We start from the raw sequence: 144,179 nt of genomic DNA, 5'->3' as shown, positions 1-144,179 counted from the left end.
TAAACCCGAAGGCAAATATAATACAAGCCCAAACGAAAAAATGAAAATATATCTAGATTGAAAACAACGTTCAAACCTATGATTGCGTTGGATAAAAACCGCAATTTTTATACGTGTGCATGCAAAACACATTTCTTGGTAGAGGGGTCTAAATACAGCAAAACCAACATTTTCCAAAAGACCCAAAAAAGTGAAAAAGTATATTTAAACAAAACGCATTTGACAAACAGGTCGAACAACGGATGTTCCTAAACCCTGCTGACTGCCATTGGCGATTGCCAAATAAATTGATCACAAGATGTAACAAAATGAATCTTTATTATTAATTTAATACCAAACAGAAAACAATAAACTTGCGAAAAAGATGGTATACCGCAAACATGAGGTGCACAAATGTGTACACCATAACCGGATTTCGACAATTAATGTCTCTTCAGTGATGTTAGGAATCGAAATGGTATTTAGAAGGGCATATAATTTACCTCAAATTAGGATGGACTCTTGAATTTTGAAGAGTCGAAATAGGATGAACGGATCATATAAACCCGAAGGCAAATATGATACAAGCCCAAACGAAAAAATATCAATAAGTCTAAATTAAAAAAACGTTCAAACCTGTGATTGCGTTAATTAAAAAATGCAATTTTTTTTTACGTGTGCATGCAAAACAAATTTCTTGGTAGAGGGGTCTAAATACAGCACAAACAGCATTTTCCAAAAGACCAAAACAGTGAAAAAGTATATTTTAACAAAACGCATTTGACTAACAGATCGAACAACGGATGTTCTTAAACCTTGCTGACTGCCATTTGCGATTGCCAAATAAACGGATCACAAGATGTAACAAAATAGATCTTTATTATTAATTAAATACCAAACAGAAAACAATAAACTTGCGGAAAAGATGGTAAACCGCAAATATACATGACTCGTCTTCCGGCTCTCCAAACTTTTGCTTGTAAAGTCCACTTAAAGTTCTCAAAATGTCAATTCTCGATCAATAAAAAGAGAAAAAGATATGGTATGTTTGCCAATGAGACAACTATCCACCAAAGCTCAAATGAAGTGGATGTAAGCAATTATAGGCTACCGTACGGCCTTCAACACTGAGAAAAACCCATACCGTGTAGTCGGCTATTTAGACCTCGACATGAAAAATATGAGAAAATTCAATTGAGAAAACTATATGTACAACTCTACCACTGTTACCTGTAGATTAAATGCGTGCAAATGTATTGAATCACTACCATGTACGGAATGTGCCCCATTGGTATACAGACCCTAAAGCCTTCTGTAGGATTTTGGTTACATATTTTAAGTTCAAATGAAAAAGAGTCTTTATTATATAATCTATACTATTAAATGAGAAGACCTCATTCTGTGTGTCGCTTCTCTTCCCTCCACAATAAATTAATCATCATGCCTCTTTGTCTATATATAGATACCATGCATAGTCGCATTTGTCGTCCTCGCTTATGATTATTCCGTTTGGGTTATTTCATCAATATACGGCAGCCGGCACGCGCACAGAACCATGCAAATGCAGCACCGGAATACTGTTGTGTAGTATGGTATAATGGACGTGACATTACTATGTAGACAGTACGGTAGTTAGATATACCGCGTAGCTCGGTTCCCGGTATGATCCATTGTAAACTACCCAACTCAGGATAAGATCTCGAATAGTTACCAGGTAACGAGAGTTGGCGTGTTGGCGGGAGTATAACGCATGTACTAAGACTTAACCAGAGACATATTAGGAGATATTTGGTAAGTTAGTACAATTAGGAGCATTGCATTGTATTAGTAATATTAGTATTGAGTGATAATACTCGGAAATCACATCACTGGCGCTTGGCGAGCAGGGATTCCTGTGTAAAAAAGACGAATTTATCGAGACACAGAAGTGATTACGTCACGACTAGTTGCGAAGTTACAATTTTGCTATATTTGGTATATTATGAAGTGTTTGAACACGGAGATAATATAAACATTATTTAACTTGCATTATTACAAAGTTTACAAAATTTACTTTTGCTAATTGTTTCACGTTTTGCTAAAATTAGCCGTTTTGCGTAGAAATTAGCATAATCGCCATTATCAGAGCATATAAGAGAATTAGCCATTTTCAGAGAAAATTAGCCGTTTTTTTCTGTGGTTAGCCACATATCACATTCACATTAATTTTTTTTTCTGGTTCAGCAACCAGTGATTTAATTGAATTGTATTTGTGTTATCATTACATAATGGCAGACTCAGCTTTTCAGGAGCATACGAAGATTAATTGCTGTACTTAGGAATGAAGAATTATTATTGTTACCTGGTGTTGGAAATGTCAGAGCTGACAAGATTATCTCTTTCAGAGAAACATATGGTAATATTCATCTTGAGCATCTTTCTGAAATACCGAGACTTCGACTTACTGCAACTTTGATGGATTTGATAGATTTTTCACCAGTTGCACAGCAACAAGAATACAAATCACGGACACAGTCAAGTTATGGGTTACAAGACTATGATACACCTTCTGATGAATGTTTGCTTAAACCTGAGCCTGAGGAAGTCAAACGTGAGTTATCACGTCCCAGTTCAGCGATGTGCAAGCCATCAAATTACACTTTGCAGTATGGGGACCACCAGTATTCAACAAAATTGTCAAGACGTAATGAAAAAAAACTATTACTACAAATCAAGTATGATGACCAGGATAAAGTTCAAGATTTTCAAAGTGATCGATAATCTAAGCAAGACAACATTCATAGATCAGATGAATTAGGGTACACTAAACCACGTATTGGATTAAATGTTGAGGAAAACTTTGAAAAACGTGATTATTCACGTAACCAAAATACACAACAGCAGACATCACAATTGGTATGGCAGCAAGGGCCCAATGAGCACAAACTTAGATCAGAAAGGCCAGTTCCAGTCCCAAGACGTCATCAACGGTTAGAATCACATATACCTTCACCTGAAATCCGTCGCAGAATACCTTTACCAGAAATACGACGCAAAATACCTTCACCAGAAATCCGACGCAGAATACCTTCACCTGAAATCCGTCGCAGAATACCTTCACCAGAAATCCGACGCAGAATACCTTCACCAGAAATATTTAGGGAACCAGTATATTCCTTGAGAACACCAAATCCAACATACTCTTCTTCAATAAACAGAAATGTGTACCCTCCAAGACCATATTTAAGTTATGGGGAGTCGCCAAAATTATTGCCTCCAGCGAAACCAAAATCAAAGAACTAGAAATACCAAAAGGACTGAAGTATGATGGATCATCAAGCTGGAAAACTTTTACACCAAGTTTCAAAGGTATGCTGATCGTTTATCGTGGACCACCACGGAACGAAAAGACAAACTGTGTTGGTGTTTACATGGAAAAGCAGGTGATTACAATAATGCAAATTTACTTGATAGAGACCAAGGTGTGGATTACTTTGACTTAATTGACAAATTAGAGAAAAGGTTTAATTTTCAAGATTTACCAGAGACTGTGCAAGTTCAGTTTATGAGTGCACGACAAAATACAAATGAGAAATTGGAAGATTGGGCATACCCAGTTCTCTCGTTAGCCTGTAAAGCATTTAGAAATCTTCCCGACTATTATATGTATACACAAGCTATCTGGAAAATATGCCAGGGATGCTCAGATAAAGAAGCTGGTCAACATGGAGCCACAGCCAGACCAACATCTGTTGAAGCAGCAATTGATCAGATAAAATGGTTCCAACATAACCACACAGCTATATTTGGTTTACCAACCGGTAGACGGAACCCAACACCAAAATCAGGATGAACCAAGTTATGATTATGATAGCGACCTAGCTGTTCACGCTATTGGTAAGACAGATTCAAAGTCTGAACTGTCTAAACAAATGGAAACATTGTAGGAAAGATGACTGCTATGAAAGCATTTCATAAGCAGGAAATTGGATACCTCAAACAGCAGCTTTAAAAACAACAGCAGGCAAAACAGTTTCCTACACAAAATGAAGTCCAACAGCAGTCCAACCATTTAGCCAGCAACACCAAGGTAATCGCCAACAATGGCGTAACAGGGATAATAAGCAAGATAATCAGCGACAACCACCCTTTAAAAGGCGCTTGGGACCTATTCCACCTGAAAAATTAGCAAATATGGCTTGCTATTTCTGTCATCAGTTTGGACACTTACAACGAGATTGTCCTGAATGAAGGCGTTCAACGCCAGGAAATAATTATACAGATCCTTTAAACAAGAAAGAGTCAGGTTTAGGAGCGGAATCCTGACCCAGACCACAACTAACCGCCTAACGTTAAACACCATTTCAAACGAAATAAACAAGACACCTGTTTTGGGGAAAACCCCGTTGAAAACATGTGACATGTCAACATATACAGATACTTTGTCTAACTCATCAGTAGACACAACTGATATTTTTAAGAAGCCTAATATCAATTTACAGAAAGTAACTGACCTTCAGATGCAAGACCTTGTACACTTAGGAGGAACTATTTGCCAGTTAGGTTCAGCATCTATGCTTAGATTCACTTTAAAAAGTACAAGAGCAGTCTGTAATTTCGGTAGTAGATACCGCAGTAGAAGTAACAATAATTTCTGACAAAGTTTATGAATCTCTTAGCAAAAAACAACCCGTGAAAAGAAAAACAACAATGCATGCAGCAGGGCGAGGTATGCATATGGATGCGTTTGTAGTGGGACCAGTAGAATTACAAATTGGCGAAGGAACATATAGGACAGATATTTATGTTGCGCTTATTGATAATGACATGCTATTAGGACTTGATTATCTTGTCAAAGCAAAAGTAATTTTAGACTGCAGAAAATTAATTTTTTTCATCAATGGAGAAGGACTACCTATGGTACATGGACATGTTGGACTGGTAACGCCTGTGAACGCCATAGCAAGAGTTGCAAAAAATAGAACAGACATACCTCCTAATTCAGTTATACAATTAGAGTCAGATTTGTCAGCCGAATTAACTGATTTTATAGTCGTACCAAATAAAGAGATAGAATTGTTAATCCCACGTGGTTATTACAACGCTAGTTCTTTGCCATGTCAGTTTATCTAATGTAACGAATAACAAGATAGTTTTGCAAAAGGGAACTCTATTTGGCGAAGCAATTGAAGCTGATGTTGTTGACATGGGGCATGCCCCGTCAGTAGCAACAACTGGAATAGCCAGAGATAACAATGAACTACCGGAACAGTTGCAGAACATATTGGATAAATCCAGTACACTTGCTGAAGACCAAAAGTCCAAAGTTACAAATTTACTTCATGAATTTGCTGATGTTTTTGCACTAGATGATTTTGACTTGGGAACATTTAACTACATTGAACACGAGATTGATACGGGTGACGCGCGCCCTATCAAACAACGAATAAGACGACCGCCCATGTGTTTTGCACACGAAGAAGAAAACCATTTAAAGAAAATGTTAGATGCAGGTATAATATCTATATCCGAATGGGCATCTGCCCCAGTACTTGTGCGCAAGCGCGATGGCAACGTGCGCTGGTGCATTGATTACCGGAAATTGAACTCTGTGACGCTTCCCTTGATAGACGGATGTTTGGACACTTTGGCGGAAAACGAATTGTTTTCAAAATTGGACGCTAATAGTGCATATAATCAGATTAAAGTGAAGGACTCAGACAAGGAAAAGACTGCCTTCATCACTAAATATGGATTATTCCACTTTGTCCGAATGAGTTTGGCCTTTGCAATGCCCCAGGAACATATTCACTAGTAATGAATCTCGTTCTCCGAGGTTTAACATGGAATGTGGTACTCGCCTTCTTAGACGATATTCTAGTAATGGGAAAGACATTTGAAGACCATTTACAGATTTGAAGTCAGTTTTTTAACGTTTTAGAGAGTATGGACTAAAATTGAAACCCAGGAAATGTGATTTCTTCAAACAGGAAATAGACTTTTTAGGCAGAACAATCAATCGAGATGGTATGGCAATTGGCAGTGAATATGTTGAAGTTGTTAAAAAATGGAAAGAACCTACTACAACAAGAGAGGTTGAACAATTTCTTGGTTTTGCTAATTATCATAGAACTTTCATTAAGAATTTTGCGGATCTCTCATACCCTTTGTATCAATTGACCGGTAAGAAACCGTATAAATGGGGAGATTCAAAGCAAGAGGCTTTTGACAAACATGTAGAGGCATTGACAACAACTCCATTATTGGCATTACCCAACAATAAAGATCCGTTTATTTTAAACACAGATGCTTCCAATTTAGCAATTGGTGCAGAGTTAATACAAATACAAGATGGCATAAAGCTTCTCGTTGCCTACGGAAGATTTTCATTAACCCATGAGCAAAAACGATATTGCACGACAAGAAAAGAATTGCTTGCAGTAGTGAAATTCACCAGACATTATAGACATTACCTTTTAAGAAGAGAGTCCGTACAGACCATAGTATTTTAACGTGATTATTGCACTTTAAAGAGCCACAAGGACAACTAGCTCGATGGTTAGAGGAGCTAAGCCAGTATCACATGACAGTAAAGCACAGGCCAGGTAAAAGACACCAAAATGCGGACGCATTATCACGCCTACCAGATTTAGCCTGTTCACAGAATAGATTAACAGCTGGGAACATGCTAAAACACAATCTACCATGTGGAGCATGTAATTATTGTACTCGTGCTCACCAAAGTTGGCTTGGTTTTCAAGAAGACGTAGATAACGTAATTCCGTTAGCTTCACATCAGGACTGTAAAACTTTTGAGAAAACACACAATACAGGACCACTTACAACACTACCGAGTTCTTTGATTTCTGAGAACGATTTACTGAAACAGGACATTGCACAACATACAACTGTAATTATAAAGGACAATGCTAGACAAGATAGTTCAATATCACAAGAGGGGGACAAGAACGTGACAAGTCACGTTAATGAAAATTTAGGTACATCTCAGGACCAGCAACAACCATTTGACAGTACCAACCAAGATTCAATAAGCCAGAACCAAAATGTTTGTCACAGTTCAGTTGAAATAGTCACTACACCGCTTGGTATGTCAGTTTACGCGACATATTTGGACCTTCCAAATGTAAATGCCATTACTGAGACAGGTATAGAAGCTGATACTTTTTCATCAGAGCAATTACGAAATTACCAGTCTAAAGACCCAGAATTTTAGTTAATACTGGTATGGTTCAGGGACAAAACAGAGCCATCAGAGGCTACAATATTCAGATGCAGTCCGATAGCCAAGAAATATTGGATAAACAAAGATATGTTCTACTTAGATGATGATGGAAAATTGAGAAATTTGGACAAGAAGGATAAAAAACCAAGACTTGTGGTACCAAGAGATCTTGTTGAACAAGTGATATGTTTATGTCATGATATTCCTGCTGCAGGTCACCAAGGTATGAATAGGACCACATTATGAATCAAGGCGAAATATCAATGGTATGGTATGACACAACGAATAAGAGACTTTGTCAAAACATGCAGTTCATGCATTTTACACAAGAAACCAAACAGGAAGGCTAAATGTCCGCTTACCAAGTTTCATGCAGGTGCACCAATGGAGCGTGTCCACTTGGATTTTCTAGGACCAATGCCAGAGACGAAATTTGGGAATGCCCATGTACAAGTTATGGTTGATCAGTTTTCAAAATGGATGGAATGTATTCCGTTACCACAAAAACTGCAGAACATACGGCAAGAGCTGCTGTAAACGAGTTTTTCTCACGTTTTGGATTTCCATTTCAGGTTTTTACAGACCAAGGACGCAATTTTGAAAGCAAGCTTTTCAAATCCATCTTTGAAATCTTGCAAATGCACAAAGCGAGAACTACTCCGTACAGACCATCATCAAACGGACAAGCGGAACGTTGCAACATAACCTTAATGGACGCCGTCCGTTGCTTCGTGTCTAAACAACAGAACAATTGGGATGAACATTTGGCACATTTGGCAGGGGCTGTTAGATCGTCGGTGAACAGAAGTACTGGTTTCATACCAAACATGTTGATGCTTGGGAGAGATGTTAACCAGCCTGTTGATTTATTGTACAGCGTACCTGGTGCTAAAACAGACGATTCACAAGATGAGTATGTGATAAGACTGCGAGATGCCATAACATCTGCACATGAAATAGCGCGCAACACACTAAAAACCACACAGAATACCATGAAACGTGATTATGATGAACGTATTCTGGAGAGAGAATACAAAATAGGAGATTTAGTTTATGTTTTAAACACGGCAAAAATTAAAGGTCGGGCGAAGAAATTGGATCCACCTTGGAAAGGTCCAGGACTTTTATGTGCCAAATTATCTTCGTATGTGTACAAGATAAAATTACAAAAAACTGTACTGACAATAAATCATGACCGTTTAAAACCATGTAAAGATAGAAAAGTACCACCCTGGTTAAAACAGTGCCAGCACCGGTTGCAGGACGGTGTATCAAAGGCAACTAATCAAGACTTAAACTGTTTGTGCAGAAAACCAGATGATGGACTGTTTATGATACAGTGTGATTTCTGCGATGAGTGGTACCATGGAGCTTGTATAGATTTGACACCAGAGCTGGCAGACACTATGGTAAAGTTCAGATGTCCACGGTGCCAGGACTCTGGTACCGCAAGGTAAATTTATATTTTAAGGCAATATACCAGTAGTATGACGTATATTTATAGCATATGTTATAAATAGTTTTTATTGTGTTTTTCAGATTGTGTATTTAATTCATCATAAGTAAAAGGCCAAGTAAGGAAGATGAAATCAGTTGGCCTACACCTTCAGAGGCATATGAAGGGACACCATTGCCTTTCCCACCCGGGGGAACAGCGGGGAGATGAACGTGAAAGTCACGATCAACTGTTCAAGACAGAACCTTCAGAAGGTCCAGAAGATGTTCTTGACCTACATGACGTCAATTATATAGATTGGACAGATATTCAGGTTCCACAAGAGCCTACTGCCCCAGTGGAAAAAGAACGTGATTCGTCACGTGTCATTCTCGTAAAAGAACACCAGACAAACCTATGGTAATATCATCTGACGGTTCTGGAAAGAGATCCGTCAGTGTGCCAGTAGTATACGAGACCGAGGAACAAGTGCCGGAAGTCCAAGGGCCAATTCAGGAGCAGGATGTTGAACAGCCTGACGTTAGAATACATCATGATAGCAACAAACATTCTACGTGCCTAATATTAACGTGTGGAGAATCAACAAAAAATTTAAAACACCACTGCTGGCAGTATCACTTGCCGTATATTTTTAAAGACCGTCCCTTGGATCGATTTGAGAAGGAGCCAGATTTCCAAAAACTAAGGAGATCAACCATCTAGAAATTGGCTTCGTGGATTGTTGGTCCACGTGCAACACTGTACAATTTGGTGCGTTACATCAATAGTAACAATATCCTGCCACGCAATTGCACAATGATGCAAAGATGCCAGGACCAGATGAGAAATTTGACTGCTGTAATGAACTGGTACCCACCAGCGGAGGACATATACACGATGTACCCGGTGAACTCACCAGCAATTTTAATGCAGTGGCGTATTCTCATTACACTACTTTCTCAGTTATCTCCCAGTAGGCGGGCGGAATTCCGTAGAATAGGAACAGGGTACGTGTTGCTCCCAAGACAACAACAACAATCTCCAGTTAAGAGGAAGACAGAGATGTCAGTCAACCTACCACTGCCAAAATCGTATAAGGGTATTCGCCCAACTGAGGGACGACATATGGTAACTCAATCGGGCGGGGACCGTGAAGTGAATCCACCCACATTTACAACTGTGATAAATACTCTTAGTAGTTTACAGAGCCAGCTTGCTGGAAGACCTGTTGACGCCAGGGAAATCTTAAACAGGAAAAGACAATCCCGGGATTCTTCCCGTTTAGAATCAGAAAATAAAAGTCGGAAGACGGACGTACCTGTCCATCCTGTCGTGCAGGTATCGGATCCTGCATCAGATAATAACAACACCAATATTAAGGGTATTCAAAAGGTTACACTTGTGTCAGAAGCATTCGACAGCCATTTCCACTTAGACAGAACCAGTATCTTACTGACAGGTTCATTGGCTATGTCTGTAGAACAATTTCGTCAGGAAAAAATCTATACCGCAGCCAGATATTTCAGTTGAGGTGGTTAGAGGGGTAATTGTTTATTGCGATCCGGATAATATCCGCAGGTTTAAGGACACCTCCAAATAGAGCTCTCAAATTTAGGGTGTGGTAGAGGGTTATATCCAAACTTTAAACCTCTTTAAAAAAAACTAAACTGAATAACACCCTGGATTTTTGCTCAAGTAGACGTCAGGTGCGGACAAAAGTATTGCCGTAGGGAATTTTATTAGCTCTCAAATGTAGGGTGTGGTAGAGGGTTATATCCAAACTTTGGATCTATTTAACAAAATCTAAAAATACCTCCGATCTTTTTATCAAGCATACCTTTGTTTCCCATATTACTTTTGTACCTGTATGGAACAAAGGACTTTTATGTCAGTAACCACTATTTTGTCATCTTTTGTTGTAAGTGATCACTTAGATTTAGCAGTATGTTTTAATTGAACAATCACCCTGTCGATGTATTCCTTGGTTTCTTCGCCTATCGATACCATGCTTTCAACAAGCTCATAAATCTTCTTTTCATGTTTGCGACCAATCTCTGGAAACTCCTTGAAACCAGCCTTACGCCATAGGCTCATCTGCTGACTTTGCTCAGGTAGATTTCGGATTGAGTGGTTCTGCTTATGTATATCTGTATTCATTTAACCATCGTTGGTTGACACACATTCAGCCTTGTCCACTTTTATCGTTGTTTTCTGTTTGTAAGTACTGTAAATTCAGAAATTATTGCGTGCATTTATTATTGCGATTTTTAAAAAATGGACAAAAATGCGAGATTAATTATTGCGATTTTCGGAAAATCTTCATACAGATATATGTATCAGATATCAAAATGCGTGTTCTTATTATTGCGATACTCAACCATTCGCAATATTCGCATTAATAAAAACCTCGCAATAATTTCTGAATTTACAGTACCCTTAAACTATGTCGATGTTTGATCGTATTCTTTCTCAAAGTTTTTTTTATCCCACAGTTTGGGCATACCCGGGTCTCGGGTAAAGGATACGATGATCATTTACGTCGAAGTTCACAAAAAGGGTAACAATGATCGCTCCTCTTTAACCAATATAAATTTGTCTACAGGCTTTCTTGTTTATAATGTTAATCAAAAACGTCAATTTATCAAAAGATGATGGCATTTTTAAAATATACAAAAAAAAAAAAAAAAAAAAACCATGTTTAAACAGAGAGTTTCTGGAGAAATTTCCATTGACCTGAAATTGTTCAAAGTAAAACACAATTCGGAGAAATGGTAGGAACATAACCATAAGAAAGATAGTGGATAAGCGATTGTAAGAGTACATTGTGAATCATCCGGATGATTTCCAATTAAAGGCTTACTACATAAAAGGAGTTAAAATAGAAACGACTACCAAGCTTACGTGAATACGCGACTATTTAGCTAGCACCAATGCTAAAGGTAAAATTCTAAAGCGTTACTTCCAGTAGAAGGTTTTTTAGGATATTGGACTGGATTAGATATTATTCAATATTCCTAATAATCATTCTACTCTTTACACTCTTTTTCATCTGACACTTTCTAGTCCTCTTCATTCGACTCATACTTGACATTTGTAGTTCAAGGTCCGCGGGAATATACGCCAGAAACTCATTTTCAGTATATTCATTTCTCCATTCCAGTATAAAAACACTTTTCTAAAGACGTGAGGTATATAATAATTGTATGCGTAAATCTACTGCCGTCAAATCACGACTCAATTCAAGAGCTTGTTAAAGGGTCAAAAGGAGTACGAAGATATCATATTTATATCCATCTGTATATCTATGTACATATTCATATAGTTTGTAAAAACTTTGCACAGCCATATAATCTAGGTGTTTCAAACTTGTATAACCCAGTTCGTTGTATGACAAATGTAAATAACACTTTATAAACGTTGATGATTTATCAATTTGGTGCTGTCTTAGGGTTAGATAAAAGCCAATTAACAATCCGCTATTGCGTGATGCTGAATCAATTGATATAGCTAATGAAAATATTTTATAGGAGAAACACGACGGGTGTCACATGTGGATCTGTGGACACAGGATCTGCCTACTCTTCCGAAGCACATGAGATCGCCCCCGGGTTTCGATGGGTTCGTTTTGCTCAGTCTTTGATTTTCTATGTTGTGTTTTGTATACTGGTGTTTTTTGTCATGTTTTGTCTTTTGCTGTGTCATAATCAGTTTTTTGTTTTCAACTTGTGAGGTAAGATATCACTTTGCTATCTTTTGCCTCTCTTTTAATCACTTCCAAAGTGAGCAGACCCTAACCTAGCAAAGAGAATACAGTAACAAAAAGATGACTGCGAATGTAACGGTGCCGGATAAAGGAGCCTAACAAGATTTTTAAAACCGTATGAGATCAATAAAGTTCCATTCGTAGTGTACAGAAAGTGTTTGGAAATAATTTCCCTTGACCCGAAATTGTACAAAGTAAAACACAATTCGGAGAAATAGTAGGAACATAGCCATAAGAGAAATAGTGGACAGGCGAAAACAAGAGTGCATTGTGTAGGGTCCTGATGGGTTATTTTCGTTCTTCGTGATCGGCGCATTTTCGCTATCGTGATCCGTTTTTCTACAGATTTTTTTTTTTATATGTTCGTGATCCGTGATCACGGAAATTTATTTTCTGTGAATCGTGATTGACAAAAAAATCAACTCGTGAATCGTGATGAGACCCCCCCTCCCATCAGGACCCTCATTGTGAACCATCAGGATGATTTCCAACTTAAGGCTCGCTATATCAAAGTAGACACGACTACCCAGCTAACATGAATACGCAACTACCTAGCCAGCATCAATGCTAAAAGTGTAATGCGTTACCTGCAGCAGAATGATTTTTTAGGATATTGGACTGCGGTAAAACTCTGATTGAAAAATATCAGCCGGAAAAATTAGACACACACTTTAACTTGCGAAGACTACATGTATGAGATTGACACGTAGAATGGTCACCAAATCTTACTGGCCTTTTCGGCTGAGGAAAAGATAAATGTACCATCTTTTGTATTTGATGGATCAATGATTCGCAAAGAATATATATCATGCGACAGACTGCCTGGTTTCATCAATGGTGTTCCCAGAAAGTAAAAAGTAATTGATTGTGACATCACGTTTACTGTTAAGGAGATGGATGGAGAGATGATAGAACCGGTAGCTAATCTTCAGAACAAGACAACATATGTGGTGCCTCATGTATCTTGCCCGGGGATTGAAACTTAAGAAGGTACACAAAGTTATCATGTTCATCCAAATTCCACAGTTGCAACCTTTCATCGACATTAACTCTGAGCCGAACAACACGAAAGTTTTAAAACTACCAATACTTCCCAAATTCAAGAAACGGAGTATAGTTAGCGAATTATTGGCTGTAATCCACAGGACACGAACCAAGTTGGTATCTGACAAACTAATCTACCTAAATTTTGAATTTTGGACCTGTTAAATCATTGTTGACTGAATCTAAATAAGACTACTTCAACCCAAATACGGAACTCGAGCCACAATCTGCTTCACACCCAATACTTACAGTCTTAAGTACAATATTCAGACCACAGACATGTACAAATACATATGCATATGTATAAAAATGTGCATTCAGTGGTACGAGATCTCCAATTTATCGACTGACCATAAATCCAAAGTTTAAACTAAAGTCAACAAGAAAGATTTTGGAATTTTTAAAGAGCCGGCTTAACTAAGATATTCTACATGTTGCCCATGGTACCAGAGTTCAAGGTAGACGTTGCCTATAAAAAGGCCAATAGCACTTATGCCCTAGACCCGTACAAATTTTTCACCATAGTGTGAGGGGTACCTGGTGTGTCACATAGTCCAAATAGCTATTGCAGACTGGCCTAACTTAAACATTCTTAGGGCATGGTACCAGAGGTAGAGGGAGACATTGCCTCTAAATGGTCTTTAGCACTTATACTCTAGACTCGTTGCTTATTTTGCTGCGATATCTCGTTAGACAGAGCTCAAAACTCGCCTTCAAGTTTATTCACAAATATCTTGACCACATCTTCCTTTCTTTCTGAATTGTACAATTTGCATACCTAACTGGTTCTCCAGTTTACACCCTGTCGTCATAGCGCTTAATGATATAGCAAATTCAGGACGGCGTGTGCCTCTGGTAGAGTTTGGTGTCAGGTTTGCAGTCATTAATTCAATTCGGCATCAGCAACTCATGATTTCTTTGGCCAAGATCTGTTCCTTGATTTATTTTACAAAGTCTTGAATTTTTTTCTCTACGATCCCTCACAATTTTTTTTTACCTCAAATTTTGAATGCACTACGAAATAATGGAACATTCATTGATCTCATATAGTTTTTTAAATTTTGTTAGGCCCATGATTCGGCATCTTTACATTCGCAGTTATCTTGTTATTACCTTGTGATGTTGTTACCCTGGGATGTGTTTTAGTTGATTTTAGTCTCTGATGCATGATTTTTTTTTATTATCAATTGTTTTTGGCTTTTAACATTAGCTTCCAGTAACTGCTAGTACTCTCAAATCGTACTTTCGTGTTAATTTGACCTGTTGATACAATTTGTAATGTATTTTTGTTATTTTATGTTGACTTATTCATTGTTATATCTAGTCTCACTATTTCTAATATATACCACCTTTGATAAGTGTTTAGTATGACGATAAATTTTCACTTTCGTTCTCGTACTAGGAACAACAAAATTATTTATTTTGTAAAAATTATTTCCGTACTCCATGTATACCTTACAACAAAATCATTTATATTTACCTGTGTACGTTATTTTATTTGGCGGCATTTTGTCGAAAGTTATGGTTGTCTTTCTATATTTGTTTTACATCTAACCCCCTTGTTTTATTAATTTTGTATTCACATTGTGTCATAGATCAAATTTATTCGTTCAGTGTATGTTCACTTGTTTTTGTTAATATGTCTTTTGATTGAGATAACCCATTTCAATTGATATTTTATAGTGTGTCTTTCTATGTTGTGATGTTACACTATGTTACACTATTGTTTCAGGTAGGGTAAAGGTTGGCGCCTATCAAAACGTTTAAACCCGCTGCATTTGTTTGCACCTGTCCTAAGTCAGGAACCTGATGTTCAGTGGTTGTCGTTTGTTGATGTGGTTCATAAGTGTTTCTGGTTTGTCGTTTTGTATATAGATTAGACCGTTGGTTTTTCTGTTTGAATAGTTTTACACTAGTCATTTTGGGGCCCTTTATAGCTTGCTGTTCGGTGTGAAAAGTAAAATCACAAAAATACTGAACTCCGAGGAAAATTCAAAAAGGAAAGTTCCCAATTAAATGGCAAAATCAAAAAAACAAACACATCAAACGAATGGATAACATTCAAGCCAAGGCTCCGTGTTGAAGGCCATAATTTGACCTATAATGGTTTACTTTTAAAAATTGTGACTTGGATGAAGAATGGTCTCATTGGCACTCATACCACATCTTCTTATATCTATTTACTTCAGGGTTTGTTGCTCATGCTGTGTGGGTGCAGTAGAATGTGTACCCGTGCTTGTAGAGTATGGCCTTATATTTTACAATTATGGGTTGATTGCCTGTGAGAGAGCTTTCATATGTTTAATATATGTTTGTTCTTAATTGTTAAATACATATTATGGTGTTTGGATGTATAAATACTCATCCACGCTTGCTATTTTTAATATAGCCCACTGCTATGGTTTTACTTATATTTCTTACAATCTCTGTATTTGCCCTGTGTTTGTTATATGTCTGTTTTGTTTTACTTAAGTCTTTACGTCGGGCTTTTTATAACAGTTTTCTTTTACTGCTTTGCCTATTATTTCTTATTCCTAAAGTGTGATCCTTATTCTATGTTACAACCTCCGGTCTTTTTTATTTTGCCTATACCCCTATCTAAATTATCATGATTTTACGTAATGGAAAGAAATTAAATAACAACCCAACTTCTGGGATATCCACGTGCTTAAACAAACGTATTTGTAATGCCTCTGTTAAACAAAAATGCACGTGGATATCCACAAATTTCACGTGCAATGCCAAAAAATTACTTACCTGTTTTAGATTAACTTCACAAAATACTGTTAAGTCAACAGTGAACGGGAGAGATTTGAAATAATTTTTTTAATCTCCTTTTCCTGTGACATTACCTGAAAAACTCAAAATCTTATACATGTGGTAACTTGAATCCAGCATAAGTGTTGTATTCACTATGTGGGACAGACGGGACGAGAATATTACAGAAGGAATCGAGAACACCTTTTCCGCTTTCGAAGACCTAAAAAAATCTAAAGTTTGATATACCAACATTTAGGTAAGCATAATCATAATCTAAAATTTATAAAATTCTAAACCACTTATAACCGTTCAGAAACAACCAGGACAATCACACAAGCAATTTGAACAATCCCGTGAAATTCGCGAACTATTTTGGATAAAAAGACTTCAAACAGTTTATCCTCTCGGTCTCAATGACAAAATATTGGGACAGGGGAACATATCTAAAACTTCTATCGATGTCTTTAATATTATCGATAAACGACTGAGAAATAATTGGTCTCATGGTAAACGCAAAAACATTAATCAACGTATTAAACATCGTATAAATTATACACTTACTGATCTGTTATCTATATTAAAAAATAATGATAGACATCAAATATTATGTAAACTGGGTCATATACCAATAAGTAAATTATATGCTTTTTTTCAGGAGTGTGATAAAATTTCATTTTTAGCCCGTTGTATGAATACGCCCGTATTATTACAGCCTTTTGTCATCACAGGCTGTTTCCTAGTTTCGATAAACCTAAAAATCATTAACGGCATTTTCTTAAATCAAAATATATAAATATAGGTATTGATTTTATTAACTTATCTAATATATTCAATGACTCTACTATCCATATTCAAATATCTCCATATTTTGATAATACAGAACCACATATCATTTCGTATTTTTATAAAAAAAAAACAACAGTAGTTTGATTTTTAATCATACGTCAGTTACAGCAAACGAAAATATAGAGAATAATGCTCCTTCCACTTGAGACTGTGAAACATCTAGTTTTAGATATGTTCCCTATTGTCATGTCATTACAGGAGACATCAGACATCGTCGAAGACCATGAGGTCAAAACTTTTCTTAAGAAAGGACCTAAATATCGTCCTCCATCTATAATAGATTGGAAACAGTGTCGGCAGGTCATTTAAGACGCTTTGTCTGCCTACTGTAAAAGTTGGTGTAAACGTGAAAAATCTGATAAAAAATCTCTAGACAGTTATTTGAATAAAATTATGAATACTGTTGATATTCGTATATCTCATTTTGAAAACAATTCTGAATGAATAATAGGGTCCATGATATACCTATTTCTAGAATAAAAAATAAACTCCAAGTACTCGCAAAGCGGTTTGTGTTCGAACTGGCAGACAAAGCAGACAATAATGTAGTGGTGGTATGACGCATATACTACACGGAAGTTCTCCAAAACGAAATTATCAATTCGTCTACACTAAGGTCCGTACGCTCCATAGAGAGAGTCAAATTGTAGACATGCATATCACTGCCACTACCCAGCTTAAAGGCTCTTCCGAACATTTGAAAGTCCCGACTATCTACTGGTTACCTAATTTACACAAACAACTTTTAAATTCCGTTTCATCTCCGCATCTAGTAAGTGTTCTACTACTAATCTGTCAGTGCTTCTAACTACCTCCCTTACTACTATCAACGAACTTGTTATTAAATTTTGTAATAAAGCTTATGAAAATAATGGTATTAATTATTTTTGGAGTGTTAAAAAGTCATTAGAGATTTTAGAAAAAGTACGTGCTTTTGATGGTCCTTTTAATTCTGTTGACAGTTATGATTTTTTACTCTCTACACTACACTTCAACACAATCTTATCAAAAACAAATTTTCATATTTAATTAAATGGTCTTTGAAAAAATCTCATTGCAAATGAATTTGCTGTTATTCGTTTAAAGCCTTTTTCTGTAACGAAAAAGGAGAGTATGCTAGATACACTTACTGGAAATGTGAAGATATGATTGAAGCTTTAAATTTTCTCCTGGACAACATATATGTACTTTTCGGCGATAATATGTATCGACAGGTAGTAGGTATTCCTATGGGCACTAACTGCGCCCCTTTAATAGCAGATGTATTCCTGTATTGCTATGAATCTCACTGTATGACCAAACTCAGTAAAGACACGTCATTGTTACATTTGGTTGATACATTCAACAATACCTACCGTTATCTTGATGATATTTTTTCGTTCAATAATCCCGAGTTCTCTAAATATACTACCGATATTTACCCAAAGGAACTTACTTTAAATAAATCTAACATAAACAGCAGTAGTTGTCCTTTTCTAGATTTAGACATTTCAATTTTTAAACGGAAACTCCATACTATAATTTACGACAAGAGACGATTTTTCATTCCCTATTGTTAATTTTCCCTTTTTGAGACGGCAATGTTCCTTTAGCTCCATCGAACAGTGTTTATATATACCAACTCGTTCGTTATGCCCGTGTGTGAAGTGATGTCATAGATTTTAACGAATCTAATCAATGCATCACTGGTAAATTATTACGGGATTTTGTTACCATAAATTGCTTAAAACTTTTACTTAATTCTTTCATAGATACAAAGATTTGATTAGTAAATTTGGCTGTACCTGTAGAAAATTTATTAAAAACGGTATTTCACATCCTAAATTTTAAGGTAATATTGTACTTAAAGCGCGAAAATCACTATGTGATCCGTGTAAACTCATCGAACTTTTAAACAAACTTATTAGTAAAGGTTATCTTACCAATGTTGTACTTAGAACTTTGAATATAGTTAACATTGGCACAAATATCGACATTGTCATCAGCAAATTAATACATAACTAAATTTGTATTCTTTTCATATGTTTTTTTGTGATGTATAAATACACATCCACATTCATTTTCTATATAGAGAATACTCTATCTTTATATTACATTATACATATTTATTAACAGGTTAATTCCTAACTATCCTACTGCCTGTCGATACTTTTATTTTGGCATTGCACAAGTCATGTCTTTTTTGACTGTCCATGACGTTAAAAAACTAAATCCCTGGGATGTGTTTAAGTTGATTTTAGTCTCTGATGCATGATTTTCTATTATTAATTGTTTTTGGCTTTTAACTAGCTTTCAGTAACTGCGAGTACTCTCAAATCGTACTTTCGTGTTAATTTGACCTGTTGATACAATTTGTAATGTATTTTGTTATTTAATGTTTACCTATTCAGTGTTATATCTAGTCTCACTATTTCTAATATATACTACCTTCGATAAGTGTTTAGTATGACAATAAATTTTCACTTTTGTTCTCGTACTAGGAACAACAAAATTATTTATTTTGTAGAAATTATTTCCGTACTCCATGTGTACCTTACAACAAAATTATTTGTATTAACCTGTATACGTTATTTTATTTGGCGGCATTTTGTCCATGGTTATGGTTGTCTTCTGATATTGTTTTCATCTAACCCCGTAGTTTTATTTAGTATTTACATTGTGTCATAGATCAAATTTATTCGTTCAGTGTATGTTCACTTGTTGTTGTTAATATGTCTTTTGATTGAGTTAAGCCATTTCAATTGATATTGTATAGTGAGTGTTTCTATTTTGTGATGTTACACTGTTGTTTCATATAGGGTAAAGGTTGGCGCCTATTAAAATGTTTAAACCCGCTGCATTTGTTTGCACTTGTCCTAAGTCATGAACCTGATGTTCAGTAGTTGTCGTTTGTTGATGTGGTTCATAAGTGTTTCTCGTTTTTTACATAGATTAGACTATTGGTTTTCCTGTTTGAATGGTTTTACACTAGTCATTTTTGGGGCCCTTTGTAGCTTGCTCGTCGGTGTGAGCCAAGGCTCCGTGTTGAAGGCCGTACTTTGACCTATAATGGTTTACTTTTACAAATTGTGACTTGGATGGAGAGCTGTCTCATTTGGCACTCATACCACATCTTCTTATATCTTATTAATATTTTTTGCTTGGATAGGGTCACTTTGGTAGTGACTGAAAGAGAGGCAATATATTCTAAAGGGATATTTAAACTCACAAGTCGAAAACAAACTGACAATGCCTTGGCAAAAAACAATGCACGACAAAAAATAAACAAGTACACAAAGCAATGTGTCTTTCTCAATCTTCAAGTCCACATTCAGTTCTCTATTTTCCGAAATCGTATGTGGGTAGATTTTTTTCTTTTCTAAACCATTCACGTTTATGAATTATTCGGGTTTTTTTTCTTGAGATTTGCTTGGAAATCAATTCTTTTAAACGTTAACTCGTCTCCCAACGCTGGTACTTGGTCACACGGTCAATACTCGTAAGGTCATCCTATCCCTTCGTGATGTATTGACACCAAAACAGCCCACTAAAACATTGTTCGTCCTGGTTCTTCACACCCATGATGGCTTCATTGATTGTCGGCCATTTATGTAAGAACAAGTATTGAGATCCGGCAATTGATCTATATTTGCCGATATCAAATTTTATACCAATCACCTCTTTCAGTGCCTTTTCACTTTTATACTATGTCCAACTTGCAAATTTCTCTCCAAGGCTATTTTATATTATTTTCAACACATCTTCAAAGTTGGTCGCCTTTGTGAATATTTTGTCCAACAATGCAACTAAGTTTCTTTTTCCTTCCTTCACTAACCATCTTTTCAATCGTATAATGTAAAATCACATTTACTTTTGAGCATTTTCATTTTACCCCATTTCCATTCTTTTAGAACGGATGGTATTTTGAAATGTCTCTGGATCCATATAGACTGTGGGTTTAATTGTCCTTTAGGCAAATAACTCATCCACGGTTTTTTCCTATGGTTGACTATTTTGAATTTCTCTTTCGATTATTCCTTGATTCTACTGGTTTTCTCAACAACACTTATGCCCTAGACCCGAACGATTTTGTCAGCATAGGTTTAAGAGGGGGATATCCGTTATGTCACGTAGTACAACTAAACTATTGCGGGCTGTCCAAGACAAAATCGAGATTCTCCACGTTGGCTATGGAACCAGACATAGAAGAAGTAGAAATTGCCTTTAAAATGGCTTTAAGCACTTATGCCCTTGATCCATACGAGCTTGTCAGCATGAGGGTTGGGGTTGAATTAGGGTACCTTAAATGTTACATATTCCGAGTAAACAATTACCGGCTAGCCAAACTAAGAGATTCGCCACGTTGGCCATGTAACCAGACGAAGAAAATGACAGTGCCTTTTAAATGGCTCATATCACTGATGCTCTATACCCGTACCCTTTGCAAGCATATGATGAAAAAAAGGGGGGTACCTGTAATATATCAAATAGGCCAACTTAACTATTGCCGGCTTGTCAAACTAAGAGATTCTCCACGTTGGCCATGATACAAGAGGTATAGGTAGACATTGCCTCTAAAATGGCCCTTAGCGCTTATGCCCTAGACTTGTACGAGTTTGTCAGCATCGCATTGGGGGGACTTGGTATGTCAAGTAGTCTGACTTAACTATTGCCGGATGGCCAAACTAAAAGATTCTCCATGCCATACAATACTTTATTCTCTAAATTCAATACTACCAGAGTTAGAAGATGACACTGCCTCTAAGATGGTATATAACACTTATGCCCTATACCTATAAAAGTTTGTCAGTATAGGGTTTTGAGTATCTTGTATATCACATAGTCTGACTATACTATTGCAGGATGGCCAAACTAAAAGATTATCAATGTTGGCTATGAAACAAAAGGTAGAGGAAGACATAGTCCTATAAAATGGCACTTATAATTTATGCCCTTGACCCAAACGAGCTTGTCAGCTTTGGGTAAACACGGGGCGGAGGGATACATAGTTTGTCACATAGTGTGACTAAACTATTGCCAAACTAAGAGATTCTCCACGTTAGCCATGGTATTAGAGGTCAAGGTACACATTGTCAGAATCAGGTAAGGGGGGATGGGGGAACTTGGTATGTCACATAGTAAGACTTAACTATTGCCGAATTGCCAAATTGAAAGATTCTCCACGTTAGCCATGGCCCCATACAATACTTTATTCTCTTTAATCCAATACTACCAAAGGAAAGGGAGACATTGCCTTTAAGATGGTCTAAAGTACTTATGCCATACACCCGTATGAGTTTGTCAGTATAGGGTTTGGGATCATGAAATGTCACATAGTCCGACATAACTGTTGCTGGCTGGCCATACTTAGAGATTCTCCACGTTGGCCATGATACAAGAGGTAGGAGAAGATATTGCCTCTAACTGGGCCTTAGCACTTATGCCCTTGACCCATACGAGCTTGTCACTATTGGGTGAAGGGTAGGGGTACCTGGTTTGTCATATAGTCTGACTAAACGAGTGCCGCCTGGCCAAACTTAGAGATTCTCCACGTTGACCATGGTACAAGAGGTAGAGATAGGGATTGCCTCTAAAATGGCTCATAGCATTTATGGCCTAGACCCATACGATTTTTCAGCATAGGGCGAGGGAGTATATTTTGAAAAAAGTGTGTGTGTGGGGGGGGGGGGGGGTGTACCTGTTTTATATCACATAGTCCAATTTAACTATTACCGGCTGACCAAACTAAGAGATTATTTACGTTGATCATGATACCAGGGGTAGAAGTATACGTGCCTCTAAAATGGCTCACAGCACTGATGCTCTAGATCCGTACGAGTTTTAAGCATAGGGTTGGGGGTACCTGGTATGTCACATAGTCCGACTATTGCAGACTGGCCGAACTACGAAATTATCCACGTTGGCTTTGGTTCCAGATGTAGAGGTAGATATTGCCTCTAAAATGGATCATTTCACTTATGACCTAGACTCGTACGAGTTATTCAGCATTGTATAAAAAGGAGGCATGTGGTATGTGACATAGTCCAATTTAACTATAACTGGCTGGCCAAACTAAAAGATTATCACGTTGCCAATGATACGAGAGTTAAAGGTATGCATTGCCTCTAAAATGGCCTATAACACTTATGACCTAGGCCCGTACGAGTTTTCACAATAGGGTTAAAGGGGGGGGTGGCTAGTATGTCTCATTGTCCAACTTAACTATTGCCGGCTGATCAAACTAACAGATTCACCACGTTGGCCATGATACCTGCGGTAGAAGACATTGCCTCTAAAATACCAATAGCATTATTTTATGACTAGACCCGTACGAATTTGTCAGCAGGTTTGGGGAAAGGGGTCCTGATATTCTGATGTCACATTGTCAAATTGAACTATTGCCGGCTGGTCAAACCTAGAGATTATTAACGTTGGCCATGATACCAGATGTTACCACTAAATTGGCCCATAGAACCTATGCCCTAAACCAGTACGACTTTGTCAGCATAGGATGGGGATACCTGGTTTTATCTTTAGTCTAAACTGTTACATATGGTCGAAAACGATTGTATATAATATGAGCACTGTATAATTCTGAAAGTGATTTAAAACCAGTAAAAAATGTCACGTCGGCATGTAAGAGAATTTAATGAGAACAATTTTGTAATTTTATATGGAATGTGTATTTACTAAGAAGCATCTGTAGATTGTATTTTTGGTGCAGTTTAATTTTTAAATATAAACGGCTATTCATTGATGTTTCAATTGGCATTTTTTATAATTTGCCGAAAAATATTTGTAATTATTGGTTTACATAAGCGTTTTCTTTTAAGATTGATTAAGTAATTGCAGACCTCGAAGAAGACACTCTTTGAATTCAGAATTTTTTTTTATTTATGGCAATATCAAATATAATCAGCAAACATTCTTTTATCTTTATAATCAATATTTTCCTACAACACTTCGTGGAGCCCAGGTCATCTCATGAATATTACCACAGGCTCTTGAATATTATTGCAATTTGACCTCATGAATAGTAAGCGGCCGATTGTAATCGCCTGTTAGCTTCACAATAGTCATTCATGTTAACCGGTTTCTATGCAAGCTCATTTTTGGGGGCCGACAAAGCCGCGCGAAAATTTATCTTCGATTTCGTACACATTAATTCTTTGTTTTGGGTAGAGTATTCATTTCATCCTGTTTTCGACAAGATAGGTTATGTTCAGTTCTCACTTCTTCTAGGCAAGCTTATTCATTCCATTACTTATTATCAGTTCTAACTCGCTAAAATTTCCCAACCGAATTCAAATTTAATAGAAGTCCCTTCCCTTTTTCTGATGATATTTGTCAGTGTGATAGCAATGAAAGCATAATGGGATATATTTATGTGTTCTTTTTTTTCCATTTTTCTCAAAGATTAATTTATATTTCTCTTTGAAGACTAGTTTTTTGTTATCTTTTTTTCTCAATATAAAGATGTATTCTATCTCTTAAATGATATTTTTTTTTCATTCAAATGAATGACGATGGAGATTCCTGAACTTAAAAATGAGTTATTCGAAGTTCATAAATATTCATAATAAATATCATGAAATGGGCATAAAATGAAACTGAAAATAGCTTGATTATATATAATTACTGCAACTGTTTGTTACATATCATTAATAGTCAAAAAATAAATGCTTGACACCTTATGATACAAGTATTTGTTGTTTTACGCATCAAAGAAGAATTAATATTTCAATTATTCTAAAGTTGTAAGTTTTAAAGGGAGGTAAATCATATTTTTTAAAGATTTTCTAACAAAACTTTTATTCCACATTTCCATGCTTTTTAGGGTTAAATTGTTAAGGAAAAATGCTGCTTAACATTGTGTTTTAAAAAAGAAATTCCTTATTCCTCCACTCCTTCAGTGTTCTATTTTTTTAAATCTATTTCTCACCCTTTCAACGTGCAGCATGGTGTGCTAATAAAATATACAAATGTCTTTTGATTCTTGATGAAGAAATGAAAATGTAAAAGTCAGTGGCGGATTCAGATTAGTCGTGGTGGGTGTACGCCATCCTCCCCTTTCAACGGAAAAATATCAAATGAACTTATCGATATGAAATGGCAGACGGTATAAACGGCAGAACACACTGTATGAACTGGGACAATAGGGATCTCCCAGGGACCTAGAAATCATTCAAAACGCATTGCGAATTTATGTTCCAAATATCGTTAAAAAAGAAGCAGGGAAGGGGAAAATGTGCTTATGTAATGATATGGGCAGGCGAGAAGGGCAGAAATGTTTACAGTACATGGAAAATGACCGCTGATGACCAAAAAAAAAAGGGAAAAATACTACGAAAACTTTGAGGCCTATGTAAAACCCAAATCAAACTAAGTTTTCCCAAGCTATGAATTATAATGTAGACTTCAAAAAAACATCTGAAACTTGTGAAGAACTTTTAAAAGATCTAAAGGTTTTTGTCAAAGATTGCCAGTACGAAAACCCTGATAGAATGGTCAGAGACAGGATAGTTTTTGACAAAATCATCAAAAATTACAGAAAAATTAATAAATGATGGGTCTGAACTTACATTAGAAAAAGCCTTAGATATAGCAAGAACTTATGAGTTGTCTCAAAGACAATTACAAACAATGAATATTTGAGAAGACCCAAATGTTAGCAGTATAAACAGAAAGAAAATATACTCAAAACAAACTCCAGAAAACAGTCATCCACACAAATATAAATAAAGTGCTAGACCTAAATATAACCAGGCCAAAGCGAAAGTACATATACTATGTCAGAGGTGTGGTTATGATCATAACACATGAAGTTATTGCCCAGCCAAAAGTAAACAATGTATAAAGTGCGACAAAAAAGATCTTTTTGCTAAAATGTGCAAAACCAGAAAAGAAAAAAAAAGTACATGACATAGACAGAGAAGAATGTTTTAACTACTATGACGCAAGTGACTCAGACACTTTATTTGTTGGTGCCCTCTTCAATGAAAAAAATAAAAGTGACACATGTTGTGAAGAAATCACAGTAGAAAACATCAGCATTAACTTTCAACTTGACACTGGTGCAAGGTGTAATGTTTTAAACCGTTCAGATTTTAGACGTATGAAGACAAATACTTTATTGAGCAAACCAGATTCAAGACTATAATCATTCTCTGGGCACAATATAGAATATAATGGCAGAATAACTTTACCAGTTACACTAAAAAACCAGAAACATGATGTAGAGTTTTATGTTGCTAATACAAAATCTCAATCAGTATTAGGAGATGCGACATGCTCAGAATTAGGCTTAATCAAAAGAGTGTACACACTAGAAGCAAAATATTCAGATTTGTTTACTGGACTTGGATGTTTACCCGGTATACATGAAATACATGTAGACGATAGTAGGACCCCTGTGGTACGTCCACCAAGTAAGGTGCCAGTTTCACTAAAAGGTAGAATCAAAACTGAACTTGACCGAATGTTGAAACTAGGAGTAATTGTCAGACAGAAAGAACCTACTGCATGGGTCAATAGTACGGTAACTGTAGTTAAGTCAAATGGAGATGTAAGAATATGCATTGATCCGAAGGAATTAAATCAAGCGATTAGTAGGGAACACTACCCTATGAAGACTGTAGGAGAAGTAGTAGCAAATATCCCGAATGCTAAAGTATTTAGTAAAATTAATGCAACGTCAGGATTTTGGCATCTCAAATTAGATGAAAACAGCAGCAAACTAACATGTGTTAATACACCGTTTGAAAGGTATCGCTTCCTGAGAGCTCCGTTTGGAATAAAGTCAATTCCGGAAATATTTCAAAGAGTGATGACTGAAATCATGGAAAATATTGAAGGAGAAGAAGTAATCGTAGATGATATACATGTACTCATTTGGGAATCTACAATCCAAAAACATGAGAGACTGAAACAAGTTTTAGATCGAGCAAGACAATGCAATTTAAAACGTAGTAAATCAAAATGTCAATTCTGAAAAAATGAAGTTAAATATGTTGGACACACTATCAGTAAAGATGGATTGAAACCGGATCCCTAAAAGGTGCGTGCAGTCCAGAAGATGGAAAACCCAGAAAAAAAGAAAGAAATACAAACATTTCTTTTTTTGAACTTTTTATTTATTTTTTCCAATAGTCAGGATTTTACATCACCCTTTTAGCACCACCTGGCTAAGGTTTACAGGTTATCAAGAATATAACAACAAAAGACTATTGTTTTACCAAGATATGAAAAACTAAAATATAAAACATTTGAAAATCTCTTTTTGTCTCTCTGATTCTCTCCTTCCCTCTCTCACTCTCTCTCTCCTTTTTCACAATCTCTTTATACAGAAATATATGTAGATAATTCAATAGTAATAAAGGTTTACATGTGCTGTGCATATATTGCATGTTGTTTGCTCTGTTTTCATAAACAAGTCAAAATGATATATATTGATACAAATATGGTTGTTAGACTACCATTCAGGATAACTATTTAGCATAGGGGGCCCAAAGTGTTTCAAGTTCCAAAACTTTGTTGTACTTTCTTGCGGTATATAATTCTAAGTTATAAAAGTTGTTCAGTCTATTTTTTAATTCAATTGCATTAGGAAGCTTTTCTTCTAGCTTGCATTTGTATATGTATTTTTGGCAAAAATTACAAAAAAAAAAAAAAAAAAAATAAACCTAGAAAAAAGTTCTGATTGTTGAATTCAATGTTTACATAGAATTGTTTCAGACAAGCACAGAACAAATATAAAAAATCTGATGTCACTTGACAATCATAAAATAAATGTCCGATAATTTCGTCTTCACATCTACAAAAAGAAACTTGCAATCCAAACAACTTTTGTTGTAGTTGTATTTATCTTTAATCCTGAGACTTTATGATTTTTTTCAAAACAAGAAATGGTCCCTATTGAAGAATCTTCACATCCATCAAGTGTAAGAAACGTGTCATCTGCACACTGACTAATGAGTGGCTGATTCCCATTCATATTCAACCCTTTTCTTTTTGGATTCTCCTTTAGCTGTATAGCAAGTAATTCCACCCAAATAATAAACAAATAGGGAAACAATGGGTCCTCCTTTTTCAAGTTTGAAAAAATGGGACATATTACCATTATTAATGACGCAGCTCTTAGCATCTGCATAAAACACTTCAAACCATTTACAAAAAGATGGACCAAAATTAAAAACTAATCAAAGCCTGCTTTAAAATATCCCATTCTATAGAATCAAAGGCTATTTCAAAATCTACTAGTAATAACAATCCTTCTATATCATTTTTTTCTATATAGTGCATTAAATCATATAGAAGTCTAGTGTTCTATCCTATAAATCTCCCTTTCATAAAGCCCTTTTGTGTGTCACTAATAATGGCAAGCAGTACCTTTTTAGCTCTACCGACAAGAACTGCAGATGCTATTTTCATATCTGTGTTCATTAGGCTATTTGGTCGCCAGTTACCCATGCAACTCCTATCTTTCCCTTTCTCAGGAATACATGTAATAATACTTTGGTACTGAAAATCTGAGAAATGACCCAACTCATATCCATATTGCAGAGATCAAAAAACAAAAGGACAAATATCTTTCCAAAAAAATTTGAAAAAATCCACTTTAAATCCATCAGATCCAGGACACTTTCCATTTTGCATCTGTTTTAAAGCTTACCCACATTCCCTATAAGACCAATTTTCCTCACAAAGTAGTTTTTGTTCTTCGCTGAGATTTATGTCATGATTAAAAAACTGATTGTCATAAACATTGAATGACTTTGATGTATACAGTGTCGTATAAAACTGCTCCTGTTCAAACAATATTTTAGATTGATCAGAAATTTAGTTTCCTTGGTCATCAATGAGTTCAGTCATGGTTTTTATTTAAGAAGGCTTTTTTTTCTAACTTACAAAAATAGTTGGTGCATCTTTCTCCATTCTGATGCTAATTTCCGCAAGAGGCCGTCAACTAAGGTCTGTCGTCTCTTCTCTAATTCATAATTTTTCTTATTGAGTGATGTGACATTAATTTAAGGGTCTACATTTAACCTGTTTTCCAAAGACTGGATTTCTAACTCAAGTCTTTTGAAAACCTCTTTCTCTTCCCTTGATTTTTTAATACAGTAGGAGATGGTTATAAACAATGCCATAATATCTGTTCCTGTTGGAACAAATATTCTATACCATTTATTCCGTTAGGAACATTTACTGTAATAGTTATTCCAGTGGAAATAATATTACAGAATATTGTTTCCATTTGGAACTTATATTATGAAGGAACTTCTTTTCCGTGACAAGACTTCGAGTCTTCATTTTTAGAACCTCGAAAGATAGTTAATCACTACATGATAACTGAACATGAAGAACATTTTCGAAATCACCCCAGAGAAATACTCAGAAACAGTATCTCTGATGCGAATTTTAACTTATTCTCCATATGCAGAATCTCTTAAAAGCTGAGAATAAAATTTCCAGTATCCTTTGCCCCGCTTAGCTAAAGATGCTGTAAAAGTAAACATAATGGCATTGTGATCTGTCCTGTATCTAGGAATAATTTTTGTTGATTCCATTAATGTAAAAAGGTCCTCAGATACAAGATAATAATCAAAACGGCTTTGTTAAATGGGAGATGTCTGATGCCATGTAAATTTTCTAACACTAGGATTACAAGTCCTCCAAGGGTCTAACAGTAAAAGTGTTTCTTTTATTTCATCAATCTTTTTCCTGGAGTTTGGGTTTCTGTCATGTATTACATTATAAGTATCATCATTCTTATTCTGCACTACATTCCAGTCACCCAAGAAAATGAAACTTGTATTTGAAAATCTCATAGTTTTCTGTAGGGTATCACAGAGAAATTCTGGTTTATCTGTGTTATATATAACCATATAAACTTACCAAAGTTATTATTTGGTCGTATAAAGTCACCACGTCTAATAATGTATTGTCCAAGGTTGGTCTAGAAGAGAGTAATGAACTTCATAATCACAACCACCCCTGAACATGACACAAACTCCAGCACTTCTACTTTCACCATGACTATAATAACACCGACCCCGTTCATCCCCCCCCCCCCCCCCACAAAGTTTCTATATCTCTAGTGATCAGTTCCATGTTGCATTTTGTAACATCAACTAATCTAAAAGTACATTGTTTAGGCATGTTTTTCTTTTCTTTCATAATGCGGTATTTTACTTCGGATTTGAGGAGTTTTACAATAACTGGTTCATGTCCTCCTTGTTTACCTGGTATCCTTTGAATAGCTTGGATGTCCTCAGGTCGAATGGTAACCTTCAAAGTGTCTTTGACGATTTTATTTTTAAAGATCTCTCAGACATTTGAGATTGTCATCCTTGTTTTCTGGGAAGTGTATCACTTTTTTGTTGAACTTTCTGCTATACTGCTGGTTATAGTTAGACCCCAGCTGATAGAGATTAGACGAAAAACCATTTACAATTCATAAAATCTACTTTAGAACGCCACACAACCATCATAATTTACTTTATATATTACTATATAATATATACCCTGTATGACCCCCGAACAAGATGTTTAAATATGAAACCATGTCAACTCGCCCCACTAGCCAATCGGCCAACACTAAATCGCCACTTTCTAAAAAATCGCCCCACTCTTGTTTACCAACTCGCCCCAGTTATGCAAAAAAGGATAAAATCACATTGAACAATCAGTCTGACAACTCGCCTTATTTATGAAAAAGGTTAAAATCCCATTGAATAAAGGTCTGCCAACTCGCCCCACTTATGAACATATTTTGCTTCCTTTAAATATGTTTAATTACTGAGAGTTGGTATCCAGTCGTTCTGGTGTAGTATGTGTCGTGGGTTGATATGCCAAAGGTCTTGAGTTCGAATCCCAGCATAGACAATTGATTTTTTCTACATAAATTTTGAAAGTTTTTCTTTTCTCAATAAATATTTCTAAGTTTTATTGTGGATTAGGCATTCCCGCCAAACTGTTTCAAAACAAAGGAAAGTATGCAAAACAAAGAAACTCAAACTGGGGTGATCTGGTAGGGATGATCCGGCTCTTACACCCCAGTTATATTGTTATACTTCATAGTTTCTATTTCTGAAACATGTGTAAATTGAATAGATCTCTTGTTACGAATAACAATGGATTTTGACCACAGGGTGTGACGAGCGGGGTTTCTGGAAACCCCTGCTTTCTACATCCCGCAAACAAAGTCCATTGTTATTCGTAACAATAGAAATTGATAATTTTTTAAAAAGCACGAGTTGGGAACCCCCGGGATCAGCCCCTGATTTCCCCCAAAAAGGGAGTTCCTCGATATTAAATATTGTGTGTTGAGCGTGTCTGGTAGTCGGGTTTTTAATGCAGACACACCTATTCCTTAGTATGCTCGAATATGAATGTTTGTTTATTCTCGAGAAAAGGGGGGGGGATGGGGGGCGGGGGCTTTTGTTTTTCATAAAATCGTAAGATATACAATACAGTTATGATTACCTTTATTAAACTGACACAGGTAAGTACTTTGGGTTATAAGATTGCCTTTATCTTTAGTCTCTTCTACCAAATCCAACGCTTGCCACAAAATGTCGTCCGTCTTATACCACTCCATATTGACAAATGTATACCCGGAGCATGATGTATTTTTTGTTTGTAATAAGAATACACGAAACAGTCAACCTTGACCTGCTGATCCATATTAGCACAGGATTTAACGGGAATATGCAAAACAACTTTGACATTAATTTTGTAAAATATACTTACTTGTCGAAGTTTGAACGAAGATAACCAAAGAAAGGTTACTAGTGGGGTTTCATGTAATAACAAAAATATTTCTATAAATCATGGTTTGATATTGTCAATAAATATGCTATGGTTTTTTTTGTTTTTTTTTTCATTCAATAATCAATGTTAAAAAATAGAGTGTTTAGAATGGAGTGTAAGTTAGTTATACACCTCGGGATACGGCCGACGGAGTTTCTTATCCAGACACACCTATCCCTCGGTGTATAACTATTACAGATCACCCCTGGTAGAACAAAGGAGCTGGGATGTAACAATAAAAGTTACATCACTGTGTAGAGATAATCACACTGAACATCCTGATATTAATATGCATTAGTTCAGTAAAAAAAACTGCAGAGCCCAAAACTCAGTTGACTACCTGGGCGGCCATCTTAATTAATATCTCATGTCAGTGCTTCATTGAGAGTACTTTTAGAAGAAAAGAATATGTGGTGTTTGGAAAAAGAACAAGACACTAGTTTTAATAAACTCAAAGACATGGCCACAAATGCGCCTATTCTATCCTACTATGATCCAAAACAGCCACTAACATTGAGTGTCGATACAACCTCAAAAGGCTTAGGTTCCGTGTTACTCCAAAATGACAAGCCTATTACCTATGCATTAAGAGCACTAACTCCAACTCAGCAAAGATATGTCAAGAATGTACTTACAAGAAACAGTAGAAAAACTGGAACCAGATATAGAAATTAATGAGATTCAGTTAAATGCTCATCTTCCTATATCACCTGAGAAATATGAACAGTTCAAAAAACAAACAGAAATTGATGAAATTATGCAACGGTTGAAGAAAACGACCGAAGATGGAAGGCCACAGAAAAACGAAGATCTACCAGACGAAGTCAAACCGTATTGGCTGTTTAGAAATGAAATAAAATGCATTGATAATCTTATGTACAAAGGACTAAAGCTTATAATTCCAGAAAACTTACGCGAAGAAATGTTACAACTTATCCATGAAACACATCAGGGAAACGTTAAATACAAAAGCAGAGCCAAAGAGTTCATGTATTGGCCTAGAATGATGTCCGATATACAAGACATTGTAGAAAAATGTGAAACATGCGCAACAAGAAAACTAACAACAAAGAACCTATGATAACTTCAAAGCTTCCAGATAGACCTTCATCTAAAATAGCAGCTGACTTTGTTTTAATTCAAAGGAGAACATTATTTGCTAACATTTGATTATTATTCAAAATGGCCAGAAATCGACAAACTTAAAAAAGCAAATGTCTAGATTTGGATACATTAATCAGTTGATCATAGATAATGGTCCGCAATTCGCTAGCAAAGAATTTGCACAGTTTGCAAAGGAATATGGATTTGTCCATACGACAACTAGTCCACATTATCCACAAGCAAATGGACAAGCAGAAAGATTTGTACAAACAGTGAAAAATTTTATCAAGAACAGCAAAAATCCATACAAAGCCATGTTAGATTACAGGAACACACCGTTAGAAGAAATCGAACTATCACCAGCACAATTGCACATTGGACGACGTCGAGTCTTCCAATATCAGCGCCACTGTTGAAACAAATTTTTGTAAATGAACAGAAAATTTAAAAAAACTACTAGAACTAGTATATAATAAAAGACAACAAACTCAGAAAACCGTTGAGAGAACTTAAACACAACGAAACAGTTATGATTCAACCAGTTAACACCAGGAAAGGTTGTTCGAAAACATGAAACACCTAGATCCTATATAGTTGAAACTCTTGGAGGTAACCGCCTAAGAAGAAACCGTAAACATCTTAAAACAACAAAAGCAACATTTCAACCAGAAATTGAAATTGAACAGAATTATTTGGATGTTAATACACCTCAACAACAAATCCGAAATGATCCTTTCACTGAAAATTTCAAACAACCAACAGAAGTAAGCAAACCCGTTCAAAATCAAGAATTTCAAATTGAAGGGAAATCCGTTGAACCAACTTGCAGCACAAGATCAGTAAGATCCGTTAAAGTGCCGATCAAATATAATGATTATGTATGCAATTTAATCAGTGTAAATTCAGGAGGAAAGGAAATTTATGTATAGAAAATAGCTTACATAATTGCATTCTTCTATGGAAAATATACGAAAGCGAAATAGCAAAAATATGAGCATCTAAAATAAAATCAAATATATAGAGTGTGAAATATCAATAATGTTGTGACGAAAGTGAGAATCTAAGATATCAAGTGAAAAATTAAGATATCAAGTGAAAAAATAAGATATAAAAATGTCAAATTAGTGATAGTTCTGAAATATTTTTTTGTCATATCATTTAGTAATTCTAGTCAGTAGATCTAGTCATTTTTTTATTCAATACTCAGTAGAATAGTTATGCTTTATCTTGAAAAATAGACATGATTGGTTAAAAAACAACAACATGAACAATAAACACATTTATTTTGATGATTGATAATCAGAATTAACATTCTTTTGAAGGAGACAATTTATGCAACAAAAACATAAAAGTTTAAGAAATGACAATTTATATGATCATAAATGAAATCAATTAGAACTTTATTAACAATGATTAAGATGTGACAATTCAAACTTTAATAGTGAAATCCAGTAGAACTTTATCTATGTTGCAAACATTGAAACAGACTTTATTCTTAAAGGAAGAACTGTAATTTAATTTAATTTAATTTCAGTTGAACAGCAAAAAAAGGGGGGATGTCATGTATTGGTCTTATATTGTATTGGGTTATTAGATGTATCTGTATGTTTTACTCTCTTATGTGAAATCATTAAACATAACTACCATGCTACACTGAGTAATTTGATAGCTGCTAGCGAGTGGCTGCTAGCTTGAGCCTAGTCTTTTACTATAGATGACCAAATTACGGATTAAAGTACATGTGTAGAGGTACGCAGACAATCTTTACGTTAATTGTGTTTACCTTTTCTTGTCGACGTACGACTACGGGACAGTTATTAAATCGCATATTTGTAACGATTTTGAATAGAAGCATGGATTAAATTTGTTATCACTGGATTTATACTTTATTTTGCATATACGGTTGAATTTTTATAGATGTGCAAAACGTACAAAATTACACCTATTATTGTCAATGAATTGATATATACATTTTTGCTCACAACATTTGCTGGGAAAAGTCGTTGCACTTTACAAAAAAAGAAAATGAGGGAGATACATTTTATAGAATATCAGATGTATACTTAGTTCATGTTCATTCTTCTCGAGTGTATATGCAATTTCTGTAAATATAGTGTTGACAAAGAAAAATGTTGAATTTTTTATCGGAATTATAATAATACTCAAGGAAGATGGATACATATGCATGAGGTCAGCTCACCGGTACCGTAAGTAAATTATGTTATATTAAAGTAATATCACAATGTACGCTGCATGTATTTCATTGACTCTTTTTTTATTTCATAATAGAAAAATTAAAAATATTGAGTATCCATCCATGACACAAAATTAGTTCATGCACAGCACAAAAAAAAAACACAAAAAAAACCACACAAAATAAACAAAGCAACAGCGCTTTTATTGCTGTTCTTTATCTCAAAGCCACAGTTAGGTCTTCAACACGGAACAAAAAAACTCTCACCTCACTGCAAGTTTAAGACGGCCCCTAGCACCGGCTTGAGCGGAATTCTTTGCAAAAATAATTTGGATAAACTTTGTAAGATGTTATAACACCACCTAATCGGCCCCGGTCAAAAAAGAACATACTGGAAAGAAGTACATATTTAAAACAAAATAGTTCCTACGTATAAGGGTAAATCTTAAACTATGTAGCATATATGTTTTAGTAATTAAGGTATCAGATGAAAGGTGAAGGACTGGTGATCCTTGTAGAACACACAATTTACTGATATTTTTGATAAATACAAAAATATATTTATATGAATTCTAAAATTGAGGGCATATAGAGCCTGTTTCTCAGATATAAAGTGCCTTGTTTGGTATTTCAAAAATTCTATGTTAATTTAAAATTCATATAATGTACTGTACGACCCGTAACATTCTCTTATGTATGTCAGCCATAAGATTTATGGTGACCATGATGGCCCTACATGTCGAACATATGTTCACCTTCTGTTTGATTAATAAACGATGTAATCATCGGATTAAATGTCCCCAGTAAAGCGTACATGAACGTGCCAATTGTACTAGGTGATTAATTTAATACATAAAGTAATTACAGGTCAGACGTAACAGGTGAGGCATCTCAGGTCAATCTTAATTACATTATGTTCAAGGTGTCACAGTTGATGTGTTTTGACAGATTTCTGCATAAGCTGTTATCATAATTATAAATTTCAGTGTACTAGTAACTAATTTAAAGTATAAAAAGTTTATTTTATGTATTGTCTGTCCATTGATACATTTTCGGTAGCTTAACACATGTAACATTTTGGATTTGTATTTTAAATATTTTGTCTTTATTATTCACTCTAAATTACTTATATATAAGATGTCATGTCATGTCTCTTAGCAAGCTTTTATTTTTGCTTCAATTTTACTGTTATAATTAAAATTTAAAAGTCGCTGATTGAAACTTAATTGCCGAGTAAACAAACTACTGTTTGATTGACCAATAAAGCACCTGTTGACCAGTGGATCAATTGATTAGGGACAATAAAAAAATAATTACATTAAGCTAAAAGTTTTTTTTAACTATTTCTTATAAATAATAGATATTGATGGGAATATAAATTTATCTGATATTAATTTTTTTCTACAGTAGTTGATAAATTTGCTACAAATGTAATTAATATGATAATTCGAGGTTAAACAAATATAACTTACAATTGTACATATGCATTGATGGTGTGCAATGCTTGCTATTAACATGATCAGAGAAATATAATACAAGAGACTCGGCGAACTAACATAATATCTCACGGCCTCTAGGAAATCCTCGCGAGATCTTCTTAGGTAAATAAAAGTATTAAAAGTACCCGAAGTAATGATGAATGTTCTAAAATAACTGATATGAAACAGATCGGTTTTCAGTGTTAAGATTATCATAATCAAATAGTATATATTTTTATAATTTGGGTTCACGTCTAGTTACTTTATTCTAATTAATTTGTTTTTACCTTGAATTAAGTTTTTATTATTGACATAAAATATATTAGCAGTTGATTAACTTTTAGCTAATTTTATTGTGTTTTCATTTTTATTTGATAGTTTCATAGTGGGCTTCTTTTGAATATACACCTGTCTCAGAGACATAATTTCAGTGTGACATGTATATTAGGTATGAATTATACGATGACCAGGTACATCGCAACATGTTTACATGAGTTTTAAATAACACCTTGTACACAAGAAGTTGTTACACTCTAAGATGGAGTCTAGACTCTTTCAAAAAGTAAAATTCCTAAATTGTAAATTGTAATTTGTTAATTTATTGTTAATCATGATCGGCTTTGTCTTTTATATTCTTTATATTTTTAAATCATTAAAATTTGATTAATTATTGTGTTCATCATTAATTGGGCTTGCATTGAGCTTTGTCTTTAGGATTGTCGGTAAATGTATGATTTCTATGTGTGTTTTGATAGTTTCATTATTGGCTTGCATTGAGTTGTTTTTGTAATTGATTATCGGTAAATTTATGGTTTCTACATGTTCTTAGTGTGTATTGAGGATCTATATTAAAGAAAATTACAATCAGTTTCGTATTCGAACAAAGCTTCATTCATATGGCAAAGTCCGATTTTATTTCGTGGGATGCCGATCTTAATAGTTACGACATAGATATACTCCTAGTTGAATTATCTGATAACGAGCTCTGTTGATAGTGATAGTGACGAAGACATAAGCGAGAGACCAGCCAAAAAAACAAAAACAATTAAACAATAGTGCATACATACATGGATATGTGTCATTGAGTGTCCTCTGTGCAACAAAAATCTAAAAAAATAAATCTTTTAAGTGGGAACCAAGGTCACACATCAAAGCAACATAGAAGACACTACTTAAAAGGTATTTTATAACCTTATTTCCACGGGACAATCTTTTGTTGTGCTTTTGGTCTATTTTCAGGGGAAAGGAGATGACAGTTTAAAAGGGTAAATGGACAGAAAGTCACAAATTTGATAGGACAAAAAGTCACAAATACTTTGTATACAATTGTTTAAATATTTAAGAGAAAGATCTGGAAATATCTACTTTTTATTACATATATTCATTTAACAGTTTAAGAAATAGTTCACTAGACTAGATAAATGAAGATTTATTAAATTTTAATCATGCAAATGATATATTTCATGGCACCAAGAAGCCGTTTAAGTACCAAGCCACTTTGACATTTTGTTTTCTTAACAATTATATGATCATTATTGCTAATATTTTTTTAATAAATTTTGTTTACAAAGTAGATTATATATAAAGTTTAAGAAAAATACAAAAATATTTTTTTCTAAATTAGTGTTTTCTTGTTCAAAGAAAAATAATCTCAAAACTGAATTGTGACTTTTTGTCCAGTGACTTTTTGTCCGTGACTTTTTGTCTGTGACTTTTTGTCCTGTGATTTTCTGTCCTACATTCTTTAAAAAATAAGAATATTTTATGTGTACATATACAAATCCTTGGTGTAAATAAAATCTTTTATTATCACATATATATATAAACATGTATGTGTAGACTGGAAGAGTAAGTTAACGGACACAAATTTAATTTCTTTTGCAGTCACCATAGAAATGTCCACACTACGATTTACTTTCAGCAAATATTTGTCTTCATATGAATATGGTTCATGTTTTGACTGAGAAGCGTAGTCTGAAACTACAACAGATGCATGAAGCTTATTCATAATATTATGACCAGTTTAGAAGGTTTCTTTTTCTATGAAAATTTTACTCCTTTTGTAAACTACTGCCTTCGTTCACCTTTGGCATCCTAAAAAGGAAAAGAAAAAAAATGACTTCTGAAGAGGAGAAAATAAACAACTTTTCCCTAAACAGAATGAAAAATGGACAATTTGTTCAACAAAATGCAGGCTATAAATCTCATAGTGCACAAAAATGAAGGACTGGTTCGAAAAAATTTGTCCATGAACAATTTCAATATTTAGCCAGTTTTATATACAACAAAAGAAAAGAAAATACCTTATTTGTTTACATTACACTTCCACTTTGAAATGAACAATGAAAATTTTACACCCCTGACATGTGTCAAGAGTTTTTTGTTTTAAGAATATTAGTAGGGGACCAGCATAGCTGGCTTTGGGTAGAGACATGAATATAATAGTCATCTTTGTTAGTATTAAATATTTTTTAGAAATAACTATAGGATCAAATCTCACGAAATGGATCTTTTTTCACGGCATAGCTCTTGGAAGTAATATATCCCCATAATATGACATATTTATTTGTAAATGATTAATTTTTACGAAACATATTGGTAGAACTAGCATAGCTGGCTTTGTGTATCAATAAAAAAATAATTGTCACCTTTGTTGTTTTTTTTAGAAATAAAGATTAAATCAAATTTTACGACACTGGTCTTATTTTAACGACATAACATCTGGGAGTAATATAGTCCCATCCAATTATATATTTAATTGTACATTTCAAAGTTTTACGAAATAGAATGGTAGTACCAGCACAGCTGGCTTTGGGTATCAATAAGAAAATAATCGTCACTTTTGTTGATAATTTTGAAAAAAAAACTATGGGGTCAAATTCTACGAAAATAGTCTTATTTTCACGACATAACATTTGGAGTATTAATGCTCCATAAAATTATATATTTATTCGCATATTTCCAAGTTTTACGAAAACAAATTGGGAGATCTTGGCTGTTACATAGACTCTACTAGAGTTGCGAATCTCTTGTTTTATATGTCTCTGACATGACTAAAGTAAGAATGTGTTTCAAATGGGTTAAGAATTTTATCAGGAAAATATTGGGAAATGGGCAAAGCTGAAATTAAGAATTGTATATCTAATGAACAACAATAAAAAAAAACTCTTTTCGTAAAATTTGTGTAGCCTTTAAAAAGGATGTTGTATATAATACAAGTGTCTTGTTATCTGTCATCTGAGTTCAGTAGGGGGTTAGCAATCGTTTGACGAAGTAGCGGTTCTTTCAGCTTTGAATTGAAGTAGTCAATGGATTTTCCACAAGACCTCTCTGGGAATATCTTTCGTGGAAGGTCTGCAGTGGTGGCCGAGGCATTTCATTGGCTGTTACATAGACTCTACTAGAGTTGCAAATCTCTTGTATTACAGTCTCTGACATGACTAAAGTAAGAATGTATTTCAAATGGGTTAAGCATTTTATCAGGGAAATATTAGGAAATGGGCAAAGCTGAAATTAAGAATTGTATATCTAATGAACAACAATAAAAAAAAAACTCTTTTCGTATAATTTGTGTAGCCTTTAAAAAGGCTGTTGTATATGGTACAAGTGTCTTGTTATCTGTAATCTGAGTTCAGTAGGGGTTGGCAATCTTTTGACGAAGTAGCGGTTCTTTCAGCTTTGAGTTGAAGTAGTCAATGGATTTTCCACAAGACCTCTCTGGGAATATCTTTCGTGGAAGGTCTGCAGTGACACAGACAACCATAACTGTTGGAACCACTTTATAAAGATTATCAATAAAACGGTTGCAACATTTCACGGTTAGGTATGTGGTAAAAAATCCTCTAGCGCAGTTTCCAAGTCTTCCTTTGTCTTTTAGTCTTTTTTTGGCTAGTCTTCGTTTTAGCATATTCCAAACCATTTCAATCGGGTTTAAATCTGGATAATCTGACGGCCAACATTCCAACCAGTTGATGTTGTGGCTTTTCTGACAATATCGAACGATGTTTTGAATCATTGTCTTGTTGGAAACGGTGTTTGTCATGGTACACGTCTTGAATAAACGGTAAAAGTGTTTGTCGAAGAATTTTATCTACAAAAAAAAATTTGATCGTAGTATGTCGTCAAAAATTAAAAGACGAGTTGTTCTTCTGCGACTTATACCTCCCCAAACATGAAGTTTGAATGCATGCTTAGGTTGCGGAATTGGTTGTGCGACTTGGTCTCTCAGGCGGTAAATTACTCCTTAATTATCATGTAGCTGGACGGTGCATTCATCTGTAAAGTTGATGTCTGCAAAATTGTCATTGTATGTTATCAACAGAAAGTGACCCGTTTCGCTTTATTTGCCTCGAGAATCATCTGACAATAACGCGGCGCACTGGCGTTGTACCCGGCTTCGTAAATTAACCTTTGGACAGTAGTTTTTGACAAAACTGACCCTTTACTAGCGACTTAAGATATACAAAAATGCTTTGCCAAAAGATGCTTCCCAAGAATCTTCACTATCTTCACCAGCCAAATCAAGTGAAGATTCATAACCAAATGTACTACCCCCTCCTTAAAGAAAAAGAGTTACAGTGCCAAAATTAAAGCCATATGCCAAATGTATACCTTGGTGTGAGGGAATACGTGACATTGCTGCTATAGATAACCCTTATAAGTTTAGATCAGCAACACCATCACCAGTTCTGTCTATTGAACTACAACCACCTACGCCATCATCCCCAACACCATCAAATCCACAATCACCAATAGTTCTATTTCAATTTGACAAACAGCTACCTGGTAACAGCGTACTCTTAGCCATAACAGACCTGAAGTCCCAGGAGCAAGTCCTTAACGAGAGATCACTAGCTCAAGATGTTGCCATGAACAAACTCCAGCAACAAAATGAAAGACTCGTTCAAATTGTACAGAGCCTAGTAGATAAGCCAACTACAACACCAACTCAGAGTTTTACTCCACATAGACCATGGGGCAACATGACAGCTACCCCAACAAGACAGCCAAGATAACTTATCCCAACATCATTATTTTCTCCGTCACCAACCAACACACCTGCAGCATTAACTCTTATACCATCACCTACCGTTAGCAGACTTCCAACATCATCAATTAGATTAGTGCCGTCAACTAGTATGTACAATATAATAGACAGTAAATTTCAACACATACCATCACAGTACCAAATATCAGCATATGACCTTGTTCGGGGGTTCAATTCATCTACAGGAACGGGTAATTTTGCAAAACATTTTTTGGAAATTATTTTCCCAGAACTTTATTTACAAGATTGTCTGAGACGCTACTTTTCCTACCATGGTGACTTCAAGAACAACAAAAATCCTTTGGACCCGGTTCATGTTCAGTTCCTCATGCAGTATGTCTGCCACTTCTACCCTGAGGTAAAGCAACAACAAGCTTGGAAACTCATGGTAGTGACAAATATTAACCAAGCCCTCAGACGTCCAGTTAAACAACTAAAGAAGATCATGTTTTAGTTTAATTTTGATTTGACAATTGCATCTTTGTGTTAAAACACTTTAACTTGAATGAAAATTATTGTATTGTAAATGTGACAACTAATTATGACAACGTTGAATAATCATTCAATTATTTCAAACATCATTTTCTTTTTTTATGAAACTGTTTCAGACATTGCTGTTGCTTCTGAAAATAATTTTAAATGTTACATTTATTATCCATGATATGCTTAGAAAAACTTTGATGGCAAGTGTAATAAATGTAATTAGAATTTTATTATCTGATAACACACCAATAAAACTATAGAATACTAAAATAAAAAATGACAACATCCTATTTATACATGTACTTAAAAATAAACATGCATATACTGAAAAAATGAAATTATTTATATCCACATAAGTGTACACATATTTCTCAACCGCTGCAACATCAACAAGATTCTTACCAAGAAGAAATTAAAAAAAAAACAAAAAAAGAAACATGCAAAAATTAATAAAAACAAATCAAAAATACAAAATAAAACAAATCAAAATAAACAAAATCAAAACATTAAAAAAAAAGAAAAAGACAAAATTGAAAGACAGAAAAATCGACAAATAATAAAAATTAACAAAGACTAAAACATTTTATTTTACAATTTCAACAATAGGTTAAAATGTCATTTTTAAAAGAAACACGAGTTACCTGTACAGGTAAATTTTTAAGGAAACATACAAGCTGAAAATTTCAACCCTGATTGATTTCAACAGATAACATAATAAGATTAAACACCAACCTATTGTTTTATGAACCCAATAAAAGTCCAACATCTCAAGATTTAATACCCCAATAAATGGTCACCATTTGATGTTGACCATACAAGAGGGTGGACATAATTAAGAGAATGTCACAGGTTGTACTGTAGTTTTATCTACAAATGACCGAAATAATTTTCATTTGAAGTTTGGGGATTTATAAATTCGCTAACACTTGATAGATAGTAGTGAAATTAATAAATAAAATTTAAACTCTAGATACTTTGAAAATAGTTAATAGACTTTGAACATGTTGATAAGAGAATACACGAAATTAAATATACAATGTCTTACAAATTATAAACATGAAAAAATGGCATTCAGCATGCTTTACTACATGTGTATTACCTAACTTTGCTAACAAAATAAGTTCAGACAACAGTTTATTGGTATAAAATTCTGTTTTCTACTTTTTGCGGAGAACCGACATTACTCCCTCCAAGATAATATTGTGTATTTCTTGAACCTATCTTTGCTGTAACTGGTGGCGGTGTACGTGAGGAGATAATAGCAATTACGGATGCATCTATTTCTTCTAGATAGTCAAGTATTCTTGATCCAATTCCGTAGTCTCTGCCGTCATCGTACCCATCGTGTGTATGTCCGTCTTTGTCCGTAAATCTATAAACCAATGTGTTGTATGTGCATGCTGATACTGGGCCCTGCATTATTTGTCGGACAGCTTCACGAACTTCTGGATATGTTGTGGTGATAGCAGCTGTGACACAATAAGTGTGACAATTGTCGTTAACTTTATTGGTACTAGTTTGTTCAAATAGACCAAACTAGTAGCATCAAACATTTAATTTGCTTTTGGTGTTGACACTTTTTCCATATATTTAGTTCCACTTTTACTGAATAATAGACTGTTTCCTTTTATTTTTTTGTGTCTACATCTATATCATACTCCTTTTGTTTTTGTATCAGCCTTTTTCTGTTTTAACGCATATCGTCTGGAAATTGTGGAGTAATATATATGCCTTTAAGTGTGTCCTTTTTTCTTTTGTTTATTGTTCGTACAGTGTTTATGACATGCTCCCGGTTTCGCAAGATGTCGCTTATATATTTTTGCATATGCTATCGAACAGTTATTGCGCTTTTAAAATTGAGTCTGTTTAGTCGAAGACTTTTTATTTTTAGCATTGTCTCCCCAAACACTGTTTTCTTGTTAGTGTATCCTCTCCGTAACCAAGAAAGATAACGACAATTTTTTTTCCCTATTTGTTCATTACATTCTCAGGAATTTTTGGCTGATCTTGATCGAAGCGATCCAGTGACATCTTCTAGGATTTGTCTACATTTACCAATAAAATTTGTCGTTATGTTTTTGTAATTCATAAACCGTAGGCGGTATAAACCGAGACTCTTTTTAATTGAGATCTTTTACTCCTAACATAGAAAATGAGGTCAAGGTCAAAGGTCAAAAGTCAAGGTCATGTTCTAAATTTTGACATTTACTTCATGTCACTTTTACTCAGACAATGTCAGAACGAGCTATAGATATCGACAAAAAATGTAACCAAAATGTTAACAACTTATAACTGGAAAATTTTTGTCGAAATGGTACGCGTCATTTTCTTGGGGGTTCAAGTGTTCAATGGCACAGAAATGCTAAAATGAAAAAAAAATTATCTAATTATAGCTTCAAACTTTGCAACTATCATGATGTATACATGCATGTTATCCTAATCAATCAACCAAGGTCCACCACTGATAACCCCTCTTTTCTATGAAATGAAAATCGCCTTCAGTCCCGTACATTTTACTGTGAAAATGCACTAACTTCTGAAATAGAAATCCATCCCCTGCAAAAATCTGCTCCAATTCATGTATTTTCTGAAATATCGATAAAAGTTTTGTTCAAGTACTATAACAACAGCATTATTTTTTGTGTGCATGCAATGTATGGAAACTCGTGATCAGCGATTAGACAATAGTTTACCTGTAAAATGAATCAAGAAATTATATTCCTGTTAGCACTATAAATACATGTGCGGTCCACCTGACCTGGATTGAGAAATTAAAATCAATGAAAAAAGAAATCGCTCCCAAGTTCGTAAATATTTGTGAAAACCTACAATCAAATTTCTAAACATGCATTTAAATACAAATCTGTGCTCACGTAAATATGTGTACAAAAATGCATGCATGATCAGACACCAATTACCTGTAAAAAATAAAATCAATACTAGTTATCGTGTTACTTTTATCAATACACATGTGGTTTATTTAGCGGTCTCCCCTTACTCCAGAATATATATTCGAGCATCACGTGACTAAAATTTAGAATAAAAACATTCCTCATCCAAATAAAGAAAGTGAAACTTCCCAGACAAAATGTTACACAGTTTTCAAACAAATTCAAACAAAATGCACACACAACAAACAAATAAAACGTGAAGTCCGTAGACGCGTATAAAAATAGGGAAAATTAATTAAAGGAGGATGCTAAGATACATTTTTAATAGGACATCCAACCATTTAGCTGTGTGCACGTTGGATAGATAACTACGCAGGCACATTCGGTCAGAAAATGGACGTTAAGTCCAATGCCTCGCACAGAGAGAATGCCATAAAACTTTTACTCAATCAATCAATCAACCAACTAACCAACCAATCAATCAATCAATCAATCATGCAGGTGTCGGTTCCATGTGTTTAATAGGGGATGAGGGATCTCCCTATGTCGGTATGTTTTTCGCTTGCTCCTAGAGGCCCGGTCCAATGTGTTTAATCAGTCAACCAACCAACCAACAAATCAATCAATCTATCATAATAATATACCATTATTTAAGGATTATGTGCGTTTATTTATTTATATTAAATTTGTTGATTCACTGACTGAGACAGGAGGGGTTTAGATCTTAAAATAAAACTTAGTTATAACCCAACACATATTCATGAGCTTGTAATTCCGTCAATGGTTGTCCAAATGTAATATTTTTATTTGGAGAATTTGGTATTGATGGCAAATCATTGATATTTTGTTTGATTTATTTATAAATGTTTGAATTTGTATAGACATCCGTTGAATATCATATATTGACCTCTAGCTGTCTTATGTGTATTTGTTTCTTTTGATTGCTGTCTCATTGGCGTAATCCCATTTCTCATTTCAGTCACCTTTATAGCTACCAGACCTGGGGTAATTAAAAAATGTAAATGTAATTAGCTGTAATTGATTACAAATTTGAAAGTACTTCAATGTAATGTGTAATTGAGCATAATTTCAATTACATGTGATTGAAAGTAATTAATTACATTGCCTTTTTGCCATGTAATTATGAATTACATTTCACTTACTTTCAATTACATTTAGATATTTGCTGGGACATTTTAAACATTTTTGAATTTTTCTGATGTTTTTACACATCATGCAATTGTAAACTCTAATTTTTTCCTTCATTTAGTATGCACTTGGTACTTTTTTATATACTTTATAAACATTTTAATGTTTTGAAAAAAGATATTTTACATTCATTCATACTTTTTTTAATCATTATATTGTATAATGTAATCTTTATTTGTATTTAGTTCATCAATTTATTTTTTCACATGCATACTTAAAAAAATCTGAAAAATAAAGACAAGAACAATTTATTGACATGACTGACATATAATTTGTAAATATGTTGTTCTAGCAATGAACATGATTAACAATAATCTTAGCCTTAGGATATTTCCTTTCACTTAACTAATTTTGAAGTACAAAAATGTCCCTTGATTAAAATGCGAAAGGCAATTTATATTTTAAACCGTGACACTTATATGTTAAAATCTTTTCAGATGGATATTGTTTAAACTGAACACTTTCACCAAATTTAAATATAACAGTCAAAACATACAAGAATGGAGTCCAATATACTTATTAAAAGCAAAATTCTATCATTACTCATCTGTTTTAAAAAAAAATGGAAGTTTTTAAGTTACTTTAAAATTTGACTCAAATGAGGTAAACAAGAAAACTTTAATGAATAATCTAAATTAATAATTTGAGTAGAAACTTTAAATTTTAGGAAAAAGATTTTTAAGGATAAAAAAGATATTCATTTGTATCTATATACACTAGAACACACCCGCGAAATCGCGGGCATTTATAGCTAAGTTGAAAGTATGTACTAAACTGTTGTAGGATGATTTTTTGTAAAATATTTTATGTCTGGAGAATTTCAGAAAAGGTATCAAAAGTCATAGGTACTTGGAGACAGGACAATTTTTTTAAGCCCTCACCCTTTTTTCCAATGTCCGTTTTTTTTCTGTTAAATTCCATTATTCAGTTCGCGTTTCTGTATACTATGAACATATGTATATTATAAATAAAGTGTATTTGCTATTACCTATCAATTCCAAGTTTCTTCTCCACGGCGATCACTGCTATATTATATAGAGAGACTTTATATATTATAATAGTAAAATCATAGTATACATGCAGATAAACGTGAAAGTAATTGTCCTGTCCCCGAGTACTTTTGAAATTATGTGTAAGTTCCAAGTTTCTTCTCCATGGCGATCACTGCTATATTATATAGAGAGACTCATGTTTAGTACGTGTGTTGTATTTGTTTTCACAATGAATTATACAATATGTTTACAAGGATTTGTATAGTAAGTTACTATACAAATCCTTGATATTTATTTTTCAAGTTATAATAATGAGTTTTTTGTATGTTTAATCCATGAAATTATACCTGAAGTGTGTTTTGAGTCTTAATGATATTGGAAACCCTTACTCAAGTTGGATAAAATAACCTGCTTGTAGCCTTGTGTCAATTTAAAACTATTTTGACCCCCTCCCTTTAAAATGAAATCCAAAATTTATCCCTGGAGTGCAGTTTTGTCTGTTATGAAATATTTTTTAATTCCATATGGAGCCGCTTCTCGGGAAAACAACATTTTTATCTATACATATATCTCATATTATTCGTACGTTGAAGAACCCCTTTTGACGTCGAGCCTGGGGTCAATCGTGAAGACTGTGAGTGGTCTGCAAACGAGTTTTATTTGCTGATGATTTGGGGTGTCAGTACAATAAACGGAATAATTGTTATCAACAGCTAAGGGACGACATCAAAAGTTCAATGTAGGATAAAAAAACTTAATTCACATAGTTTTTTCTTTGTCCCCCCCCCCCCCCCCTCCTCTTAACTTAATTTGAGCAAAAATTGATTGACCAATATGGGTATATGTAAAATCGTTTTTGGATAAACAAAACTTGCAGCAATTTTAACCCCCCCCCCCCCCCCCCCCCCCCTTTCCACCCACCCCAAACTATTTGATTTAAGTTTTTTTATCCTACATTGATCGTTTGATGTCGTCCCTAATGCAATAATTATTCTTTCAATTGCACATACGCGCAGACGTCAAACTAATATGATATTATGTTTCTCCAGTGACGAAATTTTTTGTAAAGTCGATTGAGTTTAAGCCAGAATTGGGATATACAGAAAATTCAAAAACATTTCATTTTGTGATATTATTTGGATTGGGTGCTTTTTAATAACAATAATTGTTTTTGTACATATAAACTGGTAAAGTTGGTAAAAAATATCCTCATTCATCAATGTTCAGCCATATTTGCTTCAGTAGCAACGAAAAGTCAATCTGGGTCACACAGCTTGAAGATCGGGTTAAGAAAAAACTCGAAGGCAGTGATTAGTGTAGAGTATGCGGATAGGAGCTGGAACTGCCGGGGAGTTTGGTTGCATGTATGGTTACAATGGCATTAATTAATGTATGTGTTCGTAAATATTCTTTTGAAATTGCTTCACTGTCCTGATTTCTAATTACATAGTCGATTTTATTAGTATCTTTTCCGGAATTTTCTGGTTTAACATCGTGTATGATGATTTTTCGTGCCTTAAAATCTGGTTCTAGGGAACAAATTGATATAATAATAATTGCACCTATGATTTTATAAGATTCATCTGAGTCATTAATCAAAGCAGGTAAATTTATATGTTTCAAAGTGTTAAGAAACAAATGAGTTAACCTTGTTACACTAAGTATGCATGCATTGTCCAACGACTTTTTTCTAAATTATTTTCGACTTGTGAGTTTTATTGTCCCTTTGTTAACTTTCGCCTCTCTTTTATGCTATTCTGTATTGTTCTCAAGGTTTCTCAATTTTATTCAAACTTAGATATTTATATATTAGAATGTAGAGAAGTGTTTTCTTCCACATTAAAGGATGAAGGTTTCAGTGGTTTCAAGCTTTGCATGCTTTTGGCTTGAATGAATTTTGATCACCTAGTTGTGATGATTTAATCGGCAGAAATACTTGTCTTTTTAACTTATATAATTCAATAAAAACAATTCTGAATATGTTTTCTTTTTTGTGCCTATATCAATCCACTGATAGAAAAAAGTTTAATTACTATGAACATTAATACTTTTATCACATGCATTTACTATATTTCAAAAACTTTGTTGGTAAGTTGCCTATTTTCATTACAGTATTGCTCCTTTTTCAAAAATAATATCAGATCTTAGATAATCTATTTAATATAGTAAGAATGCATTTTTTAACCTTAACATAACTATGTAGAGACTGAAAATCAGAAACTCTTTGTACCTACCATAAGATATAAACTAATAGACTAAACAATTAACATGTTTTAAAGATCTAATAAGGCAGCAAACAACGGTGTTTGACCACACAAAATGGTTTGACGTAAATAAGTATTATATCGACATCTTAGGGACGACATCAAAAGTTCAATGTAGGATAAAAACTTAATTCACATAGTTTTTTCGTTGTCCCCCCACCCCCTTCTCAACTTAATTTGAGAAAAGTTGATTGACCAATATGGTTATATGTAAAATCGATTTTGGATAAACAAAACTTGCAGCAATTTTAACCCCCACCCCCAAACTATTTGATTTAAGTTTTTTATCCGACATTGATCTTTTGATGTCGTCCCTAATACGTAAAAAAAAAATCTAAATTTAAAAATGTTTGTGTTGGCTTATTTATGAAAAGAACTAAATAGAGTTTTTAAACCAAAACTTCTTCAAACGTCAAGTCAAAATCACTGTGTCCCTTCGTTTGTAATGGTTTCCTACATTACATTATCTGTCATTCTGACTTGTGCACTTGCTACTTTTAAAACCTTGTTATACAATATGCAGCAAAGACCGTCAAACACAGGTGTTATTTTTTTTTTTGTGTAACCAATTGTGATGACGTCTTCATTCTATCGGTCATTTAGTTGACTCAGATTTTCCCACCTAATACACAACACTCCAATATAACTATAATCTGTTTAAAGAATTAACTTGGTAAACTAATTGACACGGTATTTTGAAAAATCAGTTCTTGAATACCGTTGTTGTATTAATACACGACTTTTCTTTAGTTATTAAGAAAAGTATTATTCTTATTCATGGACATGCACAGACTCAATTAAGGCTTTAAATGTTGTTTTCTTTTTGCTTAACGATATTTTCGTTCGTTATGGCAAATTATTTGTCTTACTAAATGCGATTTAACACTGACTTGATACTTGATCAACATGATGAGTGCAATTTGTGATACAAGAACTAGTTGTCTGTTGGTATATTTTCTGTGAGTCACGCTGTTGTTTTGTTTCTTCTACTTATGGTTTTGACTGAAGTGCCTGTTGTAGTGTATAACGATTGGTGACGCCATAAACTTTACATAAATGACTTCAACTTTACCAATAAGAAGCTTTGATTAGATAGTTTCCTTGTGAGTGGTAACCCTGTTTCATGATAGAAAACACAAGTCCATGGATACCAAATTAAATGGGCTATTTATAGGCACTACTGAAATGTTTCTACATAAAATGAGAAGTTCACAATGAGAATATTAAATCTCTAAATAGTTCAGTGGTAGTACACAATTTTTATTGAAGTAGGAAATAAGAATTTTGAGACAAGTTTGCAAGAAGAGGAAGACAAAAAATCAAAAGTATTAATTTTAAGAGTAATCAAATTTTTTTTCTATCAGTGGATTGATAAAGGCACAAAAAAGAAAACACATTCAGAGTTTTTTTTTTATTACAATATAAGATGAGAAAAAGCATAAGTACTCTTGCCTATTAGATCATCACAACTAGGTGAACAAAAAGCATTTAAGCCAAAAGCGTGCAAAGCTTAGAGCCACTGAAACCTTCATTCTTTGATGTGGAAGAAAAAAAAATCTCTACATTCTAATATATAAATATCTAAGTTTGAATAAAATTCATCAACCTTGAGACCAGTACAGAATAGCATAAAAGAGAGGCGAAATATACCAAAGGGACAATTAAACTCATAAGTCGAAAATAAACTGACAAAGCCATGGCAAAAAAAAAACAGAAAAAAAACAAAAAGCAAACAGTTTACAAAACACAACATAGAAAACTAAAACTGAGCAACACGAACCTCACCTAAAACCAGGGTGATAACATAAGTTGTGTTATTACCAAAATATATTTTTTCTTTTATTAAGAACATGTAAAAAGATGGCACATTTGATGTTTATGAGACAAAATCGTAAAGAAAGTTTAGAAAATAACCGAATAAAAGTCAGAAAAAAGCACTGCATAATATCATTTAAGTCATCCCAAGGACATAAAAGGTAAAACACGTTTTCTTTTGTAAATATACATGTAGTTACCTAACAGTTTAGTACTTTTGTGCATTGTGCTTTTCCCGAACACCACGTTGAACCATGCATGCATATTTTAGTGTAACAAGGTTATCTCATTTGTTTCAAAAATAAATAAGAAAATAAACGTCCTTAGGTTTAGAAAATAACAAAATGTAATTAAAAAAAAACAAATGGCATAATATCCATAAATACGTTCCAAGGACATAAAAAGGTAAAACACTTTCTCTTTTGTGACACATACATGATATAGTTGTTCTTTTCCTCGACACGACGTTGAACTATGCACGCATATTTAATGTAACAAGGTTAACTCATTTGTTTCTTAACACTGTGAAAAATATAAATTTACCTGCTTTGATTAATGACTTAGATGAACCTTATAAAAGCTTAGATGCAATTATCATTTTATCAAATTGTTCCCTAGAACCAGATTTAAAGGTAAGAAAAATCATTATTTACGATGCTTAACCAGAAAAGTTCGGGAAAGGATACTAACAAAATCGACTGTGTAATTAGAAATTAGGACAATGAGGCAATTTCAAATGATTATTTACGAACATAAACATTAGTTAAAAACCAATTATTCAGAGAACAATTGAAGGTCTTTCCACATTAAATATCTAAATAATTTATAAGAAGCTATCTGTGGTTTACGCAAAGTAACTATTGGTATCTACTTACAGATTTCTTCATACTGATTCAAAAATATATGGATTCTATATGATTTTGTCTGAAACGAGGGAGATAATTTTCTACTTCCGGTTTATAAAATATCACTTCCGGTCTCATGTGATAGCTTTTGTCACACAGATTCCAAAAAAGTATGGTTTCTTTATACTTTTACTGGAAATACGGGAGATAACTTGCCACTATCGGTTTAAAAAAATCATATCCGGTATCATCTGATAGGTTACTTTTTACTCTTACAAAAAAAATGTTCAGTTAAACAGGGTCAGTCTCAAAAGCGCAATAATTGTTCGATATCATATGTAAAAAATCTAAGCGACATCTTTCGAAACCACTATACACCGCAAGAACGAAATGTTGCGGAAAAAAAAATAATCAGAACAAAAGCAATAGGTCTTTCCACGGAAAAGTGGAAAGACCTAATAATTAGAACAAAACCAATAGGTCTTTCCACAGAAAAGTGGAAAGACCTAATAATCAGAACAAAAGTAATAGGTCTTTACACGGAAAAGTGGAAAGACCTAATAATAATTAGAAAAAAAGCAATAGGTCTTTCCTCGGAAAAGTGGAAAGACTTAATTAATGCCATTGTAACTATACATGCAACAATCTATTTATTTTCTTAATCTCGACAGAAACCGTTACAATAACACGGACAATATTTTCATATCGAAAGTCCCGTGACAGGGTGTTGTAAAGGATTGTTTTTGGGAAAAAGTCCGGGCATCAGTTCCACTTGGCAAAATGATGTATGTAAAGAAGTCAATATTATATGTGTGTATCAATTTTTCTGTAGCTTTTATGTTATCTTTATATAGCAGAGATTGACATTTTTGAAACATCATTTTCCATCTAAATATTAATAGCCAGACAATAAACGTTTCGGTTTACATGTTTGTAAGATAACTTAGAAAATGCAAATGTTTGGTTTCATCTGTAGAACGACCTTTAAATTTTATAACCATGGTGTAATTTAGTGAAACTTAAGCTATTGTACTTCTTTTATAAAATGTTAACATGGTAAATGGCTATAGAGTGTTGACTAGTAAGGTATTTGAACAGTTGAACAAATAACAACAATCAAAGTCAAAAAATCTTTTAAGATGACGGTTAGTCCACAGATGAACTATTGTAGTTACAACAGCAGTTAGAGTTAGATATTTTATGAGTAAATTATCTTATGTTATCTATATTTATCCAAAGTGTTACATTTTTATTTATATTAACAGGTCTCAAAATGAAGAAATTGATCTTTCTTTTTCTCCTTTTGACTGCCATACTACAAATGACATCTGCAGGCGCTACATGGTGTGGTAATAATTGTGATAGTGATAGTGAGGAGAAAGGCGGCGGTGGTGGTGGAGGAGGAAGAATTAGCGGTTCTCGTTTTAAGCCTAAGCCTAAGCCTAATCCTAAGCCTAAGCCTAAACCTGATTATGCAAAATATGGGAAAAGAAAATGAAACAGGTTCGCACATGCACTAAGAAAGAAGTTCCAAATGTCATATACTACTCCTTGTAGTTGAATGAAATTACACAATCAAATAAATTCGTTTTCTCAAAATACTGAAAATATTTTGCAAAGTACATGTTCTATTCACACTTGTCAAAGCACACGAATATCTTTCTGAAACATAAGCATTACATATTAATCTTAAACGTTCAATAATTTCAAAATTTACTTTCAACCAAAAATCTAACTCAAAGACGATGTTAGACTAGCCAAAAGATATACCATTAGGGAGTTTCCATTTTATTTGTATTGGGGCTAGGATAAACAAAAATTTGTCTTGCATTTTTATTTAGTTGTAATCTCTGTCCTGCCTTCTTATTTTTGAATCTATTCCGTCCTGCCTTTTTTATTAGTTTATCCTGACTTTTTTTACAGAAACTGTCATCCTGCCTTTTTTTGTAAAGTTGCTCATCCTGCCTTTTTTCTTTTTACTCAAAACTCCTGTCCTGTCTTTTTTCATATTTCATCCTAGCCCCAGCCCCCATAAAAATCAAATAGTAGCTCCCTTAATACCAGTACTGAATGGAAGTTCGTGCTAGCAACCTTACGTAGAATGAGGGGTGAACAAATGATGTCACGATGCAACGTTGTTTTTCGCCTATGTTATACAAAAAAAATAGTTGATGGTGTCAATAAATTAAATATTAAATAATTTATTGGCTTTGTGCTATCTTATTTCTTCTTCTAGTTTTCTTGTACATTTGTTGAGTTTATCAACTGGCTAAAACCTAAGATATCAAGTTTTGTTGTACATTTGTGGAACTTATCAACGAGCTAAAACCTAAAATATCAACTTTTAATATACTTTTCATTTTGTTTTCTTTTTCTTTTCAGTCTTCAGAAGAGCCTAACAACTGCCTTTTCTAGATCTCTTGGTTTTAATTCGATGAAATTTTGAAGTATTAAATCATTAATTAACTGCGAAGCTTATTAACTTATTGTATTATATTTCTTTAAAAAAATCTGTAACTATAAAGGTGACTGAAATGAGAAACGGGATTACGCCAATGTGGCAGCAATCAAAAGAAACAAATAAACATAAGACAGCTAGATGTCAACAAATGATCTTCAACAGATGTCTATACAAATTCAAACATTTATAAACAAATCAAACAAAATATCAAAGATTTGCCATCACCACCAAATTCTCCAAATAAAAATATTACATTTGGACAACCTCTGACGGAATTACAAGCTCGTGACTATGTGGTGGGTTATACTAAGTTTTTTTAAAGACCTAAATCCTTCCAGTCTCGATCAGTGAATTAACAAATTGAACATAAATGAATAAACGCACATAACCTTAAATAATTGTATTTTATACAACAAAATACAATTACAAATAAAACTATACCAAATAATATTGTATCATATCAAAGATTGATATGAAGTCATGTCGCTCTAGACTCCAACAATGGTGGATGTCCTTATCGGATTTCATACAGAAACATCAACTGAGGAAAACGGTAGTATTTATTTTTCCATAGGCGACAATACTAACATTTTCTAAATTTACCACCTTTTATAATAGAAAAACCTGGACAAAACAGTTATGTGTGGTATTAGTACTTTAGTATTCTGTTTAAGAAATTAAAGTCAAATAGTATCATGACCATCTTCGAAAGGAGCTTGTTTATGGTATCCATGCCCACCGTCATTTTACATCAAGTTCATGAAATTTTCGAGTAATTCTCAAGAAAATATTTCGATGGGTTTCAAAATTTATATTGTCAATATACACACTGTACTTATTCATAGATCAATGAAAAAATATATATTATACCCTTACATTCAATCACAGCGCTCGTAAGTTGACTTCCCTTCATCTACCTTGGATACACGAAAGGCCAACCTAAAGCCCGGTAAATGTAATACTATTTTTTCCTTAAACTTCTAATAGTTTTCAATACTCTTGAATAATTCAAACAGCAAAAACTAATTCGATGATCTGCAAATTTTATATCAATAAAATTCAGTGGCAATAATATATATAGTTATTAACGATAGTTTTTGAGAAGAGAATTTACGTCTATTCTATACATTTGTGCTTCCTTCTAGGGAATATTCAATTTCATTAAACTCTGAAAGAATAGTTGATACATATATGTTAGTTCGATATTCAAATGCAGTTCTTCGGGCTCCAATAGTTTGCAAAATTCTATAAAAATCCGTGATATCACCTATCTACGTACCTGTCACTCTACTGCACATAAAAGAGGAGGGGGCATAAAATCATTAATGTAACGAAACCCTTTAGATATAAAAAATAAACATTAAAATAAGTTAAAACGAGCAATGAAAACAAAAAAAAAACATTTTCAACAATACTAAACTAATAAACAATGAAAAAAACAATGAAAAAAGCAATTTAATCTATAGAAGAAAAAGATAAACTTCAGAAATATTGTGCTGTTGTATATTCTACCAGCGGTGTCAATCAGATGTACATTCTAAGAAATTCTAAAGACCTACTACAAAATCTTCAAATAAGAGGCTCACAAGATCCTGAATCGCTCACCCGGTAAAAATATGCCCTTTTGATATCTATTTTTACCTTAGATACAATCAGTTATGTTTGCTTATTAGTAAATCTTATTTTGTGATATTTTTGTAGATCATGTTTTGATGATCATTTTACTGTTTATTGTTTATAGTTTATACATATCTATTAAAGTTTTTTTTTAGATAATAGCCAGCTATATGAAAAAGTAGTTACGAAGACGTATAAATATATATATCTTTGAATCAATTTTGGCAGCAAATATTTACAAGTAAAACAAAAATTCACATAATACAACTATACTTTTAGTATACTCTTTTAGAGAGTTAAGCATCTGAGATATTACTGATGCACATGTTTCTATGTTAATGGATTTTAAACTTTTAAAGACTCTAGTACTTCATATCTATACATGAGAAATGTCAATCATTCATTTCTTACTAAAAATATGACTGGTAGAGAAAAATGAGTAATTGTCCCTATACATCTTTACAAAACAAGTTGAAAAAGATTTTTTCTGGAGCTCAAACAAATTCTTAAATGGCCGGTAACAGGTAACCTCAAACTTTTATTCTATATGTCTTCAATATACATACTGCAGGGATCAACTGTGCAAAGTTTAAAAATAATCTATTCTTTTATTTAATCCCTCATTCCATTTTGGAGGTATGATAACTATTTTTCAATATTTGTAATTTTCAACCTAGCTGAGGAACCGTAGCTCTTATGACCCAAGAACTACGGTTCCGCAGCTACTTTTAAACCCACATGCATTAACCATCTATCCATGCAAGACAAAGCTAGGTTTGTTAATGTGCACAACAGAGAAACGAAATGTTTGGCGACCCCCTCCACAGATTATGGTAATCAATGGTGGAAACACTAAAATGAATAATTAAAAAATGAGTGAAGTCTACATATAACATGTATAAGAGATATGTTGATTATGACAAATTACAAATGCAAAAATGGTTTGTCATGCTTTACCATGCAAACTCCTGAAATCTTTATAAGATATGTTTTGACAATATATAATAAGGGACTTGGCAAAAAGTTTAGAAGAAATATTTGATTACATTGTTGATTATATTATTAGTATCTGAAACTAATCAAATTTCATTTTTTCAATGATAAGAATAAAACCACAGTGTGAATGCATCATGATCAGATATACTTGTATGTCAAATATATGTATCTCTCTAGGAAATAACATATTCATGAAAGCTATACTTCTAGGCAAACATATAATAAAGGGTATGTTTTTTTTAATTCAAAATATATGAAAATGGTATGGTACTGGATATTGCGGTTGTTTATCCCTACCAAAAAGGATTAAAGTGTCCCCCCCTCCCACACAAACAGAATTGGAAGGTAGTTCACCTTGTGGTAGTAAGAACCATCACAGCCTCACTGAGGAACTAGATAGGCAAATGCTCACATTAGTTTATGCTTGTTCCGTGTTCTAAATGTCTTATTTACACCATACATGTATCTCATGGTGGTGCATCTCAGAAAGGAGATATATATATATATATAGAGAGAGAGAGTACTCTAAATAGTGAAGTCCTTGTTTCACCATGAAAGACCACAAAAGTCAGTTTGGTAAATAAGAAAAGCCTTACTCTTAGGCTATTTGTATATATGTACAAATGATACTTGAAATAATCCTTTTAAGTTTTAATTAATGCTAATGAAAGTTAAGCGACATGTTGGTGACATTTGTAATGGAGTAATGGCTAAGTCCGTGTTTTACCATGAAAAACCCCTAAAATCGACTTTTGCTTCTGAGAATAGTACCCAATTACCCTTCCAATTTTTATTAAATTGACATGGAAACTTGAAAGATAATTATGAATTATGTTGATATCAAACTTCTCCATTCATAAAAATTGCTTTTTTTTCTTAAAATGTTACTTTTAGTCTGTTTCGATGGCAAGCAAGTCATACAAAGTTGATAACCTTTCTTATATTGCCAGTGACCCCCATATTTTATTCCAATTTTATATAATAGAGACATCGAGCTTTTCAGTATGAAAAAATTAGCAACTTATGTCATTTTCTATGCTGTGAATATAATTTGATCAAAGAGGTTTTATGTCCATATTCCCTATATATCCATTGAGAAATTAGCCTTTTAGCACTCATTTTCAAAGGTCGAAAAAACTCTTGGATGGCCGGTGACCTCAAGTTTTCTTGTTTTTTTTTTATTAACCATGCTACATATTTAAGTATATTCTGTTATTTTTTTTCTTCTATACTCCCGAACTACCTTATGGGCAAACATTCATATCAGGAGTCTGGTATTTGGCCATGTTTACCAACTTGTAGATCTTTTTTCACTGATTTCCTTTGCTTCAAATTTCCCTCAATCTCCTTCTTTTTTTTAAATGTCCCCCACCCTCCACAAAAAAACCAAACTAAAAATCATCATTCAGTGGAATCAATGGAATTAACACTAATTAGGAGTCGGTCGACAGTTTCAGCCGTGTTGACGTATTTGTAGATCTTATTGTGCTGACACTTTTTCTACTTATTGTTTCTTTCTATAGTTATAGTTTCTGCAGGAAAAAAAACACCAAACTTGCAAGGCCAATTACTCCTTAAAAGGGTCAATTGGCAATTTCAACGAAGTTGGGTTTTTTTTTTCAGATCTTATTTTATTCATGTACTGTTGCTCCCTATAAGCGTTTCTTCCAAAACGTTATTGAATAGGTAAAACGGTTATTTAGGGTAAGTAGCTCCCATAAGGGGTCAGTTAACAATTTTGGCCATATTGACTTCCACATGTTACTTGTAGATCTTATTATGTTTAACATCTATGCTATTTTACAATTCCTCTTTATTCATTATGGGTAAAACCGTTCTGCAAAAAAATGCAAAAAAAATATTTTAGTTAAACCCAACTTTCAAGGGCAATAATTCCTATAAGATGTCAATTGACAATTGCAGTCATTTTGACTTATTTATAGAATTTATTTTTTAACCATTTTTTATATTCATAGTTTTTCTCTATCTATTATGGTGTCTGCAAAAAATAGTAAAAATCGTCTTTGATGGCAGTAACTCTTGTAAGGGATTAATTAACGACTTCATTTATGTTGACTTAGTAGATCTTATTTTTTTTAACATTGTCGTTATTTACAGTTTCTCTATATTATAGTTTCTGCTAAGTTGTATAAAATAATCTTCTTATTGGCAACAACTCCTATAAGAAATCAATTGCGATTTCAGCCATGTTGACTTATTTGTAGATCTTGTTTGCTTACCATTTTGCTATTTGCCGTTTCTCTCTGTCTATCAAAATTTCTGCCAAAAAATTGGTAAAAATTATATTTCAAGTGCAAGTTCTCAAATAAGGGTTAAAAAATTGGTTGTCCGACTTTTCTGAAAACTCAATAAGATATAGACCTTGACCTTTTGATCATTTGAACCCTGTCAGTTTTTCTCAAATAACTGATTTAGTTTTTGATGTATTAGACAACAACTGCATTTTACGAATATGTTTAATTATTTGCAGCTTCAATCATGTTTGGTCATGGATCAAATCCCCGATTACATTTTATTTCCAACTAGATTCCATAAAGAACATTCAGATATAAAATTTTGTAACATTTGGCTCAGTCGTTTAAGAGGAGGAGCATTTTTAAAAATCTTAGATGGATGAATACGACAGACGAAGGACGACAATAGATGAACGACAACGGACGCCAAGTGGTGACAAACGCTAACATGCAGGTAAGCTAATAGTTAAACAAATTGCACACAATTTGACGACAGAAGGCTACATGACAATTCTAAAAGTTGAGGATATGCGCTTTTCTCTAAAAAATTAAAAAAACATACTGCATGGTACTTAATTAAATGTAAACATGTATATATAGGCATTTTTCAGAGATAAAGAAGTACCTTTGGCTGTGAAATAGACATAAACATAATATATTAGTAGTTTACAATTTGTAATGAATAACAAGCTTGAAACAGTTTAGATTCATGAAGAAATGTCCATTATAACTATATGTCAAGAACAACTTTGAAAATTAGAGATACAACCTATTTCGGTGTGTACATATATATCAGGGACGGATGTGTTGATAAACTGATAAATATTATATTCATTTCGAATTTTTGTAGATTATAAAACCACAATAAACCATCGAGAAAAGTGTCTCTTTTTATTTACCTGAACAATGTATATAATATACCTCAGTAGTAGATATACTTTAATTATTTATTATACCTTTGAATATGCAAACCATTCTCAAACATTAAAAAATGTATGTCATGGTGTTTATATCTAGAAAGTCTATCATAATTCGAAAGTACTTTTGGTTTACTCTGCAATTCCAAAATAAAAGTATTTTGCTACTGCATTGATTTGAAGATATATAAAACAAATAATATTAGTGAGTTTACCATGAAATGTTTATGTCATCATATAAAAATCCCTATCAAAGCATTTCATGTCTTCTCACAATTAAGATCAATAAATCAACCCGGATGTATAAAGGTCACAAACACGTAATGCACGTATACTTTCCACCCAAAGAAACGCAGCACATGTACCAAAATTGACTGCTGCTTATTTTTTAGATATAGTATATTCCATCTATTCAAATTAAGAAGACTGTTATCACGAATAAAAAAGAGACTCGACAATTACAAACACTTAATATATAATAAAACAAAAATTATAAATACACAGTTAAAATAAAAACGTACACTTGGCGTGTCTCGAGTGCTACCTACCGTGCCTGGGCTTTATAGTCAGACATAGTCGTTAAACACGCCCGATGTGGAAGTTGGGAACCTAGCCAGTAGCAGTCGTATGTCATATCTTTGGGTTTTTTTTTCTTTATTTGAAGTATTTTGTATTGATATCAGATCTTTGTTTGCTTCTGAAAGCTATTATAAACTAGGGACTAAGTTTTTCTCCCTAGGTGTCTTTTTGGTTACTTTTTTTTGATTGTTGAACAGATATATCATGTTAAGGAGGGGTATTTGCGAAAAGTACCAGTCGAGAGAATGTTAAATTTCGCGAGCCGTAAGGCGAGGGAAATTTATTCTCAAGACTGGTATTTTTCGCAAATACCCCTCAAGAACATGCTATATCTGTTTAATTACACCGAATGTTAACGTTCAAAAACGCATTGATGATCGTGACGTTACAAGCGTCAAGTCGGATAGAGTATTTTTTTGGAAAATACCATGGCAGAGAGGGTAAAAAAGGCATATCCTTTTTGCATATACCCCGGCGGCGTTAAAAAATGAACAATATTCATTTGATAACAGTAAATTGGTGAAAAATACACTGGCTATCAACCAATCCAAACCCAGGATTCTTACATAAGGTGTATTTATGCAGTATATTGCATAGCAAACATGAACATGGGTTTAAACATATTGCTGTCCCTGATGCCGTCACTAATTTAAGGCTTTTTTGCCCCAATTTGTGCAATTTGATATATAATGCACGCTAGCTTTTGGTTATGTTCTGCTGAATTAGTATACTAGTACATAATGATTATTGTTTAGACGCGAGCTGAAGCACGCCTCCGGGGCGGGATTTTCTCGCTGCGTTGAAGATCCATTGTGACCTTGTGTTGTTTTCTGTTCTTTAGTCGGGTTGTTGTCTCTTTGACACATTTCCCGTTTCCATTCTCAATTATATTGCTATACAATAGTTGTCTGTTTTTCCTCAATATTCAAAGGGTCTACTATTTGCGGTATCATTGTTCTTAATACTAAACTACCAAAAGATAGAAAGTATTTTCATGTTAAAAATGTTATTAATACACAAATTTCTAAAATAATGTTGTCTGGATACTGTGTCTGAAGGATACCCCAAATTTTCTTTTTTTTCATACTTAGAAATAATGAAGATGCTGTTGAATACCTCACAGGCTGACTATTTCCACCGTAACACACTTCTCATGTATTTCAATTTTCATTAAAAAATAAATGAAAGAAATTATAGATTTATCAGTTATATGCAGCTGACAGCATTTGTGTATTCGGTTGTATATGAATCTCCCACTTAAAACTAGCCTTAGTGAAGGAATTACAAACCGTTTATGTTATTATCATTACCCTAATTACAAATCTATGTCCACTTTGCTTTGCATTACTTACACTTCCAAACGACAGTATCTAAGAGACTAAATAATATTAAAAAAGTTTTTTGTCAGGTTTAAATATATGCATTAGTTAATGATGACTTGAGGATAAGTTTAAAGAAGTAATTTATAAACTGTAAATCATGCAGGTATATATCCAATATGATGTAATGACAGTCCTGGAAATTTATTAGTCCAATATACATGATATATTTACAAATTGATCAACTATATAAACTAGAAACAACGGTATCCTTTCTATTTATTTGTACACTGGTACATATACAATGAAAAGTTGGACGAATATGTGTCTACCAGTTCCTTTTTATTACTATTTTCTCTTTCTATTTATTACTAAATTGATAAACAATTTTGTATTTTTCTTTAAAAAGATGCAATTAGCACATGAAAATACTTTGAATATACCACCCGATTTTAAAGAGGATATACATGTACTTGCTAATCCTTACAATGATGTTTTCGGTCCATTTGAAAAAGAAAGTCCTGAATAAACAAAATGATAACATTTCAGAGGAATTCCCAATGAATTGCCATGAACCTACCTGACTTTAACTTACGTAAACCAGGACATCGAGCTGTTTACATGTCATATTGTATTGCCAGAAGCTGTTTACAAAACACAGTAAAGGAACTTTATAGAAATAAACAAGACTTGAACCGGGTTAGGACTAGCTTGATAAAGTATTGTTTTATAAGATTATTCACTTGATATTTGTAGGATGTGTTTCATAAATTCCTCACATTTAAACCAACTATTTATATACATTATTGATAAACATGAAGATTGAATACATGATCTTTAAATGGGTGTTTTTTCCCGGAAAGATTTGACGCCACAAAGCAAATATCTGTTCTCCTCCCCCCTCGAAATTAAAATCTCGTTTGTATTCACATTTCGTTCCCCGCACATCTTTTTTGATATTCAACTTTCGAAATTTGATGGGCCTTTTTTTATTATTATTAAATCATTGAAAAACAGATTTAACTTATTTATCCCACTAATTTTGTAGATTTGTTAGCTTCGGTAATTCCTTACTATATTGCATTATAAATCAAGTTTTGATTTCCATTTAAAAATATAACTCGTTTTTCATTTTGAACTGTAACAAGTTGTTAATTGTAGTTTGTGCTGTGTAGTGGCAATCAATCTTGTATTTTGGAAGTATTTTTAGTTCATTGTGTCAATACTGTTTTAATCGCCTTAATCAGTACAAAATATGTACGTTGAAATAATACAAATTTTTAAGTTTCACACAGCCCGTATTACAAAATCATGTAAAACTTTGTTTTGAGAGGATATTTGTTGATATAAAGTTTACATATATGATTGATTTGTTGACAAGATATTTCTAATTGAAACATCAATAAGTACACCTAGATACACGTGGTATATCAAAATCTTAAATATTTTGTAAATCATATGTTCGGATATTGTCGTGAGATTGTTGTTCACATGGTTATAACATAGAGATGTAGTTATAACGGTATTTAAAAAAGCGAAATGTAAAAATGTATTTGTTCCAGAAAAAGTTCATATTACTTATAGTCTGCTCTTTGTTGAATAACTATGGTAAGTACGAAAGTGGCAAGCTCAAACTATACGAATTGGTCAACTTCGGTAAGTACCTAGTTTGTAACTTTGTCTTCGGGTTAAGAATAAGCCATAAGCCTCTACAGACCACTCTCCATCTTGGAAAAGTTCTATTGAGAATACAAACAATATGGTGTTATGAACTGTGGTATGCACAAACAGAAGCGATCTGGTTGGTGACTTCAACTATGGGAAGTAAAAAAAAACACAAAAAAATACAAGCAAACAGCTACTGTATGATGATTTCAACTGTGGAAAGTGGAAAATGAAGAAAAAAAAAGAGAAACGATCTGTATGGTGATTACAACTGTGGAAAGTAAAAAATAAAGAAAAAAAAAGAGAAACGATCTGTATGGTGCTTACAACTGAGGAAAGTAAAAAACAAAAAAGAGAAGTGATTGGTATGGTGATTACAATTGTGGGAAGTAAAAAACACAAATAGAAACGATCTGTATGGTGATTACAACTGTTAAAAGTAAAAACCAAAAAAAGATCTGTATGCATGGTGATTACAACTGTGGAAAGTAAAGAACAAAAAAGAGAAGTGATTTGTATGGTGATTACAACTGTGGAAGTAAAAAATAAAAATAGAAACGATCTGTATTGTGATTACAACTGTAGAAAGTAAAAAACAAGAAAAAGAGAAGTGATTTGTATGGTAATTACAATTGTAGAATTAAAAAAACAAAATTAGAAACAATCTGTATGGTGATTGCAACTGTGGAAAGTAAAAACCAACAAAAAAAACATCGGTATGGTGATTACAACTGTGGAAAGTAAAAAACAAAAAAAAGAACTGATTTGTATGGTGATTACAACTGTCGGAAGTAAAAAAACACAAATAGAAAACGATCTGTATGGTGATTACAACTGTTAAAAGTAAAAGACAAAAAAGAGAAGTGATTTGTATGGTGATTACAACTGTGGAAGTAAAAAATAAAAATAGAAACGATCTGTATGGTGATTACAACTGTAGAAAGTAAAAAACAAGAAAAAGAGAAGTGATTTGTATGGTAATTACAATTGTAGAATTAAAAAAACAAAATTAGAAACAATCTGTATGGTGATTGCAACTGTGGAAAGTAAAAACCAACAAAAAAAAACATCGGTATGGTAATTACAACTGTGGAAAGTAAAAAACAAAAAAAGAAGTGATTTGTATGGTGATTACAACTGTCGGAAGTGAAAAACAAACGAACACATAAGCAATCTGTATGTTCAGTTCAAATTTGGTATGTACAGTAAGAGGCAAAAAGTATTTTTAGTTCAACTGTAGTATGTGCAAACAGAAGCAACTGTATGGTGATTACAATAAATCCTTGTGGTATGTACAAACAGAAGCAACATTTTATGGTGATTACAATAAATTCTTGTGGTATGTACAAACAGAAGCAGGTGTATGGTGATAACAATAAAATCTTGTTGTATGTACACATAGAAGCAATTGTATAATGATTACAATAAATTCTTGTGGTATGTACAAATAGAAGCAAATAGAAGCAATTGTATGGTGATTACAATAAATTCTTGAGGTATGTACAAACAGAAGCAATTATATGGTGATTACAATAAATTCTTGTGGTATGTTCAAATAGAAGCAATTATATGGTGATTACAATAAATTCTTGTGGTATGTACAAACAGAAGCAATTGTATGGTGCTTACAATAAATTCTTGTGGTACAAAATGTATGTACAAATAGAAGCAAATTCTATGGTGAATACAAGTACTATACGTTCAGTTTAACAGTAGTATAAACAAAAATAGGCAAACTGAATCATGCTCTGATGAGTACACGACTTTGTACAAGAAGATCAGTTTATCTAAATATAGTAGTTTCAAGAACTGCTATTAAGTTAATTTCTCAGCAAAGGTATAGAGGTGGCACCTAAATGAGTTCCATATTGAAGGAAAAAAATTGCAGGATAAAGGAGCACTGGGGCAAAAACAAAATAAACCTGAAGTGTGTAAGCAAAAAACTAATAGAAAATACATTAGAAAATCGATAGTTAAACAAACAAGAGGCTCTCAAGAGCCTGAATCGCTCACCTGTAATTTTTTGCTTAAATCTTTCATCAATGATTATTTCTGCTTTTCAATATATATTAATGAGTGGCTTAAAAATGCCATTTAAATGTTCTTTGTATCTGTCATATTTTCTTCAAAAGCAAAAAAATGCATTTTATCCCTATGTTCCATTTTAGCCATAGTGGCTATGTTTCTTGACGTACAAGGAAATAAAATACAAAAATTATACAAGATACTCTGAAACTCATTCAGCCCATGTTTGGCTGAAATTGATTCAGAAGTTTCAAAGGAGAAGATTTTTTATAGTAAGCAAACTAGATTAGATGAACAAATTGTCTTTAAAGGACAATAACTCCTTAAGAGATCAATTGACAATTTTGATCATATTAACTTTTTTGTAGATCTTACTTTGCTGATACCCGATTTGGCTGATAATTTCAGGGCAGGTAGACCTTGACCTAATGAATACTTTAACTTCCTGTCTGATTTGCTCTAAATGCTTTAGTTTTTGAGACATGTGAGATATAAGTCAAAAACTGCAATTTACCCTATGTTCTATTCTTAGCCATGGTGGCCATGTTTTCTGAGGAAACAGAAAATAAAACATAAACTTTATTCTAGATAACCTATGAATCATTCAGCTGAAGTTTGGTTTAATTTGGTTCAGTAGTTTCAGAGGAGAAGATTTTTTAGTTAGAAAAAATGATAAACAATTTGTGTAAAATTGTCCTTAAAGGGCAATAACTCCTTCAGTGGTCAATTGACATTTTTTGTCATATTAAACTTATTTGTAGATCTTACATTGCTGAACATTTTTGCTCTTTACAGTTTATCTTTATCTATAATAATATTCAAGATAATAACCAAAAACTGCAAAATTTCCTTAAAAGTACCAATTTAGTGGCAGCAACCCAACAATGGGTTGTTAGATTCATCTGAAAATTTCAGGGCTGATAGATATTGACCTAATGAACATTTTTACCCTATGTCAGATTTGCTCTAAATGCTTTGGTTTTTTGAGATATAAACCAATAAATTGCTTCGCCGAGCGCAGCTGGATACGACCACAGAGGTCCAATCCTGAACAGTTGGGGCAAAAATGGACACAATATTCGCGCTTGATACAGGTCTGAAATTGGATTGTAATTAATTATTTGACACATAATAGGTTTCTGACACAGAATAACTGTAGTCAAAGAACTTAGAATTGGTTATATGACTTAGAATTGGTTATATGATTTGAATTTATATTCAATCTTTTTGCTTTAGTGCAATACTTTGCTGTTGCGAATTGACCCCCTCCCCCTCCCCCCACAAAAAAAATACCCCTTTTTTTTGCTTTTGTGCAATGCACAAAAACAAATGCAATGCACTATGCTGTTGCGTATTGTATGTATTGTCGCATCCAGCTGCGCTCGGCGAAGCAATTTATTGGTTTATATCTCAAAAAAGCAAAGCATTTAGAGCAAATCTGACATGGGGTGAAAATGTTCATTGGGTCAAAACATTGTGTTTGGATTACCTCCCTTTCGCTGCTTTTAAATTGTCTGAAGTAATTGTCAATTAACCAGGAAACCTTTGTTTTATCCCCTTGTTTGCCCCTAATTCTTAAACAGTTTGAGCCATAACCCCTCAAAGCAAATCCTAACCATCACTTTGTGGTATGGAAACTTGTGGTATAATTTCAGAGAGATCCATACACCGTTCCGCAAGTTATTGTCTGGAAACTAAGAAAAATGCTTATTTGGGCCCCTTGTTCGCCACTAATTCCTAAACTGTTAAGACCATAACCCCCAAAATCACTCCCAACCTTCCTTTTGTGGTTATAAACCTCGAGTTTAAATTTCAAAAATTTCTATCCAATTATACTTAAGTTATTGTCCGGAAACCAACTGTCTTCGGGCGACGCTGACGATGACGACGACGTGATACCAATATACGACCGCAAAATTTTTTGCGGTCGTATAAAAACTGCATTCAACCCCTATGTTCCATTTTTAGCCATGGCGGCCATGTTTTTTGACGAAACAGAAAATAAAACACACACTTTATTCTAGATACCCTAAGGATCATTCAGCTTAAGTTTGGTATGAATTGGTTTAGTAATTTCAGAGGGAAGATGTTTGAAATAGTTTACACCGGACGGACGAGGACGACGGACGACGACGCCAAGTGATGGCAAAAGCTCACGGTTCCTTCGGAACGGTGAGCTAAAAACCTGACATGTCAGCAAGGACCCCGTTTCTACATTTGTGTGTGAGGCACAGAGACTGATGCATACAAATCAATTCATATAAGTTTGACACCAGTAATTAATGTGTGATGTGTTTCCGATAAATAGAAGTTTTGCTAATAATCTAAGAACCGTTTATTTCGTTTGTTTATGTTAGGCAATATACATATTGACACAGAGAACCATTTTGATCTCACACATTAAACCTACATATGTGTTTTATTCTCTCACAATACAAGTGCACACGCTAAAATGTCTCGCCTTCTTTACTGACCATTGATTTTATGCTGATAGTCCTAAATATAAAGTTTTACTACAAGTATCACATAAAATTAACATGATCCAAGAAAATGAGGTCAAGGTCAGATAAACCAAACCAGAAATACATGTTCCCCTTACAATCATTCCATACGCCGAATATAGTTGACCTATTGCTTATAAGTATCTGTTCAAGAAACAGACCAAACCATGGAAAGGAGGTCAAGGTCTGATGAACTCTGCCAGACAGACATGTATACCTTACAATCATTCCATGCATCAAATATAGTTGACTTATTGCATATAGTATGTAAAAAAACAAATTTAACTAGGAAAACTCAATATTGACCAATGAACCATGAAAATAAGGTCAAGGTCAGATGATACATACCAGACAGACATATACCCCTTACAATCATTCTATACACCAAATATAGTTGACCTAATGCATCCAGTATTAGAAAAACAGATCAAAACACAGAAACTTAACTTTGACCACTGAACCATGAAATTGAGGTCAAGGTCAGATGACACCTTCCAGTTGGACATGTACACCTTACAATCATTCCATACACCAAATATATTAGATTTTTTGCTTATAGTATCTGAGATATGGACTTTACTACAAAAACTTAACATTGTTCACTGATCCATGAAATGAGGTCGTGGTCAAGTGAAAACTGTCTGTTAAGCATGAGGACCTTGCAAGGTACGCACATACTAAATATAGTTGACCTATTACTCATAATAAGAGAGAAATTAACATTTTCAAAGATTCTTACCTTTTTTTTCAAGAAGTCACTGAACCATGAACATGTAGTCAAGGGCAATGTACATACTACAGACGGAAACTTCATAACATAAGGCTTCAATATACAAAGTATGAAGCATCCAGGTCTTCTACCTTCTGGAATATGAAGCTTTTAAGGTAGCACTACAGTCAGAATTTTCTGCCTCCAACCAACAGTCTTTAAAGATTAATTTCTCCAAAACTACCAAATGGATTTTTAAAATCTTTAACTCATTTTAAAGCTGAAATATAACTCTTTCTTAATCTTTAGATAAATTTATTTTTGGTATGAATAATCTCAAAATATAGCTCATTAATTGCCAAAAAAGCGGTCTTCCAACTTGGATGAAAATGGCACATGCAGGTCAAATGGTAGTAAAAATTTGTTTTCATCCCTTTAATCAACCATTCACAATCTACAAAACCGTGTCTCAGATTTTTGATATATGCCTCCAGTAATAAGATATATTATTTTTACTGCTGGAAGCCAAACCTCATTTCACCTTTCATCTTTGGAGACCTATAAATTCATTTGGAAACAAATTATCCAAAAACTGGGACACGGTATTGTAGAAAATACTCCCTTCAATCACATATATCAAAGTCAAGCCAAAGGGGTACCCATAAAGTTTCTATTTTCATTTTTTCCTTACAATTCTCATGAAAAATTGTTCTGAGAAATGACCTTAAAACTGAATTTCCTCTTAAGAACCCCTATAAATGCCACATGTATACAAAAATTCCACTGGGAACACCCTAGGAGTGTTCTGACACCATTACTTTATCAATAGAACCACACACATTGTGTCTTTGATGCTCTAATGCTGTAAAATTTGCATTTTGTGTGCACTGTATAACACTAACTTGGCATTTGGTGGGAGTTTGACGTCACAGATTTGACCAACATCTGTGATGTAGTAATTAAATAAAGACAAAGCTCCGCCTCTGTCCAGACAGTCAAAGATAAGAGAATAACAGGATTGGCCAGCTGCATCATAATTAATATTTAACATCATTATTCTCACTATAAAGAATAATTTTCATTTGCATTTTAAAAAGAAATATATCAATATGACCATGATGACTGAAATTAGCTAAAATATTAAAATTAAAATACATGTCCATAAAAAGATCAAGACCATCCCCTTCTTGAAAATAGACTGTCCAACATGATATGAGTTTCATGGAATTAACAAATTTCACATAAACTTAAAATTAGTTAAAATGCCTAAAATTATTTTTAAATGTAGAAGACTAAAGACGAGAAATTTATACAGGCAGTCAGAGGCTTTCAAAGATATCTTCACACTCTTTTCCATAGTTTTTTTTTTCATTTTGGTAGATTTTTTCCCTTTAAATTTTTTCCTATTCATATCTTTTTCTTTTGTCTGTTCTAAACTTCCATGTTTTATAAATTAGTTTTGTTGCAATGCAATGAGATATTTATCTTGTGGTCAGGGATTAACAGCTGGACACTGGTATCAACAGATGATTGACATATTAGCCCCTCCCAAATGCCTATATATTGAGATTAATTACATGTGCTTTTATTTACATAAGTTCATTATCAATTTACTCCCTGTTGTGATATGATAATGACTTTGGGATTTTTACAAACTGTGCAGAATAATACTTACTTCAAAATTATGTGATAAAAAAGATATCTTCAAAAAATCATTGTTAGACTGTAGTGCTACCTTAAGTAGTTAGTTGATGCCGCCTCGATCCTCTGCCAGATCACTATCCCTATGTCTTGCTTTCTGCGACAGAAGTCGCAGGCTCGACAAAACTTCAATTCCCAATAATTAATAACAGCGAGAAACAGTTTGAAATAGCATATTATACCTTTAAAATCAATGTATGTTGAAATCCTACCATAAAAAGTTATTTCTCAATATTTACGATTTCTTAACAAATGTTAAAAGTATGATAACAAAAATGCTGAACTGCAAGGAAAATTCTAAACGGAAAGTCCCTTATCAAATGGCAAATTCAAAAGCTCAAACACATCAAATTAATGGAAAACAACTGTCATATTCCGGACTTAGTAAAGGCATTTCCTCATGTTGAAAATGGTGGATTAAGCCTGATTTTATAGCTAGCTAAACCTCTCAATTGTATGACAGGAAGTGTATACCAATATTCTATTTTTATCTTATTATTTTTAATTTTTGGGGCAGGACACCCTCAATCACTGAAATAACTTGATACACCTATATATATATATATCAATGTTTCAAGTGTTGAAATGCTATTAGAAATATATATATATATATGTTGAAATCCTAGCACAAAACTATTCACCAATTGGGAACAGTTTACGTAAAATAAATTTAAACTTTTTATTATGATTGTAATGTAAAGAGGAAACAACCTTTTAGAGTAAAATTAATTCAATATAAATGTTTTAATTATCCACACCAATACTGCAAAACTATTTAAAAAAAGTAATTGTGTGACTACAAGGGCATCACTTCTACATGTACTACAATATCAGCCCGTACATGCATAATATATGATTAATATTCTATATATATAGCTATGTGATACAATTATGTTTCAGGTTTTGCAGTCAAACAAAGAACAAAGCGAAATTTGCTTGCGATGAGCGACATGATATCTTTTACCACGGGGCGATATGGCTTGGATTTTAATAAATATGGCCATTTCTGTGGCAAGGGTGGTAAAGGTCAAATAATGGACAGCATTGATTGGTAAAGTACTTCCAAATACATGTGTTTTTATAAATTGTAACCGTACTAAAAAAAATGAAAAACAACAATGATTGCAACTGCTTCTGTGAAAGATATTTGTATGACAAAATTGTGGGTTAAATTGATTTTTGAGACAATTAACCTATCGAATTCATTTTTTCTACATTTAAAATTATTTGTAAAATTTATTTTTATTAGTTAACAAACATCAAGTACATCATGTGCTACTGACTTCAAATTGTTCTCGATACATACATATTGGTTAATCTAATTTTAGTTATTACCCATACATCACATACTGTGATACAGAGCATGGTTTGCTCTTACATGTACTAAACACAACACATGTTTATACTTCACAAAGAGCATATCGGACATGTCCGAGGCAGTAACTTTTATTTTTGCCAAATTAATACTTTCTTCATTCATCTGTTAGGCAAATCAAGAATTTGTACAAATCCTTTAGTACAGTTATGAATTTCTATCACATTTTTTTTTATTGAGCTGAGGTCTAAACATTTTGTTAACAATAAATCACGGTTCATCTTGTATATGTATCATATTCACTTTTACCACACCCCTTGATAGAATAAATTTCATACTCATGTATTTCTTGTTTATATCTCTAGGTGCTGCAACCTTCATGACAATTGTTATGGAAGATTACAGAATTATGGATGTCGTCATGTGCTACTAAGTAAATATGACTGGACACTGGTTAATTATCAGATTGTGTGTCGTAAGTAAAATATGTATACTAAGTTAACCAATCTAGAAGAAACTGCTGTTTGGCATTGAAACCTTTATTACTATGATCAAAGTTCCTCAAATTTCAGTCAACTGCAATTACCATGCTGGCAGAAATTCATTCTAACAGCAATGACTTGGTTACAAAATACATTTGAGAAGACGAAAATATCATATATTCAAGGCTTTATGTTGTGTAAGTCATCTGGACAAATGTTTACTATTTCATATATTTTGATAAGCCTTAGGATGTACAATGTACTCTGATATCACTAAATGTATACTATTTCTTATTTGTAAAAGGTAAATCTGTAACACTCAACCTTGAATCATGCAAAAGGTGATTCATTGGTGGACAGTCTATATTATTTTTGATATTTTGTTCAGAATACAAACTTTAAAGTAACCTATAATTTCTACTTTAAACATGTTCATTGTTATAATATACTGTTATATATATGAACAAGCAGTGTGAGAAGATCCACAACCTTTTTTGTGATGTGTACGCAGCCATAAGTCAATTATCTGAATGAAATTTGTTAGGTTTTATGCATGTGAGTCACTTTTTTGAAAGAGATGCGAAAAGATACCAAAAGGACATTCAAACTCATAAGTTGAAAACAAACTGACAACGCCATGCCAAAAAAATGTAAACCACCAAAAGAAAAACAACACAATACAAAACTAGGAACTGAGCAACATGAACCACACCAAAACCCAAGTGGGATCTCAGGTGCTCCAGAAGGGTAAGCAGATCCTGCTCCACATGTAACACTTGTCAAGATACTCCTTTAAAATTTGCGTGATTGTTATATAGCCTGATACTTCAATACATATATTTTTTTTCATTTATATCAGCTTATGTAACCACTTTGAAGGCAAGGACCATTCCTAAGACACCAAAATCAATCTCTGACGGAATACAAGAAGGTTGGTACATATCAAATAAAACCGTGAATATTTTTACGAACATAGTGCACATAAATGATGGTACACAATGTATATACACAAAGTTTTATACACATCATTTACCAAAGATAGTAATGCAACATTCCTCTCTAATTTTTCACTATGTCATGGTTTTCTGTTAAATGTAGCTAAGTCACTTTTAAATCCATTGTTTGTTTAATCTCCATTTCCAAAAGTCTGAATACACCTTTTTTATAATTGAGTTATAATTCCTGTACAACCTCCATCTGTATCAAATCAAAGTAGACTAGAAAATAATATTCAATCATCTCAGCAATTTATGTCTTCAGGCATGTCAGTTGATGACTCTGACGTCCGTCCTCTCCTCGTTGTTTTCTTTATAATGTGTCCATCAATCACTATGGTCAATTGTTTTCAGGTCTAAAAAAAAGGGAAATTGTACAATCAAGTGTTTTTGTCACTGTGGACAAAGCTTTTATGTTTCAATTTTTAAGAAAAATGGAAAAAGTTATTTCATTGGATACAAACATACTGTATTTGAAACACTATGATTAGTAGTTAACTTATAAATGTACTGTAAATTCAGAAATTATTGCGTGCATTTATTATTGCGATTTTGTCATTTTAGACTAAAATGTGATTTGAATTTTTGCGATATCGAGAAAAACCTGTTTAATACCTATTCAAAAAATTAATAATGCGAGTTAAAATTATTGCGATTAAAACCCTGTCGCATTTTTCGCAATAATAAAAACATCGCAATAATTTCAAAATTTACACATATGATTTTCCACACAAAAATTAAGTTTAATTAATTGCCTTCAGAATACCCTAAAAAGTAATGATGAAGTCATATCTAATCGAGTGCAGAGGTAGAAGTTATTATAATATTTGACCATGAGTAATAGGCTTACTCTATAAAATAGTTTCTTTAAAATATATCTTAAACAATGATGTAGATGCGGAATAAATATCTTTTTTGAGTAAGTCGATTGCGCATATAAAATTTACCATTACTTAATATAAAGTCATTCTTTCTGGCATATACAATGTACGTTAAATATGAAACAAGTTTTATGTCACACATTTTGCCACGGTGAATGATATTAATCATACATTGTCACTGAAACCATACTATAGATAAAAATAAACTGTTGACATAGAGATATGTCTCGTCTGTCTAAAGAAAAATCGAAAAAAAGATGTGGTATGATTGCCAATAATAACTAACTTTAGGTCATTTTTAGTAACAACAAACAAAAGAACTATTGGACCTGCAGTGATACTATAACTGCCCTTAAATTTTTGCTAGATAACATTTTTGTTCACTATGGAGATTCCGTTTATCGTCAAGTTATCGGAATTCCAATGGGGTCTAATTGTGCACCACTCATTGCGGACCTGTTTCTGTATTGTTTTGAGTTACAATTAATGACTAAAATCATCAACGATCCATCTGAACAACATCTGATACAAAAAATTAATAACACTTTTAGATATTTGGATGATATATTGGCTCTCAATAATGACGAATTCAGTATGTACACTAAAGAGATTTAAATTATCCTGCTGAACTGACTTTAAATAAAGCTAATACTAACAATGAACACTGCCCTTTCCTGGATCTTGATATCTATATCTTTAACAGGAATACTAAAATTTATGATAAAAGAGATGACTTTTCATTTCCTATTGTTAATTATCTATTTTTAGATGGTCACGTTCCCTTGTCACCATCTTATGGTGTTTATATATCTTAAATTGTTTGATTCGCTTGTGTATGTAACAATGTACTTGTTTTTAATGAAAGAAATTACTGTATGATGAAAAATTATTACACCAGAGTTTTTGATATCACAAACAAGTCAAAACATTTACTAAATTCTATCATCAGTACAAGGACATCATTCGTAAATATAAATCAACATGCAGACTTCTTATACGTTCGGGTATTTAACATCCAATCTTTTATGGTAATATCCTTTACAAAGCACAACAATATCGGCATTCACCTCAAAAGCTAACCAAACCTTTAAACAGACTTATTCATAAGGGATATAGTTATGATACTGTTGTCAGGTCATTAAAGATGGCATATTTTGGTATTAATATTGATTTACTCATAGGGTCTTTGCATCGGAAATAAAACATTTATTCTAAAACCAGTTATTGGCATGATACGGGTTATGTTCTTCTCATATATTTTATGATGGTATGATACTAAACCCATAATGGCAGGGATTGTGCTTGATTTTCATATGATGAAGACATAATCTTTCAACCAGTTTAAAGTAGTCCTGTCATGTAATGTTGTCATTTTAATGTTATATTTAAAATTGCCATAAAAGCGGGAGGTTTGGCTAGCCACAAAACCAGGTTCAACCCACCATTTTTTCTTAAAATGTCCTGTACCAAGTCAGGAAAATAGCCATTGTTATATTATAGTTCGTTTCTGTGTGTGTTACATTTTAATGTTGTGTTTCTGTTGTGTCGTAGTTCTCCTCTTATATTTGATGTGTTTCCCTCAGTTTTAGTTTGTAACCCGGATTTGTTTTTTTCTCAATCGATTTATGAATTTCGAACAGCGGTATACTATTGTTGCCTTTATTTGATTGAGGTCTGGAGCTGGCATGTCAATAACTGCTAGCGGTCCTTTGTTAGTTTATGTATCATTGTCATTTTGCTTAATTTCAGTCTTTTGTTACCTATTCTGACATCGGACTCAGACTTCTTTTAAACTGAGTTTTACTGTGCGTATTGCTGTGTGTTTGTTTAATCTACATTGGCTAGAGGTAAAGGAGGAGGGTTGAGATCTCACTAAACAAGTTTAATCCCGCCACATTTTTGCACCAGTCAGGAGCCTCTGGTCATTGTTAGTCTTGTATGTTTTTTAATTTTAGTTCATTTATATGTTTAGGAGTTTAGTATGACGTCCATTTTCACTGAACTACACATTTTTGTTTAGGGGCCAGCTGAAGTCCTACTCCGGGTGCTGGATTTTCTCGCTGTGTTGAAGACCCATTGGTGGCCTGTTTTTTTACTCTTTGGTTTGGTTGTTGTCTCTTTGACACATTCCCTATTTCCATTCTCTATTTAATTTATTACAAAAGGATTTAATTAAGTAGCTGAACTATTTTCCGCCTTTCCATCAGCCAAATAATGGCTATAACCATACTTCTTTTGTTATTTTTGATTATTCATTCATAATTTACAGTTAATGTACTAATTCATGGTTTATATTTTCAGTGGACAAGGATTTCTGTCACCAAGCAACTTGTGAATGTGACAAAAATTTGGCATACTGCCTTGGACATTATAACATTTATTATAATAAGGAACTTCAATCAAAATCTAAGTTACTGCAATTCATTCATAAAGCAGCACACTTTTTGACTAATGATCGAATTTGATAATTTTAAAAGTTGTACTGTATTAATTATGTAAAGTTGTATTAGAAATATTATATTAATAATACACACTTATTATCAGCTAATAAAGGATTTTTATTCAATCATATTTCATTAATTAATTACTGTTACTAAAAATGACTTCATCTGAATTTGCGAAATATGGAAACAGAATATTTTAGAGTTTTTCACATTACATCAAACATGCTTTATTTTAAACACAATTAAATAATCTTAATTGCACTTTAAGCTGAGTAACAAATACATAAGCTTACAGCATTAAGCTAATTAAGTTTTTAATTAGTTATAAATTATCCCTCAAAGTATGGTGTCCCTCTGCAATGAGGAGTAAAGAGGAAAGGATAAAAAATCACAACCACTGATAGATTGATTGTTGTTTGATGTCTTAAGAGATACCAAATAGGACATTCAAATAAAATGACATCATTGAAAAAAACAAAAACGGCAAAAAGACAAGCAACAACCTATAGAACACCACATAGAAAACTTAAGACAGAGCAAAAGTTACTCCAAAAACCAGGGTGATCTCAAGTGCTCAGAAAATTTTACATAAATATTTTTTATTGTACCTGACACGCTGTATTTTGCAATCTTCCGAATGCCTCCAACAACTGGTCACGTTCTTCTTTCTTTAACATATCTTTTGTTTCTGAGTAGTAAATATAACTTTCACTTTTCTCCACCACTTTTTTCTCAAAGAGTTCCGCAAAATGCTCATAACTGATAACCAGCAGTGTCAAGGTTACCTAGAAGTAAATAATAATATTTTAAAGTAATTACATTAATTCTATTACATTATGTAAACAGTAAAGTACAGGTAAATTTTGTCATTTTAGCCTGCCCAGAGTGTTAGTCCAACCATACCCCATCAAATTCAATCCCGGATTAGGTAAAAATACAGAATACAAAAACTGTACTCAATGTTTGAGGGTTACATTAGTGTGAGATTAATGATTAAAGAATAAAATATATATGTTTACATTCCATAGGAGAACCCATAATCACATTAACTTCTCTCCCGATTATAATAAACTTTTTTAGCAAAGGGAAATATCATCTTGGTAGGACAAACTGTATCCCTGCCTATACATAAAAGAAAGAATGGAATACCCAAGATCTGACAATAATTTTTATTTTTTCAGTACATTAAACATTTATGGTAAAACATGGAATTGAAAAATAAGTGATTATCTAATGAAAATTCATTAAAGCTTATTAACATCAAAACCACCAAAACAAGTTCTCCGACCATAAGGTTTGTATATGCAGGGATACAGTCTGTCCTTGTCCTACCTTGGTGTTGTTTCCCTTTGCAAATATAACTAAAATTTGAAACACAGTCAGTAATTGAAATATGTAATACGGACACTTGGGACCAACAAGAAATTTTACCAACTGCAATACCCAGTTGGAACAGTGTTTGAGTTAAATCTGTGTAGTGTGAACATCTTCTTTTCAATACAACACTAAAATATTGTATGTTTGTATTCTGAAAATGCACTTTCAATAGTATATATATATTGCTTGTAGAATGGATGGATGGATTGGTGTTTAATGTCCAGTGGCAAATATTACATGCATATCAGCACAAGAATTCGCTATTGTGAAATGAATATGAATATGTTTTGTACTAGACACCATACTGAGCAGGATTTTCAATGTGCTAGTTCACAAGGTAACAACAGTGTTCTGGAAAACATGTCATCCTATTAGGACACATTATTGTGACTGAGGTGATCAGTCCATTGTGTAACTGCTAAATGCTGCTTCCTCAACAGAGAATAGCTTTATTAATATCATGTTTTTGGTTTGACCTGATATGGGATCAAAAACATGACCTCCTCTACTAAAGGGGAGTTACAAGATCAAAACAGGTACTAAGGAAGTCTGCTGTTAGGAGCATAGTAGATAATCAAGGTCGTGTGTTAATGTTCATGCAGTATTTTGTTCGTCCCTACAGTTGAATTAAACACTCTATCTGACTTGTACAAATAAAAATGAGGATATATGAGGTTATTATGATCATAATTATGATCCCATAATATATACAGTCCGCAAAAAGTTAAGTACCAACTATTTTTATTGCATCAAAATTGTTTTCATTTTAAATCAAAGCACTGTAAGCGCTGTAGGCAGTTAACCAAAAATAAAAGGCAAACGTAATTATGAAAACTGTGGCAGTGTTGCTTCAATTTTTTTTTTAAGATTTGAAAGAACAAACATTAAACATTGGTATATTGTACATTTATGTTCATTAAATGAATTGATTATTAAGGCAAATTAATTAATATTTCATCAAGGTTTTCAAAAGCAACTCATATATCAATGTAAATTTATGACCCCCATCTTCACCCCCAAGTGCATGATGTTACTCCATACCAAGTTTGGAATAAAATGACAGGTGATTGTAAAACAGTAAGTCAAACATTCTCGGGCTTTACACTGCTTGAAAAATGTATATGTTTTCTTTAAAATGAGCCATAAATGAAAATTATTATAGGCCCAGAAATAATTTAATAAATAATTAAAGTAAATTCAATTAACCTAGACTCATTTTTTGCATCAATAAAATTTTATAATAAACAAGAAATAATTGTAATAGGATGCGGTTACGAAGACTTCCAAACAAAGCCCCCATAATTTGTCAATCCCATGGTCTCCTGACATTGGGCAAAGTCCAGTTCATATTAGTTTGGTCTAGTAAAGTGATATGCATATGTGACACCTAGGAGATTGACCCTGTATGTCATTCAAATCTTTTTGAAATTATGAACAGGAATAAATATGGTTTAGGTGTGGGTATCTCGACAGTTTACAAGTTATCAAACAGGAGGGGTTGGGGTGACCCAAGGGACTCCCCCTATATTTCATTTGATTTGTTATATTGTCCAATACATGAATACATATGGTTTAGGGGTGAGGATCTCGACCATTTCCAAGTTCTCAAACAGGAGGGAGTGGGGTGACCCAAGGGACTCCCCCTATATTTCATTTGATTTGTTTTATTGTCCCATACATGAATATATATGGTTTAGGGGTGGGGATCTCGACCATTTCCAAGTTCTGAAACAGAAGGGGGTTGGTTGACCCGAGGAACTCCCCATATATTTCATTTGATTTGTTATATTGTCCCATACATGAATATATATGGTTTAGGGGTGGGGATCTTGACTGTTTACAAGTTCTCAAACAGGAGGGGGTGGGGTTTCCCCAGGGACTCCCCTTATATTTCATTTAATTTGTTTTATTGTCCCATACATGAATGCATATGGTTTAGGGGTGGGGATCTCAACCATTTCCAAGTTCTCAAACAGTAGGGGTTGGGGTGACCCCAGGGACTCCCCCTATATTTCATTTGATTTGTTTTATTGTCCCATACATGAATATATATGGTTTAGGGATGGGGATCTCGACCATTTCCAAGTTCTCAAACAGGAGGGGGTGGGACGACACCGGGGACTCCCCCAAATTATTTTCATTTGAATTCTTTTATTGTCCCATACAAGTATATATATTGTTTAGGGGTGGGGATCGCGACGGTTTACAAGATAAAAGTACATTTTCAAATTGAAGGGGGTTGGAATGACCCCCAGGGACTCACCCTATATTTTGGTTGATTTTTTTTTGTCCTGTTCTCATTACTGAAGACTGCATGTGTCTATCAATTACTGTTTTCGAGAAACAATCATTTGAAAATAAAAAAAAATTAAATCCCATAGGGTTCTATAGTAAAACCCCTCCCTTCTTCAGGCCCCTCCAAATACCCCTAAATAGACCCCAATGCACAAACAAAAGATTAATGGCTCCGCTAGACATGTTAGTCTAATATTTTATGAAACCCTAAGTAAATCTGACAAACGGTCAAAGTTGTCTTCTTAGACGGTTTGAGTGGATTCGGTCCGACTTGTCTCGGGGACGAGTTGTCCACATTACTTAAAACATCCCATCAACATCGATTTCCGCATCTGTTTCATGACCTCGTTTCATTCATTAAATAACAACCACCTTAATTCGCGCTTATTTGGCAAGATAAGTTAAAAATTACCGCCCACTTATATAAATTTATTTCCTCTATCATAGAGATTTGTTGTACATGAACAATATTCCTGCGCATTTTGCAATTTGGGAAATATAAACGACTTGTAATTACCGATTTTCGGCGATGAAATATTTCATACAATTGTTCTTTGACATTGTAGCCAAAAGCACAGGGGATAATAAACTACGTACGGATTTCTATTGAGCACTATTTCCTATGTGCAACTTCAAAAGTTTTGGGTAGTTCGACGATCATTTAAGGTTTTTCTGGTCATATTTTTTGTATTCCAGAAATAAAAGTATTAAAAAAATGTCCAATTAGTTATAAGTAACATAATAGCCAGCTAGATAATAACAATGGCAGGTATTTCAGCATTTATTGGGTAGAACATGTACACAAATCTAGGGTGCTCGCATAAGGCAGCTTAACTGCCTAAAAATCAGTTAATCCTCGAAAAAAAAAGAGAAAATATTCTAATTTTGCTAGCATATACCATTAACAAACCATAGACTTAAGTTTGTTCACGTATGTAGGTTCTATGCATTTGAAATTTGCGTTCATAGAAATAGTGAAAATTACACAAATCAGTAACGGAATTTAAGTTTCACTGTGATTTTATTTTTTTACAACAATTAATCACCCAATATCATTAAAAGTCTCTACAAATAATCTTTGGTATTTTCGGCAAATTTAATGTCAATATTTGAGTCAATAGGATGTGTAACACCCTCTCTTCCGGTACAGTTCTATAACACGGAGTCTCATACTCTGTACAAGCCTTCTGAACTTTAGTTGAGCAAATTTATTCCATTCAGCAACAATTGTGCTTCTTAAATCGGTAAGATTTTGCAGATTGAGATTTCTGCCAATGGCATCCAAGACATGTTCGGTAGGGTTCATGTCTGGAGACATGGAAGGCCAAAAGATAGTGTCAATGGCTTCTTGCTCTTTGTACTCTTTGTACTCGGTTACAACCCTTGCCCTGTTTGGTCTAGCATTGTTGTACATGCACAAGGGTCTTAAGGGATTATCAAAATGAGGGACTATAATGTTTCTAAGCACCAAATCCCTGTATGTCTGTCCGTTCATGTTACCCTGCAGAATATGCATACCCACCTTATTAATTACAACAGTATGATAAGAAACCCCATACTGTAACACCACCAGCAACGTATGCAGTCGTTGGGCAAATGTTGTTTTGGTCATTAGCAGTTTTATTTCCACGACAAACTCGTATTCTGCGGTCTATTGGTCGTAACAGAAACTGACTCATATTGGACCAATGAACATTTTGCCAGCTTCTCATGTTCCAGCGGCGATGGTCATTAATTAGCTCTTTGAAACCTGATTATACGGTGCCTGGCTGTTAGGGCAGGTCTCTTCACAACACGACGTGCTCTTAGGTAGCCTCTATGAACTCGACGGACCAATGTTCGAACACTAACATGACCACCTTGACGCCAGTGGTGTCTAAGTTGTGGAGCAGGAGTAAATGGGTTGGCTTTAGCGCAACCAATAAGGAATCTGTTATCACGATCGGTAGTTAAACAGGGTCTTCCGGACCTTGATCTATCATTTACAGTTCCTGTGTCAAGATGACGTTGTAAAAATCTAACAATGAGTGTGTTTAACATTGAAATGGTTACCTATGCAACTAGTGCTCCTACCGGCATTTGACATGTCAATTGCTTGTCAAGGTTCAGTCACATATAACTTACCCCTTGCCATATTTCACAGTGACTTAATTGGTGAAGGTCAAATGTCACCTGTACGCGAGGCAGTAGGAAGATGATTTAAAGGCATCAAAACAGTGTATTCGAAAAAGTGCAGATGACCTTTAATAAAAAATTGCTTGGCGTGTTGATCGGAGTTTATTTTTTTGGTCGTAATGAATTTTCTTAGTGTATGTTATAGGCAATTCATAACACCAAACATAAATATTTTTTTTTTTCGCAATAGTTAAATAAATAATGCCAGTTATATTTAGGTGGTATTTAACTTTTGGCGGACTGTATATTTATTAGGTAAACCTGATTTTTGATGATAAAATTACAGCAAAGGTTAATATTTTAATTCATTTCTATACACCCTTCAAAAATTGGACACATTATGGTATACCATTTTTCATCCATCCTTCTGTCTATCCATATATCAACACTTTGTGTTATAATCCAAATTTGCTTTTTACCAATTTAAAACAATATTAAGATTGACAGACGAAAGTTCCCTTTCAATTTTTAGCTTTGTTGTTCCTGAGTTACAAGACTATTACTGTAAGATTTAAGGAAATTATTCACATATCACGTACATACTCCAGTATTCCTGGATTGATTTTCTCAAATTTTTACAGAATGGTTGGGATATTGATTGAAGGAAGCTCCCTTTTGATCTTTTAAATTCTCAGGTTTGTAGTTCCATATCATGCATATAAAGATAATGGACTTTATATGCCAGATTTAAGTAAATTTTTCACTTTGTACCATAACTTGAGTTTGCTTGGATTGATTACTGTAAAACCAGAAATTATTGCAAGGTTTTTATTAACTCAAATAGTGTGAATGGATGAGTATCGCAATAATAAGACCTCACATACTGATATCTGACACATATATCTGTATGCAACTGCTCCTGAAAAAGCTATAATTAATCTCACATTTTTGTTCATTTACCAAAATTGCAATAATGAATGCACTCAATAATTTCTGAATTTACAGTAACTGGAAACTTTACATAATTGTTGGAATTGGTGAACATAACAAACTGTTCAATTAAAAAAAAACAATCAAGAGTAATGGGACTTTTTCCGTCGACAGATAAATAAAAGGAATTTTTTACGCACTAACTCTAATGTGATTGGATCAAATTACTACAAAAATAACACTTTTCTAAGGATTGTCAAATGTAGATTAGTAATAAAAGTTTGAAAATTTTCTGGTTTGTTATTCCAAAGTTAAGGGACTTTTAACAGTAATATTTTATTTAACAGTAATTTCCTCAGGTATGATCCACAGAGCTATCTGATTAAATGCCTTTTAAATACATGTACATGTATCCCATTTTATTGTTGCAACAAATTCAATATGCATGTATTAAGGGTGTCTCATGTGCTTTTGGCACAGCTGTTTATTATTCTTTATAAGTTGAGGGTCTGGATTTTTGGGGGAGTTCCTTCAATTCTTTAATTTTTATAATGCATTTTTTTCTCTCTTCTGTAAAAATGTTGCCCAATTTTTCTCTATTCTTTATATTTTAACACCTCATTATTCTCTATTCTTAATTTTGTTTGGCTTTTTTTTCTCTAGTTGTATTTTTTGGCCCATTTTTCTATAGGATATGTCAAATTTTTTTTATTTTGTGAACCCCATCCAGACCCTCATGTTTGCAATTGCAAATAAATGAGGATTGAAAATTTCAAGTGGCATAAGTTTTAATAATTTTATTTATTTTTTTTAGATAGTTTTTTTTTTTAATGCTTATTAATAATACGCTTATATTGAAAATAGGATGTGCAAAATGATAATCTCGCACTGTATCAGTGGAATGCAGAAAAATTTGTGTGGACAAACCCATTTGACTACTGTAAATTCAGAAATTATTGCAAGGTTTTTATTAATGCGAATAACGTGACTGTGTGAGTATATATATCCCAATAATAAGAACTCGTATTCTGATAACTGAAACATAGATCTGTCTGCGGTTTTTTAGAAATTGCAATAAGAAAACTCGCATTTTAACCCATTCTTGAAAAATCGCCATAATAAATGCACGAAATAATTTCTGAATTTACAGTATATTATCTCAGCCTTGTTCAACAGTCAGTATTTCTTACCTCTGTTCCAACTACAATCATTCCAGGAAAATAGGCCTTTTTATCTTTTTTATTTTCAAAGTTTTTATTAAATATGCCATTGTGCACTGTAAGTTCCCCTCCATGCTGGCCCAAAACTTTTTCACTGATTTTATTATAGATTTCTGGTTTTACTCTATCATCAGCACTTGATGAAGGTGGTGAATGTAAGTAGTCAGCCAAATTTGTTACCTACAAAAACAAATAAACTCTTTTTTGGAAGTTTGTCTTTCTTAAGCATGCTGATAGTTAATTGTTCCTATATTTTACATTAAAAATTGATGTTGATGATTGATGGCTGCTTAACGTCCAGCGACAAATTAATTTGCATATTCCAGACGAGAACATGTTGATGTATTATGTGAATATCAACCCTGCTTTGTACTAGACCGACACCCTGAGCTGGATTTTTCACCGTATGAGTTCACAAGGTAACAGTCCGCAGGAAGTCATATCACCTTACCCAGACACATTATTCTGACTCCGAGCTGCCAAGTCTTTGCTCTTACTCCTTAATGCTGCTTAGAGGAGAAGCAGCAAATACCAATTTTCAAGTCTTTGGTTTGACCCAGCCAGGGTTCGAACCCACAATCTCCCGCACTCGAGGCAAACATCCTACCACGACACCACCAAGGCGGTCACCATAAAAGACATCATCTGCACAAATAAAATAGTTTTTATAACACATCAACATCCTGTCCAGATGCACATGGACAGAATATATGCACAAAAATTCTATAACATAAGGTTCTACCTTTTCATTTTCAAGAGAGAAGTTTGACAGACAAACCATATACATTGTCTGTGTACAGTTGGATAAATAAATGAACAGATGGACTGTGAGACAGAAGAACAGGGGTAAACTTAATTAGATATAGGAAGATGTGGTATGAGTGCCAATGAGACAACTCTCCATCCAAGTTACAATTTATAAAAGTAAACCATTATAGGTCAAGGTACGGCCTTCAACACGGAGCATTGGCTCACACCAAACAGCAAGCTATAAAGGGCCCCAAAAAATTACTAGTGTAAAACAATTCAAACGGAAAAAACCACTGGTCTAATCTATATAAAAACGAGAAACGAGAAACGAGAAACAAGTATGAACTACATAAACAGACAACAACTACTGTAATCAGATTCCTGACTTAGGACAGGTGCAAACATTTGCAGCGGGATTAAATGTTTAAATGGTACCAAACCTTCTCCCTTTTCTGAAACAATAGTGTAACATCACAACATAGAAAAACACACTATAAAATATCAATCACAAAACGTAAATTAACACACAATGAACAAATAAATTTGACCTGTGACACCTGAATGCAAATGCAGAGTTAATAAAAAATTACAAGGGATAAATAGTTAAAGTCAAAAGTAAATAAACAGGTTTAAACAAAGTTAAAGTATGACAGTCAGGGGTACTACTTATACAAGTAATTTTTATTTACTTGAAGAAGTAAATATTAATATACTTATATAAGTAAATTTGTAGGATACTTATACAAGTGTATTTTATTTACTTGTATAGGTAAACAAAAAATGGGCTTAGTTATGTCCCTTAGACATTCACATTTTTTTACTTATACAAGTAAAAAAGTCATCCAATCTTCTTTTCTTGAATTCTTAGGACTTCTTTGCTCTAATAGAATTTTTAATTGTCTGTCCTTTGCGGGTGTCTTTACTAATCATTTAAGTGTAATTTCATGGACAATGCAAATCTCATTTGTCTGTTATCTTCAGAACACTGCTCATTTATAAGCCCCCAAGGGGCAATTTTTGAAGGCCTTGCGCAAATACTTAAGATCTTTGCGCAATCAGTTTCTTTGTTGAATTAATGAAATGAAACATTGAACTCTAATAAAAAATTATGAGCTAACCTGAGAAAAATTGTTAAAGGCATGTTTTTACATCTCAAAATTTGAGAATTTTTTGTGGGATGTAAAAAAATTACTTATACAAGTAAATTTTTGAGAAAATTAAGGGGAGATTATTCAAACATTATAATTAACTTATAGAAGTATATTTTATTTACTTCTTCAAGTAAATAAAGATTACTTGTACAAGTAGTACCCCTGACTGTATGATATCACTGTGAAATGTCAAACAATTTTTAGAAAATCATCACTTTTGAAGAAACCTGCGTCATATTATACACAGGTAAATGAAAATAATTTTGTTGTTAAGTTAATTAGCCCTGACTTTTGTTGTAGCGGCGTACAACGTTAAAGGAGTGATTGATGGTTGAAAAATGCAAGACAAGAAACAGCTAATAGAAAAGGTATCAAAGCTTAAAAAAAGATGACAAGTAGGAATACAAACAAAGGCTAAAGGGAAATAACTTACTTTAGACACTTTTAGTTAAAAGTTTTTAAAATTTAATCAATGGATACTAAAAAAGTATTACTCTTACATTATCTGAGATTCTGTCTAAAATGGTACATATATTATCCTTTTCTATGTTATTTTCATGCTGTAAAAATACAATGTGTACACTAAAAAATATACACCTGTATATTTGTTGACGACATAAGAAGGTCAACAGCTTTTTTCCCTTCTGACAGGAAATAAACCTGTCAGAAGGAAAAAAAAGCTGTTGACCTTCTTATGTTGAATTATGGAACAGCGCTGTTCCATAATTCAATATATGTGGGGATGGGAGAAAATTTTTTAAGACCCTGACCAACCATAATTTTTTTCTTTTATTTTACTTATAACATGTATAATATAATTCTTACGAGTCTGCGTGTTGTGGTATTTAGCATTCTGTATGAGTTTCATTAAATTTGGATGAGACAAACTTAAATTGGAGTGCAAAAACTGAAAAGTTTGCAAATTTCCAAATTATAAAGGGGCATAACTCTAGAACGGTGAGTGACTTACTGCCAAAATTTGAACCCTGTCTGTGAGTTGTGGTTCTTATCATTGTGTATAAGTTTCATAAAATTTGGATGAGAAAAACTTGTTAGAGGAAAGGAAAATTGGATGGACGGGAGGACGGACTGACAGAGGGAAGGAAGGACGGACAAAAGGACAATCAAGGATAACACTTAATGCCTTATTCCCTACAGCAGAGGCATAAGAAATTAGAATGGCCCTGCATGAGGTCAAACACATTTTTGACACAATTAACAATACAAAAGAATCACCAAAGTTTCTGATTTTTGGAGTGCTTGGTAAGATTGATGAGCTGAATTTTTTTTTTTATTCATACCAACCTTTACAATTGACAGAGCAGTTACAGCTCCACTTTGTGTAGGATCACTAGGTAAAATAACTACATCTGTTTCTGATTGAACATGCTGTTGCAGAAGTTTAGCCTTTACTTGCCATAATGAGCTACTGTCAAAAGAGATAAAAGGAAACATTTAAAAATACGTAGCTAAATAAACCTTTTATAGCTGACTATACGGTATGGGTTTCTCATTGTTGAAGGCCGTACGGTTGCCTATAATTGCTTACATCCACTGTATTTGAACTTTGGTGGATAGTTGTCTCATTGGCAATAATACCACTTCTCCTTATTTTTATATTAAAACAATTGACTTACTAAATATGATCATTTTGCAACAATTTCTATAGAGTTAATATTAGCTCCCTATTACATGTATTAGGTTTGTGCTTTGTGTTCAATTGGCTTCACTGTGACAACAGGAAAAATAGCAATTATAAAACTGTTTTTTTTTCTTTTGGTGTTGTCAAAGTGCATGTAGGGATTTCGTACACAATAGCACTGACAGAGTTTGTTGTTTGTGCTTTCTTTAGATTTTTCTTATATTTCTATATTTTGAAGTATTTATGCTTGAGACTACGTTTCTTATATTTACTACACTTTTCCTTTTCCAACCCAATATAATTAGACGCATTCTTTTTCATTTCACGCCCAAGTTATCTAACAAATATCATGGTTTGGCCATTGGTTGTCTGAATCATGTGAATCTTTATATTATTTCTGTATTTTACAATGAGATTTGTAAGGCATTTTTATATTCAAGTGTAAGGAACATTCCAAATAATGATAAAAATGAAAAACATACAATGATTCCAATATAAAGGATAACTTATTGATGAAATTCGAATATCAGATTAATTGTTGGTTGCTTAATGTCCAGTGGCAAATATTTCATGCATGTTCAGGACGATGGATATCAGAGATATATCTATTGTTACCATTAAGTGTAATGCAATCATCTTAATCAAATAGTCTAGAATGAAACAACATTTTACTATAACTACAAGAAGAATGTGTCCATGGGACACAGATACCCCTGCTTGTAAACATACCGCAAATTCAGCAATTTTTCCATTTATTAAGGTACATAGCTGAAGAATCGTGAAAGTGATGCAACCTAAATTTGGAATTTATCTGTGTTTGGTGGCAATTAAGCATTGTGTATAAGTTTCATAACATTTAGTTTAGCAAAGTAAAGTTAGAGTGAGCAAATGGCAAAATTTCAGCAATTTTTTCATTTTAATAAAGACACATAACTCGAGAACATTGAAAGTGACACCATCCAAATTCGAAATCTATCAATATTTGGTGGTAATAAGCATTGTGTATGAGTTTCATAACATTTGGTGAGGCAAAGACAAGTAAGAGTGCCGAAACCAATTTGAGACATATAAACGTACAAGGGTAAACCTTAATGCCAGCGTCACCCAGTAGCGATGGCATCAAAGCCACAATGTGAAGTAAATCATGTGACAATAGTGATCTCACTGCTGTAAAGGCTGACTAATAAAGAGTATATTCATCGTTTTGCATTGATTCTTCACATAAAAGTTCAGTTTAGAAGGTGCTGCATACACTGTACACAGGTTTCACTGTTTATACGCATCACAATTACATTGTAGGTAGGCATGTTAATCAAATTCTGCTGAGAGTGGCGTTAAAACACCAATCAATCTTGAAACAATATTTTTGATATGTATAATCACATCTTTAAGAATATCTTACCTAGGAACCAGGTCACACATCAACAAAAATTTATTAAACAAATCTTCAAAAACATTTTCTGGTATATCTGATGGCTCTCTCTCATTCCTCATAAAATACATCATAAAAACAGTACTTTTAATGAAATTTTCAATTTGTCTGAAAAATATAAAATGTACATGGCAATCATGCCACTTTTTTGTGCTAGTAATTTCATACAACTTGCCTTCTTCTACGTGTTTTAAGAGAAATCTAGATCATTTAACACTCATGTTAAGTACAAATATAGTAATATTACAGGCAATTTATGGTAAAAGCCTCAACCCTGAAAATCTGTGATAAATATTTTTTGGCATAATAGCTAAGCCTTATATCCTGATTCTTTTCAATTCTGACTTTCCATGTTATGTTCTTTGTGCATGTTACAGATCAAGATAAAAAAAGGGGGAGGATTGAGACCTCTAACAAGAGTGCACACGCTGAAATGTCTCGCCTTCTTTTCTAATCATTGATATTATGTTGATAGTCCTAAATATAAAGCTTTTTTACAACTGTCACATAAACTTAACATTAACCAAGTAAACTAAACATTGACCAATGAACCATGAAAATGAGGTCAAGGTCAGATGAGCCATGCTAGGCAGGCATGTACAGCTAACAATTCTTCCATACAACAAGTATAGTTGACCTATTGCTTATAGTTTAAGAAAAACAGACCAAAACAAAAAAACTTAACACTGAGCAATGAACCTTGAAAATGAGGTCAAGGTCAAATAAAACCTGCGTGACTGACATATAGATCATAAAATATTTCCATACACCAAATATAGTTGAACTATTGCATATAGTATTAGAAAAAAGACCAAAACTCAAAAACTTAACTTTGACCACTGAACCATGAAAATGAGGTCAAGGTCAGATGACACCTGCCAGCTAGACATGTACACCTTAAAATCATTCCATACACCAAATATAGTAGACCTATTGCATGCAGTATTAGAAAAAAAGACCAAAACTCAAAAACTTAACTTTGACCACTGAACCATGAAAATGAGGTCAAGGTCAGATGACACCTGCCAGCTAGACATGTACACCTTACAATCATTCCATACACCAAATATAGTAGACCTATTGCATACAGTATTAGGAAAAAAGACCAAAACTCAAAAACTTAAATTTGACCACTGAAACATGAAAATGAGGTCAAGGTCAGATGACACCTGCCAGCTAGACATGTACACCTTACAATCATTACATACACCAAATATAGTAGACCTATTGCATGCAGTATTAGAAAAAAAGACCAAAACTCAAAAACTTAACTTTGACCACTGAACCATGAAAATGAGGTCAAGGTCAGATGACACCTGCCAGCTAGACATGTACACCTTAAAATCATTCCATACACCAAATATAGTAGACCTATTGCATGCAGTATTAGAAAAAAAGACCAAAACTCAAAAACTTAACTTTGACCACTGAACCATGAAAATGAGGTCAAGGTCAGATGACACCTGCCAGCTAGACATGTACACCTTACAATCATTCCATACACCAAATATAGTAGACCTATTGCATACAGTATTAGGAAAAAAGACCAAAACTCAAAAACTTAAATTTGACCACTGAAACATGAAAATGAGGTCAAGGTCAGATGACACCTGCCAGCTAGACATGTACACCTTACAATCATTACATACACCAAATATAGTAGACCTATTGCATGCAGTATTAGAAAAAAAGACCAAAACTCAAAAACTTAACTTTGACCACTGAACCATGAAAATGAGGTCAAGGTCAGATGACACCTGCCAGCTAGACATGTACACCTTACAATCATTCCATACACCAAATATAGTAGACCTATTGCATACAGTATAAGAAAAACAGACCAAAACACAAAAACTTAACTATAACCACTGAACCATGAAAATGAGGTCAAGGTCAGATGACACCTGCCAGTTGGACATGTACACCTTACAGTCCTCCCATACACCGAATATACTAGACCTATTGCTTATTTTATCTGAGATATGGACTTGACCTCGAAAACTTAACCTTGTTCACTGATCCATGAAATGAGGTTGAGGTCAAGTGAAAACTGTCTGACGGGCATGAGGACCTTGCAAGGTACGCACATACCAAATATAGTTATCCTATTACTTATAAGAAGAGAGAATTTAACATTACAAAAAATCTTAACTTTTTTTTCAAGTAGTCACTGAACCATGAAAATGAGGTCAAGGACATTGGACATGTGACTGACGGAAACTTCGTAACATGAGGCATCCATATACAAAGTATGAAGCATCCAGATCTTCCAACCTCTAAAATATAAAGCTTTTAAGAAGTTAGCTAACGCCGCCGCTGCTGCCGGATCACTATCCCTATGTCGAGCTTTCTGCGACAAAAGTCGCAGACTCGACAAAAACTAGTTTAACCCAGCCACCCTTTCATGTGCCAGTCCTATTTTAGTAACCTTATCATTAAACATGGCCACATTTTCATGTGCCTGTCCTAAGTCATGAACCTTGTTATTAAAGCAGGCCACATTTTCATGTGCCAGTGTCCTAAGTCAGGAGCCTTGACATTAAACCCGGCGTCATTTTCATGTGGCTGTCATAAGTCAGGAACCTTGCCATTACCCGAATTAGACATATCACAGGGTTTACACTTACATGAGCAACATGGTGGGTGCCATATGTGGAGCAGGATCTGCTTACCCTTCCAGACCACCTGAGATCACTCCCAGTTTTTGGCAGGGTTCGTGTGGCTCAGTCTTTAGTTTTCTATGTTTTGTTTAATAGTGTACTGTTGTTTGTCTGTTGGTCATGTTGGTCTTTTTCTATTTTAGCCATGGCATTGTCAGTTTATTTTCAACTTATGAGTTTAATTGTCCCTTTGGTATCTTTTGCCTCTCTTATACCTCATATTTAAATGTTTTTCATTATTCAGACTATATGTTGCCTCGTGGCCTTTTGTCTATTAATATCTTAGTTTGCTGCCTCATTACATATACCACACATCTCTTTAAATTAATGTGTTGTTAATTTTTCGTTGTTGTTTATTTGTTTTTGAATCTTTTGAATTCCTCTGTGCAAGTCTGCTGTTCCTCATTGATATTCAACTTGCTGCATACATGTACGTATGTAACACACAAAAAAAAAAAGGAAATTGGTTCTTTTACTCAAATCATATCTTCTTTATATCTTCAATCAAATTTGTTTAATTCCTGGTACAAAAAAAAATGTATTTTTACTAAAAACACTCGAAGGATCCAGTTTTTTCAGCCAAAACTCCATTATTTTTTCTGACTGACTCTGTCTGAATCCCCCAAATTACAAATTAATATGCTAGTCACATACACAAGATACAATTGTACTTACCCAATTGTACTCACTTTCACTACGTCACTAAAATGAAAAAAATAATATATATCAATTCTAATTTACACTTTGAACAATTAAAATATTATCAGTTCAACATCAACATGATTCACAGCAACTGTCTAAAAAATCCCAACCATAAATTAAGAAATTATAAAGAAACTAAGGTTCCAACTCCCTCTTCCAAAGTGGACCTTAGACAAGTTTGGCTATTCTAATATTTCTACATGTACAAATGTACGTATTTACATTCCTGGCTTTCAAAGGTTTAGGGTTGAGCATGCCTGATGAAGGTTAATACAGAAAAAAATATAAAACAAGTCCTTTTTTTATAAAAAAAAACTAGAATTAAACTTATTGCAAATCAATTTTTCATATAAGATTCCACTCTACTCGTGAAAATAATTGATCCTTGCAGTTCTGAGTTCAACTGCCTCTGACAGGTGCTTGGCTTGATCCCTGTAATCTAATTTCTGCCAACCAAAGCAATTTAATGTACTTATACATCCCTCGGATTTCAAATGTTTGGCATTGAGCGTTCCTGATGAAGGTAAATCCAGAAAAGCGCTTCGGACGCATAAAATTATTAAACGTGTTGTTTTCAATTTTTTAACATGTTTAGGATGGTTGTTGATTTGACATGAGGAGAGTAAAATTTGTTTAAAAGATTTTAAACTAGCATTTCAAGGCTGTCTCTCCGGTAAATAATCGTAAATTTATGCACAGCAAATAGGAGTAAGAGAAAATTTTGTCAACTTGGAGCAAAACTAAAAAAAAATTGATTGTCATACATGTACACAAATGTACATGTACATGCATATGATGCATATTATTCATGCGACTGGGGACAATTAAACTAATCTATAAAGCTGGCAGTTTTTAAATTGAAATAATATGACTCAGCCTATCAGTCTTATACAAAGAAGAATATATTCGTACAAGTTTGCCACTAACCGTTAAATGTTATTGTCCTGTCTTCATGGATATGGGTGTACTATTTGCCACTGGACATTAACCCTTACTATGCCGTAAAGCCTATATTTAGGCTTTCTGTACTCCTTTCAAATGCCAACGGTCTTTATTTAGGCTTGGCAACGGTTGCCTATGTCGTCTGTTCTGTAACAATACATGGTACGTCACAGATGGGTATACGTAAGGACAATACATTGAGGCTCGACACGGGGTTTCAATGCAGGAAGATTTCTGTGTATTGCAGGGGACAGACTTGCCATTGCTGCCGTCATGTGTTTTTGACGTAATGCTAAAATATGACGTCATAACTGTAGACAGCATCGTAAACTGTAGACAACATCGTAAAATAATGGCCGTCTCATAAAAATGTGACAGAAGCAAACAGGACAACTATTCATAACTATTCAAGTAATGTAGAGTAGGGGTTTAAATAATAAAAAAAAAAGATACAATTTATTCTTACTTTGATTAAATGAAGATATTCTTACTTTGATTAAATGAAGACTCGTGTGGTTTTCAAAACTAATGATAGCCTAATAAAAAGTGAGGTCACAGAGATATTTATCAAGCTGCAGGTTTTGCAATTTTTTTTAAATAATTGGAATAATACAATAAAACAAACAACTACAATTATCTTCAGTTAGATGAAGAGTCTTATAAATGAATTGCATTCCTCATTTAAAATACATATTATTTCATTAAAGAACTAGACCGATTGTTTTCTAGTATTTTACAACCCGAGATGGCGGAAGATACCAGATATCTACTTTTAAATTTTATATCTTCAAATTTAACACCCTCCAAACACATTGATACCCGTATTTTTCAATCAAAGAATTTTTAAAATGGGTCTTTAAATATTTGGCGCGTTATTTATTGACAGGATGAGAGAAATCCTGAAAGTCCGCAATCGCAGTCAATCAAACTGTTTTATCATGGTGATTCATGTTAACTGTATGATATATGTTCAATAGAATTATTCTACCATGGTTTAAACTAAATGTTGTACATGTCGTGTATTCGAAATAATCTTACTTTCAAAATGTTCATAGTGTGAATCCGATGACCAACTGTTGAAACTCTAACGAACTTTTAAGAGATCACAGATTTGCATAAAATAATCGTTCTTTCTGAATGTACACAAGAGATAAAAATTAGAAGATGTGGTATGACTATCAATTACCCATAAATGCAACAACTCCCCACAAGAAACCAAATGACGTAGAAGTAAGCAACTAAAGGTCACCGTTTGGCCTTCAATAATGAGCATAACCCATACCGCGAAATGACAAATGCAAACAATTCAAACGAGAAATCTAACGGCAGGATTTATGCACAAAACAATTGACGACAAAAAAAATATTATAAACAGCAACAAACGTCAACCACTCAATTGCATGTAGGCTCCTGAATTAGGACAGGCAAATATATATGAAAAGGGGTTAAACATGTTTGTGAGTACCAACCCTCCTCTAACCTGTGACAGTGGTGTATTAACATCACACCATAAGAACAAATTATAAAAATCACTTGGTTTAAACCGTAGTTATATTTTTTATTATTGGAAAATTGTAACCCTGCAGTTACTGTAGTACAATTTTACATAAGATTCAAATATGGGATTTGGAAAAGTTGAAAAAACTTTTATAATATAAAGAAGATGTAGTATGATTGCCAATGAGACAACTCTTCACAAGAGACTAAATGATACAGAAATTAACAACTACCCTTCCCTAGATCTTCCATCAATTTCTTCTTTTTCCATCAACACTTGATGGACAATTGATGGAAAGTTGATGGTACTTGATGGAATTCCATCCTAAACCAAAAAAATCCATCAAAGGATGATGGAAATTAGGAATTTTATTTCCATCCGCATTCTTTTGATGGAAAATTTGATGGCATCTTGAACCCCTGATGGAAAATTGGATGGCATTTTTACCCTCTTATGGAAAATATGATGGCATTTATTCCACCTGATGGATAATAGGATGGAAATGAAGGAAGTTTGATGGAAATTGGACTTAAACATTTTCTTTGATGGAAAGTGAGATGGAATTTGGACTTAGAATATTTTGTTGATGGAAAGTGTGATGGTATTTAAACTCTGTAATTTTGCTTGATGGAAAAAAACTTAGAAAATTTCAGCATAATTGTGTCTGAAAATTTAACATCCCTTACTGAGGTAAAAAGTTTTCTATTATATTGGAGCAAACAAATTTGTTTACAAGAAGTACTAGCAAGAAAGTTACATGTTGTTGCAGCTGTAACTTGTAACATAATCTCTCAGTGTTACTGAAATAATATTTGTTCGTGAGAAAGTTGCAGTATTTTTCTGCAATGTTGCAAGAAAGAGTTTGTTTGCTAGAAAGTTGCAACAAACAATTTCCTAAACTGTGCAATACCTTGTATATATCTTGTAACAGGAAAGGATTTCAAGAATACTTTGGTGTTTATTTCAACCAGTGTAAACTTATTAAATGCGACATATTATTTTTTGTTAAAATTACTTTTTGTCACTATTTATATGACGGTTCTGTAACCAATACTTTTATTTTTACATTGTCCATCAAATGATGCATACACCCCTTGCAGATTAAATCCTGACAACTTTTATAATAAGGATATCTCAAGATTATCCTGGGATATCCTGAAAATATCCTGTTAGGCTATAAGTCCTTTTTTTAGGAAAAAACTTAATGGGAGAATTCCAGAAAATGTCAGGACTTTCAAATCAAGCAGCTTAAAACTGGGGGAATTCTCAGGATATCTCAAGACTTTCAAAAATCATATTATATAAACCAGAATATATCAGGACTTTTCGATCATCATTCCTCCAACTTTCAGGACATTTACAAATTCTATCTGAATGGAAAAAAAAAAAAGGCCTGGATGATTCCTGGTATTGGGACTTAAGAAAAAATATAATCTGTATTACAAATTCAACCAAATAAAAAAGAAAATCTTTAGGACTGAAATTAACTATTGTTTGTTAAATATATATATATTCACATTCACATGAAGATACAGTGTTCTAGCCAGGATTTAAAAAGGGCAGGGTGCTCTAGTCAGAAAAATGACAATTTTATTCGTAAAATGTCATTGAAAAAAGAGCAATTAAACTAAAATAAAACTCAGGCACTAAGGTAAAATCAAGTTTCAGTTGAAGGGGAGTAATAAAATTCAATACTTTTGACACAATTTTTTTATGTTTAGCTTTAAAAATCTCAAGTCATTAATAATGACTAATAACACCTTCACACTGCAGCTGAATTTAATTATTTAGTGGCTTTTGAGTTTCATATAAGTTAACCTGTTAGTTACTTTTTTTTTTATCTTTATTGTTAGTTACTCATCTTTAATATCTTATGCAAACTTACAATAATGCAATTTGAACTATTATTGTAATGCACTTGATAGAGCAATGAATGGAGGTGAAGATGAAAAAAACAATTTTCAAAATATTTATATTCGTAGTGTTTTCAGGTTAAAAATAATTAAAAGAATATTCTAATATGCATTTGTATTCAATTTGTTTTATATTTATTTAATTACGGGAAAAAAAACATAAATAAACGGAATATATTGTGAAAAGGTGATAAAAAAAGGGGAAGTAACTCATTTTTTTTTCTTTTTGGCAAACATTTTTGAAATAGACAAATTGTTTTTGACATAAAGCAAAGATAATTTGGTGTTTAATCAATGTGTTTGACACCAAAGCTGTCAGGTGAAGCCATGCACTTAATGGGTCACTTAATTTTACAGTTTACACAGCTAGCTGAACTTCCTGTTCATGGAAGAATTACGAATTTCAGTTTGACCGTATTTCAAAGTAAGAAAAATGCCGAGATTTTCGCGATATAAACGACAGGGAAGTCGAGAAACGCCAACGGCTGTTTTGCCAGACAAGCTGGGGCGTTTCGGATTTTCTCCCAAGTTCATATAAGTGCGTTTCTATTAATTATCAGATCAATGATCGACACCGTGAAACATTCATGATTGGTTTCTCAACTTGTGTAAAATGTAAACAAATCATGACCACGTTTTTTGTAATTGTACTGAACAGTTCGACCCTAGAAAATACCGTTCTAGATAATGCGGCCAATAGTTCATCCGCATGCACCCTGTGCCGATTAAATTAACGTTGTTTTTTTCTTTTATTTAAAACTGGTCAGTTGTAATATTTTTATGCGACACCCTTGATCTATTTTCATAATACCGGTACGGGAACGGATCAACTTCTGGTCGATATAATATGGGGCGAGATTGTCACTTCGACGTTAGCGCACTTGAGAAACACGTCATCAAAATGTGATTACGCTGATATGGAGATCAAACTTGAAAATCCGATGCTGGAAAATCCGATGCAGATGTTTTCAGATAAGTGCATTAGAAATTTAATTCAACATGTGTATATTATGATTATAAATTATAATTCATTGAAGAACTATGATTTTTTATTGTTTTTATTTGAGCAAATCAACATCAGAAAGTCTGAAATCATAAACTGAAAATTATATTTATTTTTAACATGAGTTTTTTACAATGAATAATCTTGTTGTCACATAACAGGCATAACTGGTAGACATGTAAAAAAATATTGAGTTGTGTGAATGGTTATTTGGTGAAAATAATAAGTCGCCGGTTTTTAATCTTCAGGGGATAAAAAAGGGGGAGGGTAATTAATTTGATTCCAAATGGCTTCCAATGTACTGTATAAACATGCAATAATATTTCTATTGAATTTATTGCTTCAAAACGTCTTGAACAATTGATTCTTTGTGGATTTTTTTTTTACTTTTAGGGGATTTACTGATTTTAAAATGGAGCTGCCAATTTTGATAGTAAACAGATTGCATGCAGATTCCAGTTACCTTTACTCAGCAATACTAGTTGGAAGTACAGAGACAGCAAATTTAATTACAGAAAGGAGAAGAACTTAACATGTATCCTTTATATCTGAATTTTATTAAGCCTAAATTAATATATTGTTTGTTTCCCCAATCCGACACCGCCAAGCCAGGTGTGGCTAGGTAGGTATGGAAATAGTTTTATTTTTTCCAAAAAGCTGGAACAATATTGGTCGATCTGGCAAGTCTGAAAATTGGAACTGAATAAAATAATATTTGACTTAGTTTTGACAATAAAATTTTATGTCAGAGTCGGACCCGTTTTTGCAAGGTCGGTAGGGATTGGGGAAACAGACAATATTTTATTTTAGGCCTAATATAATATTTGAAACTGAACAGCGAGCATTGTTAAGCCATGCTGAACAATGTGTATCTAAATACAATTATTGAATTAAGACAATGAAATGCTTAAGAGTATTAGTGAACATGAGGAGGAGGGGCAGGGGTTGGGAACCATTTTGATAATTTTGGTAATTTAACAATCTAAGCAGCCATTAAAAATGGCCAACAAGTTTGCTAGTAGTAAGTACTAGTATCTAATTTTGATTGGAGTATAAGGATCTGACATTAAAATAAATACAAGTCAATTTTTTTTAATGGGAACTTGACAGCCATTTAAATAAATTATTTAATACAGTTAACGGGAAGGACGTCCGCCTTGCGCCAATTGCCCTTTTCGACCAGAAATGGTGCATAGAGTGACAAATGTAAGCGCCCACGTGGCGCACGATATTTTCCACTCCATTATGAAACATTTGATATCGTAAAATGGATTTCCGATTGTGTTTCGTGTCGCCATGTGTATGTACAAAACTGTGTAGTGTTACCGCCAATGATAGGAGCACCGCCTATATATATTTTTCGGGAGTCTCGGGTGTAAACATATTTTGGATTATATCTTTTGGTAAGTACAATGTATTAGAATTTCCACAATTTTGAATATATGTGCATGCTATATTAGTTCAAAGTAGTGACATTTAAAGTGTTTTATTAACTTTTAAGAGTCAAGAAAAAAAGAAGGTCATGGATTTATAAAAAGTATTAATAAAGAAGATGTGGTATGCTTGCCAATGAGACAACTCTCCACAAGAGACCAAATGACACAAAAAATATGCATATATCATAAAATTGTGTAGGACATGAGTCATATTTTGTATCATTTTAAAACATTATTTGTTTTATAAAATAGTACTTCTGAAAAAGTAATTTTGCTATAAAATTAGAGATCTGTGGTGTGACTGACAATATGACATTTATATATCCACAAATGGTAAAATAATATATCTTTATATATACATGTATAGTATATACACTACCCACCAAAAGTGTGATATAAAACATGGGCAAGACCTATTATGTTATAGTACAATGATTATGAAAAACAAATATTAAACAAAAAAGAAAGGACAACCTCTTTATTTCTTGGGACAGTCACTTATTATAATGATGATAATTTCGTCCTGACATGAGGTTTAATGTATTGTACAGTTATATATCAGCTGCTGAACCAGGGTGGTGGTGGTGGCAATTAAGTCAACATTAGGAGTAAGACTTATAAAACTTCTATTTAATAAGTTATGTAGCTCTAAAGCTCAGAAAGGGGGAGCCCACTTTCCTAAATCCACTTCTGAATATTAAATTTCTAGAAGGATTTGACACTCTTAGAAATTGACCCTGCAAGTGACACATTAATACAAATCTTTTCAAAAAGTTTTATTTTCATTTGATAATTTCAGAATTGACAACAAATGTAACTAACTAACTTTATATCTGTACAATGTTAACTTATTCTTTTATATGCTAGATTCTTTTACTTTTATTTTGCAGAATTTGCCATCAACTAATTCAACTTTAAGGACAGCGAGTTCAATGGGACACTGAACGAAAAGATACACACATGTAACAGGACTACCTATAGACGACAGAGAACAAATATTGTTTTATTAAATCACAGAAAATGCCATAAATGGAAAGATTTTCTAAAGACATTCTCCTTACTCATCCATCAAATTCCATCTGATGGTCAATTCTCCATCAAGTTTCCATGCATTTTACATGTAATGGAAATATTCCATTGGTTTTCCATCTGATAGCAAAATTACCATCAGTTTTCCATCAGATGGCAAAAATACCATCAATTATCCATCAGATGGCAAAAATACCATCAGATGGAAATTATGCCATCAATTTTCCATCATCATGAACACAAATTCCATCAAACCTTTTCCATCAACCATTTTCCAGCATTGATGGAAAGTTGATGGAAAGTTGTTCCAATACTCCATCAACATGATGGAATGTGATGGCATTTTTTCCATCACAAAATTCCATCATGTTTGATGGAAAATCTAGGGAAGGGTATAGGTCACCGTACGGCCTTCAACAATGAGCAAAGCCCATACCGCATAGTCAGCTATAAAAGGCCCAGAAATGACAAAAGTAAAACATTTCAAACGAGAAAACTAACGGTCTAATTTATGTACAAAAAAATGAACGTAAACGAATATGTTAAACAGCAACAAACGACAACCACTGAATTACCACTGAATTACTGGCTCCTGATTTGGGACAGGCACATACATACAGAATGTGGCGGGGTTAAACATGTTAGCGGGATTTTATAAATCTGTCTCCCGTATCACAAGAAAAGAGCTCATCGGATTGATACAAAGCACAAAAAAACGACTATCTAAAACACAAAAGACATAAAGTATAGACATGAGAGTACTCGCTAGTTCGTTAATAGGTCGAATTGACAAACTCAATAAATGTTCGATTTTCAATAAAAAAGTTTAAATGATATACTTTTACTAGGTTAAATTTGAAAACATTTTCAAATCATAAATGTATCGCTTAAAATTACTACGGAACCCCTCAAATACGTAGGTCACTCACATTTCAGATCAAAATCTTAAAAAACCCCAAAATACTTGATGTTCTGTGCACACCTCCATCTGTGCCCTCTCCGTGACGTTCCTTCATTGTGGACGTCATAAGCAATACAGTTGTTTTTTGAATACCCAAAATATGCCCTGGCAAAGTATTGAAGGTAACAAGACATTTCGGCACCCAGACAAATCGGCACCCAGGTCCGAAAACATTTCGGCATCCGTTTTGGACATTTCGGGACCAAGACAATTCGGCACCTCATTTTTTTTCTATATTTATCGCTATTTTAAAAATTTTCCTATGATCTTGCTGACTGATCATTTTCTTTCTCAGTGGAGTCGAGTGATATGAAAAATTATCGCTAGAAACTAAGGGCCCACGTGCTCGTTGTCAATAAAATTAACAACGTCATCATAGGTAAAACAGCAATAAACAGATTATCATTGGTCAGCCCAACTTGATTGCTTTTCTCACTTTCGCCGTAAGGGCTCAAGCGAGAAAATCAATCTCGTTGAGATAACCAACGATAACCTATAAATATTAAGAAAAATAAAAGAATTGTTACAGAAATATTAAAATCCGTAAATAAAATATGCATTACAAAATTTGAAAAAATAATTGTCTTTTTTTAATTAAATCCTAAACGATGGTGTTTAAATAAACATCATTAAATTTTAATTAAATCCTAATTGATTGTTAAATATGATGGTGTTTGAATAAACATCATTTTATTAAATCATAATTAATTGTAGTTATGCATTAATCAGTATTTTATGTAAGTTTATAATGAAATTTGATAATTTCTCAATGCATGGAGGCCAAAGTGTTTAGACTGTGGGACCAGTATTGTAGCAACAGCATCTCCACCTCCAGACTGCTAAAGGAATGTGCCAGTGTGTACGGAACACGACCAAAGAGACTTTGTTAAAACTTATAGTGCTGCCTGTATATATGTTATATGTTATATTTACAGTATCAAAATGTTTCATTACTATCATGTGTTCACCTTTGATGCAATTCTAGTGCTGTTAACGTGTCTATAAACTGTTATGAATATAATTATAATAAATAAAAAAAATATTATAAATATGCTACATGTGTTTTATTGATTTAGAATACTATCGGAATAGAACTATATATACAATATGTCATAAATAGTGCAGGAATCAAATTGGTTATTTGTAAAAACAGTCGAAAATTATTGCTATATTAACACTAAACTTGCAAATTGAGGTCATGCCCACATATCTATATCACTCCCAGTAAATTTAGATTTTTGGTTCATTATATTTTGATCAAGAATTTAATAATTGATTTTATCTTTATGAGGTGCCGATTTGTCTATGTTAGGTGCCGATTTGTCTAGATGCCGATTTGTCTGGGTGCCGAAGTGTCTTTCTCGGGTGCCGATTTGTCCGGGTGCCGATTTGTCTGGGTGCCGAACTGTCTAGAATTCAGTATTGAATCAGTGTGGCAGTGAAAGGGTTAAGAACAAACCAATAAACAATCCTTCCTTATCTTACCTTACAAAGCTTTTATTTTTGAATATATCTTTTTCCAAATTTTTCTTGATTTCTTCTAACAGATCTCTGCCAATTTCTCGGGGATATCTTCTGCTATAAATCATTACATCTCCAATAGAAGTGCAAAAGTCTAAACTGTTCTGAAGATAGTTTACAACTTTAGTTTGATTTAGAGTCAATGGTTCAAACATACTGGTATTTTTATATACAATATCTAATAACTCTGACAATGGTAGGGGCTTCTCAGAATAAAAAATGCGAAGCGATTCGAGACAGGGGAGTTTCCAGTGTGATGTATGAACAGGTAGAAATCCATCGAGATTTTCTCTACACGTTGAGTTTTTATCCAATTTCCGTTTTGAAAAATGTATTATTTTCATACGACGAGGTCCTGCAAAAGCTGTTTCGTCGTCATTGTTGCCATATTCTTCGTCAGTAGTATCTGACATTTCAAATTAAAATATGTCCGTTGTTTTCAAGGGGCCTATTAGAAAGGGGAAAGGAAACGATACATCTAGTATTTACATCTAGCTCTATGGAATTTACTCCTCATCCAGGAGCACTTTATTATTTTAGTATTTCTCTAAGATTTATTTAATGTGTTCAATGTTTACTAGAACACACCCGCGAAATCGCAGGTATTTAGAGCTTGGTTGAAACAGAGACATAAATATATGTCTCTGGTTGAAAGTATGTAAACTGTTGTAGGATGAATTTTTGTAAAAGATTTTATGTCTGGAGAATTTCAGAAAAGGTATCAAACTGAGTCATAGGCACTTGGAGACAGGACAATTATGTTAAGCCCTCTTCCTTTTTTCCAAAGTCCGTTATTTTTTTGCTCTCTGTTTAATTCCATGATTTTTGCGTTTCTGTATACTTTGAACATATAATATAAATAAAGTGTGTTTGCTATTAACTATCATTTCCAAGTTTCTTCTCCACGGCGATCACTGCTATATTATATAGAGATTCTCTATATATTTTAGGATTATAAACATAGTATACATGCAGAATAACGCGAAAATAATTGTCCTGTCCCCGCGTAATTATGAAAATTGTGTTTAAAGAGGGGAGTAAAGGGGGCCGGTATCTGCACGGAAGAACGCGAAATAAAATTGCCATTTCACGATGAGCGAACAATTAAAAATTTCTTGCACATTGATCTTTTTATCGATTTCAAGGAACACGATGAATAACGAACCTTTTTCACGGCTGCACGTGAAATAAAAACTTGCAAAACACGTTGCACGATAATAACCCTTTACCCTTTCTTTTAAAGTTTAAAATCGGATGTCTTGGGTATGACTTAAAAGTCGGTCTGATGACGGAAACAATATCCGGAAGCCTTTTCTTCGTTTTTCTCCCAAAATAACCCAAACTTAATAATCATAAGAATGGATGACAAATCCGACTATGAATGGTACCTATAGGACACAGAGGCATGATGATTAATTTATTGGGGAAGGAAGAGAAGCGACACACAAAATGAGGTCTTCTCGTTTAATAGTATAGATGGTTTTCATTGACATTTCATTTGGAGGGCTTTCGTATGTATGTTGCCCAATCAATAAAAGTATGCTGAATTAGATATTTTCTATAGTAATATAAATTATCAAATGAGGATTGAGATCTCAAGAACATGACAAGAGTCACCAACAAGTGAGAATAAAATATACGGAAAGGGTTAAATATTTTCAAAGCGTTTGGCTCGGACAATATTACGAAAGAGTGTTTAAAGAACAAAAGAACAAAAAGAACTTAACACTATAGGAGGTCAAGGCTCACCTCTTTTTACAATCTATCGACAAATAAACCATACCAGTTTAGGGGACGACCATTTGATTTCTTAGAGGGAAGGAGGCTTTTGAAAATGAATATAACTTGGCTTGGTAAGATCTGAAAATAAAATATAACGTTGCACAAGACAGCTGGGTGGAAATGAAAATTCTACAACACAAAATCCAGGATACAAATGTGTACAAAGCCATGCCGGGAAAAAAATAAGCATGTGTAGCAACAGATGAAAATAAACGAACAAGGCGGAGAAAATCCTCTTTGTCCCCCGGAAAAAAAAACATATGGTCGTACCCTTAGTGGACAACGATTGATTAATCCCAAGACCGGTCTCACTCACTTGTACCGTATCGAAACTATTGGAACCAAGCATTTTCTTAAAGGAGATCGAAGGAGTGATTTATTATACAACTTTTTTGGTCCCCGAATTCGAAAATCAAATACTATTATAAATCTTTCAAATGACATCGTTCAGAAGCCGGGTCATAAGACATCATTGGTCTGTCAGAAATTAGTATTTATATTGTTGAATTTTGTTTTCTGGCATAATAGCACATGGGTCCTCTTCAAGCTTCTGACACATAACAATCTCCTTTTAAGATATCTTTGTCCGTCATGTCAATATTTAGATGTGAGCCAAATTTTTGCCAAAAAAAAAATATATTTTGCCCAAGATGTATTTGATTAAGATGTTAATGTGAGTAAAATATCTTCTTGGGTAACCCTTGGCTCATATATATTATAACCATACAGGTTGTGTAAAATGGCAATTGTATAGGTATAATATGTAACAATTTCTACATGCTTAAGATGCCGGTCATAGTGACATCACAATTGGCCTGCGACTCTTTTCACCAAAAATCTTACGATTAAAATTGATCGTAAGTTATACTGAAATGTGTATGACTTACGAGTATTTTAACTCTTGAAGATTTTTTGTGAAAAAAAGCCGCTGGTTTTCTGCACGTAAATGTCCAGATTATATATTAATTAAACTATAATAATTCATTTATCAATAAGTAATTTAACATGATTTTAAAAGTCGTAAATAGTTTAACATTTTTGCAATTTTAGGTGTCAAATAATAGCTCTTGTCTTACCTCATACCTTGGTGCAGCATTTCGAAAACAACAGCATTCGCACCTAGAAGATGTCATTGGTGATTGGGCAAGTGCTACCTGCAGTAACAAGCAGACATCTTCATTTTATATTTCGCAAAGCCATTTGACACGGTGCCACATGAACTACCGACTCAATCCTGTCCAACTAGTATAGTTGTAAATTATAGTAAATCTGGCGATTCGGTTTTTCTTTCGAGAACCCCCGAAAGGAACAGTTTTCCATGGGCTGAACATATTCATCGTTCATTAATTTGAACGATATAATATAGCAAATCGTGTGACATCGAAGACAATATATAAAATAAGAAGATGTGGTATGATTGCCAATGAGACAACTCTCTTCCTTGATGACTGCGTGTGCTATCGGAAAAATAACAGTCAACGACTGCTAGGAGCTATATATAAAACGATAGTGGGACATCAAGCCAACTTGACTTGCAACACCAGATAGTAAAGAATCATATCATTACCACATTTCAGCCAATTGACTCCTCTGAACATTTGAAGGTCCCCTCTATGTATTGGTTACCTAAACTACACAAAAAACCCGTAAACTATCGTTTAATCTCGGCCTCTAGTAAGTGTTCTACAACTAATTTTTCAGTGCTTTAACTGCTATCAAAGAACTTATCATTTAACTTTTGTAATACAGCATATGAAAATAGTGGAAATAACTGCTTTTGGAGTGTAAAAAATTCTTTGGATGTTTTAGATAAATAACGTGCATTTGGTGGTCCTTTTAATTCGTTTGACAGTTTTGGTTTTTGAACTCTTTACACTACACCTCCAAACAATTTTATCAAACAAAAGTTTTCCTATATTTGATTAAATGGCCGATTGAAAAATTCGATTGCAAATATATCTACTGCAACTTAGATGAAGGCTTTTTCTGTTCTGACAAAATTAAATATGCGAAATATACTGACTGAAAGTGTGATGAATCAAATATAAATAGCAATAACTGTCCTTTCCTATATTTAGATATTTCAGTTTTACACGAGAAAATCTACATACAAAAATTAAGGCAAAAATTATGAAGAAGGGGACGATGTTTCGTTCCCTATTGTTAATTTTCCATTTTTGAACGATGATGTTCCTTTGGCCCAATCTTACGATGTTTATATACCCCGACTAGTTCTATATGCTTGTGTCTGTATTGACGTTTTGGATTTCATTGAACGTAATCTATATATTACTGGTAAATTATTAAGTCAAGGATTTTGTTACCACAAATTACTTAAAACCTTTACTAAATTCTTTCATAGATAAAAAGATTTGGGTTTAAAGTTTGGCTGTACGGCTGTACCTATAGAAAACCTTTTAAAAAAAGGATAGCACATCCTAATTTTTTACGGTGATGTTGTTTACCGTGTCCGAAAATTTAGATACTCTCCGGGTAAACTTGTCGATCCTTTAAATAAACTAATAAAATCTAAAAGGATAACAATTTTGCACTGTAATTAGATCTTTGAATATTGTTTTTATCGGTATGAATATCGATTTTGTTATCAATAAATTAAGTACTATTGCTAAACACACAAATACATTCAAAGTCTTACATTCTGTCGATACCTATATTTTGACATTGCACAAGGTCCTAGTTTTCTCTAACTGTTAATGACGTCTTTACAATAAATCCATTGGATGTTGGGTGTGTACTGATTTATATTTTAGTCTAACAAAAATGTAGATACATGATTTTTTAATTAGTTGTTCTTGGCTTTGAACTAGCTTTTAGTGCTCTCGAATCTGTACTTTGACACTTTGTGTTTTTGTTAGTTGTTTTTGTGATTTGAATTGATCTGATGAGTTCTAGCACTTTTCAACTGGTTGTTATAGTGTGTTCATATTTTGTGCTGTTACACCACTTTCCAAGGTTAGGGAGAGGGTTGAGCGTTCGGAAACATATTCAACCCCACCTCATACTATATGTGCCTGTCCCAAGTCAGAAGATTGAAATTGGGTGGTTGTCGTTTATCATATTTGTTTTACGTTTATTGTTTGGTATAGCTTGTTCTTCTGTTGTGATATTGCACCCCTGTCCTAGGTTATGGGGAGGATTGGGCGCAAGCCAACATGTTTATCACCGCCACATTCTGTACGTGCCTATCGCAAGTCAGGAGCATGTAATTCAGTGGTTGTCGTTTGTTGCTGTATATCATATTTGTTTTTTGATTACTATTTGGTCCATAAATCAGGCAGTTATAGTTTTCTCGTTTGAATTGTTTTACACCGAGCATCACTGAACAGACATTTATTGTCGAATTGCGCATCTGGTGGTGCAGTAAAATTGGTACTGTTCGTGTTATTGTTATTTCGGGGCCTTTTATAGCTTAATATTAAACGGGTTTTTTTTCACTCATTGTTTAAGATCTACGGTGACCTATAGTTGCTAACTTCTACGTCATCTATAGTCTTTGTTGGAGAGTTGTCTCATTGGCAATCATACCCCATCTTATTATTTTTATATTGTTACGGAGCTTGTTTTCTGTGGCTTCGCTGTTTGCCCGTCAGCAACCCAAGTTCGGGAATATAGGACAAACTACGTAAATAAAAACTAGATGTTTGTTTAGGCGACATGACTAAATGGTAACACGGTTGCATACAATTCATGCACGAAGACAATAGCAACTGTATTACTTTATCTTTATGAACAGTCATGGAAAAAATACATGGATCTTTATGGTGGGAGCAAAACAAAAATTGTATTGTAATGCCCCGAATGGAAGACCATCAAAGGCATGTTTCATTGCATTTAGATGACTCAGAGCTAGTATTATCATAATAAAAGGTCCAACAAAGTATCATTTAATACGATTCAGTTTTATTAAACACTGTATTGCATGCATGTATTTAACTGTCATTTTCCATGATTACAACCTGAGCAGCAACATAGAGTGTATCCAACACATTTCGACTGTGCACCATTGCAACCTTTCTTATGACAGAAAGGTGGACACTTATCAATAAAAAAGCCACAGTCAATGAATGGTATACATTTACGATCTCGAGTCTCTGTGAAACCACCACCTGTCAAAATTAAACATAGCAATTTTATAAAGATCAATTTGCAAATAGTTATTGTATACAATATCAACAGAATTGTAAAAATTTCTTAATCAAGGAATAAAAGGGGGGGGGGGGGGGGGGGGGGGGGGTGATAATATCCATTATTTGGCCCTAAAATTGCAAAAATTGTAAAATTATTCATGCTTTTCAAAAATGAAGTTAATTTCATTGATAAATGAACAAGTTACTTTAATCTGGAAATTTTAATGTAAAAAAGTCGCCCTTGATGTCGCTATGACATTTCAAATTTTGCTAATTTGACCTAAAATGGCCATTTGACGCATAGTTTTGGTCAACATATATACGAGCAAGAACTTATCCAAAAACATATTTCACAGACATCAGCATCTTTGGAAAATACATGTTGTAGCAAAATATCTTTTTGGGTAAAGCTTATGCTCATACTGGGCATAGACATAAACAATGACATAGACATAAACAATGACATAGACATAAACAATGACATAGACATAAACAATGACATATAGACATAAACAATGACATAGACATATTATATTACTTTCAATCATGGAACAGTACACAGCCAAAATCAGTTAAATGGAACCAATAGCACATAAACGAGTCCAGCACATATCATTGATGCTTTAGATCAAATTAAAACTAGATGGTCTAACAACGGCGTGTATTCTTATAAAATAAAAAAAATAACAATAAAGTCCTCAAATTATTTGATATTCTGATGACAGACTAAAAAGTTATGATATTTTGAAGTTTGAAAGCAAAGTCAAAACGCTGTGTCCAAAAGCGTTTTCAAAAAAGGACATTGCATTTTACGAAGCAAAATATGATCGATAACCGTACAATTTGCGCGCTGTTTACCTTTCTACAGTTACAGAATCAGATAAAAATAGCAAGGTACGTGTATAAGTTAAAATTCCATACAATTTTGTTTTTAATCGAATGTCCAGTCATTTCATGTGAATTACGTTACGGACATGTAGAATTCATGTCTACCATCTAATATTGCCGAGATCATTAGTCTAAAAAGAAAGAAATAATAGCCATATAACCTTTTTAAAACAGGTGTATCATTTAATTTGTAATATAGATATGTGTCTATATATAAACAAACTTATATGAACATTTTTTTTTAATTTATTTAAGAATGTGAACTACGTTACGCCAATATTTTATAATAAGGTATTCACAACACATAAAACGAACCCAGTATTTTAACAATACCATAAGCCTAATAAAAAATATGTATAGTTGACATTGTTCAAGGCAATTATTCATGGTAAAAATCTTGTTCCATCATAAAATGTGAAATACGTGATGTGAACTTCGTTACCATAGCAAAACTAAATCTTTCTTTTAACCTTTTGTTTGGTGCAAAAATCTTTCCTTTATTCATTTTTCACAACCGGAAACTATAGCAGACGAATTTTGTGCTTTGGGGAAATGCAAAAACACACAATTAAACAAAAGTGTATGAACTTTCTGTGGTAGGTAAATATTAAAATTGACATAAACAAGTCATAATTTTGACATAAAAGATTAAAACCCTATTATAGTGGATAAAAAATATGTCGAGCTTACATGCATTAAAAATCAAAGCACTGAAAGTATTGTAAGGTGAGGGTTCATATTCATTTAGCAAGAAAACGTAATTCACACTTGATATAACGTAATTCACATAAAATAAGTAAGGATATTCAGCGATTTTATTTATGAGATAATGTTATTGTTATGAATCGGGAGTATCGAAATAAAAGAAACAACGGTTTTGCTATCCCCATGCATTGAAAACACATTTGTTTACACACAATGATTACGAAAAGAGTGTGCATATGCAAGTCCTATTCAATGGCGGATACTTCCAATTTATTACACCTTATTCCTTCATGATATAGCTGGAATATTGCTCACTTCAAGTTAAATATCATATGCATACATACATACATATACAATACAGTACATACGTGATATGAAAATATGTGCATGTTTTTTTATATACATTTAAGATAAGTTTTTCATGAGTAATTATTGGTAAGATATAGACAGAAAAGAACTACATGTACAATATATATATTTTTCCTTTTAGATTTGCTTGAAATGGGGAAAAGCAGAGCCGAAATCCAAAAAGCCTACAGAGATCGCAAAAAGGAAAAGGATGGAAATGAGTATCTTCAGAAAGAGAGAGAAAGAGTTAAACGTTATTACGTTGATACATCAGCCCTATCAAAGAAAAAACTAGAACAGAGAAGGACGAAAATACGACAGTGCATGGCAAAAAAGAGAGCTAAAGATAGAGTCCCACAAAATGACAAAGACGAAGTACCGGAGTGCTCAACAAGATCTAACACACAACAACAACAACAACAACAACCTCCATTGCAACAACAACAACAACAACAACCTCCTCCATTGCTAGTTAAGCTGAATTTTCCATTGAAATCAAAAAACAAAATTCAGACGAGAAAGAGAACAAGTCGAGCAGTTGCCAAAGCTAATTATAAAATAAATAAAATGACACAGAAAATTCAAGAGTTGAAAAGACGCAACTGGACGATTACAAAAAGATTACAAAGAAGAATGGCAAGAGAAAATAAAGATAATAAGAAAAATCTGGAACAACCAATTTCAAGCCCTATGCGTAAAGCAAATAAAGATTTAAGAGAAGCTAATCTTTCTCCGACTAAATATCCGGAGCTTCAAAAGAAACTTACGTATCACAACTGCCTTATATCAGAAATTAAAGAATCAGTAAGCCACGAGAAAAACAAATTCCCTGTTCTACAAGTTATAACAGGAAAGGCCATACGAGATCATAAATGCATTAGAAGGCTAAGTTATGACATAAAGGTAAACCGAAAACAGCTGATGAAAATAAAATCAAAAAGAGAGAAGGAAAAAAAGAAAACCCGCATGAAGGCTGCAAGAGAAGATCTTCGTTCAAAAGTAATAGCCTTTCTCGAAAGGGACGATAACAGTACTTGTCTCCCGGGTAAACGAGACAATAAAAAAGACGGAAAAGAGAAAAAGCAAAAAAGAGTGTTAAATGACTATTTAGACAATCTACATCAGAAATTTTTGTCCGAGAATGTACTGACAAAATTAAGTGTTTCTGTATTCAGACGTTTTCGGCCAGCATATTATGTATTAGCATCTTTTGGAAACAGGAGAACGTGCCTTTGTCAGCGCCATCAAAATATGGCATTAAAAGTCAGAACATTGAAAGCACTAAATATTACTACTACATCAAATCCAGATCAACTAATAAGGCAGATGACAGATGATGAAGTTTTAGCGAAAATATCTCAGTTGGAAGATGAGAAAATAAAATACTCTGAATGGAAAAGGGTTGATGTAGAGGAGAAGGGAATGATGAAAAAAAGAATGAATGTTGTGCAATGTGAGGCAGCTAGACAGGAATTCGGCACACTGATCAGAACATCGTTAAATGAGTTTCGAGCTCATGTATACAGGGTACAAACTCAATATGAACAGATACGAACCCTAAAGGAGAACTTACCAAAATATAACGTCATATGTCAAATGGACTTCGCGGAAAATTATTCGTGCGTTCATGCAGATGAAGTACAATCCGCTTATTTCGACAAAGCTTCCGTTACATTACACCCCGTTGTTTTATACTATAAAGTTGACGGCGATATTAATCTTCATCATAAATCGTTCGTGTTCGTTTCCGACGAACCAGGTCACAATTCATCAACAGTATATGCATTCATAAAGGATTTGATACCCAAGATTTTGCAAATAGCTCCTGGAACTAAAACTGTGCACTACATCACAGATTCGCCAACATCACAATACAGGAACAAATACATTTTTCATTTAATAACGTTACATGGTATGTTGTTTGATGGAATCACAGCCTCTTGGCATTACTTCGAAGCTGGACACGGAAAGGGACCCTGCGACGGGGTAGGTGGAACGGCAAAACGACTTGCAGACATGGCCGTCAGACAACAAAAGGTTGTAATCCAAACACCAGTAGATTTCTTCAACTGGGGGAAGTCTCAAGAAACAAGTAACATAACTTACATTTTCGTTCCTAAATCCAAATGTCAGAGCGCGAACAACGAAATGAAAGAATGGAATTCCGTTGCAGTGAAAGGCACTATGGAATTACATGCTGTTGTTCCTATTTCAAGAAGTGTTATAAGCATAAGAAACACCTCATGTTTCTGTTTACTTTGTTTCAGTGACGGACGCTTTCATCCTGCTTGTGACGGCTGGCGATCTGTTTCTCTGGAGGGAAAACAAAAAAGAAATGCACCTGGGACTGAAACCAACGAGATTGAATTAAAAGCAAATGAACCACAGGAAGACGAAGTAGAGCCACACGTAGAAGGAGGAGAGTCATTACAAGCACAACAGACATTAGTGTTTGAGCAGAGCTACCAAAAGGACACGTTTGTGGCAAGTGTATATGACAATGTTTGGTACGTTTGTAAGGTGCTTGATTTTGACAACAATGATAATGAATATCAATTGGCATTTATGACGAAGAGTAATCCAGTATCCCACACCATGAAGTGGCCATCAAGACCTGAAGAACTGTGGGTTACAGAGACAGACATCGTTTGTCAGGTTCGAAATCCAGCTCCAGTAGGCAGAAAACCTGTCAGAATGTATAAAATATTACCCGAGGATGTAAACAAAATTGAAAGTCTACTATAAAACAAACATTCGATGTGCTTAATTCATGAAATTGTGGTAACGTAATTCACAAAAAGTGAATGTTGATGATTATCTGTTCATTTATGAATGTTAAATTAAGTGTAATATTGACCATTTATCAAATTTATCCCTAATTACATGGAGATATTTGGCGTTTTTGCTGAATTTGTTAATATTTTGTCTGATTGAATTTGAGTGAATTACGTTACCATTGACTCACGAATATTATTTCTGGGCATTTGTCGTATAGTATAGATAATATATCTTAAATGGTTTAAATTTTCAAATTCTATCTTATTACGTTATGAATTTCATATTTTAATTGTTGATATAAAGTTTGTTTCTTGAATTTTGTTGATTAAATCCAATAAGAATACTATTTGTTTATTCATATATGATACTGTAAAACCAGAACACATTCCAGACACACACCATTCATTATGTATTCATAAAACAAAGAATCAGACTTCATAATATATTGCTACACATATATATATACTTCATTTATGTCAATCATTGCATTTGAAAACATTTTGATATTCGTGTGAATTACGTTACCTGACTGATGCTTTTCCAATGCACAATAGTTCAGTTAATGCAATGAAATTATGGACAGATTTTTTTTAAATGGAATGAAATATATACATATATTGATTTGATAAATACTTTGAGCATTCAATTGCGATTATATATTCTATATTCAAACGTGAAAAATATGTATTTCAATTTCTATAAAAAAATCAGAAGATCGTTTATTATGACGTCGGAAAAAACCTGGGAAAAAAATTAGAAATGAAAAATGTCTACAAAGATCGATGTTTTTCCAAAACTTATATGTGATTGAAGTTTTTAATATCTCGATTTATGATTATCTCGGATTGTCATACTGGTAATTTCTGTAGAAAGGTTAGAGCAGAGCAAGTAACGTAATTCACACCACGTAATAACGTGTTTCAAATGAGTTGCTGAAAAAAATATATAATAAGACTATTCGGTGCTCATAATAAAAAAATAAGAAGTTGCAATATACCACATTAAAAAAATAAATGTTATAACTGGGGAAGTGTTAGGCTGATTCTCGCCGTTTTTGTAATTGCTATGGTCCCGTTTAACTGATTTTGGCTGTACAATCATTCATAACTAAATAAACAGATTCATAAATATCCAAGAAAAAAGTGATTTTAATAATTAACTAGGTAACATAATGGAGCTGAAGAAAAACAAAAACTATCAAATAAAGTACAATATAATAAATTGTCTTGTTTCTGGGCATGTCTACCTGGGTAAGAGGAGACAACTCCTACTACAACGTTTCATTAGCTACTAATTGTGAAATATCAATTTGTTATGCACATGACTAAATTGTTAATATTTCCTCTCTTTTATCAAGCAAAGTTCAATATCAAACTTAACTTCAATATCATATTTTTTATCTTCAAAATTGAATAACCAAATTAATTTATTATCAGAGGACAAATGAGAAAAGTTTTTACATTTTTTTTTCTGAAAAAATTACATGCCTCTAAATATTAATGACAAAATCTCAACACGAGGCCATTTGGCAGCTTTTGATGTTTTACACTAAAGTTTGAAGTCGTAATGCCAATATATCTAATTAAATCCAAACATTTAAATTAATACTGTTGACCGACAGACTAATATGTCTTATGAACATTTGAAGCATGTTATTTAGTTTTATAATCTACTGATAATACTTTTTTTTATTTTCGAATTCAAGAGGACAACAAGTGGCCTTATCATACCTTCTACTTTGTAATTTAATTGTAATGAACGTACATTTATTACATGTATTTAAGAGGGTATAGATAGGGGTCCTTCATTTCTGAATTCTTTATTTTTTTTTGCTCATTATTCTTTTTCTTTAAAACTAATGGCTATTCTGTAATTACTTGATAACTGTATTCTGGACATTGTTCTTTTCTGTAATCAGTATATTTTTACCCAATTCTTTATTTTTTGCAGTTATTCTTTATTTTTTAGCACCCATTATTCTCTATTTTTTATTTTTTATTTGACCACTGTTGTGTGAAATATATTGTAAATTTTAAAGGATTTGTTTTATGTTTTATATGACATTACCTGCAAAACAGACAGATAATAAAACCACTGCAATCAACAACCTCATTTGAATAGCCTAAAAGTATATAAAAACAATATGAATTTCTGTTAAAATTTATAATATATTATATTATATATATCGAATCGAGCACCACTGATGAAAGAAAGAAAAAAAAACGAGCATCACTGAAAAAAAAAAAAAAAAAAAATGCGCATATAGTATAAAATCAAGTCAAAATTCGGTATCATGTTAGTGTGGTAATTTTAATAAAACATCTTTCTGGATATAAGTACAAAAAGGAAATAAGGAATACCCAGTGGCAATAAAAAGCATAAGTCGAAAAAGACAAACAATTAACAATAATACACAAAACTATAGAGAATAAAAACATACAAGCTTCACAAAAAAAAAAAGACAAATAACAGGAGCTTCGGAAGATTCCTTAGTTCCTGCTCCGGCCACAAATGGAACCAGATAATTTCCATTTTTGTTTCTGTATCCCTATCAGTTAATTAATGACACTTAAAACTTTTATGTGTGACATCTTTTCAAACTTTATTTGTTACATGTACCCGATGAAAGAAGGAAGCACGCCATATCAATGCAATACGGACTTTAAAATAAAAAAAAACTTTTATAAGGCAGCAATTATTATTATTTTTTCAGGAGAAGAAGAATTTCTAACCAAAATGTGATAATTAACTTACTTGTGAATTTAATCTTGGCTTCTCTGTTGACGATAAAAAGACTGGTTTGTTTTTCTTTTCTTAAAGCTGTTACATCAATCATAAAATTTTGATGATGTAAACTACAATTTCATTTTGTCATTGTGTCATTTCCTTTCATATGTTTTCCTTCCGAATAATGTTAATGAAAATGTGTTTTGAAATTTTTCTGCAGTAATTTTTAGTAAATTTTTAAACGTAAAACTCATTTTAGCGAGAAATTGATAATGTAGGGCGGATGCATGCACAGTTTTCAATTTTTACTGTTTAAACAGTGGTTTTCTTCTTTCTTTTCGTTTTTTTTAGTTCTTGACTATCTGACTCTTGGCATTCTGATTATCTGGTCAACATGGTCAACATGGTCAATATGATCAGTATTTGTACAACTCCAAGAATTACAAAAAGAAGCATTCAATTCTTATATTTACATTTGAATGCTACAACCAGGAAATTACGATTTTGGTTTCCTATGCATTGTTGTGACGTTGTCATGAGAAGCACGTGCTGTCATCAAAGTTGAATTTTGTTAAGAAATACAATTTAAATGCATACTAGGAATACTTGAATGCTGAATACAGAAATAGGCTATCACTTCACAGGTAAATTTGAACAACTTGAAAACTAATGCCTTGGTAAGCATATTATTTTGTGTGAACCTGAACCCTGAGGGTTCACGCATATATATTAATTGATGCTGTAGTCTTTCGGAATACCTGAAGACTCTATTGTCTTTTCGGAATACATCTGTTCTTTTCTATGGCCTAATCAATTGATCTAATGAATATTCCCTAGCGTTTTGCAGTTGTTATAGGGATAAGTGTTAATCGAGACTGATTGATATCATACATCAGTAGTTAATTAATTCGAAATGTGAAGTTTTCTGAAACACAAGATATGTTCACTTTGGAGATGAAATTTTAAGCGAAACCGTTGAAGATACCGTCAATGGAGAGGGCATTTTTAGGATTTAAAAAATGAGCCATTTTAGCACAATTAAATTAGAGCGCATTCCATTTCAGTACCTATTAAAATTCTACGTCCAGGAAAGCTGCGTGTAGGAAAAAATATATAATTACACTTTTGTAAATTAAAATTACATAAGTGGACTTACTTTTTATTTTACCTAATGGAGTAACCATAATCGTTTCAAGAGGAATATTTTAGGAAAAAATTTATATTCTTAACCGTCATCAAAATAGAAACAAAAATTGAATAAAGTACGGCCATGAAAGCCGTACGGTTATTGCAGTTTATAATTCTATTGTGGTGCACAGTTTATAATTATATTGTGGTGTCCGAGTGTACTGTAGTAAGTTCATGGGAGTTGTCCGTTGTTATTCTGTGGTTTACATTTTGTAATGTACTATTATATTATTTGTATTTATATATTTCTCTGTCCTGAGTGTTCAAGCGTTTATTTGTACTGTATTCCTGTCACATAATGATGTCATTTTAGCAGTATTTTTAACATTGCCATATAAGCGGGAGGTTTGGCTAGCCATAAAACCATGCTCAACCCACCATTTTTCTTTAGATGTCCTGTATCAAGTCAGGAATTTGGCAGTTGTTATCAAATAGTCCGTTTCTATGTATGTTGGCGTTTGTTTTTGTAGCAGTTCAGTGTTTCTGTTGTTCCGTTGTTTTCCTCCTATAGTTTTCCCTCGGTTTTTGTTTGTGACCCGAATTTGTTTTCGCCTAATCAAAACTCTGGCGGATCGTTATCTCATTGACAATCATACTACATCTCCTTATTTTTTTTATTAATCTTATAAAAACGAATGACAGTTAACTCTGGAAATTTAGACAAAATTTAAAAGGCACCTTTTGTGTGTGTTACATAAGAGACATATAATACGGAATTATATGTCTCTGTTTAAATGCAAAAATATGTCATATCAAAACAATTTTTAATGAAAAAAATATTCTATAGATATAAAACGTTTTAAGGACATTGAGTGATATTCTTTGGCGTGAGGTGATGACTTTCTATTTAACTAAAACTTATGGACATTGCAATTAAAAAGAAGAGGTTTGATATATTCCTCGATGTTTGGCATCAAAACTTTTGTTAATTACTATCGGTATGTGGTTTGTGAGAATAGATTAGCAATTGTTTAAGTACTTATAATACCAGGGAAATTACTTTATTTAGTTATGATTATTTTATCAAACTAAAGATCCGTTGTCATTTTTTTTATTAAATGTGCGAGTTTTCCAAGGAACACCTGTGTCGACTACCCTCTCAAAAAAAAAATATATTTAACAATGGCAAAGTCAATTCTTTTGTTTTTGGTACATGTATGTGAAACACCTCCTCCCAAATAAATCAGATTAACAGTTAAAGTAGCAAGTGCACAACTTCGTGTCCCATCTATAAAAGAATCATTGCAAGTTTCTGTCAATTCTTTTTCAAGGAATCGTGGTAATATGTATTCATAAGCCTAGTTAGAGGTTATAGTTGACAGAGTCCTAGAAAGTGTTTAGCGACAAAATATGACGATATGTTAACAAAATAGGCGATACAAACAAAATTATATTCATTAGCACAACAACAACAAAAAAACCACACACACACACACAAAAAGACCCCAACTTAGTACAAATATTTTTTCTTAAAATCAATATCCACACTCAACGGTCAGGCGATTGCAAAAACAGTATTTTTCTAATTGCGCACTGGACATGTATACTGCATTGGCCCTGTTATTCCTGCTTCCTTCTGTCTGTCACATAACCATATAAAAGTAACAAAACAATAAATTCATTTCATTTTAGGTTATTTACAAAAGGACAAGTTAGAAATGAAAAAAAATAGATTTGTTTGAATATGTAAAAAGTTGATGTTTCAAACTCTTTCACTCCAAAAGCTTGGTTGGAGTTTGTTGTCTGTGGTATAAATAAATGGAGATCAAACATATCTGGAATATGATAGCCAATGACCAAACCATGTAGTCCAGTTTGATTGGTTTTCAAAAACGGCTTTAGTTCGGGATTATCAAATAAGAATATATCTTAGAATTTTGAACTATTTTCAAATCGGCTACACAAACAAATAATCATGATTAATGTCAGTTAAATTTCTTTTACATTTGAATTTCGACTTCAGCCAGAAAACTAACTTTTAATTTCAAAAACAGCACCTCAGAATTGAATATCCGGAAGGGGGAGCGGGCTCCTATTTTGAATGTTGTAATGTTACCTTTCGGGAGAGAGAGGGAGCGGAGATAGACAAATGATTCTTCGAAAAAGAATATTTTGCTCCACATTGAACAACGGTTACATTAACAATCCATGACAGTTTCTATATCTTATACAACAAAACTTAGGTAAAACCATGCATCTTTATTTAACAATTATCTGATCTTTTATGTCAAACAGGCATTTAGGTTCACGATTGCATTTCTTTTTTTTAAAGAAAGCAACTTGTTTACAATTTTAAAGTGTAATATTTGATATACATATACAAATATCTAAAATTATCCCTATAGTTTACTGGAGTAAAATATCCCGGTTGATTCTGCAATTTGATTGGTTACCTAAACAGGTCCCTAGCTGTGAAGGAAATTAACAAAGATAAAAATGCCATTATGGTATTTAGTGTTGAGATCAGGACACTCCAGTATAATTTATTTGTTATTCGGGCCCAGGAGATATAAAACACTGACAGGGAACATAAGGGAGCTACCATTTGATTTTTATGGGGGCTAGGATGAAAAATTTTGTCCTGCCTTTTTATTATTCCCTCTATTCGGTCCTGCTTTTTTATTTTTCACTCTATTCGGTCCTGCCTTTTTTTTAAAGTTTATCCTGACTTTTTTTTTCCTGATCCCGTAATCCCGGGCTTAAAAACATGAAATCCCGAGGTCCCGAATTTAAAGAAATTTAAATCCCGAAATTCGAAAAAAGAATTCCCGGATCCCGAAAGGATCAATCCCGAAATCCCGAGCTTAAAAACACCCGACCCCGGAGTCCCGATAAAGGTCCTTCCCCCCCCCCCGCCCCCCCTCCACGAATGAAAGAATTATAATTCAACTTTATATAACTGATATAGACAATGGTGTTGATTAAACATTACACCATTCCAGGCCCTTTTGTTTTCCACATAATTAATATTACCAATAATTAATAAGTTCCTGGCCGAATCGATACTGATACCAATAGTATATATGTCACATGTAGTTTCGGTTGTAGTAAGAAAACCAGGACGAGTTCAAACATAAAGATTTTGAAAGCAGAGAAAAATGTGCACAATATAGCTGACTATGCTGTATGGGATTTACTTATTGTTGAAGGCCGTACGACGACCTATAGTTGTTAATTTCTGTGTCATTTGGTCTCTTGTGGAGAGTTTCTCATTGACAATCATACCACATCTTTTTTATACCTTATAATCAGCATGGCTGTATCAGATGACAAACCGAGTACTAAGAATCCAGGCTAAACATAAGGCGTAGGTACTTTAATTCAGCCACAGATCCATGTCGCAGGTGTGTTCTAGTTTTTTTCCCCCGAAATTTAGAGTGTAAACTGCAAAATGAAGCTTTCCGACCAAAAGTAACCATAAGGAATTGCGGCATAATTTTAACGAAAGCAAATATCAACCATAATAGAGATATTCTAGTGTACGACGACTTGAATTAATACAAAATTTCAAAACATTGTCGTTTGTTTTTGTGTATCATATTTGTTTTTCGTTCATTATTTTGTACATACATTAGGCCGTTAGTTTTCTTGTTTGAATTGTTTTACATTTGTCATTTCGGAGCCTTTTATAGCTGACTATGTGGTATGGGCTTTGCTCATTGTTGAAGGCTGTACGGTTACCTATAGTTGTTAATTTCTGTGTCAATTGGTTTCTTGTGGAGGGTTGTCTCGTTTACAATTATACCACATCTTCTATTTTTTATATATATTGCACTGTTGCGGGATTACATATGTCCAGATATGTGTCATTTGTGGTAGTCACGATAACGAATCCATTTTCCTTTTTATGACTAGTTGCAATGCAAAAGGTTTCAGAGGTTATACTACAACATTTTGGGTTTTGTTGATCAGGAACCGCTATACAATTCAAAGTGTATGCGTTTACTTCCAGCGTGTTGCTCAAACACTGAGCACTGTTGTTTGTCTATTTTTTTCATTTGGCAATGGTTTTGGCTGTTCGCCAGCTTACTTTTTTGTATTCATGTTTTGGTTTTTTTTTTTTTAATTTTTTGTAGTCTTACTTTTACGAAAGAAAACCATTTTACTGGCTTATACATTAGAATAGATCATGTAAAACAATTCGACAACTTTCAAGTACGCCATCAGGTATCCTGATTATACAACTTTTGAAATAAATTTTGGACTGTATCAAATTGATATGGATTTAGGTGTTGTTACTGGAAGATTATCCAGCGATTAATTGCCTATCTTGTTTTCAGGAATAACATTATGGTTTTTTTTCTCATTTACTTATATAAAAAGAATGTGATTCCATAATCAATAAACTAATACCCTAAAAAAAAACTATATCATATGCGATGCATGCAATGATTTAGCATATTCATATTTTCTACGGGATTGTGTTCATTGTATTTGTTTTGAACTTTAAGCATACATTTGTAGCAAACAATAAAAACATTACAATTGCATAGCCATGTCGCGTGTGGTTAAATCCAAGTTTGCTAATTATACAGTGAAGCACTCTAGATCGTTTATGTCAATTTTAGTATTGAAATATCAATTGAAATGATATGAATTAATTAATGTTGCCTATTTGATGGCTATCAAAGATATTTGGTCAATTTTAAAGAGACTACAAGTTATTTCTTTTTATTGTGAAGAGTAGTTGGTCGGCAAATATGAAAAAATAACTCATTTATATTCCAATGCCACAATATAATTGCATTCAATCAGAGTGAAATTATTGTATATAATTATATTGAACAATATGGTTAGAATATTCAAATGTCTTTTTACGGAATTATTGCCTACATTCAAATACATTCAGCATCTGTTATCCAAAAAAGAGATCTACATATTCCCTAGTAACTCAAATAAATTTATAAAACTTACATTAACGTTTAAGCTTATAGTTCTTAGAAGCCTTTCAAATGTTTTACATCATATGACTTTATTCCTTATTTTCATTTATATTGTCACAAGTCAAAACATTTTAGATGTAGAAAATAAATAGAAAGTGATAAACTCATAGTTCGGAGAACTTTTTCTGGCCATCTCACCTACGAATTCACATATTTTTGTTGATAATTCAGGTTAAATTTTGTTTTTATCACTTCAAATTTGTAAAGAAAGCTATGGAGAAAAATAGTAACATCGGTTGAAGTTTTTTCATGACTATATTTTTTTAAAATCTTTTTTGTAAGTACTTTTTTATGTTAAAAAAAAGAACCTAATTGTCTTCCAGTGATTAATATAATGAGTATCAGATCTTAAAAGATAGCCTATACTTCAATCTAATTTAAGAACAATTTGCTTCGCGTTTTTTTTTTTATCTCATAATGTGCTGCTACGTCTGGATAATTCCATGCAAGATCCAGTGGCATATGATGTTTAACATTACAATGTGTTCAGAACTTTGTTTCATGAAATGAGTGCAAAACTTAACTCTGCATCATCACTTCTAATTGTCCCATTTCAAGGCCTCTTATCCTACTGGGACTATTGGGAAAAAAAGCCTATCACTTTATAAATATAAATGAAAACATTGCAAGGGCAATAACTCATTAAACGATTTAAAGAATCGTTTCTGGTCATTATACATAATATTCGTCCTAATTTCCAAAATTTAAAAAAAAAATTTTTTTTTATATTTCAGGAGGAGGCGATATCAAAATATGACATTGACTTCTGGGCCCATAAACCTAGTTCGATTCAAATTTGATTTATCTTTGTGTTTGCTATTCAGGATATATGTTCGTTTATGAAACTAAAAATGTATATTAAGTTCTTTTTTATGACAAAAAGTTGGTCTAGAAATATAAAAAAAAACATCAATTTTAACGTAATAAGTAATGGCATAATACAATATAAAATATCATAGAATAAAACAGAAACAGTATCACATAACGATATTCAATAACACGTTTAGAATATATTCGCATTTATAACTTCGACAATTGCACACACAATGCATTAATTCGGTCAAAACGAGAGTATTGATCTCTACTCCAGCGTGATTTAAACTTCTTCATATTCCATTTACATGCATATATCATTATTAACAAGAGTACAACTTGAAATAATGGGTTTTTAACGTCGCAACTGGAAACAAAACATCAAATAAATTCAAATGCATTTTCAATCTGTAAAAATAATTTTAATACAATTTTATTACAAATTAAAGAAGCGGTTCTCGATCAAAAGTAAAAATGATGTGGAAGATACATGACCAAGGAGACATTCATAACTAATAAGTCGAAGAAAGCTGACAAATACAATAAAAAATTAATAACGACAAAAAGATGAATCATTCTACAAAGTATTTCATAGAACACTATCTTAATGTTCATACATAGTTGATATATATATATTTATATACATATATATATATATCATATATCTCATGTATTATAGTTCATTTTGTTTGATGCTGGTTTTATTCCTTAAGACATCAGTAATATCATGAAACATACATACAACAAACACAATTCGGCATCTGGAATATAACGCAACGCGTGCAAAATACATTTCCTGATGACATTCAATGACCACGTTCAATGAGCAAGAAACAAAAATGAATGTTAGTGGGGCTTTAATTATCTTCGTTTCGGATTTTCAATTCCCAGAAATCTAATCTTACCGTATATTGCATTACAATCCTGTTAACTAGTAACATGGAACTGACTTACCATGAAGAATTTAATGGAAATATAAGAGAAACATGCAGTAAAGAGAAGAGATTTACAAATGAATATATATTATATTCCATCATGCTGTACTCACTGGTTAATCACAAAGAGTTAAAGAGAAGAAGTATTGCCAATTTCTCCTGTATTTGTTTCATTCACATGGTCAAAAATTTAAAGTTGTCAATTCCTTATGGAATAGTATTCATTAAACCTTTGTTCAAGATAACAATTAGTCGAAGGAAACGTTTTATGAAATCTGTGTTTTTTCTCAAAATTAGCGATAATAACACCCTCACGAACTTTTAGAATTATACAGTAATCCATTTACAGTAAATGTAATCAACACTAATTTTCAAACTACTTATCTTAAATAAGTAAAAAAATAAAATTTACATAAAAAGACGTGGCGAAGAGATTTTTTTCAATCTATAACATGTATAAGGTTAGGTATGAAACAGTCAGTCTCAAAGATTGTACAATTATTAAGTAATTTTCAGTCTTTGAGTCGATTTTCAGACTCATTCATTGTGGTAAATCCAGTACCGCAATCGAATCGAATTATCTGAACAGTAATGAATTAATAATTAAGATCTAACATCAGACGATAAGTCTGAAAATTGACTGATAGACTTATCATGACTTATTGATTTCATTGTTCAGACCTTTCAGATGCTGTTAAGATAAAAACCGTGTAATACTATTATTCTATAATTACTAGTGTATGAATCAGGAATTATTATGCATTGAAGAAAGTGTTTCGTGGAATTCCTGTCATAAACTGTTTGTCGATCTATAACCTTTTCGATACTTACTTTTATGTGAAAAAAAAGATGAGGTAATGCATCTGATGAATCTGATTTATTGATACGTAGCGGTTATTACTCTGCATGTTTAATCAATTGACCTAATATCATTTGTATGTTTCATATGAAATGCCTTATTAATACATACAGATATAGTGTATTTATAACGTTTAGTAGGCTCTAGAGAGGTTTTAAAAGCATAAAACGCTACAACACCTATAAACAAACGTCAGAAATCATGGCAGAAGTAAAGCTCCAGTATCCTATCATGGGCCTTAGAAATTGGTATCTTTTTTCATGGAATACTCCTGTACACAAAGACATGTTAGAGGTTAATAAAATTTGTTTGTTTGATTCTAGATCATTTGAAAATTGGTCGACAGTAGTGAGAAATGACCCATAATCAATTTTAAAGGAATACTATTCAAACTCCATTCGGGTAGACAACACTTTTGGATAAGCAACGTTAATAAGGGCCTCAATAAAAAAAATTATTGCAACAACCCTATTTTATACATGACCTTAGCGCCGTTTCGCATGAGCGTATTTGAAGGTTTTTAATTAAGCAGAAACAGGTGGTACATGCTATGCAGGAAAATATCCTGCTGATCATATTTTTTTTTTAAACAGATACGTAATTATATGAGCTGGTGTGTTATGCGGAGGTTACTATTATGGCAATTAAAAAGTATGATCCCAAAGTTATCGGGATGCATCTATTTTTATTGTACCTTTCAGTAGAAATATTTTACAACACATTTTATATGTAAAAGATCAAATACAAATTAACAAAAACATGTTTAAAAATCATTTAAAAGACTTACTAACTTCGAATCTCGTATTTGTGTTGAATAAAAAAAATCAGGTTTAAATAAGATAAAATAAAACACGCAGAAGTCCCAACAGAATGGAACACTTTTGTCATTTCAAAGTTTAGGAAAGGTAAAGTAGAAAATAGCTATTTTCATGCTTAACGTGTTTTTTTTTTATTTTGTATCTCCCAATGAGATATATGACCTGTAAATAAATCTGAATACAATACATATACAAAACAATAGTAGAAATATATGTATCATAAACATGTTTCCGTTAATACTCAGACAAATATATGGACTTATGAAAAATAATGTAAATTGAGTGAAAATTCATTTACTGTCTATTCGTTCATAATATATAGGTATATATATATATGTATCTATAAGTACGTCTAACCAAGTGACAATTCTACGACAGATCCATGCATTGGATCACCAGTGAAGGTGATGCGTGGCTGAAAACACATATAATATTCATAAATACTCTAAGTATCAGCACAATAATGTTAAATTTGCAAATTTGCGGAAGCAAATTTATGTTCTTCCCTTGCCGAGATTCAAGCTCATGCTATTGATATATCGAGTATATATATATATAAATCTTATTCTAGATTTTCTGTTCTAAAACAACATGAACAAGAAACCATGATAATTTATTTAACTGTTTTATCTTTTTTTAAATTTTTTTTTTAATTTCGACTGGAATACTATTCTAAAGAATAGTACTAGAACTTTGAAATGTCTTTTTTAAAAATTTGTTCATGGGCTTGGTTTGAAAAGACGATTATTGGCTGATGAGGGCAATGAATACATTTTATATTTCTGCATTGCATTTGACATTTGCATTGGACTAGAATATATTACAGAGATAATAAGGGCAAGCTATTTACACATTTGTACATCAATACAACTCTATGATATATGATTATTTTAAAAAAAGTTAACTGATCTTTATGAAAAATGCTATTGTTGCTGTTTGTTCTATTGGCAAATTAAATAATCCTATACATCATGTACACGGAATATGGTAATTCAACTTTAAGTTGTGGTCGGAAATGTAACATCGACTGATAAAATTTTATAACATAGTTGTTACAACGTGTACCGTTTGAACTATCAATCAAACATGTAAACCATACATGGTACCGAAAACAAAACTAAGTAGGTTACAACAATACAACAAAGAAGGTCACTGCTTGATAAATCCTCATATTATTTCTTTTTCAAATGTAATTTTTCGTTGTATTCATAATAATAAATCATTTAAAAGTATTACGAGGATTTAAGACTATTACATAAAATAAAAGATTATAAAACAGGATTAATGTATTATATAAAATTTAAGATAACAGAAAGAAGATCAATGCAAAGGAATTTCAATACAAAGACGAGGAAGTTCATTTGCAAACTAATATGTAAAATTTTCACTAACGCAGAGTTTAAAAGAATATTTGTTTCTGTCTCTTTCAATCCTACAAAAAGACCAAATGGGAACAGAATTGTATTTTTACTTGCTTTTGTGTATGATATTGTTTAATCGTCATCAGTGGTTAATGCAGATATTTTTCCATTATAGTTCTTTAATGACCTTGTCTAAATATCACATTATAGTTCCGGTGTGTTGAGGAATTGTGAGAAATTATGTCTTATACGGTATTTTTTTTAATGCCATTCCAAGATATGAATTAAAATAGATGCTGAATAAATTTCAATGACACGTCATCTTTCAAAATGATAGATCACTTATATTTGTATAGATTGTTAGATTACTGATCCTGAAAATGATTATTTTGCTTTCTGGTGTCTGATTGCTGTCTCATTCTTGTTATCTGCAGCTACCTGTTTTTTTTTATTCAGTACATAATAATTGAATATATGGAGCGTTGATTAACATTAATTATTAAAGATCGTTATCCAAAAAAAACTAAATATCTGAGCGAAAATTTCAAACATACTTTTTTAAAATTCTTATTATTTTCAAGTGACTGTTGCCACATGTGTAACAGGATCTGCCTACCCTTCCAGAGCACCTACGATCATCCCCATGTTTTGGTGGGGTCTCTGTTGCTCAATCTTTAGTTTTCTATGTTGTGTGTTGTGTACTGTTGATTGTCTGTTGGTTTTTTTCTTTTACTGTCGGTTATTTTATGATTTATTTCAAGTTGTTATGTATTACATATAATATCTGTTTAATACTTTATTTTATTTCAATGTTCAGATTTGTCATGTTTTGACCCTCACATATAGATATAGTGCAATTTATTTTCAGCAAATGTTCATAAAACTAACGTTTCAATCTTAATTCGTGGGAATTCACTTTAAGAACGATAGGACTTGTTTGCATTAGTTTTTAGTTTTAATTCCATTTTTTTTTATTTTGTTTGTTAGGATGTTTTCTAAGACAATTGAATGTTGCTCTCCAAAAAGAATAAGGCAGCAATAGATGTGATCTGCAAATTACCCCATATCATAAAAAAGCAAATCATAGTCAGTCACTTTTCTTAAAATATTCCATTTTCATCGATTCTTTTTTTTTTTACTTTGTTGATAACGTTTGATTTTGTCAGTTTTTATGGACCTCCCTTTTTTTAATTTACCTTGGAGTTTGATATTTTTATTATACTTCTTCACAGTTTTAATTTGATATTCATATTATTTCCAAACAGAAACAAAATTTTAACATAAGTAGAGACAACTCATAACATAAATAATAATAATTGATGTCTAAACCAAAATGTACTTTTATCGTGAAGCCCAAACAGGTAAGCTAATTTCAGTTTAATTGATTTCAAATTTCATATTTTACGGAATCCTTAATGCACATACGGTTTTAAAGTCGCACGGCATTATATAACGTTGAAATGTTTGTTAATTAATCTTATTTCATTATCAGTGATAATGATCAATACTAATGGTATTTGTCATGAGCCACTTTGTTTTATTTAATGCTTTTATTAGATAAACATGTTTTGAACCGTTGGAGCAGTCACTGTGCAATATAACACAAGAAAGCTACAAATGGTCCTTTACAATTTATTGACATATGTCAGATACTATTTAAAATAGGCGTGGAAATTTAATAGAAAAGACAGACTTTCCTGATACGACCTTTCATTTGTTTTTTTGTTATGGCAATTAAGAGAATGATATATGTTAAAGTCGCGGGAAACCAAACTAAAACATAAGGATACCTGGAGTGCATTAAGTATGGCCGATCTTATCTTGCTCATTTCAAATATGTTCATATTATGCATTGCTGATTTTCGAACACAAGATTTTAAAGTGGAAACAGGAATACGAATTGTTTCAGAAGCAACAAGAGCTGAAATTCAAGGGGTAGAGTCCCGAATCACGTGTGCAGGCCTGTGTTCAAGTTCAAATACGTGTTGCTCTTCAAGTTACGAGAACACAACATGTTATCTTGATTCTATCTGCAACCCAGTAACAGAACCATGCAATGATGCTGTGACGATTAGGAAAATTATTAATTGCCAACAAGGTAAATTTGGTAGCTATTTTTCCCCTTCTTATTCAATTTGAAAATTTACATTGTATATTGATGATCAGTGTAACTATACAGGATCACTTTCTTTTTAATTTGTTTATTTTGTTTAATTAATATTATAATTACTAGAATGCAATATCTGTATTTGTCTACCACAAAGCAAATCATAATCAGCATTTTGGAATAGTTATAATTGAATGTTCTTTGAAAAGTTTTTCTATCCGTATGATTAAAGGAGCACGGAATGTTGTTTCAAATATGTATATGCGTGAAGCATTGGTTGATATTTGAAACACAAAATAATTCTTTTTTGGCAGATGTGCAGATTTGCATGAAATGTAAAAAGCTTGAATCCCTAACACGACACAATTCAAACGTTCACACAGTGTTATTGCTGTTTTCTTAATTGTTCTTTTATCTTTGTGTCTGATAATTGTTTTTTTCAAGCTAATCGACAGATATAAGTCTAGTATAGTGAGAATAGGATGTCGTCATATTTCAACATCATTGACCAGCTTGTTAAGGGAAAAAGCAGCAAAATTTACTATTCATTACATTTCAAACATGTTAAAATCATTACAATTGTAAGCAGTTTCTTTTCTAATGTGAGCAGTAAAAACATTATGGTCTTTCAACTCAAGAAACGTCTCTGCTACATCTTATATCAGGGCTTGCGGCCATAAAACTTAACAGTACGATTATCTTTCCCAGATTCAGAATTCGACCTATCAGAATGTTACAATGGTGTTTCGAGCTCAAATTTGTACTCAGAGTACTAAATAAAATTTTATGATCGAGGGCATAGGGCTATTGCACTTCGAAGAGATTAGAGCCGGAAAAGCCCCTTTAGTTTTCAGAATCATAAGAAATACAATGTATATACCTTTCTGATAGACTAAGTTCACAAAGTGGCATAATTATACATTGAATTTTGAGAGAGAAAAACACTGAGATTGTTGAATAGTAGATTGTAGAATATGGATGTAGATTATAAACGAATAAGCAGATCTATACATTTGTATTTTAGATAGCTGACACTAGTTCATTATGTTTGTCTGAAACGGTCATTTTGATCTTATTATCATCGGTTAATTAAGGTTGAAAAATAAAATTATTCAGTCATATTTAGTCTCTAAGTCAACTTTAAGACTTTAAAGTGACTGCTGAACATAGACTGAACAGATCATAATTGACTGCAAGCGATAAGTCTGAGCATTATTGAATTTACAGCAATGGATAAGTCTTCAAATTAAACGAAAGACTGAAAATGACTTGATAATATATCGTTCAGTCTTTTGAGAGCTGTTAAGACCAAACTAACTGTTTCAGACGAAAATTGTTTTACAAGTTGTAATTATCTCAAATATACTTTTGTTGCTCTGTATTTTTTCAGTACTGTCAAGATTTAATACAGAATTTTCTCGAAATTTTCCGTTGATTAATTTTACAAATCTTAAAGAAACAAATATCCAAACTCCTTCCGGAAGAGTTTGCCGTCAATGGATTTGACTATTCTCTTAAGATCTATTTTAGTAATATTGCTTTCTCTATATTAAAGTCTTCACAACTATATATCCTAGGCTTCAAACAGTTTTAATTGAACGTTCCTGATAAAGGTATTATTTCCCCCAAAGCACTTCGAATAGACCAAGTTTATTAAGTGTTATTTTCATTTCGTTTAGCACTTGGTTAATACCATTGCTGGTGGACTGCTAGGCTACGAGAGTATTATTATCTCAGTATTTAGTACTTTGTTCCTAGAAAAATCATATCACAACTTTATTAAGATCTGCGTTTACAAATTTAAATGAAAAGTTCGAATTAATAAAGCATGCTTGACCATAAACGAATTTGGCCTTTCTCATTTGGTCCCTCTTTGATCATTATTTATTGTTTGCGTACTCAGCTACTTATTACACCATTGGCTTTCAAAGTGTTCAAGATTTCGATAAAACCAGAAAATCACTCTGCACTCGTTAGATTAATGAAGCCTTATGATCATTTTTTACATGCAATGGTTCACCTAAATTATGTGGTTCACATCATTGCGATAACTGGTGAGTCGAGAACAATATGAACGCACATTTTCTTGTGCTTAAAAGAGGAAAATAAATACTTCGATAATCTTACAGTGTGAAAGCAGTATCAAAGTAAAATCTATTTTTACCTAAATGCTAAATTTCTACTATTATTTGAAATATATGTGCAAATATGCAATGTAGTTTTTGATTCTTTTTGAAGGCCGTACGGTCATTTGGTCTCTGGTGGAGAGTTGTCTCATTGGCAATTATACTACATCTTTTTATTTTTTGCACTGTGAATTGGTTGACCGTAATGGAATTTCTTTGTCACAGATAGACAAATATCCATCCAACTGTCTTAGCCATAGAATATTCCTCTTTCCTTCAATTGTGATATCAGGGAATGAAAGGATTAATGGCCTAACATCTTTAAAGCTTTTTCCATCTAAGGTAATTTATTTCTGGGTTAGCAAATCCTTAATATTTCGAACAAATCAAAGTTTTGTAAACAACTGACTTATAATTATGACCATATTACTGATATGTAATGTCAACACAGACAAAAATCCTTACTGTATTAACTGTCCTATAAAATGACATGCCATTTCTTTACCAATGCATTGTATAATGTAGTGTACCCACACTGCAAGTTTCGCCAAGGGGGCGCTTGGCCCTATGGTATAAATAAAAACGATGTCACGCCGGTTACAATATGTTATGAAATAATGAAAAAATAGTGACTAAATAGGACATTCGACTATTTGGAACTGTGAATTGATAATACCAATGTCCTAAACATGTATTGAATAAGACATTATGAGGGAAACATATAAGGGTCGAACGTGTAAAAGATAAAAGCTATCCATCTTGAGAATAAAGCCTTGAAGAAAATTTAGTCATGACTAGGTAACTGTGCTGTTGCATACACATAAAGAAATTGTTGATTAAAAGTCCGTGTACCATACATATGACTAGCTAATTTTATCATGTCTAACTATTTCTTTTTAGTTTCAAAGACTGTAACAATGTCAGTAGATTTCAAACTATAACTGCTGGATAAATTACAATGCACATGCATTGTACTCATTTATTATCATTCTACTTTTCTGTTATTAACATATACACATTGAAGTAAAATTGAGAATGGAAATGGGGAATGTGTCAAAGAGGCTTAGATACAAAAAAAAAAAAAAAAAAAAAAAAAAAACAATTACACGAATTAATAGGCTGACAACATTGTGTCTGCATTAAATGCCAGTATTTGTAAGAATCAGGCAATTTAGAAAAATTAGACGTTAAACGTGGTAGGTCTTTCGTTTCTGCGTGTCGATTTTCGAGAAATATCTCGATAAATTTTGGTTAGAATAATAGCAAATTACGGAGTTATCTCCCCTTAATTGTAATTTCTAGTGCATTTCAACCAAATTTCATCTTGAATTACCATAACAGGGATAGGAAACACATGTTTTATTCATGCAACATTGTACATTCGGAACTTAAATTAATGTAAAGATGAGCGGGTTTTTGTTTGTTGTGTTTTCACCACTGCCTGATTCTTAGGCAGATTGGCACTTAAATCACAAAATGCAGAACATTCTTTTGTAAGTCTTTTACATAGGAAATGTATAGTCTTACTATCTTTGAATGATTTGTTGAATATAACAATACATTTGTGAAGAAATAGTTAAAAATTCATTGCAGCTTATTTAAGAAGCTACATTTTTACATATAAATGCCTGCACCTTGTTAATGACAGTTGTTTTCCATTCGTTTGATGTGTTTGAGCTTTTAATTTTGCCAACTGTTAAGGGACTTTCCGTTTTGAATTTTCCTTGGAGTTCGGTATTTTTGTTGTTGTTATTTTTTACCCCGAATCTCCTCTCATATTTTATAATTTTGTTACCAATTTCAAAGTCAATTATACAACAGTATGATGATTATGAAAGTAATAATTAATAATAAGTTTATTGATCTCAAAAGAATAGAAGTCTTTAAATTGTTCACACCTTTTTGTATGACTATTACCTTAGAATCAATAATATCAATGTATTCTTAAAGACAGTGACCAATAATAACGCTGGATCATATAAACGACGGGGATCAACTGAATGTAAATTGTAAATTGAGAATGTGTCAGCAACATTTGCCAGTATTATCAAACATATATATAAATTAGTGCTTTATTAAGCCGTTTCGCAATAAATATGGGTAATAACAGTAAATAATGTAAATATGCAATACCAGGGACACAGTTACGCACCATATGGAAAACAATCAATTTATGCGATTATACTAATAACGGAAAATTATATATCAATCACGATCATGAATATCAAAAGAAAAGAAAGGGAATTTATTTGAAACTCCAGTTGTTTCATCATTATTAAAATACTTTTTTTTATACTTTAAGAAATGTAATGACAACACCAGATATAGTTGCACCCAGATACACCCCAGGACATTCTGTCAAGGAATGTCAGGAAGTCAATTCCTGAACTAGTTTAAATTGCACCTTTAAAACAGTTTTTGATAGAAGCTGTTCTACCCTAGAATTCCGTTCGACAGTTCTTCCGTAGAGAAGGTTTGGTCAGTTATGCCGTAATGCAGCTTTGACAGTAATATCGACACTACTCATGTTTACGGTCACCGCCAGGTAGACCGATACGATGAGTCGACGTGTAAACTCGAAAGCGACATGTTTTCACTGTCTTAATTATTTAGTTACCAGTGCAATTGTCTGATCTGTACCCATTATGTCCTACTCCTGATTGTGAGATGTTAACTGAGTGTGAATTCCAATTGCGGGTAATGCATGCGTATCAGGATACGCTTACCATGTTTATTCACCGGGTCACGCACCTTTTGGTGTGCATGCGATTTCATTAGTGTTTTACTTTGCTTACTTTGATTTGTCTCTTTTCATCATGATTTACGAGATTTGAAAACGATAAACTACTGTCGTGTTTCAGAATATCTACATTTTTATTGTGGTTGTGCGGGCGTCTCATAGACTACGTGTAGGTATTTTTTGGGTGCATTTAAAACAAATTCAGTTTAATAGTCATATGGATTTATATCGTTTTTTGAAATCCATTTGTTGGATTGTGTTTATTAAAAGTTTAAATATCGTTGCAACATATCAAATCAACTAACTACCTTTTCACAAAATCTCACACAAATACTCTTGCAAATGTAAATTGAAGATTTTCTGACCGATACAGTATTGGTTAACTACTGAAATTATAAATAATGTCAAGGACTCGTTTGCAAACGTCAAAGAAAATGTATTTTCAATAAAAAATATGCATTCACCTAGACAAATGTTGTTCATTTCACTAATTGACCTTTCTTAACTTCACTTTCCTCGTTGCATGGCATGTATTAAATACTACAAGTTTGTCAGCATATATATTTCTTTCTCAGTACATAAAAAATCAAATTATAGCCGGTTGATTCATGAATATTTGATTAAATGCCTTTTTTTAAAGCTGAAATTCATTTTTGGCTCAAAGAATTGCCAGACTACCAAGTCAACAAAATAACTTATTGAACATTTCAAAGAAAAACATGTGTAGATCTATCCATAAATTACTAAAACACTTTTTTTCTTTTGAGTTATCTTCAGTTCTATACATTGCTGTCTAAGATAATTTTAATAAAGTCGTAAATTTTCACACTTCGTGAGGTTTATTGTAGAAATGAAAATCTGGAATTTAATGGATATAATTTGCATTAAAAGACACTTTAAAAAATAAATATTGACGCAAGTCATAATTTGAAACTTATCCTTTTTCATTTAGAGTTATTAATTGGTCCAAATAAAGATTATATTTTTTCCTAAAATGACAACGATATTAATTTAATGTGATCATTTATATTTTTAATGCAAAACAGTTAAGTAGTTGTCAACATAAATTTTACTTTAATGAGGTCAAGTATATTATAAGACAAAAGCAGCAATTTATCTTTGTTTTGTTGAAACGTTTGACTTAAATGGAAATGGAACCAATATGTACTTTTTCTTTTTAAATTAAACCTTTATAAAACATGTGTACCTATTATATGCTTGTGAGATGTAAGTATACTAAGTATGAACAAAACGGACAAACAATAATGATTGATTAGAGGTAGACTCGAAACAAAAGTAAAGAATGACAAAACATAATACAAAAATCTTTTTAGAGTATTCCAGATAAAAAGGTCTTAACAAAACAGTCAAAACCCGTACAAGATCAATTTTGCATGAGTTAGTTGTAATTTGATTTAATACAATTGCATTATTTGTTGACTGAAAATTAAAAAAATTACCATTTCAAGTTGTCAGTTCCGAAACAGCGGATACTAGTTACTGACATTCCACCAGCAGCGTGACTGATCCATAGTGATAGCAAAACTGCATATGAAAACGAGCAAAACACGCGTTCTTTAATAACCTTCATGAGATATGCTCCATATTGGAATTCCAAAAAATAATTATTAAATATGTTTTGGTTTGTATTAAACTTAATTAAAAAAGCGGATCCTTGCAAATTTTTAACGAGTGTACTCTTTGTACAATTAACTTTGTTTTATTATTCATTGTTAGAAATGTGACCTACTCTTTTTAGAATCCCTGCGTAAACCTACTTAAAAGTGCTACTGTTATTTATAGGAAAGGCAAAGATAAGTAAATATAAATACAATGAATGCAGAACCTATACATGCTATACATTTCACAGAGTATCCTTACTCCAAAAAGCTTAAATATAATTATCAGACTTTTCAGGTCAGGAACACTTTTATATACAACTTGCAAAACGGTTCTTTGTTAAAGCCAACTTGTTAGACTTTGAGGATGGAGGAAAAAATATATGGTTTATATAGATTGATCTAAATCGAATTCAAATCTTATTAAAAAAAAGTTCCTAGTAAGTGCTATCGAGATTCCGATTGTTCCTTTTTAAACTAAGAAACACGCAATTATATTTATGAATTAGATACATCTTGTGACGCTAATATTTTCCTCTATACCAGGTGCTACAAATAAAATTACAAGGATAATTTGTAAAAAAGTCTGGTGTCTTTAATGAGATTTTCAGAAATGTATCCGTTTCATAGAAATTTATTCTTCAGCTGTAGGTGATATGTATTAAAATTTCATGTTTTAAATAATTTGTACTATTTTTGTGTTGCTTTCGGTCATAACACTTTACATTGGCAAAGTTATTTTTTCACTAAAAATATTAAAAAAGAAAATAACATTTATAATAAATAACAAAAAGATTTACATGTCAATATTGCTATACCTTTCTTTGTTCGATTAAACATTCTTAAGCCCATGAATTAATGTTTCTGAAATATTCCGATTTTTCCCTTCGTTTTCGAAAGCGGTTTCCTCTTTATAAAAAAATCGTGAGTTATATAACGATTAGGAGATGTGATGAAATTGTAAATGAAACGACTGTCCAAAACAGTCCATATGACGTGAATGTAAGCAGTGATTAATAAGTCTGCTTATAACAAATATCTATTTTGTGAACTTTTTTTTTTATTAAAATCTTTGACGTTGCTATTTTTGACATAGTTTTTTCCTGTGCATTTCCTGTTAATACAATAATTAAACCATTCGAAACACTAAAGTTGATCAACCCTTAATATATGGTTATAGCCCAATTCAGAGTTTCATTGCAATTCTTCTTCGAAATTGGTTTTAACTGTTTTAATTTGGGCTTCAATGATTCTAATGTGATTAAACACGCGTCTTGTATACTTTTTATTAACCCTGGTATCTTCGTAGAGTTTAAGCAATAGAAATTAATGATAAAATTCGCAATAAATATCCAAAAAATTGATAAACATGTAAATATCTTCACTCCAAATATTTTACAATTGAGAAAAAATCATTTCAAAGTAGCCGTCAAAATAAAGGCCGCAAATTAATAACAACAAAAAGAACTAAACACAAAAAAAATTAAAAAAAAAAACACATTACAAAGACAAAGAGAGAATGCACCAAAGCGCACAATATTTTTGAAATTTCTTGACATTATCCTTACAATAATAATCTTATTGCAGAGAATGTAAATGGTTTTTGTGACGTGGCCTACAGGCGACAGACATCACAATCTACGACATACGTTTACCAGCCTCTAGAGAGCGGATATTCTTGTAATGGAGTAGACGGATTGGAATCCTCAGATTTCTTCAACGGATCATGTGTACACACAATAAGTGAATCTTCTCCTTGGTGGCGGGTAGATCTAGGGACAGTTTATACGGTGGAATTCATTAATATTTCCGCAAGAACTGATTCCCCAGGATATTTGCACTTTCGTACGTATATCAAATGTAAATGTACCTAACTCTTTATTCTTATACTTATTCAAGTATCTACTAATGGCATAAATGGTACACATTTTACTGCACCAGTTGCGGATTTGAGACAATTAATACCTCCTCAGTGATAATCGAGGCCAAAATATTTGAAAATTCAAAATCTAATACAAACATTGAAGGGCTGATAAAACCAAAAAGGAACAAACGTATAACCGAATCTGGAAAGGAATCAGAGCTTTGCATCAGGTTAATGTATTCTTTAATTCCCCAATTTTTTGGTGGGGTTCGTGTTGCTCAGTCTTGAGTTTCCTATGTTGTGTTTTGTGTACTGTCGTTTGTCAGTTTTTCTTTTTCTTTTTTAGCCATGGCGTTGTCAGTTCATTTTCGAGTTTGAATGTCCCTTTGGTATTTTTCGTCTCTCTTTTACAATAATTTAAAATTTTTATAACAATAAATTTCGATCAAACAATATCCTTATTTTCAATACTATAAAAAAAAGAATATATGTCAATCATGTCAATGGACCACCTACCCCTTTCGCACTATTGCATTTAAATATTCATCGAACTGAGAAATCTTAGTGAAATTCCTTTGTTTGCATATATATGATGAACTACCTTAACATGATACGGAGAAGACTAACGAATGAACATACGCGCACAAACCGGAAAATATAATGCCCATGCTATCGCAGTAAGGCATTCAAATTGACCTTAAATGTTTTTGTGTTTCCTTTTTTAACAGGCGTTTTTTTTTATGAGTGTAATAACATGACAAGCCTCATGTCACATGTATTTACACCTGGTAGTACCCGAATATATCATCCACCCAGTAGATATTATTATAGTAGCTTTAACATGATATACATAAATCTTTATAATAGTGTTTTGAATATTTTGTTTCTTAATGTATTGAAAACGAAATTTTAACTCCTTTATGCAACGTAGAATTTATATAATTTAGTAACTTCTGTTTTGATCCTTTCTAGTTATATAGCTTTCACACTCTTTATGTATTTGCTCCTTAAACAGTTAAAGACATCTTCAGTCACAAAGACAAACCGAATTCCCGTTATGTGACAAATTCTAAATAAGTTGTTAAACTGGTTAAAAAAAGACGACAAAACATATTACAACAACATACAATTCAAAACAGGAAAATCACTGAAAATATATTTATAAAAAAAGAGTTAAGCAACAAGCTATTCAATTTCAAAGTTTTAAATTAAAAATTCACAAAGTTGCTGAAACACATTTAAAAAATATTTTTGGAGAGTTAAACATGCTCCTCATGGTTGATTTTCTATCAAAGAAATATTTTAAAATCTGTAATACACAATATTTGGTTTTTTACCTACTAGAATGCCGGAGTTCAGGATATTGATGTTTTCCTTTTCTTTTTTTGTTTCAGAAAAGTTTAGCAACATACAAATAACAGTAGACGGACTTTCATGTGCATATTACGCTGGACCGCCTGCATTGTCAGAAATATATGAACCTATAACAATTACTTGTGAGGCTAGTGTCACAGGACGTTACCTTAAAATAGAAAGACAGATATCTGGACCTTTACAATTCTGCGAATTGAGAGTGTTTGGTAAGGATTTTTCTGTTATCACACAGTGATAGTTGAATCATGTATTTGTAACCTAAGTCATGCATCATGTATAAAAATAAAACAAATTAGATATAATAGTAAAACACAGTACACATTGGGACATTGTCTGATAAATCACGAACATTAGAGCTATGTCTGACATTATATGTCAGGCATTTGTCGGGATTTAAATTGCGGACTGATTGGGAAATCAAATATTAATACCTGTTGAGACAAATTACAGGATGTTTTCCAGGTGTGTAATTTACTACAAGAGTTTGTAAATTATGTTTTATGTTTCTTTTTTTGTTACTGCAACGGTACAGGTTGATCTTTTTTTTATAGTTAACATTGGATAGGAAAAAACAATAAGACATGACATAAGAAAAATTTTTTTTTTTATTATTCCAGAAAAAGACTAATTAATTGTATATTTGCAAACATTATTAAAATCATTAAAAAAATTAAAACAAATAAATGCTTTCTTCATTTTTATACTATCAACGTGATCAAAATTAATGACAATTAAATTATATTCATTTTTAGAATTTATTTTGAATAAAATAGTTAAGGGTAGAAGTCATCAGACAAATAGCCATACAATAAAACCAAATGAAAACGGCTATGCTAATGTGTCATTTCGGCAATTCCTGTTATCCCGTTTTCTGCATTATTATACAAAAACATTAAAGCACGCACGACAAGAGCGGACGTTATGCTTTAAATACCTTTTTAAATTTTTTGTTAAATGTTTTTGTACAGTAATTTAAAATGGTACATCACTGTTACACATGTTTAAGTTAAATAACAAGTTAAACATAAATTACTTTTATCCTGGCATATAATTAAATATTGTAATGTAATTATTTAAAAAAAAGTTAATACAAAACTATGAATTCTTTATGAAGCTGAATAAAAGAAACTATATCAGTAATTGCAACATATCATATGAATTATACTGATGAATTGGCAAATGCTATATATATATATATATATATATATATATATATATATATATATATATATATATAAAGTGCCTAGAAAATCAACCTAACAATGTTAGAGCAGATTTGATTCTTTACTCTCTCCCCCGGCCGGGGCTTGAACCTCTACTTTTCACTTCATACTTCTACGACAACACCACCTAGCATTGCGCAGATGCCTTCTTCCCTCCTCTAACTATCAGCTATAGTTAGAGGAGGGAATAAGGCGTCTGCGCAATGATAGGTGGTGTTGTCGTAGACGTATGAAGTGAAAAGTACAGGTTCCAGCCCCGGCCGGGGGGGGGGGGGGGGGGGGAGTAAAGAATCAAATCTGCTCTAACATTGTTAGGTTGATTTTCTAGGCACTTTATAAATATTCTAAAGCCTGGCATTTCTTTATCATAAGAAATCCGATGGACAAGGTATAATTTACAGTTGTCACTACACATAGGCAGACATACATTCTCTGATTATTCTCTAATTCTTTGGCAATTGATCCTTCTGGACCCTTTGTTTTAAAAAAAAAATCAACGTGTGCTTGCCGATGATCTCAGTAGATGATTGGCTAAGTTGAAAGTGTATAACCTATTTCAGCTCTCTGGATGAATCGAAATGGGCTAACAGGTGCAAGAGAAATTGACAATTCAGGAATGTGGAAGGCAATCGACGGGGATTTTCATTTTTCAAAAACACAGAATTTTTTGATAATCATTAGAGAACAGATTCTTACATTTTGTCAAAAATATTGAAGTAATGATTAACACCTGAAAAAGCATATGTATGTGTCAATTATATCCCCACAGACAATAAAAGTAATTAATTAATTTTTCATTATTTGTTCCGGTTTTTTTGTTAATTGGAAATTTGCAGTTGGCTAATTAATTTTTATAAAAACAGTGTTATTTCTTTTGCAGAGAATCAATAATAAGAGGAATGAATAAAAGATACAAGAAAACACAAATTTTCACACACATTTGCTTTTTTGTGAGGATAAAAAGTTTTTAAGAAATTCTTAAATATAACAATATACAATGTAATATAAGTAATCCAAAGTCATCATGATTACTTTAAAGAAAATTAATTTCTTGTAATTGATTACATTTGAATTTAGGAGTAATTGTAATGTAATCGATTACATTAAATTAGCAAAGTAATTGTAAATTAATACATGATTTGGGTAAGGACCTAAATTTCGGATGCAAAATATAAGTTTTGGAAAGTAGGAGGTTGACGAATGATTAAAATCGAGAGATTACTAAGCATTAACGTTTTTTTTTAAAACGACCCATTTAAGAACAAAAGTGTGGCCTCTTCCAAGTTTAAATTAAAAGCAAAATTTGGACAAAATGGACCCTTTGCCTTTCAGAAGTCAGCTCCTTCGTGAAATAAACTCCTCACCTTTCATATCCTAATTACCACACATGTTACATGCAGCATTGATTTGATTTATAATATACTAGGGATTCAAAAGAGTATAAAACAGAAAAGCGCTAGTGAGGCAACCATGTTTATAGTGAAAATAAGTAAATAAAATAAGTAAATAAATATCCGGAAAGGATGCACAAACAAGACAAATCTATAGCAACCGCAGAGGTGGACAGACCAGGAAAAATATCAGACATAAGACAACAGGTCAAACCTAATGCTACTATCGAGTAGTTTAAGAGTTCACATATGCAATTCTATATGCGGCTGTCGCTCTGTCAAGTAACATAGTGGGTCAGAAATCAGAATAGATATGTCCATATTACAATATTCACGTAACTTCGATTTAGTCATGTTCTCAAAATCGGCCCTAAATAGAAAATTGTGAAATATGATATGGAAATCTATTAACGTATATCCATTTACCTAATTCACTTCTAAGAAAGATTTGATAGTTGCTTATAAAGATGTAACATCATACGACTTTTTAAAAAGCAACGTTAAAACCGACACTTATATTGAATACCACAACATCATTCCTATAAATGTCATTTCCATATATATTCCATACATATTCTTCAAGGAAATGATAAACATTCTTGGGTTATGAAGTGTAGCGATACGTAAACTATTATTAGCTTTGCACCTATTATCTATTACAAAAAGCTTAATTCATTTCATTAAATTTCAATGATATCAATTTAGAAAATATTAAAAAATACTATTGATGTTTGCGTTTTTGTTACAGATCAGATATGATTGTAATAAATATGTGCCAGTCGATACAAAATATAAATTGAAAGAGTAGCTTTTATATGTAATTGATTTTAAGTGTCACGTGGTTCGATAAAGCATCTTTCACACAAAATTACGGACAATAAAACTCGTTCTATCTTTGCCAACATAACGGCTGATAAAACGATAGTATATTCAAATCGATCTTTAATATATAAAAAAAAAACACACACACACAGTTATATTTTAAGAATGTAGTAATTTCAGGTTTAGAAATTTTTGTCAGATGTTCGAACTCATTGGTTTTTTTTTCCTACGATACAGGGTAAAATATTTTGCCCCATATGACCCACGTTTCTTTTCATAGAAGACATAATTAGCTCATAAAAGATCATTACTAAAATTTAAGCAGATTCTACATATCTTTTCTAACGATTTGAGACCTAAATATTGCCAATGCTAAATATAAGGTAAAAGTCCGAGTCAGCCTTTTTCTCAATTTCTTTTTAAATTAAATATCTCGAAAAGGAGTTCCATAACCTATCAATATTTTTAGCTTATTTTGTTCCGAATCTAATGCTTTTCTGATTTATAGTATTAATTTCACATTCAAGATATTTTTAATATCACCTGACTACACCCTGAAACTTAATTTCAATTGATATATTTTTTACATTACAGCCAGACTTTCTACCTGTCCAAATCCAGCAGAGGCATGGACCTGCCGAGATATTCCAAGCATCTGTGATTAAATGCAGTCCTGTGATAAATATACGTTATTAATTTGTTACATTGTATGATTTAATGTACTATTCAACTGCTTGTTTGTTTATTTGTTTACATATTTTTATCGTACCTTTCTGCACGTTCTTCTTAATTTCAAGAAGAAACAAATCCTACATCTTTCGATTGCTTATTCGTTTTACTCGACGAATATGTATCTGCTATTAACGTATAATCTACAAACTTAATCATTTAGCTGTTTTCCATCATGTACTACTTATAATCTAAACATAGACATATTCTTGTTTTTATAAAAAAATATTTATGTTAAAAGAAAGTATGAAATATATAAAACATCTCAACAAGGTACATTAAGTATCACTT

The 144,179-nt window shown here is 32.9% G+C and overlaps 1 protein-coding gene and 3 long non-coding RNA genes across 4 annotated transcripts; 2 read left to right on the top strand and 2 right to left on the bottom strand.

Annotated features, from left to right (window-relative positions):
* Nucleotides 1-42,355: 42,355 nt before the first annotated feature.
* On the bottom strand, nucleotides 42,356-60,709 carry LOC127702924 (uncharacterized). The gene is made up of 2 exons (XR_007982571.1): nucleotides 60,623-60,709; nucleotides 42,356-44,507 (listed from the first exon to the last, which is right to left on the bottom strand). It is a non-coding gene; the product is annotated as an uncharacterized LOC127702924 (long non-coding RNA).
* LOC127702920 (uncharacterized) lies at nucleotides 51,882-54,634 on the top strand. Its single transcript, XR_007982568.1, has 3 exons — nucleotides 51,882-51,948; nucleotides 53,427-53,664; nucleotides 54,544-54,634. It is a non-coding gene; the product is annotated as an uncharacterized LOC127702920 (long non-coding RNA).
* Nucleotides 60,710-71,984: 11,275 nt separating the features above from the next.
* On the top strand, nucleotides 71,985-77,009 carry LOC127702923 (uncharacterized). The gene is made up of 3 exons (XR_007982570.1): nucleotides 71,985-72,696; nucleotides 73,563-73,634; nucleotides 76,881-77,009. It is a non-coding gene; the product is annotated as an uncharacterized LOC127702923 (long non-coding RNA).
* On the bottom strand, nucleotides 73,646-104,043 carry LOC127702915 (uncharacterized). Its single transcript, XM_052207225.1, has 7 exons — nucleotides 103,565-104,043; nucleotides 93,271-93,297; nucleotides 89,906-90,043; nucleotides 88,167-88,290; nucleotides 84,931-85,140; nucleotides 77,632-77,808; nucleotides 73,646-74,054 (listed from the first exon to the last, which is right to left on the bottom strand). Exons 1-7 carry the CDS (start codon nucleotides 104,011-104,013, stop codon nucleotides 74,049-74,051), a joined length of 1,131 nt encoding a protein of 376 aa, XP_052063185.1. The 5' UTR covers nucleotides 104,014-104,043; the 3' UTR covers nucleotides 73,646-74,048.
* Between the last annotated feature and the right edge of the window lie 40,136 nt (nucleotides 104,044-144,179).

This window comes from Mytilus californianus, unplaced genomic scaffold (genome assembly GCF_021869535.1).
Source record: "Mytilus californianus isolate M0D057914Y unplaced genomic scaffold, xbMytCali1.0.p SCAF_5, whole genome shotgun sequence".
Lineage (NCBI taxonomy): Eukaryota > Metazoa > Mollusca > Bivalvia > Mytilida > Mytilidae > Mytilus > Mytilus californianus.
This window is presented reverse-complemented; position numbering and strand designations above follow the sequence as displayed.

Bases quoted from the DNA above. Each gene is read 5' to 3' on its own strand.
- LOC127702915 (XM_052207225.1), bottom strand. From the start codon at position 104,013: ATGTCAGATACTACTGACGAAGAATATGGCAACAATGACGACGAAACA. The intron at 93,298-103,564 runs GTAAGATAAGGA...TTTTCATTTTAG, and splicing joins AAAAATAAAAGCTTTGTAAG to TGACGTAGTGAAAGTGAGTA. The intron at 85,141-88,166 runs GTTGGTATGAAT...TTGTTTTTGTAG, and splicing joins CTGCTCTGTCAATTGTAAAG to GTAACAAATTTGGCTGACTA.